Raw genomic sequence first — 123194 nt, 5'->3', positions numbered from 1 at the left:
GCCAAATGGGTCTTCCAAATGAACAATGACCCCAAGCATACTTCCAAAGTTGTGGCAAAATGGCTTAAGGACAACAAAGTCAAGGTATTGGAGTGGCCATCACAAAGCCCTGACCTCAACCCAATAGAAAATTTGTGTACAGATCTGAAAAAGCGTGTGCGAGCAAGGAGACCTACCAACCCGACTCAGTTACACCAGTTCTGCCAGGAGGAATGGGCCAAAATTCACCCAATTCATTGTGGGAAGCTTGTGGAAGGCTACCCGAAACGTTTGACCCAAGTTAAACAATTTAAAGGCAATGCTACCAAATACTAATTGAGTGCATGTAAACTTCTGACCCACAGGGAATGTGATGAAATAAATACAAGTTGAACTAAATAATTCTCTCTACTATTATTCTTACATTTCCCATAAAATAAAGTGGTGATCCTAACTCACCTAAAACTGATTTTTTCTGAGGATTAAATGTCAGGAATTGTGAAAAACTGAGTTTAAATGTATTTGGCTGAAGTGTATGTAAACTTCCGACTTCAGCTGCATGTACCCAGTAGATCCCTCAGGTCCTCTGGCACTGGCCTTTTAACTGTCCTGAAGCCTAGGACCAAGAGGCATGGAGAAGCAGCCTTTAGTTATTATGTCCCCAGCCTCTGGAATAGCCTGCCAGAGAACCTGAGGGGGCCCGAAACAGTGGCCATATTTAAAAGGGATCTTAAAACACGTTTTTTTAGCTTTGCTTTTCCTTAGGGTGCTTTTTTAGTGTTTTAGTTTAAAATTGTTATTCTTTTGTTTCTTGTGTAAATATTTCAGTTTTTATATTCATAGTTTTTTCCTTGTGGTGCATTGTGTTGCATTCATGTCTGAAATGTGCTATATAAATAAAGCTTCATTTGATTTATTATTCTGTTCCAGAATAAACGGCCTTTGGAATGAATGACTCAGGTCCTTCCTCCACTGCAGCCAGGTCCTTTCCTCCAGACTTTGTGGCTTGGAAAGGGTAGTGACTATTAATACATTAATCTAATAATCAAACAGATGGGGTTTTGGACAAGTTGGTACTTTAGTCAAAACACCTCCATCTAGTGGATATAGAGTGTCATTAGAATGAGTAGGAAATCACTATTCAAGACGAAGGCTGGAGGATCATAATTGTTACGATAAAATAATGAATAAATGATGGAAGGGATTTATGTTTTGGTACAGTGGGGCAAAAAAGTATTTAGTCAGCCACCAATTGTGCAAGTTCTCCCACTTAAAAAGATGAGAGAGGCCTGTAATTTTCATCATAGGTACACTTCAACTATGACAGACAAAATGAGAAAAAAAATCCAGAAAATCACATTGTAGGATTTTTAATGAATTTATTTGCAAATTATGGTGGAAAATAAGTATTTGGTCACCTACAAACAAGGAAGATTTCTGGCTCTCACAGACCTCTTCTTTAAGAGGCTCCTCTGTCCTCCACTCGTTACCTGTATTAATGGCACCTGTTTGAACTTGTTATCAGTATAAAAGACACCTGTCCACAACCTCAAACAGTCACACTCCAAACTCCACTATGGCCAAGACCAAAGAGCTGTCAAAGGACACCAGAAACAAAATTGTAGACCTGCACCAGGCTGGGAAGACTGAATCTGCAATAGGTAAGCAGCTTGGTTTGAAGAAATCAACTGTGGGAGCAATTATTAGGAAATGGAAGACATACAAGACCACTGACAATCTCCCTCGATCTGGGGCTCCACGCAAGATCTCACCCCGTGGGGTCAAAATGATCACAAGAATGGTGAGCAAAAATCCCAGAACCACACGGGGGGACCTAGTGAATCACCTGCAGAGAGCTGGGACCAAAATAACAAAGCCTATCATCAGTAACACACTGCGCCGCGAGGGATTCAAATCCTGCAGTGCCAGACCTGTCCCCCTGCTTAAGCCAGTACATGTCCAGGCCCGTCTGAAGTTTGCTAGAGAGCATTTGTATGATCCAGAAAGAAGAAGATTGGGAGAATGTCAAATGGTCAGATGAAACCAAAATATAACTTTTTGGTAAAAACTCAACTCGTCGTGTTTGGAGGACAAAGAATGCTGAGTTGCATCCAAAGAACACCATACCTACTGTGAAGCATGGGGGTGGAAACATCATGCTTTGGGGCTGTTTTTCTGCAAAGAGACCAGGACGACTGATCCGTGTAAAGGAAAGAATGAATGGGGCCATGTATCGTGAGATTTTGAGTGAAAACCTCCTTCCATCAGCAAGGGCATTGAAGATGAAACGTGGCTGGGTCTTTCAGCGTGACAATGATCCCAAACACACCGCCCGGGCAACGAAGGAGTGGCTTCGTAAGAAGCATTTCAAGGTCCTGGAGTGGCCTAGCCAGTCTCCAGATCTCAACCCCATAGAACATCTTTGGAGGGAGTTGAAAGTCCGTGTTGCCCTGCAACAGCCCCAAAACGCCACTGCTCTAGAGGAGATCTGCATGGAGGAATGGGCCAAAATACCAGCAACAGTGTGTGAAAACCTTGTGAAGACTTACAGAAAACGTTTGACCTCTGTCATTGCCAACAAAGGGTATATAACAAAGCATTGAGATAACCTTTTGTTATTGACCAAATACTTATTTTCCACCATAATTTGCAAATAAATTCATTAAAAATCCTACAATGTGATTTTCTGGATTTTTTTTCCTCATTTTGTCTGTCATAGTTGAAGTGTACCTATGATGAAAATTACAGGTCTCTCTCATCCTCTTAAGTGGGAGAACTTGCACAATTGGTGGCTGACTAAATACTTTTTTGCCCCACTGTTTGTTAATGACATCTCCATGGGGCCACCTTGGTTGGGGGTCAAAGGTCATACCTTTATATATTTTGATACCTGTATGTATTCTGTATGTATTTTGAGGTATATTGATGAGACAGAATGGGCAGCAGTGGGATGTGCTTTATTATCACATAGTACCATAAATGATAACTACACCAAACTTCACACAGAACAAGGAGACCCATTGGAAAAGTTTCATAGTCATCATAAGATTTAATATAAAATCAGTCACAACAGCCTATTTTCAAGATAGCCAACATTAATTTCAATGTGGAGAAACTGAATAGATGTTTCAGGGCATAGATTTGGGTGTCATTTTAGGGGATTTTTTTTTAAAAAGGGTCCGATCCTCAAGAGGTTTTTAATTTAACTGTTTGTAGCTCAGGACCTGAAGCAAGGATATGCATCTTGATACCATTTGAAAGGAAACACTTTGAAGTTTGTGTAAATGTGAAATTAATGTAGGAGAATATAATACATTAGATCTGGTAAAAGATAACAAAGATTTTTTCCCCCCCATCATCTTTGAAATGCAAGACTAAGGCCATTAATAATAATAATAATAACCTGCCCAGGGACTGATGTTGAAAATTAGCCGGCTGGCTAAAACCAGCACTTTTACTGAAACGTTGATTAATGTGCACTGTCCCTGTAAAAATAAAATAAATAAACTATATCACTTAGGAATCTAGGTGCAATATAGGTTTTGGCAACTAGATGGCAGCAGTGTGTGTGCAACGTTTTAGACTGATTCAATTAACCATTGTATTTCTCTTCAAAATGTTGTATCAAGACTGCCCAAATGTGCCTAATTAGTTTATTAATACATTTCCTAGTTCATAACTGTGCACTCTCCTCAAACAATAGCATGGTATTATCTTACTAAAATAGCTACTGTAAATTGGACAGTGCAGTTAGATTAACAACAATTTAAGCTTTCTGCCCATATCAGAATTGTCTATGTCCTGGGAAATTGTCTTGTTACTTACGACCTCATGCTAATCACATTAGCCTACATTAGCTCAACCGTCCTGCCGGGGATCCACCGATCCTGTAAATAATTGGTGTAATAAGACTAAAACTGAAAGTGTGTGTTACTGTGAGGAAAATGCTAAAAGACATCCCAGTATATGTATTTAGTCAAATTATTACCAGAGCGTCTGCTAAATTACTCAAATGTAAATGTAACAATGGTAGAAATATGACAAAATTACCAAAAATAAGGTCAGGTTAAGACGGGATTAGGAGATCGTATATGTTTCTTCTATGAGATAGTATTAGTCATTTAACATGACCTTCATCAATTATGAAGCCTTTATGTGCATAAATCCTTTTTTTTTTAAATCACAGAATGTGACGTTACCTGATGAAGATTAACTCATAGAACAAAACGTATAACATTTCCTAAGCCTGTACTTACCAAATAAGTAAATGCCATGTATTACCCAATAGGCTGTCGAACGAACCATGGCGGAGTTAGTACCTACAAAAATATGCCATTACTATTTCTCTCTAAAGCTGGAACAGCGAGCTGGCTGAATGTAGTGGCGCCCCCTGGTGGCCCTCACTGGGCCCTCTCCCCACTAACCCTTGGGGCAGGGAGCTGGCTGGATGAAGCTGCTACGGGCGGAGGTCAGACCCCCTGTCCTGGGATCGGCTCTGAGTCCCTAGGTTGGCTCCAGCCCTCTCTGGGTGAATTTAGTAGCACACCCTGGTGGTCACGGGCCGGGCATGGGCCCTCTCTCTGGCGGTCACCCCCCTGGTGAAGAGAGAAGGGTGGATGTAGTGGCGCCGTCTGGGGGTTGAGGGCAGGGGGTCGGCCCCCCTCTCCGGGGGATGCCCCCACCCTCCCTGGGATGGCCCCATCCCCCATGGTCCTCTCTGGCCCTCTCTCCCATCTCCCTGGTGCAGGGAGCTGGCTGGATGTAATGGCACCCCTTTTTGGCCGTTGGTGGGGGTCGGCACCCCTCTCCGGGTGTTGGCCCCCCTCTCCCTAGGTTGGCCCCATCCCTCTTAGGCCCTCTGTAGGGAGCTAGGTGGATGTAGTGGGTCCCCTGGTGGCCCTGGGCGGGGGTCAGCCCCCCTCCCTGGGTCTGCCTCAGATCTCTGGCCCTCTCACCCAGAGTTGGGTGGATGTATTGTCGCCCCCTGGTGGCCGTGGGTGGAGGTAGGCACTCCTCTCCGGGGGTCGGGCCCCACTCCCTGGGTCTGCCTCCTCTCCCTGGGTCAGCCTGAGCCCTTTCCGGCCCTCCCCCCCATATCCCTGGGTAAGGGAGCTGGCTGGATTGGCCCCCGTGCTCGGGGGTCGGTCCACCCAGTCTCTGGAGTGAGACTCTAGACAGAGTCTCTGAGTTAGAGCATTAACATCACTTGTAAATGCACACTGGACAGGTGTAATGAACACGTGTAAAAATGACCATAACAAGTGTACAAATCATCTATAAACTCACACTAGACAGGCAAAAAAAATCACATGTACAAAAAAGGACATTTGACACTTGAAAAAAGCAAGTGAAAAATGATAATTACAAGTTAAGAAGTGTTACAGGTAACACGATTTGAACCTTTTGGCCTTCTATAGCTTCCTGAGAAATCCGCTCATGCAGAATGCCACAGTTTATATGCACACCATAGTATGGAACTCAGATTGGGTCTAGAAACACGTGGTCGTGTAAAGTAAGCAGGTGCAGACGCCAAATTAATGTCTTCACACGTTAAGTTAACGCCTTCACGCGTTAAGTTAACGCCTTCACGCGTTAAGTTAACACCTATATAAGTCAAAAAAGCATGTGCAAATGTGCTTGCAGACGATCCAACTTGCTAAATAAACGGCTGCAAGCAGTCCTGCACAATCAAATTAACACCTACAGCTGCTAAATATGCACGCTAACACACGCGTTCTTTAATATGCTAATTTTACTAGCCAATTTCCCTATCTCCTCCTTTCAGATTTAAGTTTGAAGGAACTTCCTTTCCACTGCAAGCAGAGTATGAACCTTTACAAGGTAACGATTTAGTCTTTGAAAATTGTTGTTACTGAATCATAAAGTTTATCAGCTGGTTTACAGTGGAAGGATCTGTTTCTCATCACTGGCTCTAAAATTCAGCTAACATTAATCTATCACAAGGATCAGCAGTGTTTAGCATAAGCTAAGTCAGATACTGGCTAGCTAATTTAGCTAAGGTCGGTAGCCTCGAACCCCTGGCATATTATATCATATAGTTAGCCTCAAACTCTGCCCGGCCATACTGCTACTCGCAGTGAACGGCGCCTCTTGTGTTTTATTAAAAGCCCAGCTGAAAAAAACTGTCAACATGTGCTTCTACATCTGCATTGCTTGCTGTTTAGGGTTTTGGGCTGGGTTTCTGTATAGCACTTTGTGACATCGGCTGATATAAATATTGTGAGCGGACCAAGTAATTGGGCGTCACTCTAAAGCGGGAAGGTGGAATAAACGAGTCAGGAGTAAGTTTTCTTGATTGAACACAGTTCTCTATTGAGGGCATTTGGTCAACACAAACACTCCAACATAATCAATGGAAATCTTCCAAGGAAAAACATACATCTTCTTCTCCGGATGAAACAGGAACATAATAGGATTATCTTTAATTAAACTACAACAAAAGTCACGGGATTGTCACCGTTTTAGTGGTTCTTCCTGGATAGCTCCCCTGTCTCAGTGGCCATCTTCCAGAGATAGTTTCCCCCAGTGTATTTATCCCTGTGTTTCCTGTCTCTCTGTGCCAGTTTGTCTTGTATGTTTGTCAAGTCAACCAGCATGGTGTTTTCCTGTACTCCTTTTTCTCTTCTCTTTGCTAGTCCTCCTGGTTTTGACCCTTGCCTGTTTTCTGGACTCCATTGCTGCCAGCCTGACCATTCTGCCTGCCTGCCCTTTGGTACCTACTAGACCTACTGGTTTTGACCTTTTGCCTGTACACGACCATTCTCTTGCCTACCCCTTTTTGGATTAATAAACACTCCAACCATCTGTGTCTGCATCTGGATCTCGCCTTGTGCCCATATAAGCAAGATTGTTGCTTGGAATGCAGGGCCAGGAATACATAGATTAGATCATGGAAATACTGCCAAAAACATCCTGCTCAAAATCCTGGTAGTTCTCGATTTTTGGGCTATTGTCTTTAGTGTTATTTTTGTCAGTGACTAAAGGAAGACAAGCTACCTAAATGTGACTTATTGGCTAGTACTGAAGCAGGACATGTTTTTAGCCCAAAGCCTTGTATTTAAGCAAAACAACAGCTGAAGGTAGGCAACTTCTTCAGCCTGACTGGCTGTCATTTCAATGCTAGCGTTAGTCACTCTAGCTTGCGATTAGCATGAAGACACTGAAAACCTCACATAAAGCAAGTTTGGCTAGTGACAACCTTGTAAAACCTTTGCTGGCATCTACAACATACTGTAGCTTTAGAACAGAGTAGACTTTAATGTGCACGTTCACTTCGTTTTTGGAATATTTACATTCCATCGAAGCCTATTAGGGTAAAATAACTTCAGGCATTACCCAGTACTATATACTACTGCTTCAAAGGAATACGGTTCCCATTCCTTACGCTTTATTTTCACACAATTGTGTCTTGCAGAAGGGAACCATGAAGAGGAGCTTGGAGTGGGCAAGGGGGAGGCTGATAACGCAGCAGAGAAGACCTGATTCATCAAGTATTCTCACTTGGTTGGCATGCACAACACAGCAAGGTGTGCAGCATTAAGCCCAATCAAATATCCAATGTTATTAAAACATGTATCCCAATCTACGATCAAGCAAAACTTAATGTCAGTCGTGTGTTAATGTTATGAACTACAAACAATCTATGGCTCTTGGAGTTAATTGAAAGTGACTACAATTATAACTTATTTTAAAACCACTGTGCCAGTAAAGTGTACAAAGGTAATCTCCTCTCTTCTGTTTACATTTTTTTCCAGACACTTCAATCCGACACTCTTGTTAATGTTTGACGTCAGGCAAAACGTACTCAGCCACCGTAGGATGGAGAGCAGCTGGTTGGCATTTTTGACTGCAGTGTCTGTGTGGGTGTACTAGGAAAGGACGTTAGAAGTTAGGTCCCCATGATATCGAAACTTCTTACCATCTCCACTGCAGCCCAGTCGATATCGATTTTAAAAACTGGAACAGTAGATATCGTGTAGCACATGGTAGCAAATATTCACTGGACCAACTCCAGTTTGCTTATCATCCCAACAAATGTCAAGTATACATTTTACATAAGTCCGTGTGTTTTCATTTATAGCTCTGCTTTCAACATCATCTTGACCCACAAAATGGTTAGCAGACTCAGGTCTCTGGGGGTACAATTTTTTTTTTTTTTACATTATCACAAGAATGTGTATCCCAGAATGGACCCAACACCTACACATGCTGACAACACTACCATGATACACCTGATCACCAGTGATCATGAGTACATGAAGGAGCTGTGGGACCTGACACGATGGTGATAGGACAACAGTCTCAGCATAAGCAAAACAAAGTAGATGGTGATACTTGACCATTCTCCCATCTACTGTAAATTGACATGAAAATGATCAGTAGCTTCAAGTTCCTGGGCACCCTGACATCCTTTTCTGCCCTCAGTCACCACTCAAAGTCCCACCAGTGCTTCTCCACTTTCCTCATCAACTTGCTGCACCACGACCTATGAACCAACTACAGTGTCTGTTTTTATTGCCTTAACACATGTAAATGGAATGGCCATATTTACTGTAATATTTATGGTAACATTGCACATATTGTAACATAGTCCCTTGACATACATGACTTAACTACTGTTCCTAATGCTCAGTTTACCCACTAAGAAATCATACATTTATTGAAATATTAAAGCTGCATTATGTATTACTGTGTCCAATTGACTCTGGTTGGTTGTAACGTTTTAGAAAACTTTCACGACACAACTTTTTTGTTTGTTGCTGATGGACAATCCTGTCGGAAACTTTCATAATACCAACCATTTTGGGACACATCACCAATTAACGTTGGCTGCAGTATTCCTGACTTACTAGGTAGTCATGCAATAAACTTTTAGGATAATTCCCCTTAAATGAATTCCCTTTAAATCAAATCAAATTGTATTTGTCACATGCACCGAATACAACAGGTGCAGTACACATTACAGTAAAATGCTTATTTACAAGCCCTTAACCAACAATGCAGTTTAAAAAAATACCTAAAGTAACAAATAATTAAAGAACAGCAGTAAAATAACAATAGTGAGGCTATATACAGGGGGTACTGGTATAGAGTCAATGTGCAGGGGCACCGGTTAGTCGAGGTAATATATACATATAGGTAGAGATATTAAAGTGACTATGCACAGATAATAACAGAGTAGCAGCAAATAAGTCTGGGTAGCCATTTGATTAGATGTTCAGTAGTCTTATGGCTTGGGGTAGAATCTGTTTAGAAGCCTCTTGGACCTAGACTTGGAGCTCCGGTACCGCTTGCCGTGCGGTAGCAGAGAGAACTGTAGCTGTGGCTCCACTGGAAATCCCAGCTTAGGAATGCTGAAGCCCCCGAAGTGAAAATGAAAACCTTCTCCAGGGTTAAAGGGTATGTGTTCCCCCTGAAAAAAGGGAGGGGGGGGGGGGGGGCATTAAAGTCCCTAAGTAACACTTATTGGAGAACACGATACTCTTAAGTGAAAGTAGTTTGGGATTTAATTTATCTATTACATTCTTAGGGGGCCCATGAAAGAATAAGTCTATAAAATGCTGTCCCACAGTTGTGAGAGCGATTAGGTGATGTTTTACTGATAAGGGCCATGTTACTTCAATGATCATGGTTTTACATCTAACCTTCCACCTCCAGCGGCCAGTCCTTCCAGAAACACATGACTCTGCTCTCGATTGCTCTTTGATTGGTACCAGGTGGGGAGCGCTCTGCTTTGAAGAGAGAAGCTGTCTTTGGCCAAAAGAGGCTTCTCAGCGTAGATGAAAACCTATCTGAAGAGGTTTCATGTAAGGCAGGAGACAGACACTCAAGACCCTATTTGAATCTATAAAGTAAAAAAATTAATTTGCCCTAAAGAATTTAACAAAACTTAGGAGATTCCTTAGATATATGGAAACTCACTGCTCAAGAGCATCCCGTAGCCTGCTTTCTAAGTAGAACTTTGTGGCTGACTCCACCAGGGCATCACTCTCCTCCAATGTACGAACGTATCGCACCTAACCCAACATGATCAGTTGTTCGGAGGCCTCCATGACCTCTTCTTGTGCCGATTCAACAGTTTGTGCTAACTGGATCTTAGATAGTTCAATAACAGTGTTTTGGGACAAATTAGCAAAACAATAAACTAATTATCACTACCCTTAAAAAAGATAGACTGTCAACAAAAGGAAACCAAATCCATGTGGAAAGGTATTCATAAGCAACTACAACCCTAGTATTTTTTCAAACTTAGTGCAAATTAACAGTAACATTACATCCATGACAGTATAAAGTTACTTACCTTCTCCAACTTCTCTCTGAAGTCATATTCCGCAATTTCTTTCAGTTCTGGCATAGGAGGTTGTAGGGCACACACTTGCCTGTATAGCCTCTCTGAAAAGAATTGTGGCTCTACACCCCCATGTACCAGACAGACAGCAATAATGCGGTCCACCTGCTTGTATATGCCATTATAGAGTGCTGTTACACAGAAGGCAAACAGTAAATTAAGGACATTACATAACATACAAAAATCAAATGTCTTACTCAAGTCATACATTTTGCCATAAACAAAAGTGTCTTTGTTGGTGTACAAGTGTAACTCATCAGAAACCTCAGTTGCTCTTGAGTGATGGCATAACAAGGTGCTCCACTCCAAGTCCGAGGAGCCCGGTAACCAGAACTGGCTGTAACAGTAATACAACACTGTGTTTAGGCTACTTAATGTATTGTGACACAGCCCACCCTCCTCATTCCAAAAACACTTTTAAATTATAGTAACTGTCACAAATTGTGACCAAGTAATGTTTTTATAATATTGGATTTTAAAGCCAAGACATGAATAGAAATGTTGACCAAGAACGAATAGAATGGGCAGCAGGAGACTAAAGAGTGAGCAAAAGAAAATCAACAGTATGCCCAACCACACCCACTACAATGCTTGTTGTGCATGCCAGCTAGACGTACGAATCTCCTGAATGAACTGAGATACTTGATCAACTAGGTTGTCTGCTGCAGTGACATTTATCAGCCTCCCCCTAGCCCACTCAAGGCTCCTCTGCATGGTTTCCATTCTGCAAGACGACAGTTTTGTGAAATTAGAGATTGGATGGGACTGCGGTTCCTGTTCAAACAGTGCCATAGTACTCACGTTAACGTTCCTGGTTTATGTCTGAAGTTGTTCATTAGACTTAGATGAAGTATTAATATTTCAAAGGGTATTCAAAAGTATTATCTGTGCTGTTTGAAAGCTGGTATGTTGTAGATATTAGCAACATTTTTACAGGGTTGTCCTCAGTCAAATGTGCTTTGTATATGTTTTCATGCTAATCGCGAGCTAGCGCTGCTAGGGCTAGGTAGCATTGAAATTATAGCTAGCCAGCCAGCCTGCCTGAAGTTTTAGATCTTCAGTTGTTGATTTGCCTAAAAATACAAAATCATGTTTGACGTCCGTACTCCTCGACAATAAGTCACTTTTATGTAGCTAGCAGGGCTGTAAAAATATTACAAGATGACGCCGTTCACTGCGGCTATGGCCAGAGTGTGCGGCTAAGGAATGTTAGCAAGCTAATTAGTAACTCATTTAGCCATTTAAATACCAAGATTCATTAAAACAAAAAATATATATACTACATATATTACCTACATATAAAATACTCCCTTGGCCTAATCAGACTTACAATATTAGTGACACATAGGCTTAAGTTACTTGCACTGCTGTCTCAGTGTCTGAGCCTCCAACATAGCTGTGTTGGCATACACAGATCAACTTTATGATTAAGTAATAATAGTATTTAAAACTAATCAACCTTGTTAATGTGGACTGAAGGGCATCAAATCCAGGATTTCCGGAGAGCAGAACCCGAGTGCCGCCATTTAGAGTCTGTTTGCAGCGGATAACTAAGGTTCTTCTCGTCCTCTTCAATTGTGGTGTTGTTGCATCAAACTGACTGTACACCGATTTAATGAAATCTGGTTGAAAGGAGGAGCTTGGGAAATTGGCTGGTAAAATGTGCATATTAAAGAATGCGTTAAGTTAGCTTGTGTAGGTGTAGTTAGCAGCTGTCGGCATTCATTTGATGTGTGCAGGACTGCTTATTTAGCACATGTTGGACTGCCTGCAAGCAGCTGCACGGGCTTATTTGATGCATGCAGGTTTTAATTTAGTGCATGGAGACGTTAACTTAATCCGTGAACGCGTTAATTTAGTGCCTGCACCTGCTTACTTTACACACATAGCATTAAAGAGATTGGTTTATGACCCAAACGGCGTTCCATGCGTTAGGCCTCCGGTGTTCATCAGCAACCACCTTACTTCTCCAAGTGATGTCCAGCAAAGACAAGAATCTTGGTCACGGTACCAGTGTAACAGATATTAACGATACTCTCCTTGCATTGAGTTTTGTTCAAAGAAATGACCCCAGCCAGTGGTCCCAGTTGAACGTTATTTATTATCTGTAGTTAAATTGGTTCAAAGAAATCACCCCAGCCAGTGGTCCCAGTTGAACGTTATTTATTATCTGTAGTTAAATAGGTTCAAAGAAATGACCCCAGTCAGTGGTCCCAGTTGAACGTTATTTATTATCTGTAGTTAAATTGGTTCAAAGAAATCACCCCAGCCAGTGGTCCCAGTTGAGCGTTATTTATTATCTGTAGTTAAATAGGAAGCAGCACGTTAGTTGTGCAGGGCTTAATGATGTTGATGGCTGTCAATTGTAAAATCTGTAGCATTAAATCAACTGTGTTAGCAGTGGTCTAATGTGACCATTACATCGGTGCATACTACCTAACGCACTTATATACAGCAATCATATACCAAAGAACACCCCAGAAAGCCCTTCAATCCCTAACAGGTCCCATGTACCCACACATGTATAAATCAGCAATGTACAGCAAACTTGTACACATTGTAAAATAGAAAAATAGAATACAGTATTCAGAACGTGACCTACCACTTGTATCACATGTTCATACTGGGGAGACCTGACATTCGCGATCTCCCCCATCTGCAAGCGGGGCCAATAACAACATGCCTTATTGTCATCGGAATTGAACCAACCAATAACAATGCTTGAACATTAAATACACATTTATTTAGAGGCAAGTGGAAACATAACCAACCCTGTTACATAGAGTTAAAGTGACTATGCATAGATAATAAACAGATAGTAGCAGGAGCATAAAGAGTGGGTGGGAGGACAATGTCTGGGCAGCCATTTTATTAGCTGTTCAGGGGTCTTATGGCTTGGGGATGGAAGCTGTTAAGAAGCCTTTTGGACCTAGACTTGGCACTCCGGTACCCTTTGCCGTGCAGTAGCAGAGAGAACAGTCTATGACTAGGGTGGCTGGAGTCTTTGACAATTTTTAGGGCCTTCCTCTGACACTGCCTGGTATAGAGGTACTGGATGTTAGGAGTCTTGGCCCCAGTGATGTACTGGGCCGTACGTACTACACTCTGTAGTGCCTTGCGGTCGGAGGCCGATCAGTTGTCATACCAGGCGGTGATGCAACCAGTCGTGCTCTCAGTGGTGCAGCTGTATAACTTTTTGAGGATCTGAGGACCCATGGCATATCTTTTCAGTCTCCTGAGGGGGAAAAGGCATTGTCGTGCCCTCTTCGCGACTGTCTTGGTGTGTTTGGACCATGATAGTTTGTTGTTGATGTGGACACCAAGGAACTTGAAGCTCTCATCCTGCTCCACTAAAGCCCCGTCGATGAGAATGGGGGCGTGCTCGGTCCTCCTTTTCCTGTAGTCCACAATCATCAAATCAATCATCACAATCAATCAAAGCGAGAGTATTTAAGATTTCCAGTATACATTTTTTTTTATGAAAGAGAAATTATGAACACACCTGCTAATCATTCTCTATTCTATTTTAGTCTATTCAATGCTATTCTATTGTAGTGCATTCCTCTATTTTAGAAAACTTGGAAAACTATTGGAAAACAATCACAGTAAGAAACTTAACTGTTACGCAGAAAGGATTTGATATTGAGATAAAAATTGACAGTAAGAACACACTGTGTATAAACAACACAACACTGAAAGCAAGCTATAAAGACAACACCAACACCAAGCACAGCAGTAGGCTGTGGCCACTGACACAGAAATGCTGCATGTAGGCCTACTATAGTCTACAGTAATCATGGATCTATTCAGCTAGTTTGAAATAAATAATTTACCAATCTCTTTAAGGATATATTTGAATTCAAATCAAATTTTATTTGTTACATGCACCAAATACAACAGGTGCAGTATACCTTACAGTGAAATGCTTACTTACAAGCCCTTAACCAACACTGTGTTTTTAAGTAAAAATGAAGAAATAAAAGTAACAAATCATTAAAGAGCAGCAGTACAATAACAATAGTGAGGCTATATACAGGGGGTACCGGTACAGCGTAAATGTGCGGGGGGCACCGGTTAGTCGAGGTAATTGAGGTAATATGTACATGTGGGTAGAGTTATTAAACGTATGCCTAGATAAATAGATAATAACAGAGAGTAGCAGCAGCAGCAGCAGCATAAAGGGGGAACAATGCAAGTTAGTACGATGCAAGTAGTACAAAAACATTTGAAATGATATGCAATTATATAGGCTTGTTGTAAACATGTTGTAAAAATTCATGCAAATTATGAATAAAAAAAAATAGATAGCGTGGTAGTTCAGTATGAGACCAACACTCATTTAATGAATTTCGAAATGTTTTTAGTAACCCCTCCATTTCCCCACCATCCAGGGACTCTGAATGCAAACAGACTATTGCAACTCCTCCTGGCTAGTCTACTTTCACCTCCCGCTGCCCATCCTCTCTCTCCCACTATATCGCGAGAGATAGGGAGCACAGAAATATTCATGTGTTAGCCACAACTGTTATAAAACGACAATTATATCGCGGACATATGAACGAATTGTAATGTAAGCCAACGCAATATTGATAAATTAGTTATTTTATTAATAGCTGGCTAGCTAATAATAATAGCTAGCCACATATTGACGGTACCTATAGCGATTCGCCTGTCGGCTGTAGTAGCACATCTGGGAGGCACAAGTTACGATTTAACTAGCTAACTAAAGTCACTATTTTGAAGACACGCGTGTACAAGTGGGTAAACATAACATTACTTCAATTAGCTAGCACCCCTTATTCAATGATAATAGCCATAGCCTAGCTAGCTACGGTTAGCTGGCTAAACCGCTGTTATTGAATTAAAACCGCTAGCTAGGCTTACATTTTAGCTTCATTGTTGAATATTGGCTAGTTAGCTAACTGCTTCAAGCTTGTGCTTTTTTATTTAGTTAGCTAACATGGTTATGTTCAGAAGATGGGTGGCGTTACTAGCTAGCTGTGGTGGGTCGCTAGTTAGCGAACGTTAGCTAGCTAGCGCAGTAACGCTTACTAGATTGTTTATCACGCGATGTGCTGGCTTTTGTTGCTAGTTAACGTTAGCTAAGCTAACATGACCACACTGTTATGTTGCCATACCCACGCACCATCATTACTCTGTAATATTAGCTATCTAGTTAGTGAACTGTCTCTCCTTTGTGTTATTTTAGCAATCAAGCACTGGCCTCGAGTTTCTGACGAGGCCGACAGTGGTTTGTGAATTCCAGCTAACTGCGTTAGCCAGTAACGTTAGTACCAACCAGGCTATCTGGATTGTTTACATCCAGCGCCAGTTTGCAAACTAGCTAGGTAGTGTAGCTAGCTAGCTACAATAATCTAGCAGCAATGTATTTTTTTTTCGTCATCAAGATAGATAGTTAGCTATGCCACACTATCTTTGGATTTGCTACAATATGTCAAAGTGATTACGCGGCTACTTATCTGAACACTGACAAATCAGTTGGTGGATTTTCACCATACCTAGCTACCTAAGTACCGTTATGTGAAGATCTCTAGCTAACCAATTGAATGGGCTGTCAGTCAAACGGGTTGCTAATACATGTGTTGTTTTTGTGGATGTAAAGCATCGACTCAATTTAAATCAGTGACACTTGACACAACTGTTGTGACCACTAGTCTAACAGACAACAATTAGAGGTGGCAACCGGTGCTAGGGGTATTTGTATTAGTTACACAGTGATTAGATATTGTAGATCATAATAGAGTTTGTTATGGATCTGGAGAACATATGTAACAGGTAATGTGATGTCACCATTTGATTGTGCTTGTATTGTTTTCACAGGCTGCAGTTGTGTTCTTGTGGATGTGTGGTGGACCGTAAGCAGGACGGCCACTTGTGAACCTCACCTAATTTACCTTGCCCCTTTGTCCTATACCTCCTCCCTGACTCCTCCCCTTTTCCTCCCAGTCTTTTATCATAGACCTTTTTAAATGTATGAAAGCATGTTGCACAGAGACAGACACCCTATATTTCTACCTCTTCTCTGTCTGTGCTCATCAGTCTGTTATGGTAGTCTTTTAGCTGAAGGTTTTAAATGGGGGTGAATCTACTCTATGCCTGGTGTAGTACGGTACTTGAATTCCCACCCATTTGTATATTAGCCCCGATGAGCTGTGCAGATTTCATTAATCAACCTTAAGTGATAAACCAATCAGCAGCCAGCTAATTGGCCAATCAGCCCCCCCTCCACTCCCTCCTGGTAGAATGAACGGATCTCTTTTAACCCCACCTAGCCTGCGGGCAGCCAACTCCTCTACCCTGCCCCCGTCACCCTCCCCGTCCCCTCCATCCCCCTCCCTGTTGCCACTGTTCCCTCGGCCACCTTCCTTGGCCCAGCCTCACCCCTCCTCGCTCTCGGACACCCCCACGCCCTCCCCCTGCCTGAGCTGGACGGAGTTCTGTGAGCTGCATGCCCGCATGGCGGCCGGGGACTTTGCCCGCCACTTCCGGGCGTTCCTCCTGGAGAACCCGCACTACTCCCCCGACTCTGCTGCCGCCTTCTGTCGCCGCTTCACTGACCGCTTTGTCCGACATTTCCAGAGCGAACTGGAGGGAGTGGCAGGGGCGCCGGGTACAGCCCCCGGGATGGAGGCAGGGAGCTGGGCTCCCCAATTAGACGCCACCTCCCTGGAAGAGGAGGCGGTCTCTCCCCCTCCCATCACCGAGGGATCCTGCTACCCCGCCTGTGCCCCAGCCAACCCGGTGCGAGCCCTGCCCAAGCCTGCCTCCACACGGCTGGTGTTGGAAACCCGAAGTGGGGACCAATTTCAAGATTCCTATGCTGTCACAACGGTCCTCCCCCCATCTTCATCCTCCTCCTGCTCCTCCTCAGTGGGAGGAGGAAACAATGGCGGGCGGGAAGAGAGGGGTGCCCCAGTTACTGTTAAACACTTCCCTGGCGTCGGCCCGGGCAATGGAGAAACAACGGCCGAGGAAGAGGAGGATAGCTGGGCGGGCGTAACGGTCATGGAGGAGGAGGTGGAGCTAGATGAGGGTGAGGCGGATCTGGAAGTTTGCTTGGACAATGAAGACCCCTCCCACATGCCCCAAGCGCCTGCCTCCCCTTGCTCTGACACACCCCCTCCCCGCTCCAAGGGTAACGGCACACCGGCCTCGACAGGAAGCCAGTCCAAAACCAAACTGAAGAAGCGCTTCTCTCTGCGGAGTGTTGGGCGCAGCGTGCGGGGTAGTGTCCGGGGCATCCTGCACTGGCGCAGCTCGTCCAGCGACTCCCCACAGAGCTCCTCCCAGCTGCCCTCCAGCTACAGCTACACAATGGGGGTCCAAGACGCTGCCACCGGCTCTTCCTCCAAGAGGAACTCTGGTACTCAGCCCCCTACGCCCACCTCCTCCATGCCTGTCTCTCTCTCCCTTCCCCTCTCCCTCCCCCACTCCTCCTCCCTGCCCCCGTCTTCCTCCAGCAGTGCCACCTCCCTCTCGTTGTCGGAAGCGCGGGACCGCCGGCGGAGCAATGGCGAGGGGGGAGAGAAGGAGAAGTGGAGCCACCGGCTGGAGAAGTTGCGTCTGTCTCGCTCCCCACCCCCCGTTCTCTCCTCAGCGCCCACTTCGGCCGTGGTGTCGCCTTCCTCCGGCCTGCCCCCCAGCAGCAGCAGCAGCGCCACCCTGAGGACGGGCCGGCTGGTGAGGGAGGGAGGAGTCAGCGTCAGCTCCTCCATGCCAGATGAGTTTGCCGGGAGCCACGGTGGTTTCCCTGGCTTTTCCTTTGTCCTGCTGCACCACGGCACACAAGAACACAACAACGCTGGCACCGGCTTAAACAACACCTCGTCCACCGCTAATGCTGCTCAAACAGCCGCAGTGCAGCCTCTCGTCCCCGGGGGCACTGTGGGCTGGAGGGGCGGTCGTTGGCACAAGTGCCGACTGGTCCTGAGGGAGAGGGACAAGGAGGGGGAGCGGGGCGAGGAGTACTATCTGGAGTTCTTCATCCCGCCTAAAGTGAGTGTGAGACCTGCCTTGTGCAACTCAATATTAGGAAGGTGTTCTTAATGTTTGATATACTCGGTGTATATAGCTGCCCCCCCAAAAATCATATTTGATAATGATACATTAATAATACGCTTGCTATATTGTTTTTACGTGAACATAATCAATGATGAAATTTAAATGCAAAACTCCAGTTTGTTGTTTTTAAGTTGACAGTTTAATGCCCTAACAGATAACACTGCCATATTGAGAATTTTTGGGGGAAGATAAAGTTCATGTTTGTAATTGTACTACATTATTGTGATCGCATTATTTGTGACAAAAAAAATTAAAACTTATTGTGAAGTTTAACAATGCTTATTTTTAACATACAAAGAACAACATTTTCATTCAAATCCTTATTGGGTAAAACTATATTATTCCTCCCATTTTCGATTTAAGTTCCTCATTGTCATTTGAAATCCTGGCCACATTCTTAACAGTTTAGCCTGTCAATCACTGTGGGTGGGATTGTCAGGGGAGGAGCTGGATATTTGTGAGAGTCACAGGATTGGTAGGGTTTTTAGACCTGTTAAGGAATTATTGGGGGTGGGATTTTCAGGGAAGGGAGTAGATTAGTAATTGAGGTATTAAAACACTTTTTCAATATATTGTGGCAAAACCTAACACAGATATAAACTCAACATGTCCATAAAAGATACCAGAAAGTTCCATAAGCACAAAATTTTGTGCACAAATTTGTTTGTATCCCTGTTAGTGAGCGTTTCTCCTTTGCCAAGATAATCCATCCACCTGACCAGGTTGTGGCATATCAAGAAGCTGATTAAACAGCATGATCATTACACAAGTGAACCTTGTGCTAGAGACAAAAGGCCACTCTAAAATGTGCAGTTTTGTCACACAACACAATGCCACAGATGTCTCAAGTTTTGAGGGTGTGTGCAATTGGCATGCTGACTGCAGGAATGTCCACCAGAGCTGTTGCCAGAGAATTAATGTTAATTTCACTACCATAAGTCGCCTTCAACGTCGTTTTAGAGAATTTTGCAATACGTCCAACCGGCCTCACAACCGCAGACCACCACCTGCGGTTGTGATGCTGAGTATATCTGTCTATAATAAAGCCCTTTTTTTGGGGAAAAACTCATTCTGATTGACTGGGCCTGGCTCACCAGTGGGTGGGGGGTTGGAGGCATCAGGGTAGATTGTGTATCCTTGATATAACACTGAAAGGCATGACAACCTGTCAACATGCTCCTTTGTAATGCTTGGAAATTAATGATCTGTCATATTGTGAAAATTGCACAATTTCTCTGAGCGCATAGATGGTGTCTTATTTATTCAATGTTCTTCTCTTTCCCCCTGTTTCTCAGTCCTCCAAGCCCAGGTTGACTATCCCATGCTGCTCTATTGTGGATGTGAGGAGCACCACAGCCCTGGAGGTGCCTGACAAGGAGAACACCTTCCTCCTGCAGGTAACACTCTGATCTGTCCATCCTTTCATTTCCTTATTTTTTTCAATTCCCCTTTCTTGTTCTCTCAGTTCATTTAATTCAGGTAGTCAGCTCCTGTTCAGCTTGCATCTGTAGACTGACTTGTATTTCGCTTGCGTGCTTTCTCTCACCCCCCTCTGTCGCCCCCCCCTCTCTCTCACTCCCCCTCTCTTTCTCTCACCCCCTCTCTCTCTTTCTCTCACCCTCTCTTTTTCTCACCCCCCTCCCTCTCTCACCCCCCCTGTCTCTCTCTCACCCCCTCTCTCTCACCCTATCTGTCTCTCACCCCCCCTCTTTCTCTCGCCCTCTTTTTCTCACCTCCCTCCCTCTCTCACCCCCTCTCTCTGTTGCCCCCATTCTCACTCTCTCGCTAACCCTATCTTTCTTTCTGTCAGTTGGAGGGACAGGTGCAGTATGTGATTGAGACGCGAGATGCTGTGCAGATGAGAGCCTGGTTGAGTGACATCAGGAACGGTATATGTATCAGGTAAGCAAATTGTGTGTTAAGTAATATGAGTTTTCTTTCAAGTCAGTGATTAGGGGGGGGGGGGGGGGGGGGGGGGGGTGAGTGAGTGAGAGTTAAGAGGGACCGTGTATATTCTTGTATTCACTGTCGGTCAACTATTGATGAGGTCAACAGAAGTAGGAGCGACATCCCACCTAGAACAAGTTTTGTGTATCTTGACTCTACAGTGAACAGGAGGACAAAGAAGCTGTGTGTGGGGGACCCATGGACATTAGTGGAACGCCAGAATTCAGTGACCGCCTCTCTCAAGGTGAGTGGGGCATGCCAAATCCCAAATCGACCCCTTGACACCTCCCCAAGCCACTACTCTTAGACCAGTATATACCAACCAGTCAATCGCAGTCGTAGTCAACTAGGCATTCCTAGTCGATCGCCGAACATTTCTTTGCGCTCCTCTTTTTAATTTGTTTTTTTTGCCTTGAGCTGTTGGTGGTAATGCACTTGATTCAGCTGCCCTGTGTGCTGGGTAGGCAAAGTGTTCCCATTTTTAACCATTTTGTTTGTCTGAAGGAACAAACTCTGCCTACCCGGCAGACCTGTAGAGCTAAATCAAGTGTGCCTACTGCGCTGGCCAATCGGATAGCTCAAATCCCCGTGCCAGCAGCTTCCACGGCCCCACAATAAAGTTTGATACTATCCTAAATAGAGGTCGACCGATTATGATTTTTCAATACAGATACCGATTATTGGAGGACCAAAAAAGCCGATACCGATTAATCGGCTGATTTATAAAAAAAAAAATAATAATAATTGTAATAATGACAATTACAACAATACTGAATGAACACTTATTGTAACTTAATATAATACATCAATAAAATCAATTTAGCCTCAAGTAAATAATGAAACATGTTCAATTTGGTTTAAATAATGCAAAAACAAAGTGTTGGAGAAGAAAGTAAAAGTGCAATATGTGCTATGTAAGAAAGCTAACGTTTCAGTTCCTTGCTCAGAACATGAGAACATATGAAAGCTGGTGGTTCCTTTTAACATGAGTCTTCAATATTCCCAGGTAAGAAGTTTTAGGTTGTAGTTATAGGAATTATAGGACTATTTCTCTCTATACGATTTGTATTTCATTAACCTTTGACTATTAGATGTTCTTATAGGCACTTTAGTATTGCCAGTGTAACAGTATAGCTTTCGTCCCTCTCCTCGCTCCTCCCTGGGCTCGAACCAGCAACACAACGACAACAGCCACCATCGAAGCAGCGTTACCCATGCAGAGCAAGGGGAACAACTACTAGAAGGCTCAGAGCGAGTGACGTTTGAAACGCTATTAGCGCGCGCTAACTAGCTAGCCAATTCACTTCGGGTTACACCAGCCTCATCTCGGGAGTTGAAAGGCTTAAAGTCATAAACAGCGAAGAGCTGCTGGCAAAACGCACAAAAGTGCTGTTTGAATGAATGTTTATGCGCCTGTTTCTGCCTACCACCACTCAGTCAGATACTTAGATACTTGTATGCTTGTATGCTCTGTCAGATTATATGCAACGCAGGACACGCTAGATAATATCTAGTAATATCATCAACCATGTGTAGTTAACTAGTGATTATGATTGATTGTTTTTTATAAGATAAGTTTAATGCTAGCTAGCAAATTAACATGGCTTACTGCATTCGCATAACAGGCAGTCTCCTCGTGGAGTGCAATGTAATCAGGTGGTAAGAGTGTTGGACTAGTCTCCTTGTGGAGTGCAACGAGAGAGAGGCAGGTCGTTATTGCGTTGGACTAGTTAACTGTAAAGTTGCAAGATTGGATCCCCAGCTGACAAGGTGGGGCGGCAGGGTAGCCTAGTGGTTAGAGAGTTGGACTAGGAACCGGAAGGTTGCAAGGAACCGGAAGGTTGCAAGTTCAAACCCCCGAGCTGTCGTTCTGCCCCTGAACAGGCAGTTAACCCACTGTTCCTAGGCCGTCATTGAAAATAAGAATTTGTTCTTAACTGACTTGCCTGGTTAAATAATGGTAAAATAAAAAAGGTGAAAATATGTCGTTCTGCCCCTGAATGAGGCAGTTAACCTAGTTCCTAGGCCGTCATTGAAAATAAGAATGTGTTCTTAAATCAAATCAAATGTATTTATATAGCCCTTCGTACATCAGCTGATATCTCAAAGTGCTGTACAGAAACCCAGCCTAAAACCCCAAACAGCAAGCAATGCAGGTGTAGAAGCACGGTGGCTAGGAAAAACTCCCTAGAAAGGCCAAAACCTAGGAAGAAACCTAGAGAGGAACCAGGCTATGTGGGGTGGCCAGTCCTCTTCTGGCTGTGCCGGGTGGAGATTATAACAGAACATGGCCAAGATGTTCAAATTACCAGCATGATCAAATAATAATAAGGCAGAACAGTTGAAACTGGAGCAGCAGCACGGCCAGGTGGACTGGGGACAGCAAGGAGTCATCATGTCAGGTAGTCCTGAGGCATGGTCCTAGGGCTCAGGTCCTCCGAGAGAGAGAAAGAAAGAGAGAAAGAGAGAATTAGAGAGAGCACACTAAAATTCACACAGGACACCGAATAGGACAGGAGAAGTACTCCAGATATAACAAACTGACCCTAGCCCCCCGACACATAAACTACTGCAGCATAAATACTGGAGGCTGAGACAGGAGGGGTCAGGAGACACTGTGGCCCCATCCGAGGGCACCCGCGGACAGGGCCAAACAGGAAGGATATAACCCCACCCACTTTTCCAAAACACAGCCCCCACACCACTAGAGGGATATCTTCAACCACCAACTTACCATCCTGAGACAAGGCCGAGTATAGCCCACAAAGATCTCCGCCACGGCACAACCCAAGGGGGGGCGCCAACCCAGACAGGAAGATCACATCAGTGACTCAACCCACTCAAGTGACGCACCCCTCCTAGGGACGTGTTCCCTTTATTTTTTGGAGCAGTGTAATTCAACACTTAACAAAAAACATCAAACGCACTTCTTCCTACTTACACTCGCACTACAACCAGCACTGCAGCTGCAGTGAATGAGTAGCCAAGTGTATCGATGGGCCTTGCGTTTTTATTATTAACGGCTCGTCGTGTCTATCCTAAATGCAGACTAATATGTAACTTTCTCTGGTCATAGGAACAACATGAATTTGTGCATGAGGCAGAAATAATGTGGTGCGACTCGGGGTTGGTCATCAGACTGTGTCCCCCTCTCTCTGGTCAGTCTCACCGGAGGAAAAGGAGAGATCGAGGGACTGTGAGAGGAGGACCTTCTGCTGCTCTCTCTCTCCCCTCCATCCGCTGAGACTGACCATCAGATGCAGATACAACCAGACATGGAAACGGTTTGTGGGTTTACGAAATGCACATTTATTTATTGAATACAGTATGTGTATGATGCCTTGTCCTTTTGGTGCTGCCGATGTAGCCTGTGGAGAGAAACGCAGGTTGTGAGTTCAGCCGGCATTCTCATTTTGGTTTTGGCAGCAATCATTTGTTTTGTTGCGCTGCATTTAATGTTTCTTATCTGCCTTTTCTTATGTTACTGCTTCAGCATATGACACTTTCTGTACTACTCTAACCCTGGCAACCTGAATCTCCCGTTCTCTCACCGGACACCTCCGATCTCCAGCCTCATGACCACCCCCCCACAACTTAAAACACATATGACTTTCTCCACCGATACCACGCATTGCTTCGTCTCATGCCCGCCTGCACACTTCTCAGATCTAGGCATCTCCCTCCGACACACTGCTGCGACATGGCCCATAGACTTGACACCTTTAACACTGTTGTATTTTCGGGAACAAAAGCTCTCATGGGGTTAATTGACACTTCCTTCCACGACCTTATCTGGCCAAGACTCTGCATCAAAACTCAGCATGACAGACAATGTCTTCTCCGTTTCCCCACGCTCGATGATCCCCACTGGATCTACCACTCACCAAACGGCGGGCGTTAGACACCGGGGGGGATCTTCAATTTCAACTGCTCCTCCTCAACACTTAATGCTAATCCGGAGCGCCCACTCCCTCTGGGCGGAGGAAACGCAATAAATCATCACGAGTCCACTCCGAGTTACCTTCAACAACTAAACAGTCCCCAACCTGACGCCACATACGGATCAGCCAAAATACAAGGATCCATTCGCTCTACAAAATCTCACTCCCACTGGGCCAGAATCATCCTTATCATCCTCGAGGACAAGGGTTTCTGATGGACTTGACGCCGACCTTCCTCACCGCGCTGCTTCCCTTCGACACTTAATTTTCTTCTCAGCAGTCATCCCTGCACCTGTCACCACCGTTAATTCATCTTCACTCTTGTCACGTTCAATTTCCTCCTCGAGCTCTTCCAAACATTCTGGGAGATCCTCCAGTCCATATTCACTCAGGAGATAGTCCACTTTTTCTTTCTTTCTTTGTCTGCCATCTTACCGCGTGTCTCATCTCACCACCATCAAGCAGCCCCTGCTGCTATCACGATCATTTTCGGGATTTTCTGTCCTCTTCCACTTCATTGGTGTTACAGTATTAGATTGTCAAACAGAACTGTGTTCAGGAGCTCTAATTATCCAGGGTTCCAGTATGTGGTTGAATTCCAAGGGGGGGGGTGGATGTATGCTTTATGCAGGGTCCTGCACAATTTATTGAAATGTATTTGTATTTAGGAATGTTTGATTCAATGCCTAAATACACTGAACAAAAATATGAATGCAACCATTTCAAAGATTTTACTTAGTTACAGTTCATATAAGGCAATCAGTCAATTGAAATTAATTTATTAGGCCATAATCTATGGATTTCACATGACTGGGAATACAGATCTGTTGGTCACAGATCAGAAAACCAGTCAGTATCTGGTGTGACCACCATTTGCCGCATGCAGCGAGACACATCTCCTTTGCAGAGTTGATCAGACTGTTGATTGTGTCCTGTGGAATGTTGTTCCACTCCTCTTCAATGATGTGCGAAGTTGCTGGATATGGGAGGGAACTGGAACATGCTGTCGTACACATCAATCCAGAGCATCCCAAATATGTTCAGTGGGTGACATGTCTGGTGAGTATGCAGGTCATGGAAGAAAGGGGAAATTTTAATCTTTCTGTAATTGTGTACAGAGCCTGTGACATGGGGCCGTGCATTATCATGCTGAAACATGAGGTGATGGTGGTGGATGAATGGCACAACAATGGGCCTCAGGATCTCGTCACAGTATATCTGTGCATTCAAATTGCCATCAATAAAATGCAATTGTCTTCATTGTTTGTAGCTTACCCTGCCCATACCATAATCCCACCGCCACCATGGAGCACTCTGTTCACAACGACGCCATGGCATCTGACGCTGAGGCAAACTGCTCGCCCATACGACGCCATACACGCTGTTTGCCATCTGCCCGGTACAGTTAAAACTGGGTTTCATCCGTGAAGAGCACACTTCTCCAGTGGCCATCGAAGGTGAGCATTTGCCCATTGCAGTCGGATCAAGACCCTGGTGAGGACAACGAGCATGCAGATGAGCTTCCCTTAGACGGGTTCTGACAGGTTGTGCAGAAATTCTTTGGTTGTACTAACCCACAGTTTCATCAGTTGTCCGCGTGGTTGGTTTCAGATGATCCCGCAGATGAAGAAGCCGGATGTAGAGGTGTTGGAGGTGGCTTATGGTAGATAAATGAACATGACATTCTCTGTCAACAGCTCTGGTGGACATTTCTGCAGTCAGCAAGCCAATTGCATGCTCCCTCAGCTTGAGACGTCTGTGGCATTGTGTTGTGACAATTTATTGTCCCCAGCACAAGGTTCACCTGTGTAATGATCATACTGTTTAATCAGCTTTTTGATATGCCACACCTGTCAGGTGGATGGTTTATCTTGGCAAAGGAGAAATTCACACTGATAGGGTACTAATTGTGCAAAACATTTTAGAGAAATAAGCCTTTTCTTGAACATGGGATCTTTTTTTTCAGCTCAAGAAATGGGACCAACACTTTACATGTTGCGTTTATTTTTTTGTTCAGTATATGTTTATTGTGCTGTTCAGGCCTTTATGTAAGATAATTGTTACCATTGATTTGTGATTGGTCTAAAATGGTGAGACCTGATGGGAATTGTACTTGAAACCCTGCCATTTCATTGTTGGCCAGACAGGACAAGGGTAAGGTTGCCATGCTGGTTGAATGCTATATTTTCAATTATTGATTGAAGCTTGGTTTCTTTGGAGCTCAACTTACTATTTGATACATTTTCCAGTTTATGGCCCTGTCCAGTTTTTGTTATGTTTGTTATTTTTGTTTGTACATAGTGTACAGTTTTCCGGTGGCTTTAACTCACCGCTGTAAATAAACAACCTCATTCTAAGTTTGCCCCGTATCGAAGTGTCTGCCTCCTTACTGAAACTTCCACCGCTTGGGTGGCCTCCATTACAGGCCGACTGCAATAAACCTCATTCATACAGAACTGTTTTTATTTGGTAAATATTGCATAGGCTTACATAAAAAAAAATATGTTTAGAAACAGTTCTGTGCTGTAGATCTCGGCATGCGATTATGAAAGTCAACGTGGCTCAGAAAAGGTTGGTGACCACTGCCTTAGACACTTAATCTGTAAGAACCTACAAATAGCAGACATGTAGCATAAGGTGAGGATCTACGACCATATTCCTAACCTATCCCATCTTTTCAAATATGACTGCACGGGATAGGATCTAGGAGCCCATTTGGGATCGTTGTGTGACGATTTCCCTGTGTTTCACCATTTTTTTGCAGCTTTACAAATATATAGTTCGAACACCTGATACAGAAAGCGAGACGACAAATGTTGTTTCAACTATGTGTCCAACGTTCCGCTGCTATTTGAAAGTACAAGAATAAGACGTCTGCTTAAATAATAAGACGGATGTTTTTGCTCCTGTCCTGTTGCAGTGTGTTATGGAGGTGTGGGCGGCTCTTCCCCGCTGATGGACCCACGCCCCCCAGAGTTACCGCCCCGCGCCCCTCTGGACGAATCAGACGGACGTGGGGGCGGAGCCGGCCTGGGCACACCATTTGCGGAGACGCCAGATGCCACAGGTGAAGGCTGCTACTTACGCAGTTCGCACACACACACACGCGCAAACGCTTGCACAAACACACATACACACCAGAATGTACAGAGCAAGTCCTTTTTTTTGTCTAATCTTTTCATCACTCCCCAAATTCCTCCTCCCCTCATCCATCCTTCCCCTCATCCCTCCTCACCTCCCAGGCTCCTTCCTGTTCTCAGACGTGGTGGAGGCGGTGGAGCACCCTCTGAGCGAGTGCCAGTGGTTCCACGGGACGTTGTCGCGCCTCAAGGCGGCCCAGCTGGTGCTGGCGGGGGGTATGGCCAGCCACGGCGTCTTCCTTGTGCGCCAGAGCGAGACGCGCCGCGGGGAGTACGTCCTAACCTTCAACTTCCAGGGCAAGGCCAAGGTACAAGAGACGGGAGAGGGAGAGTGTGTGTCAAATCAAATCGGATTTTATTTATCACATGCGCCAAGTACAGCTGGTGTGGACTTTACCGTGAAATGCTTGCTTACGAGCCCTTCCCAACAATGCAGCGTTTTTAAAATCAAAATGAAATATTAAAAAGAGGAATACAATAAAATGCTCAAGAATGGAGCTACATACAGGGAGTATCAGTACCTGATCAAAGTGCAGAGGTATGAGGTGTTTGAGGTAGATATGTACATGAAGGCAGGGTAAAGTGACTAGGCATCAGGATAGATAATAAGAGTAATAATTAGAGTAAAATAAAGAACAGAGCAGCCGCGGCAAGTTATGCGTGTGCGTTTGTGTTGTCGGTCTGCGTGTAGGTGTTCTGTGTGTGTGCGTACGTAGTGAATGTGTGTGTGTTTTGGTATGTGTGGGATTGTCAATGTAGTGTGGGTGTGTGTATGTGTGTGTGTGTGTGTGTGTGTGTGTGTGTATATATATATATATATATATGTATATATATATATATATATATATATGTATATATATATATATATATATATATATATATATATATATATATATATATACATACATACATACATACATACATACATACATATATACACACATACAGGACAGACAGCTGATCGTCCTCGCAGTGGCAGACCACGTGTAACAACACCTGCACAGGATCGGTACATCCGAACATCACACATGCGGGACAGGTACAGGATGGCAACAACAACTGCCTGAGTTACACCAGGAACGCACAATCCCTCCATCAGTGCTCAGACTGTCCGCAATAGGCTGAGAAAGGCTGTACTGAGGACTTGTAGGCCTGTTGTAAGGCAGGTCCTCACCAGACATCACCGGTAACGACGTCGCCTATGGGCACAAACTCACCGTCGCTGAACCAGACAGGACTGGCAAAAACTGCTCTTCGCTTAAGAGTATCGGATTTTGTCTCACCAGAGGGGATGATCGGATTCTAGTTTATCACCGAAGAAATGAGCGTTTACACCGAGGCCTGTGCTCTGTAGCGGGATCGATTTGGAGGTGGAGGGTCCGGCATGGTCTGGGGCGGTGTGTTACAGCATCATCGGACTGAGCTTGTTGTCATTGCAGGCGATCTCAATGCTGTGCGTTACAGGGAAGACATCCTCCTCCCTCATGTGGTACCCTTCCTGTAGGCTCATCCTGACATGACCCTCCAGCATGACAATGCCACCAGCCATACTGCTCATTCTGTGCGTGATTTCCTGCAAGACAGGAATGTCAGTGTTCTGCCATGGCCAGCAAAGAGCCCAGATCTCAATCCCATTGAGCACGTCTGGGATCTGATGGATCGGAGGGTGAGGGCTAGGGCCATTCGCCCCAGAAATGTCCGGGAACTGGCAGGTGCCTTGGTGGAAGACTGGGGTAACATTTCACAGCAAGAACTGGCTAATCTGGTGCAGTCCATGAGGAGGAGATGCACTGCAGTACTTAATGCAGCTGGTGGCCACACCAGATACTGACTGTTACTTTTGATTTTGATCCCACTTTGTTCAGGGACTTATTATTTAATTTCTGTTAGTCACATGTCTGTGGAACTTGTTACACTTAGGTTAGAGTCATTAAAACTCGTTTTTCAACCACTCCACAAATTTATTTTCAACAAACTATAGTTTAGGCAAGTCAGTTAGGACATCTAGTTTTTGCATGACACAGGTCATTTTTCCAACAATTGTTTACAGATTAATTCACTGTATCACAATTCCATTGGGTCAGAAGTTTACATACACTAAGTTGACTGTGCCTTTAAACAGCTTGGACAATTTCAGAAAATGATGAAATGGCTTTAGATGCTTCTGATAGGCTAATTGACATAATTTGAGTCAATTGGAGGTGTACCTGTGGATGTATTTTAAGGCCTACCGTCAAACTCAGTGCCTCTTTGCTTGATATCACAGGAAAATCAAAAGAAATCAGCCAAGACTTCAGAAAGAAAATTGTAGACCTCCACAAGTCTGGTTCATTCTTGGGAGCAATTTCCAAATGCCTGAAGGTACCACGTTCATCTGTACAAACAATAGTACGCAGGTATAAACAGCATGGGACCACGCAGCCGTCATACCGCTCAAGAAGGAGACGCATTCTGTCTCCTAGAGATGAACGTACTTCTGTGCGTAAAAGTGCAAATCAATCCCAGAACAACAGCAAAGGACCTTGTGAAGATGTTGGAGGAGACGGGTACAAGGTATCGATATCCACAGTAAAACGAGTCATGATACAGGCATTGCAGTTAGTTTGGGTGCCATTAATTGACTATTTTTTGCAGTCTGGCTATTTAGCAGTGTTATGGCCTGGGGGTAAAAGCTTTCTCTGAGCCTGTTCATCCGAGAGCCAATGTTCTGATACTGTTTGCTGGATGGTTAGCAGAGAGAACAGTCTATGATTTTGGTGGCTGGAGTCTTTAGCAATTTTTCCGGCCTTCCTCGGACACTTGTCTGGTTTAGAGGTCCTGGATGGCTGGGAGTTTGGCCCCAGTGATATACTTAGCTGTCCGCAACGCACTCTGTAGCGCTTTGTGCATTTGCCATATCAAGCGGTGATGTAGCCAGTCAAAATGCTCTCGATAGCACTAAGGAACTTGAAGCTCTCGACCCGCTTCGCAACAACCTGATGGATGGGGGGCGTGCTCGCCCCTCTTTCTCTTGTAGTCCACGCTCAGCTCCTTAGTCTTACTGACGTTGAGGGGGAGATCGTTGTCCTGCCAGTTCTCTGACCTATTCCTTGTAGACTGACTTATCGCTGTCGGTGATCAGGCCTACCACCGCTGCGTCATCAGCAATCTTGTTGTTCGTTTTTTAGTCGTGCGTGGCCATGCAGTCGTGGTTGAACAGGGAGTACAGGAGGGGACTAAGTACACACCCCTGAGGGGCCCCCATGTTGAGGGTCAGCATGGTAGAGGTGTTGTTGCCTAACCTCACCACCTGGGGCCGGTCCGTCAGGAAGTCCAGGATCCAGTTGCAGAGGGAGGGGTTCAGTCCCAGGGTCTTTAGCTTGGTGATGAGCTTGGAGGGGACTATGTTGTTGAACGTTGAGCTGTAGCCCATTCTCACATAGTTATTTCCCCTCTTGTCCAGGTGGGAGGGGGCAGTGTGAAGTGCAATTGAGATTGTGTCATCTGTGTATTGGAGTGGGTTTAGGGTGTCTGGGATGATGATGTTGATGTTTGTCACGACCAGCCTTTCAAAGCACGTAATAATTACAGATGCGTGTGACACAGGGTGATAGTCATTTAGGCAGGTTACTTTGGAGCTCTTTGGAACGGTGAGAATGGTGGTCAGCTTGAAACATGTTGGGATGACAGACTGGAACGAGGACTGCGCAGTCTTTGAGGACGCTCAGTGGTATTCCATCTGGCCCTATACTTTGTGATTGTTAACCTGTTGAAACGTTTTGCTCACATCGGCCACAGAGTGCGAGATCACACCTAAGTTGCATCCAAGGCTAACCCATATCCCCCTCTCTTCTCCCTTCTTTCGTCTCTTCCCCTTCTACTCCTTCCCTCTATCCCCCTTCTCATTCTCTCTCTCTCTCCCCCATACCTCCCTTTTCCACTCTCTCTCTCGCTCTCTCGCCATACTTCTCTTCCCTCCCTCTCTCTCCCTTCTCTCTGTCCCCTGCAGCACCTGCGTCTGTCTCTGAACGAGGACGGCCAGTGCCGGGTGCAGCACCTGTGGTTCCAGTCCATATTCGACATGCTGGAGCACTTCCGGGTTCACCCAATCCCCCTGGAGTCTGGGGGTGCCTCAGATGTCACCCTCATCAGCTTTGTGGGAGCCACCGCCGTCCGGCAGCCAGGTAACAGGTCAGGGGTGAAAGGTCACAGGATGTTCCACTAGGATGAAACTGCACTGGGTTTACACTGGCCTCTAAAGGTGTTGTATGTACGTTGTGTGTCTGGTGTATGTGTTTTATGCATTATGATTGGCTTACACTATGCTATTACGGCAGTGAATCAATACAGTGTGCGTGTGTGTCATCCCATTGAAGATCAGGAGTGTGTGTGTGTGTGTGTATACAGGCCAATAGTAATGGTGTGTGTGCTAAAACATGGCCACTGCATGATGTTTCTGCCAATGTCATTATAACATAAGACTAGCTGCTTAGCATCCTCATTCTGTGTCCACTACAGCAGGGACGTCACTAGAGATTCATGGATAGGGGGGCTAAGCCGCTTTTAGGGGGGGTCTGGGCATCCCCCCCCCCCCCCCCCCCCCCCAGGATTGTTTTAATGCCCCCAAATCATATTTTTAGAGTAATAACAGGTGCAAAATCTATCAAAATAAGGTTATTTTTGGTCAAGGTTGGCTAAAAGTATATCTGTCTCATAGTTTGTGTTAGACACTGATCTAATATGGCTTAAATTCTCTCCAAATAAAGAAATTAAAGTCCACTCTGTCCCCATCCATCCAACACCAACAAAAGGCGCAAAAATGGCTGTACTATGTAGCCACGATACTTTGGGGATTTTATTTTGAGAGAGCGAGAAATGACAAGACATGCAGGTCATATTATACCAATAGAAAAATATCTTTATTTAAATGTCACCCTTTTTTTAATTGTTGCTAAAAAATTTACCCAATAATTCAGACACATGGAACATCTTAAATAGTATCATCCACAATGGAACAAAATTGAATTCAACTAATGAGCTAAACAAAATAAAAATAACTGGAAAATAATTGGGAATGAAATCTGATTTAAAAAAAAAAAGTAAGATCCCAAGCAAATATTACAACCTATATTACAGAACTGCCCCTCTTGCTTCTCTCATTTGATGCTTATTTTGTGGGTGGACGCATCAAAGTGTACCTCCTATTTTTATTTGAACTGGTCAAATCTTAATTTCTCACCGGATTGGCCTCCGGCAGAGCTGCTGGCACGGCCTCTCTTGAATAATTTCCGTATATATCCCTCTAACGTTAGTCGTTAGCTAGCCTACCGTTGAGAAATTCAGGATAATACAATGACATTGTGATCAACCCTGTCACCTTTTCTACACATGACCTACTGATAATTGTTTTGCAATGGCCTACTGAATGAAAGAAGTTGAGTATGAAAATATATGTGCATGATGTTACGTCATCTGTCTCATTTATAGCCTGGCACAGATGGCAAAACTACATTAAATACAACGTTAATTAGATATCATCGCCACATAACTTATGCCGATTTTAAAAGACACCGTTACCGTTAGCTAGCTCGTAACGTCAGTTACACTGTAACTTACAGGCAGCCTCACATAAAAACATGTTGGTTGACAATGCTATGATTATGACCAAAGTCTATAGTAGCGAATACTCTATAAGTTACCACAAATTCACATCGTAGCCTATCTGCATGAATCCGTCCTGTCAGAGCCTTTTCCCGTCTGTTTACTGTTAGCTAGCAGTCTCAAGCCACAGAAGTAGCCAAAATGTTAGCTACAAGTAGACCTAACGGTCACTAGCGCCAGCAGCAGCCTCCCCCAGGTCCTATTGCCCACCCAGTTAGACGTTTAAGATGCGATGAAACGGTTGCCTAGCGACGTCCCTGCACTACAGCATGCGTGCTTACATGCGCACACACACACACACACTGGAGTGGCTCCGCAGGGCTGATCCCATCAATTTGCACTGCTCCCACCCATACACCCCTGGTCCTTAAAACACAACTGCCCCCCCCCCCCCCCCTTTCCCTTCACACACAATTCCAAATCAACCCCTTGCCCCTACTACCCTCTGCCCCTAGGCCATAGCACTCTACCTCCTCTCCTTCTGCACCCTTCTTTCTGTCCCTCCCCTTCCTCCCCCCTCTCCTGTGTCTTCCAGAGCTCTGATTGGCTGTCTCTGTTATTGTGTTTTCGTTGGGTCATTCTTCGCAGGCCGGGACAGGGCAAGCAGCCGGCCCACAGTCTGTGATGTCATCCCCACGCGCCACCTTGACTCTCCATCAACCCCCATCTCTGACTGTGTGTAAGTGAGACCAGACTCCACAGAAAGAGACCAAGTGTGTGAGAGTGAGTGAGACCGAGTGTGTGAGAGTGAGTGAGACCGAGTGTGTGAGAGTGAGTGAGACCGAGTGTGTGAGAGTGAGTGAGACCGAGTGTGTGAGAGTGAGTGAGACCGAGTGTGTGAGAGAGAGAGAGAGAGAGAGACGGAGTGTGTGTGAGAGAGAGAGAGACGGAGTGTGTGTGAGAGAGAGACAGAGTGTGTGTGAGAGAGAGAGAGAGACGGAGTGTGTGTGAGAGAGAGAGAGAGACGGAGTGTGTGAGAGAGAGACGGAGTGTGTGTGAGAGAGAGAGACGGAGTGTGTGTGAGAGAGAGACGGAGTGTGAGAGAGAGAGAGACGGAGTGTGTGTGAGAGAGAGAGAGAGAGACGGAGTGTGTGTGAGAGAGAGAGAGACGGAGTGTGTGTGAGAGAGAGAGACGGAGTGTGTGTGAGAGAGAGAGAGACGGAGTGTGTGTGAGAGAGAGAGAGACGGAGTGTGTGTGAGAGAGAGAGAGAGAGACGGAGTGTGTGTGAGAGAGAGAGAGACGGAGTGTGTGTGAGAGAGAGAGAGACAGAGTGTGTGTGAGAGAGAGAGAGAGACGGAGTGTGTGTGAGAGAGAGAGAGACGGAGTGTGTGAGAGAGAGACGGAGTGTGTGTGAGAGAGAGAGACGGAGTGTGTGTGAGAGAGAGACGGAGTGTGAGAGAGAGAGAGACGGAGTGTGAGAGAGAGAGCGACCGAGTGTGTGAGAGAGAGCGACCGAGTGTGTGAGAGAGAGCGACCGAGTGTGTGAGAGAGAGCGACCGAGTGTGTGAGAGAGAGCGACCGAGTGTGTGAGAGAGAGCGACCGAGTGTGTGAGAGAGAGCGACCGAGTGTGTGAGAGAGAGCGACCGAGTGTGTGTGAGAGAGCGACCAAGTGTGTGTGAGAGACCGAGTGTGTTTGAGAGAGCGACCGAGTGTGAGACAGAGAGAGACCGAGTATGTGAGAGAGAGAGAGACCGAGTGTGTGAGCGAGAGAGACCGAGTGTGTGTGAGAGAGCGACCGAGTGTGTGTGAGAGAGCGACCGAGTGTGTGTGAGAGAGAGACCGAGTGTGTGAGAGAGAGAGAGACCGAGTGTGTGAGAGAGAGAGAGACCGAGTGTGTGAGAGAGAGAGAGACCGAGTGTGTGAGCGAGAGAGACCAAGTGTGTGAGCGAGAGAGAGCGAGCGAGTGTGTGAGAGTGAGAGCGACCGAGTGTGTGAGAGAGAGAGAGACCGAGTGTGTGAGAGAGAGAGACCGAGTGTGTGAGAGAGAGAGAGAGACCAAGTGTGTGAGCGAGAGAGACCGAGTGTGTGAGCGAGAGAGAGCGACCAAGTGTGTGAGCAAGAGAGAGCGACCGAGTGTGTGAGAGAGAGCGACCGAGTGTGTGAGAGAGAGCGACCGAGTGTGTGAGAGAGCGACCGAGTGTGAGACAGAGAGAGACCGAGTATGTGAGAGAGAGAGAGAGACCGAGTGTGTGAGCGAGAGAGACCGACTGTGTGAGAGAGCGACCGAGTGTGTGTGAGAGAGCGACCGAGTGTGTGAGAGAGACCGAGTGTGTGTGAGAGAGAGAGAGAGAGAGAGAGAGACGGAGTGTGTGTGAGAGAGAGAGAGACGGAGTGTGTGAGAGAGAGACGGAGTGTGTGAGAGAGAGACGGAGTGTGTGTGAGAGAGAGACGGAGTGTGAGAGAGAGAGACGGAGTGTGTGAGAGAGAGAGACGGAGTGTGTGAGAGAGAGCGACCGAGTGTGTGAGAGAGAGCGACCGAGTGTGTGAGAGAGAGCGACCGAGTGTGTGAGAGAGAGCGACCGAGTGTGTGAGAGAGACCGAGTGTGTGAGAGAGAGCGACCGAGTGTGTGAGAGAGAGCGACCGAGTGTGTGAGAGAGAGCGACCGAGTGTGTGAGAGAGACCGAGTGTGTGTGAGAGAGCGACCGAGTGTGAGACAGAGAGAGACCGAGTATGTGAGAGAGAGAGAGAGACCAAATGTGTGAGCGAGAGAGACCGAGTGTGTGAGCGAGAGAGAGCGACCAAGTGTGTGAGCGAGAGAGAGCGACCGAGTGTGTGAGAGAGAGCGACCGAGTGTGTGAGAGAGAGCGACCGAGTGTGTGAGAGAGCGACCGAGTGTGAGACAGAGAGAGAGAGAGACCGAGTGTGTGAGCGAGAGAGACCGACTGTGTGAGAGAGCGACCGAGTGTGTGTGAGAGAGCGACCGAGTGTGTGAGAGAGAGCGACCGAGTGTGTGAGAGAGCGACCGAGTGTGAGACAGAGAGAGAGAGAGACCGAGTGTGTGAGCGAGAGAGACCGACTGTGTGAGAGAGCGACCGAGTGTGTGTGAGAGAGCGACCGAGTGTGTGAGAGAGACCGAGTGTGTGTGAGAGAGAGAGAGAGAGAGACGGAGTGTGTGAGAGAGAGACGGAGTGTGTGTGAGAGAGAGACGGAGTGTGAGAGAGAGAGACGGAGTGTGTGAGAGAGAGAGACGGAGTGTGTGAGAGAGAGCGACCGAGTGTGTGAGAGAGAGCGACCGAGTGTGTGAGAGAGAGCGACCGAGTGTGTGAGAGAGAGCGACCGAGTGTGTGAGAGAGAGCGACCGAGTGTGTGAGAGAGCGACCGAGTGTGTGTGAGAGACCGAGTGTGTGAGCGAGAGAGACCGAGTGTGTGTGAGAGAGCGACCGAGTGTGTGTGAGAGAGCGACCGAGTGTGTGTGAGAGAGCGACCGAGTGTGTGTGAGAGAGAGACCGAGTGTGAGCGAGAGAGAGCGACCGAGTGTGTGAGCGAGAGAGAGCGACCGAGTGTGTGAGAGAGAGACCAAGTGTGTGTGAGAGACCGAGTGTGTTTGAGAGAGCGACCGAGTGTGAGACAGAGAGAGACCGAGTATGTGAGAGAGAGAGAGACCGAGTGTGTGAGCGAGAGAGACCGAGTGTGTGTGAGAGAGCGACCGAGTGTGTGTGAGAGAGCGACCGAGTGTGTGTGAGAGAGAGACCGAGTGTGTGAGAGAGAGAGAGACCGAGTGTGTGAGAGAGAGAGAGACCGAGTGTGTGAGAGAGAGAGAGACCGAGTGTGTGAGCGAGAGAGACCAAGTGTGTGAGCGAGAGAGAGCGAGCGAGTGTGTGAGAGTGAGAGCGACCGAGTGTGTGAGAGAGAGAGAGACCGAGTGTGTGAGAGAGAGAGACCGAGTGTGTGAGAGAGAGAGAGAGACCAAGTGTGTGAGCGAGAGAGACCGAGTGTGTGAGCGAGAGAGAGCGACCAAGTGTGTGAGCAAGAGAGAGCGACCGAGTGTGTGAGAGAGAGCGACCGAGTGTGTGAGAGAGAGCGACCGAGTGTGTGAGAGAGCGACCGAGTGTGAGACAGAGAGAGACCGAGTATGTGAGAGAGAGAGAGAGACCGAGTGTGTGAGCGAGAGAGACCGACTGTGTGAGAGAGCGACCGAGTGTGTGTGAGAGAGCGACCGAGTGTGTGAGAGAGACCGAGTGTGTGTGAGAGAGAGAGAGAGAGAGAGAGACGGAGTGTGTGTGAGAGAGAGAGAGACGGAGTGTGTGAGAGAGAGACGGAGTGTGTGAGAGAGAGACGGAGTGTGTGTGAGAGAGAGACGGAGTGTGAGAGAGAGAGACGGAGTGTGTGAGAGAGAGAGACGGAGTGTGTGAGAGAGAGCGACCGAGTGTGTGAGAGAGAGCGACCGAGTGTGTGAGAGAGAGCGACCGAGTGTGTGAGAGAGAGCGACCGAGTGTGTGAGAGAGACCGAGTGTGTGTGAGAGAGCGACCGAGTGTGTGAGAGAGAGCGACCGAGTGTGTGAGAGAGAGCGACCGAGTGTGTGAGAGAGACCGAGTGTGTGTGAGAGAGCGACCGAGTGTGAGACAGAGAGAGACCGAGTATGTGAGAGAGAGAGAGAGACCAAATGTGTGAGCGAGAGAGACCGAGTGTGTGAGCGAGAGAGAGCGACCAAGTGTGTGAGCGAGAGAGAGCGACCGAGTGTGTGAGAGAGAGCGACCGAGTGTGTGAGAGAGCGACCGAGTGTGAGACAGAGAGAGAGAGAGACCGAGTGTGTGAGCGAGAGAGACCGACTGTGTGAGAGAGCGACCGAGTGTGTGTGAGAGAGCGACCGAGTGTGTGAGAGAGAGCGACCGAGTGTGTGAGAGAGCGACCGAGTGTGAGACAGAGAGAGAGAGAGACCGAGTGTGTGAGCGAGAGAGACCGACTGTGTGAGAGAGCGACCGAGTGTGTGTGAGAGAGCGACCGAGTGTGTGAGAGAGACCGAGTGTGTGTGAGAGAGAGAGAGAGAGAGACGGAGTGTGTGAGAGAGAGACGGAGTGTGTGTGAGAGAGAGACGGAGTGTGAGAGAGAGAGACGGAGTGTGTGAGAGAGAGAGACGGAGTGTGTGAGAGAGAGCGACCGAGTGTGTGAGAGAGAGCGACCGAGTGTGTGAGAGAGAGCGACCGAGTGTGTGAGAGAGAGCGACCGAGTGTGTGAGAGAGAGCGACCGAGTGTGTGAGAGAGAGCGACCGAGTGTGTGAGAGAGCGACCGAGTGTGTGTGAGAGACCGAGTGTGTGAGCGAGAGAGACCGAGTGTGTGTGAGAGAGCGACCGAGTGTGTGTGAGAGAGCGACCGAGTGTGTGTGAGAGAGCGACCGAGTGTGTGTGAGAGAGAGACCGAGTGTGAGCGAGAGAGAGCGACCGAGTGTGTGAGCGAGAGAGAGCGACCGAGTGTGTGAGAGAGAGACCGAGTGTGTGAGAGAGAGAGAGAGACCGAGTGTGTGAGAGAGAGAGAGACCGAGTATGTGAGAGAGAGACCGAGTGTGTGAGAGAGAGCGACCGAGTGTGTGAGAGAGAGCGACCGAGTGTGTGAGAGAGAGCGACCGAGTGTGTGTGAGAGAGCGACCGAGTGTGTGTGTGAGAGAGACCGAGTGTGTGAGAGAGAGAGAGACCGAGTGTGTGAGAGAGAGAGAGAGACCGAGTGTGTGAGCGAGAGAGACCGACTGTGTGTGAGAGAGCGACCGAGTGTGTGTGAGAGAGCGACCGAGTGTGTGAGAGAGACCGAGTGTGTGAGAGAGAGAGAGAGAGACCGAGTGTGTGAGAGAGAGAGCGACCGAGTGTGTGAGAGAGAGAGAGACCGAGTGTGTGAGAGAGAGAGAGACCGAGTGTGTGAGAGAGCGACCGAGTGTGTGTGAGAGACCGAGTGTGTGTGAGAGAGCGACCGAGTGTGAGACAGAGAGAGACCGAGTATGTGAGAGAGAGAGACCGAGTGTGTGAGCGAGAGAGACCGAGTGTGTGTGAGAGAGCGACCGAGTGTGTGTGAGAGAGCGACCGAGTGTGTGTGAGAGAGCGACCGAGTGTGTGTGAGAGAGAGACCGAGTGTGAGCGAGAGAGAGAGACCGAGTGTGAGCGAGAGAGAGCGACCGAGTGTGTGAGCGAGAGAGAGCGACCGAGTGTGTGAGAGAGAGACCGAGTGTGTGAGAGAGAGAGAGAGACCGAGTGTGTGAGAGAGAGAGAGACCGAGTATGTGAGAGAGAGACCGAGTGTGTGAGAGAGAGCGACCGAGTGTGTGAGAGAGAGCGACCGAGTGTGTGAGAGAGAGCGACCGAGTGTGTGTGAGAGAGCGACCGAGTGTGTGTGTGAGAGAGAGAGACCGAGTGTGTGAGCGAGAGAGACCGACTGTGTGTGAGAGAGCGACCGAGTGTGTGTGAGAGAGCGACCGAGTGTGTGAGAGAGACCGAGTGTGTGTGAGAGAGAGAGAGAGACCGAGTGTGTGAGAGAGAGAGCGACCGAGTGTGTGAGAGAGAGAGAGACCGAGTGTGTGAGAGAGAGAGAGACCGAGTGTGTGTGAGAGAGAGACCGAGTGTGTGTGAGAGAGAGAGAGACCGAGTGTGTGTGAGAGAGCGAGCGATCGAGTGTGTGTGAGAGAGCGAGCGACCGAGTGTGTGTGAGAGAGCGAGCGACCGAGTGTGTGTGAGAGAGCGAGCGACCGAGTGTGTGTGAGAGAGCGAGCGACCGAGTGTGTGTGAGAGAGCGAGCGACCGAGTGTGTGTGAGAGAGAGACCGAGTGTGTGAGAGAGAGAGACCGAGTGTGTGAGAGAGAGAGACCGAGTGTGTGAGAGAGAGAGAGACCGAGTGTGTGAGAGAGAGAGAGAGACCGAGTGTGTGAGAGAGAGAGAGAGACCGAGTGTGTGTGAGAGAGAGAGAGACCGAGTGTGTGAGAGAGAGAGAGAGAGACCGAGTGTGTGTGTGAGAGAGAGAGACCGAGTGTGTGAGAGAGACCGAGTGTGTGAGAGAGACCGAGTGTGTGAGAGAGAGGCCGAGTGTGTGAGAGAGAGAGACCGAGTGTGTGAGAGAGAGAGACCGAGTGTGTGAGAGAGAGAGAGACCGAGTGTGTGAGAGCGAGAGAGAGACTGAGTGTGAGAGAGAGAGACTGAGTGTGAGAGAGAGAGACTGAGTGTGAGAGAGAGAGACTGAGTGTGAGAGAGAGAGACCGAGTGTGTGAGAGAGAGACCGAGTGTGTGTGAGAGAGAGAGAGAGAGAGAGACCGAGTGTGTGAGAGAGAGAGAGAGACCGAGTGTGTGAGAGAGAGAGAGACCGAGTGTGTGAGAGAGAGAGAGAGAGAGAGAGAGAGAGAGAGAGAGAGAGAGAGAGAGAGAGAGACCGAGTGTGAGAGAGAGAGACCGAGTGTGAGAGAGAGAGACTGAGTGTGAGAGAGAGAGACTGAGTGTGAGAGAGAGAGACCGAGTGTGTGAGAGAGAGACCGAGTGTGTGTGAGAGAGAGAGAGAGAGAGAGACCGAGTGTGAGAGAGAGAGAGAGACCGAGTGTGTGAGAGAGAGAGAGACCGAGTGTGTGAGAGAGAGAGAGAGAGAGAGAGAGAGAGAGAGAGAGACTGAGTGTGAGAGAGAGACTGAGTGTGAGAGAGAGAGACTGAGTGTGAGAGAGAGAGACTGAGTGTGAGAGAGAGAGACTGAGTGTGAGAGAGAGAGACCGAGTGTGTGAGAGAGAGACCGAGTGTGTGTGAGAGAGAGAGAGAGAGAGAGACCGAGTGTGAGAGAGAGAGAGAGACCGAGTGTGAGAGAGAGAGAGAGACCGAGTGTGTGAGAGAGAGAGAGAGAGAGAGAGAGAGACCGAGTGTGTGAGAGAGAGAGAGACCAAGTGTGTGTGAGAGAGAGAGAGAGAGAGACCGAGTGTGTGAGAGAGAGAGAGAGAACGAGTGTGTGCGAGAGAGAGAGAGAGAACGAGTGTGTGAGAGAGAGAGAGATAGACCAAGTGTGTGTGAGAGAGAGAGAGAGACTGAGTGTGTGTGAGAGAGAGAGTGACCGAGTGTGTGAGAGAGAGAGTGACCGAGTGTGTGAGAGAGAGAGAGAGTGACCGAGTGTGTGAGAGAGAGAGAGAGAGAGAGAACGAGTGTGTGAGAGAGAGAGAGAGAACGAGTGTGTGAGAGAGAGAGAGACCGAGTGTGTGAGAGAGAGAGTGACCGAGTGTGTGAGAGAGAGAGAGAGTGACCGAGTGTGTGAGAGAGAGAGAGAGAGAGAGAACGAGTGTGTGAGAGAGAGAGAGAGAACGAGTGTGTGAGAGAGAGAGAGAGAGAACGAGTGTGTGAGAGAGAGAGAGAACGAGTGTGTGAGAGAGAGAGAGATAGACCAAGTGTGTGTGAGAGAGAGAGAGAGAGAGACAGAGTGTGTGTGAGAGAGAGAGACAGAGTGTGTGAGAGAGAGAGAGACCGAGTGTGTGAGAGAGAGAGAGACCGAGTGTGTGAGAGAGAGAGAGAGACCGAGTGTGTGAGAGAGAGAGAGACCGAGAGAGGGAGAGAGAGACCGAGTGTGAGAGAAAGAGAGAGAGAGACAGAGTGTGAGAGAAAGAGAGAGAGAGACCGAGTGTGAGAAAGAGAGACCGAGTGTGTGAGAGATAGACCGAGTGTGAGAGAGCGAGAGAGACCGAGTGTGTGAGAGAGAGAGAGACCGAGTGTGTGTGAGAGATGGCAGTGAATGCACTCAAAGAAAAAGCCCGCAGAGCAATCAATGTATGCAATAAAAATGAAATTATTCAAAATCAGCATCCCAATTAGAATTTGGACCAAAATATTTGACAGTGTAATCCTACCAATAGCTCTTTATGGAAGTGAGGTTTGGGGTCCAGAGAAATACACCAACTAATGCATGTAGGGCAGAATTGGGACGTTTTCCAGTAATAATGAAAATAAAGAAAAGATCATTAAAATTTTGGCTACATCTAAATTCAAGTCCAAATTCAAGTCTGCAATTTAAAGCACTTCAAACCCAAGAGCTGAGCCCAAAAACGAGCCCTCTCAGTCACCTGGTGTTGGACCTCACCAACCAAGCTGACACCAGCACTGCTTCAAAAGAAAGAATTCCAATAAGCAAAATCATTAACCAATCAAAGGAATCATATTTACAACATTGGAAAAACGAAACAAAATCCCAAACGCGACTAAATTGCTGTCTGACCCTAAACAGAGAATATGAATTGGCTGATTATCTCTACTCTGTCAGAGATACGAAGCAGAGACAGATCCTTACCAAGTACAGGCTGAGTGACCACCGATTGGCAATAGAAACCGGCAGACATAAAAAGACATGGCTACCCTAAGAGGAGCGTGTATGTGGTCACTGCATGACAGGGGAGGTAGAGACAGATGCACTTTCTCCTTTACTGTGATAAATATTCCTCACAAAGAGATTCATTATTCACAGAAATTACTACATTTATTCAAAATTTTTACTTACTAAACCCAGAGGAAACACTAAGAATACTCATGGGCGAAGGAGCAATGGCTCCTCTTGCAGCCAAATATGTATTTTCCTGCCATAGCCTGAGGGACACTGAATAATAACATCTGCATAGTAAATCATTATTGTTATTTCTATTATTATTGTTGTTTATCATTCCAAATAGTAGTGGTATGGGTGGTAATGGGAATGATTACAGTTTAGTGATGGTAGTAGTAGTAATGATATCATGGAGAAGATGACCGTTAGTTATAAGTTAGTTATAATTTCATTTTCCATATTTAGATTTTATATTTATTACATTTCTACTATTGACTGTTAACATTTTATTGTTATTATTTTTGTATTTGATTTTGTATTATTATTTACTACCATTTTATATTATTATTTGCTATCGTTTATAATTTTGTTACAATGTATATTTAATACATTGTTGCTTTGGCAATATTGACACAATGTTTTTCATGCCAATAAAGCAGCTTGAATTTGAATTTGAGAGACCGAGTGTGTGTGTGTGTGTGTGTGTGTGTGTGTGTGTGTGTGTGTGTGTGTGTGAGAGAGACTAAGTGTGTGTGAGAGAGAGAGACTGAGTGTGTGTGAGAGAGAGAGACTGAGTGTGTGTGAGAGAGAGAGACTGAGTGTGTGTGAGAGAGAGAGACTGAGTGTGTGTGAGAGAGAGAAAGAGAGAGAGACCGAGTGTGTGTGTGAGAGAGAGAGAGACCGAGTGTGTGTGAGAGAGAGAGAGACCGTGAGAGAGAGAGAGGGAGAGACCGAGTGTGAGAGAGAGACCGAGTGTGTGTGTGTGAGAGAGAGAGGCCGAGTGTGTGTGTGAGAGAGGGAGACCGTGTGTGTGTGAGAGAGAGTGTGTGTGTGTGTGTTAGAGAGACCGAGTGTGTGTGAGAGAGAGAGACCGAGTGTGTGAGAAAGAGAGCGAGACCGAGTGTATGTGTGAGAGAGAGAGAGAGAGACGCCAGGTGTGAGAGAGAGAGAGCGAGAGAGACGCCGGGTGTGAGAGAGAGAGAGAGAGAGAGAGACGGCGGGTGTGAGAGAGAGAGAGAGAGAGACGCCAAGTGTGAGAGAGAGAGGGAGACTTGGCGGAGCGCGAGAGAAAAGGAGACTTGGCGGAGCGAGAGAGATGGACGTGTCGGAGTGCGAGAGAGAGAGAGGGTGACGTGTCAGAGCTAGAGAGGGAGACGTGGCAGAGCTAGAGAGAGAAAGGGAGACGCGTCGGGCGTGAGAGAAAAGGAGACTTGGTGGAGCGCGAGAGATGGACGTGTCTGAGTGCGAGAGAGAGGGAGACGTGAAGGGGCGCGAGAGAGGGAGACGTGTTCGAGCGCCAGAGAGGGAGACGTGTTCGAGAGAGAGAGAGGGAGACGTGTCGGGGCTCGAGAGAAAAGGAGACTTGGCGGAGCGAGAGAGAGATTGGGAGACGTGGCGGTGTGCGAGAGAGAGAGGGAGACGTGGAGAAGCAAGAGAGAGATTGGGAGACGTGGCGGTGTGCGAGAGAGAGAGGGAGACGTGGATGGAGATCGAGAGAGGGAGACGTGGCGGATTGTGTGAGAGAGGGAGACGTGGTGGATTGTGTGAGAGAGAGAGGGAGACGAGGGAGACGTGGTAGAGCACGTGAGAGAGAGACGTGGCGGAGTGCGAGAGGGATACGTGAGAGAAATAGAGGGAGACGTGGGGAAGCGAGAGAAAGAGAAGGAGACTTGGCAGAGCGCGAGAGAAAAGGACACCAGGCGGAGCGAGAGAGAGAGATGGACGTGTCGGAGTGCGAGAGACAGAGGGAGACGTGGCGGAGCGCGAGAGAGAGAGGGAGACGTGGCAGAGCTAGAGAGAGAGACGTGGCAGAGCTAGAGAGAGAGACGTGGCAGAGCTAGAGAGAGAGACGTGGCAGAGCTAGAGAGAGAGGGAGACGTGGCGTAGCGCTAGAGAGAGAGGGAGACGTGGCAGAGCTAGAGAGAAAAGGAGACTTGGCTGAGCGAGAGAGATGGACCTGTCGGAGTGCGAGAGAGAGGGTGAAGTGAAGGGGCGCGAGAGAGGGAAACTTGGCGAAGCGAGATAGAGGGAGACGTGTCCGGGCGCGAGAGAGAGGGAGACGTGACGGGGAGCGAGAGAGAGAGGGAAACTTGGCGAAGCGAGATAGAGGGAGACGTGTCCGGGCGCAAGAGAGAGGGAGACGTGGGGAAGCGAGAGAGATGGACGTGTCGGAGTGCGAGAGGGAGACGTGACGGGGCGCGAGAGAAAAGGAGACTTGGCGGAGCACGCGAGAGAGAGGGATACGTGAAGGGGCGCAAGAGAGAGAGGGAGACGTGGCAGAGCTAGAGAGAAAAGGAGACTTGGCTGAGCGAGAGAGATGGACGTGTCGGCGTGCGAGAGAGAGGGTGAAGTGAAGGGGCGCGAGAGAGAGAGGGAAACTTGGCGAAGCGAGATAGAGGGAGACGTGTCCGGGCGCGAGAGAGAGGGAGACGTGACGGGGAGCGAGAGAGAGAGAGGGAAACTTGGCGAATCGAGATAGAGGGAGACGTGTCCGAGCGCGAGAGAGAGGGAGACGTGGGGAAGCGAGAGAGATGGACGTGTCGGAGTGCGAGAGGGAGACGTGACGGGGCGCGAGAGAAAAGGAGACTTGGCGGAGCACGCGAGAGAGAGGGATACGTGAAGGGGCGCAAGAGAGAGAGAGAGACGTGTTCGAGCACGAGAGAGAGGGAGATGTGTCGGGGGGAGAGAGAGAGGGAGACGTGTCGGGGCGCGAGAGAAAAGGAGACTTGGCGGAGCGAGAGGGAGACGTGGCGGAGCGCTAGAGAGAGAGGGAGACGTGGCGGAGCGCTAGAGAGAGAGGGAGACGTGGCGGAGCGCAAGAGAGAGAGAGGGAGTATTGGCGAAGCGTGAGAGAAAAGGAGACTTGGCGGAACGAGAGAGATGGACGTGTCGGAGTGCGAGAGAGAGAGGGAGACGTGGCAGAGCTAGAGAGGGAGACGTGGCAGAGCTAGAGAGGGAGACGTGGCGGAGCGTGAGAGAGAGAGAGAAGTTGCGACGCGTGAGAGAAAAGGAGACTTGGCGGAACGAGAGAGATGGACGTGTCGGAGTGCGAGAGAGAGAGGGAGACGTGGCAGAGCTAGAGAGGGAGACGTGGCAGAGCTAGAGAGGGAGACGTGGTGGAGTGCAAGAGAGAGAGGGAGACGTGGCAGAGCTAGAGAGGGAGACGTGGTGGATTGCGAGAGAAAGAGGGAGACGTGGTGGAGTGCAAGAGAGAGAGGGAGACGTGGCAGAGCTAGAGAGGGAGACGTGGCAGAGCGCAAGAGAGAGAGAAGTGGCGGAGCGCGAGAGAAAAGTAGACTTGGCGGAGCGAGAGAGATGGACGTGTCGGAGTGCGAGAGAGAGAGAGGGAGTCGTGTCAGAGCTAGAGAGGGAGACGTGGCGGAGCGCGAGAGAATTAGACTTGGCGGAGCGAGAGAGATGGACGTGTCGGAGTGCGAGAGAGAGAGGGAGCCGTGTCAGAGCTAGAGAGGGAGACGTGGCGGAGCGTGAGAGAGAGAGAGAAGTGGCGGAGCACGAGAGAAAAGTAGACTTGGCGGAACGAGAGAGATGGACGTGTCGGAGTGCGAGAGAGAGAGGGAGACGTGGCAGAGCTAGAGAGGGAGACGTGGCAGAGCTAGAGAGGGAGACGTGGTGGAGTGCAAGAGAGAGAGGGAGACGTGGTGGAGTGCAAGAGAGAGAGGGAGACGTGGCAGAGCTAGAGAGGGAGACGTGGTGGAGTGCGAGAGAAAGAGGGAGACGTGGTGGAGTGCAAGAGAGAGAGGGAGACGTGGCAGAGCTAGAGAGGGAGACGTGGCAGAGCGCAAGAGAGAGAGAAGTGGCGGAGCGCGAGAGAAAAGTAGACTTGGCGGAGCGAGAGAGATGGACGTGTCGGAGTGCGAGAGAGAGAGAGGGTGACGTGTCAGAGCTAGAGAGGGAGACGTGGTGGAGTGCGAGAGAAAGAGGGAGACGTGGTGGAGTGCAAGAGAGAGAGGGAGACGTGGCAGAGCTAGAGAGGGAGACGTGGCAGAGCGCAAGAGAGAGAGAAGTGGCGGAGCGCGAGAGAAAAGTAGACTTGGCGGAGCGAGAGAGATGGACGTGTCGGAGTGCGAGAGAGAGAGGGAGTCGTGTCAGAGCTAGAGAGGGAGACGTGGCGGAGCGCAAGAGAGGGAGACGTGGCGGAGCGCAAGAGAGGGAGAGAGAAGTGGCGGAGCGCGAGAGAATTAGACTTGGCGGAGCGAGAGAGATGGACGTGTCGGAGTGCGAGAGAGAGAGGGAGCCGTGTCAGAGCTAGAGAGGGAGACGTGGCGGAGCGTGAGAGAGAGAGAGAAGTGGCGGAGCACGAGAGAAAAGTAGACTTGGCGGAGCGAGAGAGATGGACGTGTCGGAGTGCGAGAGAGAGAGAGGGAGTCGTGTCAGAGCTAGAGAGGGAGACGTGGCAGAGCGTGAGAGAGAGGGGGAGACGTCGCAGAGCGAGAGAGAGAGAGAGGGAGTCGTGTCAGGGCGTGAGAGAAAAGGAGACTTGGCGGAGCGAGAGAGAAAAGGAGACTTGGCGGAGCGAGAGAGAGAGAGAGGGTGAAGGGGCGCGAGAGAGAGGGAGAGGGAGAGGTGTCGCTGCACGAGAGAAAAGGAGACTTTGTGGAGAGATAGAGGGAGACGTGGCAGAGCGGGAGAGAGAGAGAGGGAGACGTGGCAGAGCGGGAGAGAGAGGGGGAGACGTGGCAGAGCGGGAGAGAGAGGGGGAGACGTGGCAGAGCGGGAGAGAGAAAGAGGGAGACGTGGCAGAGCGGGAGAGAGAGGGGGAGACGTGGTGGAGCAAGAGAGAGAGAGGGAGTCGTGGCGGAGAGAGAGAGGGAGACGTGGCAGAGCGGGAGAGAGAGGGGGAGACGTCGCGGAGCGAGAGAGAGAGAGAGGGAGTCGTGGTGGAGAGCGAGAGGGAGTCGTGGCAGAGAGAGAGGGGGAGACGTGGCGGAGCGGGAGAGAGAGGGAGACGTGGCTGAACGGGAGAGAGAGAGGGAGACGTGGCTGAGCGGGAGAGAGAGAGGGAGACGTGGTTGAGCGGGAGAGAGAGAGGGAGACGTGGCTGAGAGGGAGGGAGAGGGAGACATTGGCTCCACCACGTCTCCCGCTCTGTCACGTCTCCCTCTCTCTCTCTCTCTCCTGCCACGTCTCCCTCTCTCTCTCTCCGCCACTACTCCCTCTCTCTCTCTCGCTCCACCACGTTGTGGAGCGGGAGAGAGTGAGAGAGTTAGCGATGTGGCGGAGAGAGAGGGAGACATGGCGGAACGCGATAGAGGGAGAAGTGGCAGAGAGAGAGAGTGGGAGACGTGGCGAAGAGAGAGAGAGGGAGACGTGGCTGAACGGGAGAGAGAGAGGGAGATGTGACTGAACGGGAGAGAGAGAGGGAGATGTGGCTGAACGGGAGAGAGAGGGGGAGACGTGGCTGAGCGGGAGAGAGAGAGGGAGACGTGGCTGAGCGGGAGAGAGAGTGGGAGACGTGGCTGAGAGGGAGGGAGAGGGAGACATTGCGGAGCGGGAGAGGAAGCTGTGGCGGAGCAGGAGAGAGAGGGGGAGATGTGGCGGAGCGTGAGAGAGAGAGAGGGAGATGTTGCGGAGCAGGAGAGAGAGAGAGAGTTAGGGAGATGTTGCGGAGCGGGAGAGAGAGGGAGACGTGGCTGAATGGGAGAGAGAGAGGGAGACGTGGCTGAGCGGGAGGGAGAGGGAGACATTGCGGAGCGGGAGAGGAAGATTTGGCGGAGCAGGAGAGAGAGGGGGAGATGTGGCGGAGAGAGAGAGAGGGAGGCGTGGCGGAGTGGGAAAGAAAGACAGGGAGACGTGGTGGAGAGAGCTAGGGAGGGAGACGTGGCAGAGCGGGAGAGGGAGACGTGGTGGAGCGGGAGAGAGAGAAGGATACGTGGCGTAGAGACAGAGGGAGACGTGGCAGAGCGGGAGACAGAGAGAGAGAGGGAGACGTGGCAGAGCGGGAGAGAGAGAGGGGGAGACGTGGCGGAGCGAGAGAGAGGGAGTTGTGGCAGAGAGAGGGAGACGTGGCAGAGCGGGAGAGAGAGAGGGAGACGTGGCAGAGCGGGAGAGAGAGGGGGAGACGTGGCAGAGCGGAAGAGAGAGGGGGAGACGTGGCAGAGCGGGAGAGATAGAGGGAGACGTGGCAGAGCGGGAGAGAGAGGGGGAGACGTGGCAGAGCGGGAGAGAGAGTGGGAGACGTGGCAGAGAGAGAGAGAGGGAGGCGTGGCGGAGTGGGAAAGAAAGACAGGGAGACGTGGTGGAGAGAGCGAGGGAGGGAGACGTGGCAGAGCGGGAGAGGGAGACGTGGTGGAGCGGGAGAGAGAGAAGGATACGTGGCGTAGAGACAGAGGGAGACGTGGCAGAGCGGGAGACAGAGAGAGAGAGGGAGACGTGGCAGAGCGAGAGAGAGGGAGTTGTGGCAGAGAGAGGGAGACGTGGCAGAGCGGGAGAGAGAGAGGGAGACGTGGCAGAGCGGGAGAGAGAGGGGGAGACGTGGCAGAGCGGAAGAGAGGGGGGAGACGTGGCAGAGCGGGAGAGATAGAGGGGGAGACGTGGCAGAGCGGGAGAGCGGGAGAGAGAGTGGGAGACGTGGCGGAGCGAGAGAGAGGGAGTCGTGGCGGAGAGAGAGAGAGAGGGAGACGTGGCAGAGCGGGAGAGGGAGACGTGGTGGAGCGGGAGAGAGAGAAGGATACGTGGCGGAGAGATAGAGGGAGACGTGGCAGAGCGGGAGAGAGAGAGAGGGAGACGTGGCAGAGCGGGAGAGAGAGAGAGGGAGACGTGGCAGAGCGGGAGAGAGAGGGGGAGACGTGGCAGAGCGGGAGAGAGAGAGAGAGGGAGACGTGGCAGAGCGGGAGAGAGAGAGGGGGAGACGTGGCAGAGCGGGAGAGAGAGAGAGGGAGACGTGGCAGAGCGGGAGAGAGAGAGGGGGAGACGTGGTGGAGCGAGAGAGAGAGAGGGAGTTGTGGCGGAGAGAGAGAGGGAGGGAGACGTGGCAGAGCGCGCGAGAGAGGGGGAGACGTCGCGGAGCGAGAGAGAGAGAGAGGGAGTCGTGGCGGAGAGCGAGAGGGAGTCGTGGCAGAGAGAGATGGAGATGTGGCGCAGAGAGAGAGAGGGAGACGTGGCGGAGCGGGAGAGAGAGAGGGAGACGTGGCTGAACGGGAGAGAGAGAGGGAGACGTGGCTGAGCGGGAGAGAGAGAGGGAGACGTGGCTGAGCGGGAGAGAGAGAGGGAGTCGTGGCGGAGAGCGAGAGGGAGTCGTGGCAGAGAGAGATGGAGATGTGGCGCAGAGAGAGAGAGGGAGACGTGGCGGAGCGGGAGAGAGAGAGGGAGACGTGGCTGAACGGGAGAGAGAGAGGGAGACGTGGCTGAGCGGGAGAGAGAGAGGGAGTCGTGTCAGAGCTAGAGAGGGAGACGTGGCGGAGCTCAAGAGAGGGAGACGTGGCGGAGCGCAAGAGAGGGAGAGAGAAGTGGCGGAGCGCGAGAGAATTAGACTTGGCGGAGCGAGAGAGATGGACGTGTCGGAGTGCGAGAGAGAGAGGGAGCCGTGTCAGAGCTAGAGAGGGAGACGTGGCGGAGCGTGAGAGAGAGAGAGAAGTGGCGGAGCACGAGAGAAAAGTAGACTTGGCGGAGCGAGAGAGATGGACGTGTCGGAGTGCGAGAGAGAGAGAGGGAGTCGTGTCAGAGCTAGAGAGGGAGACGTGGCAGAGCGTGAGAGAGAGGGGGAGACGTCGCGGAGCGAGAGAGAGAGAGAGGGAGTCGTGTCAGGGCGTGAGAGAAAAGGAGACTTGGCGGAGCGAGAGAGAAAAGGAGACTTGGCGGAGCGAGAGAGAGAGAGAGGGTGAAGGGGCGCGAGAGAGAGGGAGAGGGAGAGGTGTCGCTGCACGAGAGAAAAGGAGACTTTGTGGAGAGATAGAGGGAGACGTGGCAGAGCGGGAGAGAGAGAGAGGGAGACGTGGCAGAGCGGGAGAGAGAGGGGGAGACGTGGCAGAGCGGGAGAGAGAGGGGGAGACGTGGCAGAGCGGGAGAGAGAAAGAGGGAGACGTGGCAGAGCGGGAGAGAGAGGGGGAGACGTGGTGGAGCAAGAGAGAGAGAGGGAGTCGTGGCGGAGAGAGAGAGGGAGACGTGGCAGAGCGGGAGAGAGAGGGGGAGACGTCGCGGAGCGAGAGAGAGAGAGAGGGAGTCGTGGTGGAGAGCGAGAGGGAGTCGTGGCAGAGAGAGAGGGGGAGACGTGGCGGAGCGGGAGAGAGAGGGAGACGTGGCTGAACGGGAGAGAGAGAGGGAGACGTGGCTGAGCGGGAGAGAGAGAGGGAGACGTGGTTGAGCGGGAGAGAGAGAGGGAGACGTAGCTGAGAGGGAGGGAGAGGGAGACATTGGCTCCACCACGTCTCCCGCTCTGTCACGTCTCCCTCTCTCTCTCTCTCTCCGCAACGTCTCCCTCTCTCTCTCCCGCTCTGCCACGTCTCCCTCTCTCTCTCTCCGCCACTACTCCCTCTCTCTCTCTCGCTCCACCACGTTGTGGAGCGGGAGAGAGTGAGAGAGTTAGCGATGTGGCGGAGAGAGAGGGAGACATGGCGGAACGCGATAGAGGGAGAAGTGGCAGAGAGAGAGAGTGGGAGACGTGGCGAAGAGAGAGAGAGGGAGACGTGGCTGAACGGGAGAGAGAGAGGGAGATGTGACTGAACGGGAGAGAGAGAGGGAGATGTGGCTGAACGGGAGAGAGAGGGGGAGACGTGGCTGAGCGGGAGAGAGAGAGGGAGACGTGGCTGAGCGGGAGAGAGAGTGGGAGACGTGGCTGAGAGGGAGGGAGAGGGAGACATTGCGGAGCGGGAGAGGAAGCTGTGGCGGAGCAGGAGAGAGAGGGGAGATGTGGCGGAGCGCGAGAGAGAGAGAGGGAGATGTTGCGGAGCAGGAGAGAGAGAGAGAGTTAGGGAGATGTTGCGGAGCGGGAGAGAGAGGGAGACGTGGCTGAATGGGAGAGAGAGAGGGAGACGTGGTTGAGCGGGAGAGAGAGAGGGAGACGTGGCTGAGAGGGAGGGAGAGGGAGACATTGGCTCCACCACGTCTCCCGCTCTGTCACGTCTCCCTCTCTCTCTCTCTCTCCGCAACGTCTCCCTCTCTCTCTCCCGCTCTGCCACGTCTCCCTCTCTCTCTCTCCGCCACTACTCCCTCTCTCTCTCTCGCTCCACCACGTTGTGGAGCGGGAGAGAGTGAGAGAGTTAGCGATGTGGCGGAGAGAGAGGGAGACATGGCGGAACGCGATAGAGGGAGAAGTGGCAGAGAGAGAGAGTGGGAGACGTGGCGAAGAGAGAGAGAGGGAGACGTGGCTGAACGGGAGAGAGAGAGGGAGATGTGACTGAACGGGAGAGAGAGAGGGAGATGTGGCTGAACGGGAGAGAGAGGGGGAGACGTGGCTGAGCGGGAGAGAGAGAGGGAGACGTGGCTGAGCGGGAGAGAGAGTGGGAGACGTGGCTGAGAGGGAGGGAGAGGGAGACATTGCGGAGCGGGAGAGGAAGCTGTGGCGGAGCAGGAGAGAGAGGGGGAGATGTGGCGGAGCGCGAGAGAGAGAGAGGGAGATGTTGCGGAGCAGGAGAGAGAGAGAGAGTTAGGGAGATGTTGCGGAGCGGGAGAGAGAGGGAGACGTGGCTGAATGGGAGAGAGAGAGGGAGACGTGGCTGAGCGGGAGGGAGAGGGAGACATTGCGGAGCGGGAGAGGAAGATTTGGCGGAGCAGGAGAGAGAGGGGGAGATGTGGCGGAGAGAGAGAGAGGGAGGCGTGGCGGAGTGGGAAAGAAAGACAGGGAGACGTGGTGGAGAGAGCGAGGGAGGGAGACGTGGCAGAGCGGGAGAGGGGGAGACGTGGTGGAGCGGGAGAGAGAGAAGGATACGTGGCGTAGAGACAGAGGGAGACGTGGCAGAGCGGGAGACAGAGAGAGAGAGGGAGACGTGGCAGAGCGGGAGAGAGAGAGGGGGAGACGTGGCGGAGCGAGAGAGAGGGAGTTGTGGCAGAGAGAGGGAGACGTGGCAGAGCGGGAGAGAGAGAGGGAGACGTGGCAGAGCGGGAGAGAGAGGGGGAGACGTGGCATAGCGGAAGAGAGAGTGGGAGACGTGGCAGAGCGGGAGAGATAGAGGGAGACGTGGCAGAGCGGGAGAGAGAGGGGGAGACGTGGCAGAGCGGGAGAGAGAGTGGGAGACGTGGCAGAGAGAGAGAGAGGGAGGCGTGGCGGAGTGGGAAAGAAAGACAGGGAGACGTGGTGGAGAGAGCGAGGGAGGGAGACGTGGCAGAGCGGGAGAGGGAGACGTGGTGGAGCGGGAGAGAGAGAAGGATACGTGGCGTAGAGACAGAGGGAGACGTGGCAGAGCGGGAGACAGAGAGAGAGAGGGAGACGTGGCAGAGCGAGAGAGAGGGAGTTGTGGCAGAGAGAGGGAGACGTGGCAGAGCGGGAGAGAGAGAGGGAGACATGGCAGAGCGGGAGAGAGAGGGGGAGACGTGGCAGAGCGGAAGAGAGAGGGGGAGACGTGGCAGAGCGGGAGAGATAGAGGGGGAGACGTGGCAGAGCGGGAGAGCGGGAGAGAGAGTGGGAGACGTGGCGGAGCGAGAGAGAGGGAGTCGTGGCGGAGAGAGAGAGAGAGGGAGACGTGGCAGAGCGGGAGAGGGAGACGTGGTGGAGCGGGAGAGAGAGAAGGATACGTGGCGGAGAGATAGAGGGAGACGTGGCAGAGCGGGAGAGAGAGAGAGGGAGACGTGGCAGAGCGGGAGAGAGAGAGAGGGAGACGTGGCAGAGCGGGAGAGAGAGGGGGAGACGTGGCAGAGCGGGAGAGAGAGAGAGAGGGAGACGTGGCAGAGCGGGAGAGAGAGAGGGGGAGACGTGGCAGAGCGGGAGAGAGAGAGAGGGAGACGTGGCAGAGCGGGAGAGAGAGAGGGGGAGACGTGGTGGAGCGAGAGAGAGAGAGGGAGTTGTGGCGGAGAGAGAGAGGGAGGGAGACGTGGCAGAGCGCGCGAGAGAGGGGGAGACGTCGCGGAGCGAGAGAGAGAGAGAGGGAGTCGTGGCGGAGAGCGAGAGGGAGTCGTGGCAGAGAGAGATGGAGATGTGGCGCAGAGAGAGAGAGGGAGACGTGGCGGAGCGGGAGAGAGAGAGGGAGACGTGGCTGAACGGGAGAGAGAGAGGGAGACGTGGCTGAGCGGGAGAGAGAGAGGGAGACGTGGCTGAGCGGGAGAGAGAGAGGGAGACGTGGCTGAGAGGGAGGGAGAGGGAGACATTGGCTCCACCACGTCTCCCTCTCCCGCTCTGCCACGTCTCCCTCTCTCTCTCTCTCTCTCTCTCTCTCCGCCACATCGCTAACTCTCTCACTCTCTCCCGCTCCACAACATGGTGGAGCGAGAGAGAGAGAGGGAGTAGTGGTGGAGAGAGAGAGTGGGAGACGTGGTGAAGAGAGAGAGAGAGGGAGACGTGGCTGAGCGGGAGAGAGAGAGGGAGACGTGGCTGAGCGGGAGAGAGAGAGGGAGACGTGGCTGAGCGGGAGAGAGAGTGGGAGACATGGCGGAACGCGATAGAGGGAGAAGCGGCAGAGAGAGAGAGTGGGAGACATGGCGAAGAGAGAGAGAGAGGGAGACGTGGCTGAACGGGAGAGAGAGAGGGAGACGTGGCTGAGCGGGAGAGAGAGAGGGAGACGTGGTTGAGCGGGAGAGAGAGAGGGAGACGTGGCTGAGAGGGAGGGAGAGGGAGACATTGGCTCCACCACGTCTCCCGCTCTGTCACGTCTCCCTCTCTCTCTCTCTCTCCTGCCACGTCTCCCTCTCTCTCTCTCCGCCACTACTCCCTCTCTCTCTCTCGCTCCACCACGTTGTGGAGCGGGAGAGAGTGAGAGAGTTAGCGATGTGGCGGAGAGAGAGGGAGACATGGCGGAACGCGATAGAGGGAGAAGTGGCAGAGAGAGAGAGTGGGAGACGTGGCGAAGAGAGAGAGAGGGAGACGTGGCTGAACGGGAGAGAGAGAGGGAGATGTGACTGAACGGGAGAGAGAGAGGGAGATGTGGCTGAACGGGAGAGAGAGGGGGAGACGTGGCTGAGCGGGAGAGAGAGAGGGAGACGTGGCTGAGCGGGAGAGAGAGTGGGAGACGTGGCTGAGAGGGAGGGAGAGGGAGACATTGCGGAGCGGGAGAGGAAGCTGTGGCGGAGCAGGAGAGAGAGGGGGAGATGTGGCGGAGCGTGAGAGAGAGAGAGGGAGATGTTGCGGAGCAGGAGAGAGAGAGAGAGTTAGGGAGATGTTGCGGAGCGGGAGAGAGAGGGAGACGTGGCTGAATGGGAGAGAGAGAGGGAGACGTGGCTGAGCGGGAGGGAGAGGGAGACATTGCGGAGCGGGAGAGGAAGATTTGGCGGAGCAGGAGAGAGAGGGGGAGATGTGGCGGAGAGAGAGAGAGGGAGGCGTGGCGGAGTGGGAAAGAAAGACAGGGAGACGTGGTGGAGAGAGCTAGGGAGGGAGACGTGGCAGAGCGGGAGAGGGAGACGTGGTGGAGCGGGAGAGAGAGAAGGATACGTGGCGTAGAGACAGAGGGAGACGTGGCAGAGCGGGAGACAGAGAGAGAGAGGGAGACGTGGCAGAGCGGGAGAGAGAGAGGGGGAGACGTGGCGGAGCGAGAGAGAGGGAGTTGTGGCAGAGAGAGGGAGACGTGGCAGAGCGGGAGAGAGAGAGGGAGACGTGGCAGAGCGGGAGAGAGAGGGGGAGACGTGGCAGAGCGGAAGAGAGAGGGGGAGACGTGGCAGAGCGGGAGAGATAGAGGGAGACGTGGCAGAGCGGGAGAGAGAGGGGGAGACGTGGCAGAGCGGGAGAGAGAGTGGGAGACGTGGCAGAGAGAGAGAGAGGGAGGCGTGGCGGAGTGGGAAAGAAAGACAGGGAGACGTGGTGGAGAGAGCGAGGGAGGGAGACGTGGCAGAGCGGGAGAGGGAGACGTGGTGGAGCGGGAGAGAGAGAAGGATACGTGGCGTAGAGACAGAGGGAGACGTGGCAGAGCGGGAGACAGAGAGAGAGAGGGAGACGTGGCAGAGCGAGAGAGAGGGAGTTGTGGCAGAGAGAGGGAGACGTGGCAGAGCGGGAGAGAGAGAGGGAGACATGGCAGAGCGGGAGAGAGAGGGGGAGACGTGGCAGAGCGGAAGAGAGAGGGGGAGACGTGGCAGAGCGGGAGAGATAGAGGGGGAGACGTGGCAGAGCGGGAGAGCGGGAGAGAGAGTGGGAGACGTGGCGGAGCGAGAGAGAGGGAGTCGTGGCGGAGAGAGAGAGAGAGGGAGACGTGGCAGAGCGGGAGAGGGAGACGTGGTGGAGCGGGAGAGAGAGAAGGATACGTGGCGGAGAGATAGAGGGAGACGTGGCAGAGCGGGAGAGAGAGAGAGGGAGACGTGGCAGAGCGGGAGAGAGAGAGAGGGAGACGTGGCAGAGCGGGAGAGAGAGGGGGAGACGTGGCAGAGCGGGAGAGAGAGAGAGAGGGAGACGTGGCAGAGCGGGAGAGAGAGAGGGGGAGACGTGGCAGAGCGGGAGAGAGAGAGAGGGAGACGTGGCAGAGCGGGAGAGAGAGAGGGGGAGACGTGGTGGAGCGAGAGAGAGAGAGGGAGTTGTGGCGGAGAGAGAGAGGGAGGGAGACGTGGCAGAGCGCGCGAGAGAGGGGGAGACGTCGCGGAGCGAGAGAGAGAGAGAGGGAGTCGTGGCGGAGAGCGAGAGGGAGTCGTGGCAGAGAGAGATGGAGATGTGGCGCAGAGAGAGAGAGGGAGACGTGGCGGAGCGGGAGAGAGAGAGGGAGACGTGGCTGAACGGGAGAGAGAGAGGGAGACGTGGCTGAGCGGGAGAGAGAGAGGGAGACGTGGCTGAGCGGGAGAGAGAGAGGGAGTCGTGGCGGAGAGCGAGAGGGAGTCGTGGCAGAGAGAGATGGAGATGTGGCGCAGAGAGAGAGAGGGAGACGTGGCGGAGCGGGAGAGAGAGAGGGAGACGTGGCTGAACGGGAGAGAGAGAGGGAGACGTGGCTGAGCGGGAGAGAGAGAGGGAGTCGTGTCAGAGCTAGAGAGGGAGACGTGGCGGAGCGCAAGAGAGGGAGACGTGGCGGAGCGCAAGAGAGGGAGAGAGAAGTGGCGGAGCGCGAGAGAATTAGACTTGGCGGAGCGAGAGAGATGGACGTGTCGGAGTGCGAGAGAGAGAGGGAGCCGTGTCAGAGCTAGAGAGGGAGACGTGGCGGAGCGTGAGAGAGAGAGAGAAGTGGCGGAGCACGAGAGAAAAGTAGACTTGGCGGAGCGAGAGAGATGGACGTGTCGGAGTGCGAGAGAGAGAGAGGGAGTCGTGTCAGAGCTAGAGAGGGAGACGTGGCAGAGCGTGAGAGAGAGGGGGAGACGTCGCGGAGCGAGAGAGAGAGAGAGGGAGTCGTGTCAGGGCGTGAGAGAAAAGGAGACTTGGCGGAGCGAGAGAGAAAAGGAGACTTGGCGGAGCGAGAGAGAGAGAGAGGGTGAAGGGGCGCGAGAGAGAGGGAGAGGGAGAGGTGTCGCTGCACGAGAGAAAAGGAGACTTTGTGGAGAGATAGAGGGAGACGTGGCAGAGCGGGAGAGAGAGAGAGGGAGACGTGGCAGAGCGGGAGAGAGAGGGGGAGACGTGGCAGAGCGGGAGAGAGAGGGGGAGACGTGGCAGAGCGGGAGAGAGAAAGAGGGAGACGTGGCAGAGCGGGAGAGAGAGGGGGAGACGTGGTGGAGCAAGAGAGAGAGAGGGAGTCGTGGCGGAGAGAGAGAGGGAGACGTGGCAGAGCGGGAGAGAGAGGGGGAGACGTCGCGGAGCGAGAGAGAGAGAGAGGGAGTCGTGGTGGAGAGCGAGAGGGAGTCGTGGCAGAGAGAGAGGGGGAGACGTGGCGGAGCGGGAGAGAGAGGGAGACGTGGCTGAACGGGAGAGAGAGAGGGAGACGTGGCTGAGCGGGAGAGAGAGAGGGAGACGTGGTTGAGCGGGAGAGAGAGAGGGAGACGTAGCTGAGAGGGAGGGAGAGGGAGACATTGGCTCCACCACGTCTCCCGCTCTGTCACGTCTCCCTCTCTCTCTCTCTCTCCGCAACGTCTCCCTCTCTCTCTCCCGCTCTGCCACGTCTCCCTCTCTCTCTCTCCGCCACTACTCCCTCTCTCTCTCTCGCTCCACCACGTTGTGGAGCGGGAGAGAGTGAGAGAGTTAGCGATGTGGCGGAGAGAGAGGGAGACATGGCGGAACGCGATAGAGGGAGAAGTGGCAGAGAGAGAGAGTGGGAGACGTGGCGAAGAGAGAGAGAGGGAGACGTGGCTGAACGGGAGAGAGAGAGGGAGATGTGACTGAACGGGAGAGAGAGAGGGAGATGTGGCTGAACGGGAGAGAGAGGGGGAGACGTGGCTGAGCGGGAGAGAGAGAGGGAGACGTGGCTGAGCGGGAGAGAGAGTGGGAGACGTGGCTGAGAGGGAGGGAGAGGGAGACATTGCGGAGCGGGAGAGGAAGCTGTGGCGGAGCAGGAGAGAGAGGGGAGATGTGGCGGAGCGCGAGAGAGAGAGAGGGAGATGTTGCGGAGCAGGAGAGAGAGAGAGAGTTAGGGAGATGTTGCGGAGCGGGAGAGAGAGGGAGACGTGGCTGAATGGGAGAGAGAGAGGGAGACGTGGTTGAGCGGGAGAGAGAGAGGGAGACGTGGCTGAGAGGGAGGGAGAGGGAGACATTGGCTCCACCACGTCTCCCGCTCTGTCACGTCTCCCTCTCTCTCTCTCTCTCCGCAACGTCTCCCTCTCTCTCTCCCGCTCTGCCACGTCTCCCTCTCTCTCTCTCCGCCACTACTCCCTCTCTCTCTCTCGCTCCACCACGTTGTGGAGCGGGAGAGAGTGAGAGAGTTAGCGATGTGGCGGAGAGAGAGGGAGACATGGCGGAACGCGATAGAGGGAGAAGTGGCAGAGAGAGAGAGTGGGAGACGTGGCGAAGAGAGAGAGAGGGAGACGTGGCTGAACGGGAGAGAGAGAGGGAGATGTGACTGAACGGGAGAGAGAGAGGGAGATGTGGCTGAACGGGAGAGAGAGGGGGAGACGTGGCTGAGCGGGAGAGAGAGAGGGAGACGTGGCTGAGCGGGAGAGAGAGTGGGAGACGTGGCTGAGAGGGAGGGAGAGGGAGACATTGCGGAGCGGGAGAGGAAGCTGTGGCGGAGCAGGAGAGAGAGGGGGAGATGTGGCGGAGCGCGAGAGAGAGAGAGGGAGATGTTGCGGAGCAGGAGAGAGAGAGAGAGTTAGGGAGATGTTGCGGAGCGGGAGAGAGAGGGAGACGTGGCTGAATGGGAGAGAGAGAGGGAGACGTGGCTGAGCGGGAGGGAGAGGGAGACATTGCGGAGCGGGAGAGGAAGATTTGGCGGAGCAGGAGAGAGAGGGGGAGATGTGGCGGAGAGAGAGAGAGGGAGGCGTGGCGGAGTGGGAAAGAAAGACAGGGAGACGTGGTGGAGAGAGCGAGGGAGGGAGACGTGGCAGAGCGGGAGAGGGGGAGACGTGGTGGAGCGGGAGAGAGAGAAGGATACGTGGCGTAGAGACAGAGGGAGACGTGGCAGAGCGGGAGACAGAGAGAGAGAGGGAGACGTGGCAGAGCGGGAGAGAGAGAGGGGGAGACGTGGCGGAGCGAGAGAGAGGGAGTTGTGGCAGAGAGAGGGAGACGTGGCAGAGCGGGAGAGAGAGAGGGAGACGTGGCAGAGCGGGAGAGAGAGGGGGAGACGTGGCATAGCGGAAGAGAGAGTGGGAGACGTGGCAGAGCGGGAGAGATAGAGGGAGACGTGGCAGAGCGGGAGAGAGAGGGGGAGACGTGGCAGAGCGGGAGAGAGAGTGGGAGACGTGGCAGAGAGAGAGAGAGGGAGGCGTGGCGGAGTGGGAAAGAAAGACAGGGAGACGTGGTGGAGAGAGCGAGGGAGGGAGACGTGGCAGAGCGGGAGAGGGAGACGTGGTGGAGCGGGAGAGAGAGAAGGATACGTGGCGTAGAGACAGAGGGAGACGTGGCAGAGCGGGAGACAGAGAGAGAGAGGGAGACGTGGCAGAGCGAGAGAGAGGGAGTTGTGGCAGAGAGAGGGAGACGTGGCAGAGCGGGAGAGAGAGAGGGAGACATGGCAGAGCGGGAGAGAGAGGGGGAGACGTGGCAGAGCGGAAGAGAGAGGGGGAGACGTGGCAGAGCGGGAGAGATAGAGGGGGAGACGTGGCAGAGCGGGAGAGCGGGAGAGAGAGTGGGAGACGTGGCGGAGCGAGAGAGAGGGAGTCGTGGCGGAGAGAGAGAGAGAGGGAGACGTGGCAGAGCGGGAGAGGGAGACGTGGTGGAGCGGGAGAGAGAGAAGGATACGTGGCGGAGAGATAGAGGGAGACGTGGCAGAGCGGGAGAGAGAGAGAGGGAGACGTGGCAGAGCGGGAGAGAGAGAGAGGGAGACGTGGCAGAGCGGGAGAGAGAGGGGGAGACGTGGCAGAGCGGGAGAGAGAGAGAGAGGGAGACGTGGCAGAGCGGGAGAGAGAGAGGGGGAGACGTGGCAGAGCGGGAGAGAGAGAGAGGGAGACGTGGCAGAGCGGGAGAGAGAGAGGGGGAGACGTGGTGGAGCGAGAGAGAGAGAGGGAGTTGTGGCGGAGAGAGAGAGGGAGGGAGACGTGGCAGAGCGCGCGAGAGAGGGGGAGACGTCGCGGAGCGAGAGAGAGAGAGAGGGAGTCGTGGCGGAGAGCGAGAGGGAGTCGTGGCAGAGAGAGATGGAGATGTGGCGCAGAGAGAGAGAGGGAGACGTGGCGGAGCGGGAGAGAGAGAGGGAGACGTGGCTGAACGGGAGAGAGAGAGGGAGACGTGGCTGAGCGGGAGAGAGAGAGGGAGACGTGGCTGAGCGGGAGAGAGAGAGGGAGACGTGGCTGAGAGGGAGGGAGAGGGAGACATTGGCTCCACCACGTCTCCCTCTCCCGCTCTGCCACGTCTCCCTCTCTCTCTCTCTCTCTCTCTCTCTCCGCCACATCGCTAACTCTCTCACTCTCTCCCGCTCCACAACATGGTGGAGCGAGAGAGAGAGAGGGAGTAGTGGTGGAGAGAGAGAGTGGGAGACGTGGTGAAGAGAGAGAGAGAGGGAGACGTGGCTGAGCGGGAGAGAGAGAGGGAGACGTGGCTGAGCGGGAGAGAGAGAGGGAGACGTGGCTGAGCGGGAGAGAGAGTGGGAGACATGGCGGAACGCGATAGAGGGAGAAGCGGCAGAGAGAGAGAGTGGGAGACATGGCGAAGAGAGAGAGAGAGGGAGACGTGGCTGAACGGGAGAGAGAGAGGGAGACGTGGCTGAACGGGAGAGAGAGAGGGAGATGTGGCTGAGCGGGAGAGAGAGGGGGAGACGTGGCAGAGCCGGAGAGAGAGTGGGAGACGTGGCGGAGCGAGAGAGAGGGAGTCGTGGCGGAGAGCGAGAGGGAGTCGTGGCGGAGATAGAGAGAGGGAGACGTGGCGGAGATAGAGAGAGGGAGACGTGGCGGAGAGACAGAGAGGGAGACGAGGCGGAGCGGGAGAGAGAGAGGGAGACGTGGAGCGGGAGAGAGTGAGGGAGAGATATGGCGGAGAGAGAGAGGGAGACATGGCGGAACGCGATAGAGGGAGAAGTGGCAGAGAGAGAGATTGGGAGACGTGGCGAAGAGAGAGCGAGGGGGAGACGTGGTGGAACGCGAGAGAGAGACGTGTCGGAGCGCGAGAGAGAGACGTGGTGGAGCGCGAGAGAGGGAGACGTTGCGGAGAGAGAGAGGGAGACGTGGCAGAGCGGGAGAGGGAGACGTGGCAGAGCGGGAGAGGGAGACGTGGTGGAGCGGGAGAGAGAGAAGGATACGTGGCGTAGAGACAGAGGGAGACGTGGCAGAGCGGGAGACAGAGAGAGAGAGGGAGACGTGGCAGAGCGGGAGAGAGAGAGGGGGAGACGTGGCGGAGCGAGAGAGAGGGAGTTGTGGCAGAGAGAGGGAGACGTGGCAGAGCGGGAGAGAGAGAGGGAGACGTGGCAGAGCGGGAGAGAGAGGGGGAGACGTGGCAGAGCGGAAGAGAGAGGGGGAGACGTGGCAGAGCGGGAGAGATAGAGGGAGACGTGGCAGAGCGGGAGAGAGAGGGGGAGACGTGGCAGAGCGGGAGAGCGGGAGAGAGGGTGGGAGACGTGGCGGAGCGAGAGAGAGGGAGTCGTGGCGGAGAGAGAGAGAGAGGGAGACGTGGCAGAGCGGGAGAGGGAGACGTGGTGGAGCGGGAGAGAGAGAAGGATACGTGGCGGAGAGATAGAGGGAGACGTGGCTGAGCGGGAGAGAGAGAGGGAGACGTGGCTGAGAGGGAGGGAGAGGGAGACATTGGCTCCACCACGTCTCCCTCTCCCGCTCTGCCACGTCTCCCTCTCTCTCTCTCTCTCTCTCCGAAACGTCTCCCTCTCTCTCTCCCGCTCTGCCACGTCTCCCTCTCTCTCTCTCCGCCACATCGCTAACTCTCTCACTCTCTCCCGCTCCACAACATGGTGGAGCGAGAGAGAGAGAGGGAGTAGTGGTGGAGAGAGAGAGTGGGAGACGTGGCGAAGAGAGAGAGAGAGGGAGACGTGACTGAACGGGAGAGAGAGAGGGAGACGTGGTTGAACGGGAGAGAGAGAGGGAGACGTGGCTGAGCGGGAGAGAGAGAGGGAGACGTGGCTGAGCGGGAGAGAGAGTGGGAGACATGGCGGAATGCGATAGAGGGAGAAGCGGCAGAGAGAGAGAGTGGGAGACATGGCGAAGAGAGAGAGAGAGAGGGAGACGTGGCTGAACGGGAGAGAGAGAGGGAGATGTGGCTGAGCGGGAGAGAGAGGGGGAGACGTGGCAGAGCCGGAGAGAGAGTGGGAGACGTGGCGGAGCGAGAGAGAGGGAGTCGTGGCGGAGAGCGAGAGGGAGTCGTGGCGGAGATAGAGAGAGGGAGACGTGGCGGAGATAGAGAGAGGGAGACGTGGCGGAGAGACAGAGAGGGAGACGAGGCGGAGCGGGAGAGTGAGAGGGAGACGTTGTGGAGCGAGAGAGAGTGAGGGAGAGATATGGCGGAGAGAGAGAGGGAGACATGGCGGAACGCGATAGAGGGAGAAGTGGCAGAGAGAGAGATTGGGAGACGTGGCGAAGAGAGAGAGAGGGGGAGACGTGGTGGAACGCGAGAGAGAGACGTGTCGGAGCGCGAGAGAGAGACGTGGTGGAGCGCGAGAGAGGGAGACGTTGCGGAGAGAGAGAGGGAGACGTGGCGGAGCAGGAGAGAGAGAGGTAGATGTTGCGGAGCGGAAGAGAGAGGGAGACGTGGCGGAGAGAAAGAGTGGGAGACGTGGCGAAGAGAGGGAGACGTGGCAGAACGCGATAGAGGGAGAAGTGGCAGAGAGAGAGAGGGAGACATGGCGAAGAGAGAGAGAGGGGGAGACGTGGTGTAGCGCGAGAGAGGGAGACGTGGCAGAGAGAGAGAGGGAGACATGGCAGAGCAGGAGAGAGAGAGGGAGATGTGACGGAGAGAGAGAGGGAGACGTGGCTGAGCGGGAGAGAGAGAGGGAGACGTGGCTGAGCGGGAGAGAGAGAGGGAGACGTGGCTGAGCGGGAGAGAGAGAGGGAGACGTGGCTGAGTGGGAGGGAGAGGGAGACATTGCGGAGCGGGAGAGGAAGATGTGGCGGAGCAGTAGAGAGAGGGGGAGATGTGGCGGAGAGAGAGAGAGGGAGGCGTGGCGGAGTGGGAGAGAAAGACAGGGAGACGTGGCGGAGAGAGAGAGAGAGAGAGAGAGGGAGGCATGGCGGAGTGGGAGAGAAAGACGGAGACGTGGCGGAGAGAGAGAGGGAGTCGTGGCGGAGAAGGAGAGGGAGACGTGGCCGAGAGGGAGGGAGACGTTGCGGAACGTGAGAGAGAGAGGGAGACATGGCGGAGCGGGAGAGAGAGAGGGGGAGACGTGGCGGAGAGAGGGAGACGTTGCAGAGCTAGAGAGGGAGACGTGGCAGAGCTAGAGAGGGAGACTTGGTGGAGAGAGAGAGGGAGACGTGGCAGAGCTAGAAAGGGAGACTTGGTGGAGAGAGGGAGAGGGACGTGTCGTAGCGTGAGTTAGAGGGGGAGACGTGGCGGAGTGGTAGAGAGAGGGAGACGTTGCGGAGTGGGAGAGGGGGAGACGTGGCAGAGCTAGAGAGGGAGACGTGGCAGAGCTAGAGAGGGAGACGTGGCAGAGCTAGAGAGGGAGACTTGGTGGAGCGGGAGAGAGAGGGGGAGACGTGGCGGAGTGCGGGAGAGAGGGAGACGTGGCGGAGCGAGAGAGAGGGACGTGGCGGAGTGCGAGAGAGAGAGGGAGACGTGGCGGAGCGAGAGAGAGGGACGTGTCGGAGTGCGCGAGAGAGAGAGGGAGACGTGGCGGAGTGCGATAGAGAGAGAGGGAGACGTGGCGGAGTAAGAGAGAAAAGGAGACGTGGCAGAGCGGGAGAGGGAGACGTGGTGGAGCGGGAGAGAGAGACAGGGAGATGTGGCAGAGAGAGAGAGGGAGACGTCGCGGAGCGGGAGAGAGAGAGGGAGACGTGGAGCGGGAGAGAGTGAGAGAGAGGTGGCGGAGAGAGAGAGAGGGAGACATGGCGAAACGCGAGAGAGAGACGTGGCGGAGCGCGAGAGAGAGAGACGTGGTGGAGCGCGAGAGAGGGGAGACGTGGCGGAGAGAGTGAGGGAGACATAGCGGAGCAGGAGAGAGAGAGGGAGATGTTGCGGAGCGGGAGAGATAGGGAGACGTGGCTGAGCGGGAGAGAGAGAGGGAGACGTGGCTGAACGGGAGAGAGAGAGGGAGACGTGGCGGAGGGAGAGAGGGGGAGATGTGGCGGAGAGAGAGAGAGAGAGAGGGATGCGTGGCGGAGTGGGAGAGAAAGACAGGGAGACGTGGTGGAGAGAGAGAGGGAGACGTGGCGGAGCGGGAGAGAGAGAGAGGGAGACATTGCGGAGCGGGAGAGGAAGATGTTGCGGAGCGGGAGAGAGAGGGGGAGACGTGGCTGAACGGGAGAGAGAGAGGGAGACATGGCTGAACGGGAGAGAGAGAGGGAGACGTGGCGGAGGGAGAGAGGGGGAGATGTGGCGGAGAGAGAGAGAGAGAGGGATGCGTGGCGGAGTGGGAGAGAAAGACAGGGAGACGTGGTGGAGAGAGAGAGGGAGACGTGGCGGAGCGGGAGAGAGAGAGAGGGAGACGTGGCGGAGCGGGAGAGAGAGCGAGGAAGACGTGGTGGAGCGGGAGAGAGAGAGGGAGTCGTTGCGGAGAAAGAGAGGGAGACGTGGCGGAGCGAGAGGGAGGGAGACGTTGCGGAACGTGAGAGAGAGTGGGGGAGACGTGGCGGAGAGAGGGAGAGGGACGTGTCGGAGCGTGAGTTTGAGGGGGAGACGTGGCGGAGCGATAGAGAGAGAGAGGGAGACGTTGCGGAACGTGAGAGAGCGAGGGAGACATGGCGGAGCGGGAGAGAGAGAGGGGGAGACATGGCTGAGAGAGGGAGACGTGGTAGAGGGAGACGTTGCAGAGCTAGAGAGGGAGACGTTGCAGAGCTAGAGAGGGAGACGTTGCAGAGCTAGAGAGGGAGACGTTACAGAGCTAGAGAGGTAGACTTGGTGGAGAGAGAGAGGGAGACTTGGTGGAGCGAGAGAGAGAGAGGGAGACGAGGCGGAGAGAATGAGAGGGACGTGTTGTAGCGTGAGTTTGAGGGGGAGACGTGGCGGAGTGGTAGAGAGAGGGAGACGTTGCGGAGTGGGAGAGGGGGAGACGTGGTAGAGCGCGAGGAGGAGACGTGGCAGAGCTAGAGAGGGAGACGTGGCAGAGCTAGAGAGGGAGACTTGGTGGCGCGTGAGAGAGAGGGGGAGACGTGGCAGAGTGCGGGAGAAAAGGAGATGTGGCAGAGCGTGCGAGAGAGAGGGAGACGTGGCGAGAGAGCGTGAGAGAAAGAGGGAGGCGGAGCGGGAGAGAGAGAGAGGGAGACTTGGATGAGAGAGAGAGAGACGTGGCGGAGAGCGTGAGAGAAAGAGTGAGGCGGAGCGGGAGAGAGAGGGAGACTTGGATGAGAGAGAGAGACGTGGCAGAGTAAGAGAGAAAAGGAGACTTGGCGTAGCGAGAGAGAGGGACATTTTGGAGCGTGAGAGAGAGAGGGAGACGTGGCGGAGCTAGAGAGAGGGACGTTTCGGAGTGCGGGAGAGAGAGGGAGACGTCGGAGTGCGAGAGAGGGACGTTTTGAAGTGCAAGAGAGAGAGGGAGACGTGGCGGAGAGCGTGAGAGAAAGAGGGAGGCGGAGCGGGAGAGAGAGAGAGGGAGACTTGGATGAGAGAGAGAGAGACGTGGCGGAGAGCGTGAGAGAAAGAGTGAGGCGGAGCGGGAGAGAGAGGGAGACTTGGATGAGAGAGAGAGACGTGGCAGAGTAAGAGAGAAAAGGAGACTTGGCGTAGCGAGAGAGAGGGACATTTTGGAGCGTGAGAGAGAGAGGGAGACGTGGCGGAGCTAGAGAGAGGGACGTTTCGGAGTGCGAGAGAGAGAGGGAGACGTGGCGGAGAGCGTGAGAGAAAGAGGGAGGCGGAGCGGGAGAGAGAGAGAGGGAGACTTGGATGAGAGAGAGAGAGGGAGACGTGGCAGAGCTAGAGAGGGAGACGTGGGGGAGATGTGGAGAAGCGAATGAGGGGGAGATGTGTAGGAGCGCGAGAGAGAGGGACGCGTTGGAGTGCGAGAGAAAAGGATACTTGGCGGAGCGCGAGAGGGGGAGACGTGGAGGAGCGATTGAGGGGGAGACGTGGCGGAGTTTGTGTGAGAGAGAGGGGGAGATGTGGCGGAGGGGGAGATGTGGTAGAGTGCGAGAGAAAGGAGACTTGACAGAGCGAGAGAGAGGGAAACGAGAGAGAGACGTAGTGGGGCGGGAGAGAGAGACGTAGTGGGGCGGGAGAGAGAGACGTAGTGGAGCGGGAGAGCGAGAGAGACGTGGTGGAGCGGGAGAGCGAGGGAGATGTAGTGGAGCGCGAGAGAGAGGGAGACGTAGTGGAGCGGGAGAGAGAGAGAGGGGGACATGTAGTGGAGAGGGAGAGAGACGTAGTGGAGCGGGAGAGAGAGACGTGGTGGAGCGGGAGAGAGAAACGTAGTGGAGCGGGAGAGAGAGAGAGGGAGACGTAGTGGAGCGGGAGAGAGAGAGAGAGACGTAGTGGAGCGGGAGAGAGAGAGAGGGGGACATGTAGTGGAGCGGGAGAGAGAGAGAGACACGTAGTGGAGCGGGAGAGAGAGACGTGGTGGAGCGGGAGAGAGACACGTAGTGGAGCGGGAGAGAGAGAGAGGGAGACGTAGTGGAGCGGGAGAGCGAGAGAGAGAGAGAGAGAGACGCAGTGGAGCGGGAGAGAGAGAGAGAGACGTAGTGGAGCGGGAGAGAGAGAGAGGGGGACATGTAGTGGAGCGGGAGAGAGAGAGACACGTAGTGGAGCGGGAGAGAGAGAGAGAGACGTAGTGGAGCGGGAGAGAGAGAGGGGGAGACGTAGTGGAGCGGGAGAAAGAGAGAGGGAGACGTAGTGGAGCGGGAGAAAGAGAGAGGGAGACGTAGTGGAGCGGGAGAGAGAGAGAGGGAGACGTAATGGAGCGGGAGAGAGAGAGAGAGAGGGACACGTAATGGAGCGGGAGAGAGAGAGAGAGACCTAGTCTGCACTAACCTTATCTAGAACTGGACACACCACAGAGTATTTTTGAGGACACAGCTCACTCCTGGAGCAATGACTTGAGAGACCACCTCTGCTATAGAATGTTGTATCTCCTAAAAAGTTTAGGGTCATGTTGAATCTTCATATAACATTTTCAGATGATGCGTTGTTTTGTGCTTTATATGAAATTTATTTAATAGACGGTAACAAGGTGTGTGTGTATGTGCATGCACAGTTTGTTTGTCCCGACTGATTCCATGACTCACATGGACCTGTCACACAGACGTTGTGGCCTTGACACTCACTCTGTCTCTCCCCCTCTTCCTCCTCTTCTCACTGCTCACTCTCTGGAAATTTCACTTTCATCTTGTCCCCCGCCCTGCCCACCCCTCCTTTATTTACACCTTTTTCCACTCTTTCTTTCTCTGCTTTTCTCTCTCGGCTGTTCTTTCCCCCCAACAGACTTGACCAGCAAACCCCGTAGCCCTCCCCAGCCTCCTCCTCCACCACCCCTTCCCCCCGGCCGGCCGCCACCCCCAACCCCACCCCAGGAACGAGGGAACGAGACAGAGCTGGGAGGTGGAGGAGGAACTACAGGAGGTGCAGGAGAAGGAGTGGAGGACTGGGAGGAGAGAGAAGCTCCTCTCCGCCAACTGGAGGGGGTGGAGGGTGAAGAGCGGGAAGGAGGGAGGGCAAGAGCCATTGACAACCAGTACTCCTTCTTCTGAGGAGGCAGGGGGGGGGGGGTGTTTGTGCGAAAGGGAGAGTGGAGGAGGTGGGAGTCATAGCCATTCATAACCAGTATTTGTATTTTATTACGGGACTGTGGGGGGAGGGGGTTAGAAGGACGTACTAACACTATTAAAACACAAGCATTCTGGGAGATTCAGCCAGATGGAGAGAAAGAGAAAACGGGTGAAAGAGAAGAGAGAGGGATGGGAGCACCGTACAACACTAAGTAAAGGTACACTAATGTTTAGCGAGATAAGCTTTTTGCCGGTACACCTCTTGGTACGCTTTTTGTAGACTTTTGAATCCATTCATGGATGTAGGTAGTGAGAGAGATATCCTCTGAACCCAGCAGTACCATACCTCAATATCCTGCAGACATTCTACTGGCCAACAGTACACTCTCACAGAGGTGGAGATGGAGGACAACCATATACTTACAAGGTGGCAAAGAGACTAGGCTAGAACCGGCAGGCAGGATACATATACCTCAGTCACTTTTTCAACCTCTCTCTTTTTCTCTCCTCATTTTCTGGTTTTCTTTAATGGTAGAGAAGTGGCCAGAGGTAGAGAGAGAGCGAATATATATTCAGATAAAATACTTTATTATTGATAATAATAATGATAATGGAAATAATGATGGTCGGAATTAATAGTATTAATTTTATTTTGTTTTTAAAATGCCTTTTATTGTATGTTGTTTACTCCATGTAAAGCGTAACACTTGTTCCTGCCCCCATCCGATTATTTCAGTTGAAATTTGTTTGTGCCTTTTTTTATATTGCTAAGCCTCATACTCAGTCTTTCCCTCACGCTCATACAGTCCTCTCCTCCTGGACCTCATCCTAATTTAATTTTAATATGCAGAAATAGAATATAAGAAAAATATAAGGGGGAGGGAGGCATTTTTCTACTCGTGCCTTTTTGTGTTATCACCTCTGTCATACTCCTTCAACCTGTGCCTGGGTTGTGTGGCCATGTCTGTCTGTTTGCCATTCAGTTCAGTGCCTCTATCTTTCTTTCTCTTTGTGTCTCCCTCCTCCCTCTCTTTGTTTATACCTTTACTTCTTGTTTGTCCTCTCCTCTACTCAGAGCCTTGTAATCATCTTTTACACATCTTACCCCATCCCCCTGTTCATCCTTTTCAAATGTTGAACTCTATTTGTGCCTTTCTGTCTCTGTCTGTCTCTCGCTCTCTCTTTAGCTGGGGACCTTGTGTTGACAGTGGGCAGGGTTTTGTCCAACCTTTGTGGTTAGTTTCAGGTACTACATTGAATTTAATGATATGATATAATATAATTATACTGAAACATTATGGCCTAGTGTGTTGTTGCTTTGGTTCACTGTTATTGTTTCTTACTGAATAAAGGGGAAGGATGTAAAGGAATGTTACAGTAATTCTTGCAGCTTTGGGTTGTCGCTAGTTGCCACAAAGTCAAATGAATGTCATAAAAATTCATCAAAACAAAAATTCACGTTTTGGTCATAATTTATGGTTAGGCATAAGGTTAGCGTTGTGGTTAAGGTTAAAATCAGATTTTAACATTTTAGAAATAGGCGGGGTTTGGCTTGAAATTAGTGACGACCGCGGTTTTGGGGTCTAAAGTGTTTAGCGCGTGCACGTTAAATTGTGAATGCGCACATGCACACTCGTACACGCCCCCATCAACCCAGTCAGTCAGCCACGCGCAGACGACAACATCTTTGTGGTGCCAAACCGGCGAATTTGTTTTCCCCGAGTTTTACAATTTGTTCAAGTTACAAATGACATGCAATCGGAGTAAGCCACAAGCAAGAGTAAATCCACGGAAAGGAAACGAAAGACGACGTCCTAAAAGTTTTAGCTACAGAAGGGACATTACTGCTTGCTCGTCTAGCTAGCCATCGAGCTAGCTATAACGTGCAAGGCTGTACCACAGTAGCCAGCTTAACTATCGATTAAGTTCCGAAGAGGCAATGTCCTTTCGTCGACAGAACGTGAGTTGTAGTTGTATCAAGTTGCTAAGGGTAGCTTGCTGCTACATGTATTGGTTTCTATGTGTATGAATTCTAGCTAGCTTGTGTGATATTTGTTAGCAGCTAGCTTTAAGTTGGCTAGCTAACGTGAGTTTTATCGATGGTGTCCTCATTGACTTACGTGGTAACCAGTCTGGTAAAGTCAAATACTATTTAGTAGACTAAAGGCAAATTTAATCCTTATAACTGTTACTTGAGGTGTAATTATTGGCACGTGTCACACCAGCAACAACCCGGTTCAGGCGGACGAAAAACCTCCAATGGAACGGCAGGGCCTGCCGCTTTGCCCCCTCATATCAGCGGGAACAATGCCAACAGAGCTGTGCCTGGAAGGTAAGCACATGTTCGGCTACTGTCGTCAAGCAAGTCCGGGGATCTGCCACATATCCATAGAGGTTTACCGGTCTATACGAGGATTACAGTGGGCGTGTCCATGTCAAACTGAGGCTTTAACTCGCTATTTTAAGCCAATTGGAACAAATTAATATAATAGATCTAGGTTACGGCCAATGGGCAAAGAGGGTCTGCTAAATCTGACATTGGTATGATTGACTGGTGTCCGAACCAATGGGATAGACGATACTTTTGATTGACGCCAGTATACCCATTCACATTCTGTGGGGAGGGGATTGTCTGTGTTTTCTTTATTTTCTTTTTATTAAACGTTTGTTTTAGATTTTGTTTGGCCTGTCAAATCGTGCGACTTTAAACAGAATCAGCAAGACTGCGGAGTAAAAGGGATGCACATGACTAAAAAGTATTAATACTACTTTATTATTTATTGTATTCAACGTGTCTCTCGATATCTAGAAATTCTACTAGCTGTCTTGTTTAGCTTGCTAGCTAACGTTAGCTAGACAACACATAGCTAGCTAGCTATTGTTTAGATTTTTTATCTTTTCACAATTTCTCCAAATTGTTAACTAGTTACCAGATTAATTTAGCTAAAATAGCTGCATGTTAGCAGGCTACCCCTAGGGAACGTTCGCTAAATTGTTAGCCACATCGCTATAACGTTACCTTCTGTTTTAGTTTACCCTAGTTAGCCAGCTTCTGTCAACACAATTGTTTTCGTTAAGCCTCGCAAACAATGTCAAACGACACAGTAATAGAGAACAGAACATATCCGCTACGGGGCTAGCTTGTTTCCACCTCCCCCCACCTAATGTTATAGCTAGTTAACGTAGACCACCGGCGCCCGGCACGCATCGGTGACCGTGGTCAGTCTTTTGCCAAACGGCTGCATGGACATATCTTCTAGATCATCTAGCTAGCTTCATGCATTCATATGACAGGTCGAGGACCACCAGGCTCAAAAGTCCGCATTTGATCAACGCAATGTCCCTTGCCCAAAATTCTTTGCACGTTTGCTTATTAGTTAGCTACATTGAAAGTGGTGCAGCTTCCGGCATATTTCTTGCGTTGCAGAATTTTCCCCTGAGCCACCTACACCCATTTGTCTTGTCTGTTGTTAATGTTCTCTCCTCACATTCAGGACAAGAAATACAATGAAGCCTCCATCTCAGTCCTCTCCCGTAAGTCACATATCATGAAATGTAGGCTATCCAGCTTGTACTACAGACGTTTTATGCAACCGTGCATAGCCTAGTTACCTCTTTGATAACATAATGTAGGTTGTCTTTCGCTTTGTTTGCTTCCATGCTAGTGCACTATTGTACAATGTGTAAACTCTAAAATGCTGAAAGGATATTGCGAGTAGAGTAAGGTCACATTTTTTATAGCTTTAAAATAGGTCCATGTCGTACTGAAGTCAAACATGTTTGTTTACAACTCACAGGTATTTGAAGGTGTCTACAACAACACCAGGATGCTTCACTATCTCACAGCTGTAGTGGTGAGTTCATTTGGTTAATTAGGCCCTGGTCCACCATGGTGCCTTTGTTGCAACAGATGCACTATTTCCACTATTTAAGTTGTCGACAACTGTCTACTAATGTATATCTTAATGAAATGACCAATAACCTTATTATTATTACCCTTCAAGGGCTCCACCTGTGACGTCCGAGTGAAGAGTGGAAATGTCTATGAAGGCATCTTCAAGACCCTCAGCTCAAGGGTAATTTTATACTACCTTGTATTAGACCATACATGGGTTTTCTGCATACCGACACACTATAGACCCCTCATAAAAACATGGTTGTGGTCAGATGTTGAATGCATTCAACTGAAATGTGTCTTACCCATTTAACCCAACCTCTCTGAATCAGAGAGCCTTAATCAACGTTCACGTCATTGGCGCCCCAGGAGCAGTTGTTCAAGGCTCTGGGATTTGAACCAGCGACCTTTCGGTTACTTGCCGCCACTTTTACCGTTTACTCTAGGGACTAGTGTTGTCACAATACCAGATTTTTTCCCCTTCGATACCAGGTTTACTCAATACGTCACGAAAGTAACAGAATGGTATTTGATCCAGACAAGATAAACTCAGCTACTGTTCTGTTTGATTGTTGAGTTAAATATCAGTACATTTGAATTTGTTCACATAGTTTTTTTAATTTAATTTTTAGACAGCCATGTGTATGCAGTAATAAATCAATTTCACAACCATACAATCAATTTGCCTTTGGTAAGAACAATCTAACAACATAATGGTCATTTATTTGAATGGTAAATCTCTATTGATAAACTGGGTAAATTAAGATGTGGCCTTGGCATATCCAAAAACAAGGTCAATGCATATTCAATAGGAGTGTGTGCATGCATTGAGCATTTTGATTTATTTAATTGTACTCCTCAACATTTGTTGAAGTAGCTTATTTTATAAAACTGTGCGCTGTCTACCAGGAATGACATCATTCACAAGGCAAGAGGGGGGGCGGCCCGTAGGAGCACAGTCAGTTTGCTGAGGCAATAGATCATCTTTGTGAGAGAGACCGAAATAAGAAAACGAATAACGTTTTTTGTGGCTATCAACTTTGAAATCAGCGTATTTTGCATTATGGTTTGCTTTCTAGTTCACAAAGTCCTAGGGTGGTGAATTGATGTTAGCTGTCAACTAGCAAGGAAAGTTGACCTACAATAGCTGGTAGCTACCGGCGTCATCTTGCATTGTAAAGTGTTCTAGCCTAGTTTCTACATTCCGCCGTGTCGCATTATTAAACTGTTAAATTGTGTGCAGCATGAGTGATGAGCTAACACAATGCATCCCAGACTCCCAGTGCAGGCTAGCAATGAGTAAGTGGAGCAGGCACAGTGCTCACTATAATAGAGGTCGGCTGTGCTGATAGATGTGCTTGATCCGTTGGACACATTTGACAGAAATACCGAAAGTAACAATAAATCTAGTACCGAACAGCTTATCTTCTACTTTCGAAAAACTACCGACGTTTCGGTATACCATGCAACACCAGGAGGTACCTACCTAAAATTGTCCAATAGAAACTTGTTTTTGTTGCAAAACGTTCCACGTTTTGTGGTAAATGGTTTCCGTTGCAAAATGTTTTGCAACAGACAGTGTTTTGCAATGGAATCAGCGTAATGAGTACACCCCAGGTCACATTGACCACTGCCTGTAGTTGCTCTTCGGTTAACCTCTGTGGTTTATCCGTGGTCCTAATGTGTTTTTACTCCAGTGTGAGCTGGTGGTTGACGCTGTCCACAAGCGGAGCGAAGGAGGAGAGGCGGATGGAGATGGAGGGGGAGGCTTGCCTCCCTCCCTGCCCAGGATCGAGGAGATCACAGACACCATGATTTTCAGCCCCGGCGACCTGGTCACAATGACTTGCCGAGATGTGGACCTCAACTACGCCATCAGAGGTAAGTGTGAGCGTGCGTTGTCAGTGTGACTGAAACTGATTCAAGATAAGGATGTGTGTTTAAGTAGTAGTCGAACTGAATGAGACCGATGGCAGGGTGAACCAAGTGTGTGTGTGCATTATTATGTACCCCTAGTAGATGACGCATACCTTCAAATTTAGGCTTTGTGCGTGTAGATGCTTTCACAGATACAGCAATCAGCTCATCGCGGGTGAACGGGGAACACCGGGAGAAGGTGCTGCAGAGGTGGGACGGAGGGGACAGCAATGGAGAAGGCTTCGACCTGGAGACGGACACGGTGAGGCGCTCACACACAGTGAGATGAATAGACACAGTAGCTAGGTTTCCATCCAATTTGCAACAGTTTCTACAATCTGCATAAACAAATGTTGAATGTTCCTGCCGCAGGTGGGTTTCTATCAAACTGACTTGTTACTGATGTAAAAAAAACTGTGATAAAAAATATGTTTCAATTACAATGTACCAAGTAAAAAACAGAAGTTCAGTGTGTTTCAATCACGTTTTTACTCTACTGTTGGTTCTGTCACAAACTTTTGTGGTAAATAGCAAGCTTAAACGCTATTAACTCTTTATGCTTTCATACGTTGTGATGGTAGTAGGTTACAACAATGTAACACATCATTGCAAACAGCGTTTCCTCCGCAATTATGTATAATCAATTTCACAGACCAAAAAATAGTGTTGTTGACAATGGGATATTTTGACTACAAATTTGCTGTTTCTACCATGTCTGTTGAGTTTTATGTGTCAAGTAATTCATCAGCATGAAATGGTTGGATGGAAACCTGGTTACTGACACGCACACACTTGGTGAGACACAAGCACACACTTACTGGATGTTTCTTCTGTCTCTGTTAGTCTAATGGCTGGGATGCCAGCGAAATGTTCAAGTTTAACGAGGAGACGTATGGCGTCACGTCCACCTACGATTCCAGCCTCTCCATGTACACGTGAGTATTCTCCCCTCAGCTCCTTATTCTGATTGTGGAATATGCTCAGGTCGATCTGTCTATATAAACTCAAAAAGAAATGTCCTCTCACTGTCAACTGTGTTTATTTTCAGCAAACTTAACATTTGTATGAAAATAGTGAGATTCAACAACTAAGACATGAACTGAACAAGTTCCACAGACATGTGACTAACAGATTGTTTATAATGTGTCCCTGAACAAATGGGGGGGTCAAAAGTAATGGTCAGTATCTGGTGTGGCCACCAGCTGCATTAAGTACTGCAGTGCATCTCCTCACTGCACCAGATTTGCCAGTTCTTGCTGTGAGATGTTACCCCACTCTTCCACCAAGGCACCTGCAAGTTCCCGGACATTTCTGGGGGGGAATGGCCCCTAGTCCTCACCCTCCGATCCAACAGGTCCCATACTTGTTCAATGGGATGGAGATCCGGGCTCTTCGCTGGCCATGGCAGAACACTGACATTCCTGTCTTGCATGAAATCACGCACAGAATGAGCAGTATGGCTGGTGGCATTGTCATGCTGGAGGGTCATGTCAGGATGACCCTGCAGGAAGGGTACCACATGCGGGAGGAGGATGTCTTCCCTGTAACACACATGTTTTATATTTTATTTCTGCGTTTTGTGTAGCGCCTGCAGGGTTGAAATATACTAACCACTTTGTTTACTATTGTGCTATCATCAGATAATAGCTTCTTATGCTTTCGCCGAAAAGCCTTTTTAAAATATGACATGTTGGCTGGATTCACAACGAGTGTAGCTTTACTTGAGTATCTTACATGTGTGATTTAATGAAAGTTAGATTTTTATATAATTTTTTTGAATTTGCCGCGCTGCATTTTCCCTGTTTTTTTGTCCAAGTGGGACGCAAGGTAATGAATGACCTAAGGCTCCTATTTCTGTGTGTTATCATGCTATAACTAAGTCTATGATTTGATAGAGCAGTCTGACTGAGCGATGGTAGGCAGCAGCAGGCTCGTAAGCATTAATTCAAAAACAGCACTTTCATGCGTTTGCCAGCAGCTGTTTATGACTTCAAGCCTGTCAACTCCCGAGATTAAGCTGGTGTAACTGATGTGAAATAGCCAGCTAGTTAGCGGGGTGCGCGCTAATAGCGTTTCAAACGGCACTCGCTCTGAGACTTGGAGTAGTTGTTCCCCTTGCTCTGCAAGGGCCGCGGCTTTTGTGGAGCGATGAGTAACGCTGCTTTGAGGGTGGCTGTTGTCGATGTGTTCCTGGTTCGAGCCCAGGGAGGAGAGAGGAGAGGGACGGAAGCTATACTGTTACACTGGCAATACTAAAGTGCCTATAAGAACATCCAATAGTCAAAGGTTAATGAAATGCAAATGGTACAGAGAGAAATAGTCCTATTATTCCTATAATAACTACAACCTAAAACTTCTTACCTGGGAATATTGAAGACTCATGTTAAAAGGAACCACCAGCTTTCATATGTTCTCATGTTCTGAGCAAGGAACTTAAGCGTTAGCTTTCTTACATGGCACATATTGCACTTTTACTTTCTTCTCCAACACTTTGTTTTTGCATTACTTAAACCAAATTGAACATGTTTCATTTATTTATTTTAGGCTAAATAGATTTTATTGATGTATTATATTAAGTTAAAATAAGTGTTCATTCAGTATTGTTGTAATTGTCATTATAACAAATAAATAAAAAACGTCCGATTTAATCGCTATCAGCTTTTTTTTGGTCCTCCAATAATCTGTATCGGCGTTGAAAAATCATAATCGGTCGACCTCTAGTCTTAACGGCCGTTCCACGGGTGCATGTTCATTAATGGTTTATGGTTCATTGAACAAGCATGGGAAACGGTGTTTAAACCCTTTACAATGAAGATCGGTGAAGTTATTTGGATTTTTATGAGATATCTTTGAAAGACTCTCGTCCCTTTTTCAGGACCCTGAGTTTAGCTCTGTCATTCTGTTATTTTTTTCCCACTAATTGGTATTTTGACCTATCACAGATCTTTTTCAGAGCTGATCGGTCAAAAGACCAATTGGTGAGAAAAAAACATCAGAATTGCGCTGCCTGTGTGAACACAGCCTTATTCACTCGCATCTCCCGTTCTCACACGTGTTTCTGAATGACCTTGGAAGTCTTATCTCTCTTTCTCCCCATACAGTGTTCCCCTGGAAAGGGGCAGCTCGGATGGCTTCCGACAGAGGGAGGCACGTGCGGCCCGCCTAGCGAATGAGATTGAGGGCAGTCCCCAGTACCGTCACCGCACCAACCTGGAGAACGACGATAAGAGTGAGGAGGACAAGTACAGTGCCGTGGTCCGAGAGAGAGACGAGGGGAGGGAGAGGGGCAGCCCTGGATTCCAGAGCAGTGCCGGGAGCAGGTGAGTCCGTAGGAGAATCGCAGACATGCACACGCTTAGTTCTAAACTCAATACATGGAGGCATAAACACAGTTGACAAAACTGCATCTGTGCAAGGATGTAGGCTACTCAATCAGTTGTATAGACAGACATAACACTCTAACATGCACTGAACAAAAATATAATTGCAACATGTAAAGTGTTGGACCCATCTTTCATGAGCTTTCTTTCCCATGTCACCAGAAACGTATTTTTCTCAAATTTTTTGCACTTTTGTTTACATCCCTGTTATTGAGCATTTCTCCTTTGCGAAGGTAATCCATCCACCTGACAGGTGGGGCAAATCAAGAAGCTGGTTAAGTAGCATGATAATTATTCAGATGCACAAGGTGCTGGGGACAATAAAAAGCCACTCTAAAATGTGCAGTTTTGTCATACAACACAATGCCACAGATTTCTCAAGTTGAGGGCGTGCAGGGATGTCCACCAGAGCCACTGGAACGCTGGAGAAGTGTGTTCTTCACCGATGAATCCCGGTTTCAGCTAAACTGGGCAGATGGCACACTGCATGTATGGCTTTGTGTGGGTGAGGGGTTTGCTGATGTCGACATGGTGCCCAGTAGTGGGGTAATGGTATTGGCAGGTATAAGCTACAGACAATGAACACGATTGCATTTTATTGATGGCAATTTGAATGCACAGAGATACCGTGATGAGATCCTGAGTCCCATTGTCGTGCCATCACCTCATGTTTCTACATGATAATGCAAGGCCCCATGCGGCAAGGATCTGAACACAATTCCTGGAAGTTGAAAATGTTCCAGTTCTTTCTCGGCCTGCATACTCACCAGACATGTCACCCATTGAGCATGTTTGTGATCCTCTGGATCGACGTGTACGACAGTGTTTTCCCACCAATATCCAGCAACTTCGCACGGCCATTGAAGAGGAGTGGGAAAACATTCCACAGGCCACAATCAACAGCCTGATCAACTCTGCGAAGGATATGTAACACTGCACTGCACTCCCCTACCTTTTTATTTATGGTATCTGTGACCAACATATGCATGTCTCTATTCCCAGTCATGTAAAATCCATAGATTTGGCCTTAATGGACTGATTTCCTTACATGAACTGTTATTCAGTAAAATCTTAGAAATTGTTGCATTTATACTTTTGTTCAGTTTATCTCTCTCTCTCTCTAGGGACGGTAAATATATTCCGCTTCCCCAGAGGGCCAGGGAGATGGGCGTCCCCCCCAGCAGCCTGAGGGGAGGAGCCTCTGGTCCAATACCCAATCGAACAGGAGTCCCCGGCTCCTCTAGACCATCCCAGGGTTCTGATAGGTGCAGCCCGCTGTCCATCAGGGGCGCCTACTCTCCCCACCAGTCCCAAGCCAGCCCCCCGGGCCAGTCCAGTAGCCCTACCCCCTCTTCTTCCTCTCACCCGATCCCTCACTCCATCTCTCACCCACAAGCTCTGACTGATACCTCGCGCTCTTCTGTCAACGGAGGTAAGGCCTCTGTCTGTTTGGGTATATTGAGGGAGGAAGTGTGTGGGAGTTTTGGGGTATATTGAGTGTTAATTGGGCTCTTTCTATGGATCAGTGTCGTCCAGAACTTCCCCCAAAGCCCAGAGATCCGTACAGAGCAATCGAACTCTGCGCAACCCAAGCTCCCAGTCCTCACCTGCAGGTACACACACACACACACACACCTCATCTGTAAGTGCACACAACCACACATTTCCGACACTCATATTCTAGACGATTCACAACCCTCACCTCTCCTTTTCCCTTCTGTCCTCTTCTCTTTCTCTCCCCGCAGTCTCTCGGTCTCCAAAACCAGACGACCCCGCTCTGGCTGGCCCATCCTACCTGGACACTTCCTCCTCGATCGCCTCGGCAACACCTAAGTCCTCTGGCCCCACCCCTCTGTTCACTGTGGATGGTGAGGAGGAGGAGGATTACTACACAATTTTCTTTTTACAGAATTGTCATTTATTGAAGTTTTTTGTTTATTTTATGATTTCTGTTCCTTTCTCTACCTCTTAATCTCTCCATCTGTCTCTTGCTTTCTTTTTCTCTCGCTTTCAGTGAATGAGATCCTAAGCTCAGCGGCTAAAGAGAGGACAGAAGGCCCAGCCAGCCCTCAAGACGGCAAGAGCGGCAAAGGTCAGCCCTTCCTCTCTCCATTTGACTGGTCTGTGTCCTTTCCGTTATCTCAGGTCTTTTGAAAAAAAATATTTTCTCTCTCCCTCTCAGTTCCCTCAGTCCTGCAGAGAACACAGTTGGAGGAGCTACGGAAATTTGGCAAAGAGTTCAGGGTAAGTGTGTCATGTCCATGCATGCCTGTGTGTGACCCATGTATCTTATCTGATTCTGACACTCGCTCTCTTCCACAGCTCCAGCCCAGCCCCTCTTCTGCTGGCCCCACCTCCTCAGACTCCGCCCAGCCCTCCCCATCAGACTCCGCCACCACAGCTGAGTCCGTACCCGCCCCTGGCCACACCCCCTCCCAGGACCCCCAATCTGGAGAGGGGTCCTCCTTCACCCTGACCCCCACCACCCCTACCCCCTCTCCAGCCCCCAACACCGCCTCTCAGTCATCAGGACCAGACAGACAGACACCCCAGCCAGCCAGGTCCCCTGGCAGCGAGGAGGAGGAGGAGGGTGGCGAGCGAGCAGAGGGTGTGGCTGAGTAAGTGTGACCCGAGACCAGTGCAATACAGTACTTTATTCCACAGTGTAGTGCAATAGTCTACTCCTAAGTCGTTCGGTACGTATTACGGTTGTGGGGTCACAGGAAAGATGTAATGTGATTCACAATGTTCCTGGCATTGTCTGTTGTGACCAGCTTGTTAGATTGGGCCTCAAGTTTTACTCCAATGCTGTGTTTGTAACCATGTGGGAGGTGGGAATTTACCAGTTGTGAAGTCATAAATACTAGTTGGATGCATTCATGCGATTTGAACTCGTTGCAAAATGCCAATGAGCTGTGTCAACCGAAAGTACAGCTTTCGTGCTTGTAAAGAAATTGTAGTGCTTTTTATAAATAATGTTCTGTTGCATTTAACTGCCGAAAACACTGTTTTTGAGGCCATTTCCTTAATAGGTGATGTGGGAGAAGTGGGTGCGCAGGATGACAGACAAGTTTCCCATTAGTAATTACAAGCTTGAGGGCCGTTCAAGTGAGTTTTTCCCAGTCGTATATGGTAAATACCCACTTCCCTCTTGATTACAAACGCGCTATGGGGTAAATGTGATAGGCTCACTGTTAAGTAAGCGCAACACATGGTGCATAGGGCAAATCACTGGAAACTTCTGCTTTGGTTTGCGTATATAGAGCAAGTAACCTGTTTGCTGAAATGGGTGCAAGAGGGAAGTGGTAACGTAGCTCGAGCACTTTTACGAGGTGCTTAAACCCCCTTTTCTCAACCACCGAGAATGGGCGTATATCCGCAGCTATAACCCAGACTGTAAAAAATATTAACATAGCCTACATTTTGCTCTTGTAATGTCTTTGGCCTGGTCATACTCAGCTGTTTGAATGCATAGAGGAGACGATGTGTTGCTGTTTTTCTTGTTCCGGTATTCTGTGGTGTTAATGTGTCAACATGTTTATTAGGGTATTCTCATTTAGCAGTGGCGACATACTGTTAGCGTTTTATCCACATCTCTGTCCATTGCCATTATAGTCTACTTTGAAGCCAAAATGTTGGGAAATTTGAGATTTTAAATGATAATTGAGGATCCTCCAATTCTGGTTTATTGACCCCACAACTCGACAACGTACATAACTAGTTTCAGACTGTTTCATTTTTTATTTTTTATCTGCTTTAATATTGCAGACAGATTGTTGCTTCCATTAATGTTCCGACATTTAATCCTAGTTAAAATTCCCTGTCTTAGGATCACCACTTTTATTTTAAGAATGTGAAATGTCTGAATAATCGTAGAGAGAAAGAAATAAAGCTGAACTAAATCATTCATCACATTCCCAGTGGGTCTGAATTTTACATACACTCAATTAGTATTTGGTAGCATTGCCTTTAAATTGTTTAACTTGGGTCAAACGTTCCAGGTAGTCTTCCAAAAGCTTTCCACAATAAATTGGGTGAATTTTGGCCCATTCTTCCTGACAGAGCTGGTGTAACTGAGTGAGGTTTCTAGGCCTCCTTGCTCACACAGGCTTTTTCAGTTCTGCCCACAAATGTTCTATTGGACTGAGGTCAGGGCTTTGTGATGGCCACTCCAATACCTTGACTTTGTTGTCCTTAAGCCATTTTGCCACAACTTTGGAAGTGTGCTTGGGGTCATTGTCCACGTGGAAGACCCATTTGCGACCAAGCTTTAACTTCCTGGCTGATGTCTTGATGTTGCTTCAATATATCCTCAAAATGTTCCGTCCTCATGATGTCTATTTTGTGAAGCGCACCAGTTCCTCCTGCAGCAAAGCACCCCCACAACAAGATGCTGCCACCCCTGTGCTTCACGGTTGGGGTGGTGTTCTTTGGCTTGCAAGCCTCCCCCATTTTCCTCCAAACATAACGATGGTCATTATGGCGAACAGTTCTATTTTTGTTTCATCAGACCAGAGGACATTTCTCCAAAAAGTACAATCTTTGTCCCCATGTGCAGTTGCAAACCGTAGTCTGGCTTTTTATGGCAGTTTTGGAGCAGTGGCTTCTTCCTTGCTGAGCGGGCTTTCAGGTTATGTTGATATTGGGCTCGTTTTATTGCGGGTAAAGACACTTGTGCCTGTTTCCTCCAGCATCTTCACAAGGTGCTTTGCTGTTCTGGGATTGATTTGCACTTTTCGCACCATAGTACGTTCGTCTCTAGGAGACAGAACGCGTCTCTTTCCTGAGCGGGATGACTGCTGCGTGGTCCCATGGTGTTTATACTTGCGTACTATTGTTTGTGCAGATGAACGTGGTACCTTCAGGCGTTTGAAATTTGCTCCCGTGGATGAACCAGACTTGTGGAGGTCCACAATTTTTTTTTTCCCTAGGTGTTGGCTGATTTCTTTTGATTTTCCAATGATGTCAAGCAGAGGCACTTAAAGTTTGAAGGTAGGCCTTGAAATACACCCACAGGTACAACTCCAATTGACTCAAATGATGTCAATTAGCCTATCAGAAGCTTCTAAAGCCATGACATAATTTTCTGGAATTTTCCAAGCTGTTTAAAGGCACAGTCATCTTAGTGTATGTAAACTTCTGACCCACTGGAATTGTGATACAGTGAAATAATTTGTCTCTAAACAATTGTTGGAAAAATTACTTATGTACAGATTAGATGTCCTAACCAACTTGCCACAACTATAGTTTGTTAACAAGAAATTTGTGGAGTTGTTGAAAATAGTTTTATTGACTCCAACTGTATATAACATTCTATTGGTTTCAAGAAATTTGTAAAAATTAAATTGAAAAATTAGAAGCTTTGAATTTGGCGTCGTTTTGCGTGTCAATTCATGTGCCCTGGAATCGGTACATCGAATATCTGTATTTATTTATCTGTTATTTTACAAGGTAAGTTGACTGAGAACACGTTCTCATTTGCAGCAACGACCTGGGGAATAGTTACAGTGGCCAATTGTAAACTGGGGATTATTAGGTGACCGTGATGGTTTGAGGGCCAGATTGGGAATTTAGCCAGGACACCGGGGTTAACACCCCTACTCTTACGATAAGTGCCATGGGATCTTTAATGACCTCAGTCGGGACACCCGTTTAACGTCCCATCCAAAAGACTGCACCCTACACAGGGCAGTGGGATATGTTTTTAGACCAGGGGAAAGAGTGCCTCCTACTGGCCCTCCAACACCACTTCCAGCAGCATCTGGTCTCTCATCCAGGAACTGACCAGGACCAACCCTGCTTAGCATCAGAAGCAAGCCAGCAGTGGTATGCAGGGCGGTATGCTGCTGACAATATCTCTACCCAACTAAACTTTTCAGGACCCTGCCTTTCAAAGATAATTTGTAAAAACCAATTAACTTCACTGATTTTCATTGTAAAGGGTTTAAACACTGTTTCCCATGCTTGTTTAATGAACATGCACCTGTGGAACAGTCGTTAAGTCGTTAAGACACTAACAACTTACAGACGGTAGGCAATTAAGGTAACAGTTATGAAAACTTGAAAAAGGCCTTTCTACTGACTGGGGAAAAACACCAAAGGAAAGATGCCCAGGGTCCCTGCTCATCTGCGTGAACGTGCCTTAGGCATGCTGCAAGGAGGCATGAGGACTGGCGTGCCCAGGGCAATAAATTGCCATGTCTGTACTGTGAGACGCCTGAGACAGGATGGACAGCTGATCGTCCTTGCAGTGGCAGACCACGTGTAACAACACCTGCACAGGATCGGTACATCTGAACGTCACACCTGCGGGACAGGTACAGGATGGCAACAACTGCCGGAGTTACACCAGGAACGCACAATCCCTCCATCAGTGCTCAGACTGTCTGCAATAGGCTGAGAAAGGCTGGACTGAGGGCTTGTAGACCTGTTGTAAGACAGGTCCTCACCAGACAGCATACCATGCGATTATGTTAGGTCAGCGCCTAGTCACAAAACATACAGCCATTTTCCAGCCAAAGAGAGGAGTCACAAAAAGCAGAAATTGAGAAAATGAATCACTGACCTTTGCTCTTCATCAGATGGTACTCATAGGACTTAATGTTACACAATACATTTATGTTTTGTTCGATAAAATTCATATTTATATCCAAAAATCTGTTTACATTGGTGCATTATGTGAATTTGCAGAGAGCCACATCAATTTACAGAAATACTCAACTTTGATGAAAGATACAAGTGTTATACATAGGATTAAAGAAACTTCTCCTTAATGCAACTGCTGTGTCAGATTTCAAAAAAGCTTTACGGCGAAAGCACACCATGCGGTAATCTGAGTACAGCGCTCAGCCACCAAAACAAGCCATACAGATACCCGCCAAGTTGTGGAGTCAACAAAAGTCAGAAATGGTGTTGTAAATATTCACTTTGATCTTCATCGGAATGCACTCCCAGGAATCCCAGTTCCACAATAAATGTTTGTTTTGTTCGATAAAGTCAATCTTTGTCCAAATACCTCCTTTTTGTTCGCATTTAGTTCACTAATCCAAATGCACAAAGCGCGGGCACTAAATCCAGACGAAAAGTAAAAGTTCCATTAAAGTTCATAGAAACATGTCAAATTATGTATATAATCAATCTTTAGGATGTTTTTATCATAAATCTTTAATATTCCAACCGGAAAATTCCGTTGTTATTAGAAAGGAAAGGACCGTCACGCGCGAGACAACTAAAGGCTTTCAGCATGACCGCTTGTTGAAACAGCTCTTATTCGCTCCCCTTTCACAATAGAAGCCTGAAACAACTTTCTAAAGACTGTTGACATCTACTGGAAGCCTTAGGAAGTGCAATCTGACCCCATGTACACTGGATATTGGATTGGCAATCACTTAAAAAGCTAAGAAACTCATTTCACCCATCCTGGTTGAATTTCTCAGGTTTTTGCCTGCCATATGAGTTCTGTTATACTCAGACATTATTTGAACAGTTTTGGAAACTTCAGAGTTTTCTATCCAAAACGACTAATTCTATGCATATTTGAGCTTCTGGGCCTGAGTAACAGGCCATTTACTCTGGGCACCTTATTCATCCAAGCTACTGCCCACCGTTCCCAAAGAAGCCATTTGGCCTTGCATGGTCTTTCATGCAAGGCCGACAGCAAGTTCGGTAATTTTCCCGCCTTCCACTTGCCTCTTCCATTTTTGTGGTAATGCGTCAATTAGTTGTTTTTAATTTTGGGTAGAACATACATTTCCATATGTCTGCGTTAGCTGCATGTGTGACAACTCCACCAGTCCTATTTATGATATCATTTATGAAGATTATACTTTTTTTTAAAAGATTAATCAATTAGTATATTTGAGTTTAACCACTTTGTATTATTTGTTCCTTTTCAGGTGGATCAATCTGAAATTGCATCCCACTTTCTAAGGCTTGTTTAAAAAAAATTGCAATATTTTGGAGATGGGTGACTGTAGCCTCTGACAATTTTTTGGGCTTTCCTCTGACACCGCCTATTATATAGGTCCTGGATGGCAGGAAGCTTGCAAAATATTTTCAGTCTCCTGAGGAGGGGTGAAAGGTTTTGTCGTGCCCTCTTCGCGATGGTCTTGGTATGTTTGGACAACGATAGTTCGTTGGTGATGTGGACACCAAGGAACTTGAAACTCTCGACCCGCTCCATACAGCCCCATCAATGTTAATGGGGGCCTGTTCTGCCCGCCTTTTCCTGTAGTCTGCGATCAGCTCCTTTGTCTTGCTCATATTGAGGGAGAGGTTGTTGTCCTGGCACCACCCTGCCAGTTCTGACCACCTCCCTATAGACCGTCTCATTGTTGTCGGTGATTAATCCTGTATTGACGCTGTTGTATCGTTAGCAAACTTAATGATGGTGTTGGAGTGGTGTTTGGCCACGCGGTCGTGGGTGAACAGGGAATACTGGAAGGGACTAAGTACACACCCCTGAGGGGCCCCAGTGTTGAGGATCAGTGTGGCAGACATGTTGTTGCCTACCCTTACCACCTGGGGGTAGTCCGTCAGGGTGTTTAGTCCCAGAGTCCTTAGCTTAGTGATGAGCTTCGTGGGCACTATGGTGTTGAACGCTGAGCTATAGTCAATGAGCATCATTCTAACAGGTGGGAAAGGGCAGTGTGGAGTGTAATAGAGATTCCATCATCTGTGTATCTGTTGGGACTGTATGTGAATTGGAGTGGGTCTAGGGTGTCCGGGAGGATGCTGTTGTGAGCCATGACCAGCCTTTCAAAGCACTGCCACGGGGCGGTAATCATTTAGGCAGGTTACCTTCGCTTCCTTGGGCACAGGGACTATGGTGGCCTGCTTTAACCTCTTGAAGTTAGGGGGCACTATTTTTATGTTTGGAAAAATAACTTTCCCAAAGTAAACGGCCTATTTCTCAGGACCAGATGCTAGAATATGCATATAATTGTCAGATTAGGATAGAAAACACTAAAGTTTCCAAAACTGTCAAAATATTGTCTGTGAGTATAACAGAACTGATATTGTAGGTGAAACCCTGAGGAAAATACAATCAGGAAGTGCCTCTTATTTAGAAACCCTTCTGTTCCAATGCATTCCTATCCTCCATTTAAAGGGATATCAACCAGATTCTTTTTTTCTCTGGCTTCCCTAAGGTGCCAACAGTCTTTAGACATAGTTTCAGGCTTTTATTTTGAAAAATGAGTGTGAAAGATCACATTGCGTAAGTGGATAGGTGGGGGCTCTCAGTAAGTTTTTGCGCTACAGAGTAAAGCCGCCATTGTTCCTCCTGCTGTTATTGAAAAACCTACACTCGGTTGATATATTATCAAATATATATTTTTTAAAAACTACCTGAGGAATGATTATAAACGTTTGACTTGTTTCTGTTGACATTATGAAGAATATTTGGAATTTCCGTCTGCTTTGTCGTGACCGCTCTTTCCTGTGGATTTCTGAACATAACGCGACAAACAAACAGAGGTATTTTGGGTATAAAAATCTTTATGGAACAAAAGGAACATTTGTTGTGTAACTGGGAGTCTCGTGAGTGAAAACATCCGAAGATCATCAAAGGTAAACGATTTAATTTGATTGCTTTTCTGATTTTTGTGACCAAGCTTCCTGATGCTAAGTGTACATAATGCTATGCTAGGCTATCGATGAATTTACACAAACGCTTGGATTGCTTTCGCTGTAAAGCATAATTTCAAATCTGACGACAGGTGGATTAACAAAAGGCTAAGCTATGTTTTGCAATATTGCACTTATGATTTCATGAATATGAATATTTTTTAGTAATATTATTTGACTGTCAGCGGTTGCTGACAAATGATCCGGCGACAGCGATGGGTAGCGTCAAGAAGTTAAACATGTAGGTATTACAGACTTGGTCAGGGAGAGGATGAAAATGTCAGTGAAGACACTTGACAGTTGGTCAGAGCATGCTTTGAGTACACGTCCTGGTAATCTGTCTGGCCCCGCGGCTTTGTGAATGTTGACCTGTTTAAAGGTCTTGCACACATCGGCTACCGAGAGCGTTATCGCACCATCCAGAACTGCTGGTGCTCTCGTGCATACTTCTGTGTTACTTGCCTCGGCGCGAACATAAGGCATTTAGCTCATCCGGGAAGCTTGCGGCTATGGGCAGCTCGCGTCTGGGTTTCCCTTTGTATTCCGTAATAGTTTCCAAGCCCTGCCAACGAGCGTCAGATCCGTTGTAGTAGGATTCAATATTAATCCTGTATTGACGCTTGTTTGATGGTTTGTCTGAGGGCATAGTGGGATTTCTTATAACCGTCTGGATTAGTCTCCCGCTCCTTGAAAGCGGCAGCTCTTGCCTTTAGCTCAATGCGGATGTTGCCTGTAATCCATGGCTTCTGGTTGGGATCTGTACGTACAGTCACTGCAGGGACGACGTCGTCGATGCACTTATTGATGAAGCCGATGACTGAGGTGGTATACTCCTCAGTGCCATTGGATGAACCCTGGAACATATTCCAGTCTGTGCTAGCAAAACAGTGCTGTAGCATCTGCGTCATCTGACCGCTTCCGTATTGAGCTTTTGTTTTTGCTTGTAAGTAGCAATCAGGAGGATGGAATTATGGTCAGATTTGCCAGATGGTCAGGGGAGAGCTTTGTATGCATCTCTGTGTGTGTGTGGAGTAAAGGTGGTCTAGAGTTTAAAATATTTAAAAAATAACCTCTGGTTGCACGTGACAAAATATTTGGTAAAACTGATTTAAGTTTTCCAGCATCAAAGTCCTTGGCCACTAGGAGCGCCGCTTCTGGGTGAGCATTTTCTTTACTTATAGAGTTGGTTGAGAGCTGTCTTAGTGCCAGCTTCGTTCTGTGGCGGTAAATAGATGGCTACAAATAATATAGATGAGAACTCTCTTGGTAGATAGTGTGGTCTACAGCTTGTCATATGGTACTATACCTCAGGCAATTTCCTTTGTTATTATGGACTCTTTTGACCTAAATTGCTTTTGTTTTATAGATGAATACTGAATTTCATGGCCTCTAAAGGCACTATTAAAAGTGTCCCATACAATAAGGGGATCTGCTGTACCTATGTTCTGTCAGGAAAAAGTCAGTTATAAATTATTCTGTCATCCAGTAGGCTTTGATTAAATTTCCAATATCCTCTCCCACGTGGAAATTCTGTAAGAGTAATGTATATGCCAATACCAGGCTGTTTAACAAAAGGAAAGTTTGAAATGCGTCAATTTAAGATACAAATTTTGATTACAACGTGCGCATTGGTGCTAGTTGTTTTAACGGAATAGCCTACAATGTTTTTTTCAAGGTCAGATTTACTCGAGGCATAGGCTACAATGCAGTGTATCCATACAGGGTCACAGTGCAGACTGAACTGAGGTAGTGTACCGTTACAACCCTAGTAATAATACGATGTTGGCACATCTGTAGGTATTATGCTAGGTCTGGGTGAAATATCATGAATACCGTTATGAATGCATATACGGTATATAACAATGTTGATGCAGTGCTAAATTAAGTAAAGTGAGCCCCATGCTCAGGTGGGCAAGGTAGTTGCCATGTTGAGGATGGATGGATGTATGAAAAAGGGATTTGAAAGGTGATTTGGAGTTCTCATCTCGCTCTTCTTCTGTGTTTTTTTTTTTTTTTTAGTCAGGTGAAGAAGTCTACGCTGAACCCCAACGCCAAAGAGTTCGTCTTCAAGGCACCCATGACCCTGGTCTGTCTGTCTCTCTCTCTCTCACACACACACACACACACACACACAGGAAAGTAGTTGAGAACAAGTTTTCTCACAGCAACCTGTTTGGCCAGAAATTCAAATCAAATGTTATTTGTCACATACACATGGTTAGCAGATGTTAATGCGAGTGTGGTGCATTGATTGTGCTTCTGGTTCCGACATTGCAGTAATATCTAACAATTACCTAATACACACATCTAAAGGGGTGAATGAGAATATGTACAAATAAATATATGGATGAGCGATGGCCGAGTGACAGGAATGGTGCAATAGATGGTATAAAATACAGTATATACATATGATATGAGTAATGTAAACATTATTTAAAGTGACTAGTGATCCATTTGTTTATGTGGCCAGGCGATTGGTTCTCAATGTAGGCAGCAGCTTCTGAGTTAGTAATTGCAGTTTAGCAGTCTGATGGCCTTGAGATTGAAGCAGTTCTTCAGTCTCTCGGTCACAGTTTTGATGCACCTGTACTGACCTCGCCTTCTGGATGGTAGTGGTGTGAACAGGCAGTGGCTCGGGTGGTTGTTGTCCTTGATCTTTTTGGCCTTCCTTTGACATCGGGTGCTATAGGTGTCATGGAGTGCAGGTAGTTTGCCCCCGGTGATGCGTTGTGCAGACCGCACCAACATCTGGAGAGCCTTGTGGTGGTGGGCGGAGCAGTTGCCGTACCAGGCTGTGATACAGACCAATAGGATGCTCTCGATTGTAGATCTGTAAAAGTTAGTCAGGGTTTTGGGCAACAAGCAACATTTTCTTCAGCCTCCTGAGGTTGAAGAGGCACTGTTGCACCTTCTTTACAACACTGTCTGTGTGGGTGGACCATTTCAGTTTGTCAGTGATGTGTACACCAAGGAACTTAACTTTCCACCTTCTCCACTGCTGTCCCTTTGATGTGGATACGGGGGTTGCTCCCTCTTGCTCTTTCCTGAAGTCCATGTCATCTTTGTTGACTTTGAGTGAGAGGTTGTTTTCCTGACACCACACTCCGAGTGCCCTCACCACCTCCCTGTAAGCTCTCGTTGTTGGTAATCAACCCCACTGCTGTTGTCGTCTGCAAATATGATGATTTGAGTTGGAGGCGTGCGTGGCTGAGCAAGGAGTACAGGAGGGCAATGAACACGCACCCTTGTGGGGCCCCAGTGTTGAGGGTCAGCAAAGTGGAGATCTTGTTTCCTACCTTCACCACCTGGGGCCGTCAAAGTCCAGGACCCAACTGCACAGGGCGGGGTTGAGGCTCAGGGCCTCCAGCTTGATGATGAGCTTGGAGGGTACTACGGTGTTGAATGCTGAGCTGTAGTCAATGAACAGCATTCTTACATAGGTATTCCTCTTGTCCAGATGGGATAGGGCAGTCTGTGGACCTGTTGGGGCACTATGCATACTGAAGTGGGTCTAGGGTGGCCGGTAAGGTGGAGGTGATATGATCCTTGAATAGTCTCTCAAAGCAGTTCATGATGACCGATGGTGGCCATCAGACCGGTATAGGGAGCGATTGAATATGTCCGTAAACATACCAGCCAGCTGGTCTGCGCATGCTCTGAGGATGCGGCTAGGGATGCCATCTGGGGCACCAGCCTTGTGAGGGTTAACACGTTTTAAATGTTTTACTCACGTTAGCCATGGAGAGGGGGGTGGGGGGGCGCAGTTCTTGTTAGCGGGCCGCGACGCTGGCACTGTATTATCCTCAAAGTGGGCAAAGGTGTTTTAATTTGTCTGGAAGCGTGACGTCTATGTCCGTGATGTGGCTGGTTTCCTTTTTGTGTTCTGTGATTTCCTGTAGACCCTGCCACATTCGTTTTGTGTCTGAGCTGTTGAATTGCGACTCCACTTTGTCCCTGTTCTGGCATTTTGCTTGTTTGATTGCCTTGTGGAGGGAATAACTACATTGTTTATATTTAGCCATATGCCCAGACCTCTTTCCATGGTTAAATGAGGTGGTTAGTGCTTTCAGTTTTGCACAAATGCCATCATCCATCCATAATTTATGGTTAGGGTACGTTTAAATAGTCAGTGGGTACATATCCAATGCACTTCTTTATAAACTCACTCACCGATGTTGTTCTGAGGCTCACCGGAACATCCCAGTCAGTGTGATCAAAACAATCTTGAAGCTTGGATTCCGATTGGTCAGACCAGCGTTGAATGGTTCTAGTCACTGGTACATCCTGTTTGAGTTTCTGCCTATAAGACGGTAGGAGCAAGATGGTATCGTGTTCAGATTTGGCGGGAGAGGGAGTATGCATCGCGGAAGTTAAAGTAGCAGTGGTCTATTGTATTACCCCCGCGGATAGTGCAATCAATATGCTGATAGAATTTTTGGTAGCCTTGTTCTCAAATTTGCTTTATTAAAATCCCCAGCTACAATAAATGCAGCCTCAGGATATCTGGTTTCCAGTTTACATAGAGTCCAGTGAAGTTCCTTGAGGGCCATATTGGTGTCTGCTTGAGGGGAAACAGCTGTGACTATAACTGATGAGAATTCTCTTGGAAAGTAATATAGCCAGTATTTGATTGATTGAAGAATTCCAGGTTGGGTGAGCAGAGGGACTTGAGTTCCTGTATGACGTTATTAATCATGAAGCATACACCCCCGCTCTTCCCAGAGGTGTTTCTCTGTAGGCGCCATGCATGGAGAAACCCAGTGGCTGGACCAATTCCGATAACATATCCCAAGAGACATGAAACATTCTCTGCTGTCTCTCTGGAAGGCAACCCTTGCTCGAATTTTGTCTACCTTGTTATTAAGAGACTGGACATGGCGAATAGTATACTCTGCAGCGGTGGGCGATGTGCACGTCTAAGGAGTCTGACCAGGAGGTCGGTCCATCTTGCCCCTTCTGCGGCGCCGTTGTTTTGGGTCGGCTTCTGGGATTAGATCCATTGTCCTGGGTGGTGGTCCAAACTATATGTTCAGACACATACACCAGATGTAACTGTGTGTGATTTGTTCAGCTAAACACACACTTACTTACCTCACAAACCAACCTGAACTGTGCGAATTCTCTCCTCCCCAGGTGAAGCCGTCCCCAGCCCCCACCCCCCCGCGGCCCACTCCTCCCAGCCCCTCTGTGGTGCTCCAGCCCCCCCCGGGACAACAGGCCATCTACAGCACCCCCTATCTGTCCTACCTCTCCCCCGTACAGATACAGGGACACTCTGTACAGGTATGACTAGGACTGAGGCTGTGCGTGTGACTCTGTGAAAAATAAGCATTGGTGTGTCTGGGGTGTTGAAAAACAAATGGTGTGTATACATTTTGAGGTTGGGGTCTAACTGTCCTTTGTTTCCCAGGCTCCTCAGATGTATCAGTACACCATGTCTTCAGTCCAGCAGGGGAAGTATCCCAGATCTAAAGGTACTCACACCATTCTGTTGCCTAATCAATAGGTTGGTCGCAACACTGTCATAATCTCTATTCAATGTTACGCTCTTTTAATTTAGCAACTCTGGAACATTTGAAATCAACAAGTAAAGAACTATAGACTAAAGTTATGATCTGTATGTTGTTAACCCCCCCCCCCCCCAGGCCAGGTGGTAGGCCCTCGTCCGGACCACCACGGCTCTTCCCAGCCCCAGATGCTCCAGGCTGCAGCGTCTGCAGCAGGCCCTCCCCTGGTGGCCTCCCCCTACCCCCAGGCCTACCTGCAGTACAGTCAGGTCATCCAGGGCATGCCCCACTACCCTGGACAGGTAGTTTACTACCATGCTAATGTTGCTAATGCTAACCAGTCCACAATGTGTGTTGTGGATGGAGGCTTTGTTTCAATAGATGCCTGACTTGCACAGGAAATAAATTGTTTATTTTGTTCATGTCATTAAATGAATCCTACAGACGAAGAACCATATATGTGACAATTTTTCCATTTTAAGATAATCAGTTATTTTTATATTATTAATTGTGTGTACCACATTAGGTGTTTTATGGTTGACAAATAATTCACCATACCCATATCTTCCAACAACAATTTCTATTTTTTTGTTATTTCAAAAAATACTTTTTATTGCCGTTTTTAATTTTTATAATGTGGAAGAACAGTATATCTCCAGTGATGATTTCAGTTTGTGGAAGAACAGTATATGTGACGTTTTCCATGACTCTTGTAAGATGTCCTTTTTTAACACCTGATATGTTTTAAGTACTTTCAAGTACAGATGCCCTTCATGTAAATAACTTGAACGCAATATGTAGTTAATTCATTTGTATGGAGGTTCATTTAAAGATGGTCTATCAACTTTAACACTGATGACTTTTCTTAAAAGTTGAGTCATGAAATCTTAGTCTCATTTAAAATGAAGCCCTCAATGTAAACATACCATAGAACTACAAAACACTCCCAATCTATACACAGAATGAGTTTGTATTTCACCATTGTGTAACACAGTACTTTTAGAGTTAACGTTAATGTACGTATCATTACTGTCAAAGTTAAACTATGCAAGTGTTCAATATAGCTATTATAATAATAGGCGTTTTGTCTTATTTCTAACCTGTTCTAAGCCGGAGAGAATCAACGCTTGTTGTTTCTCGTATGGGACAGTGTAGAAACTGTTGAACAGATGCAGCTTGCGCTCATCAGTCACTTTCCACACTCCTTTCTGCATGTCGTGGAACACGCTCTTCCCTGCAGGATACAGTGTAACTAGCTAGCTACTGTAGCCATGTCGAATCATCCGGTGGATGGAGAAAAAGTAGCTACCTATGTTTCTTCTATAATCTAGCAATAACATTTGTAACGATAATGTATGAGTTATTAGCCAACGAACTTTAGCTAATATGTTTTCTCTATAGTTACAAATTAAATGTTCTTATATTCCCTTTTCTCACTCTTTTTCTTTCTCCCCTTTCGTTCTTTATCCGCTCTCTCCCCCTGTGCTAGCCGGTGTACTCCATGCTGCAGGGTGGGGCCAGGATGCTGACCCAGGCGGGCCACCCCCAGGCTATGGGCCCTCAGTACCCCGGACAGACAGAGGGTCCCCCGGGACCACAACAGGCCATGTATGGTAAGATAACGCACAGTTTCAGTTTAAAAGTACACTCGGCAAGACTTCATCATTTTAGACATGGTCCTGCTTAGAAGAAATTAAATGTATTGATGCGACTGTCTAAGATTGCCATAGTTCATGGTTCTTTGGTTTGTAAATTATGTTTGAATCCACATACTTGAGGTTCAAGTTAGTCTTCCATCTGTCTCTTAGCCTCCCAGCAGTTCTCCCACCATTCTAGCTCCATGCACCCTCCCCAGCCCTCCAGCACCCCTACTGGGAGCCAGCCCCCTCCCCAGCACACTGCCCCCAGCCCTGGGCATGGACAGGTAAACCAACCAGCCCATCTGTGTGTGTGTGCATGTTTGTTTTGTCACAAACACTGGACAGGTGCAGTAAAATTTTTATTTTTTTTACTGGTTCAGCCATGGTAGTACGGCCGCTTTGCTCAGGGGCACATGGACAGATTTATCACTCTATCGGCTCCGGTATTCAAACCAGCTATCTTTCACTTACTTTATGTGGGGGAGCGATTCATGCACTGGTGTAGGATCGATTCTGTCTTGTCAGTGATTTTGCTTCATGTTTTATGTGAGGAGCCTGTAATTAAAGTGACGCTCCAGCATTGTTGTGCGTTAAAGTAACTTGTTATATAATCCGATTACTTGTATGAGTATTCTGTTTACGTTACCTTTTCAAATTACGTAATATTATTGAAGTTACTTTGTAAAAAAAAGTGTTACTTGCAGAATCGGGCACGTGTGTCCATGATCCGATCTTGACTTGATCCCTCATTGAGTTCTTGAGCAAGCAATGAAAAGCTGTTTTAGAAAAATGTCATGGCTGCTGCTGTCCATAGAAATGTGTAGAGGGCGCACCTCTGATCTTTGCTATTGATCGCTTCTGTGATAGCAAAGCCCATAGAGGGGTTTTCCCATCTAGTGGAAAGTGTGCCTTTAAAAATCTTTATGGGTCATGTACGTGCGGTCTGTCTTGTTTTTATTTGTCGGCTTTAGGCCTATGTATTTTACTTAGTTGACGATGGACGTTGTAGTCTACAGGCCAACCTGAATTCCTTTTTCTTTAGCCGCCAATGGATCACGGTTTATCTGTCTGTGTCCATATGGCAGAGGCTGGTGCTCTTGCATTAGTTGAATTGTAACTTTTAGATTAAACATGTGACTGTTATTTTGAATGTTATTATTGAAATAATGCTGATAAAAAAAAAATAATTCTCATAAAGTAATGTGGCTTTCCACACAAAGTAATATTGTAAAGCAACATGTCACTTGTGTTAAATGCAATGGATATGTATGGATAACAAACACTCCAGTCTCCTTTTCACCTCAACATCTGATTTACTTAACACAAGGCACATCTCAATAGGTGATCCAGCTCATGACTTGGCCCAAGTGGCAGGGTGTGCTTTTCTCTTTTGTTCTCTATTGCTCCACAAACAAGCAAGGTGGGAGGCCGATGAATTCACAAATTCCTATCAGACCAACTCCTTCAATGCCCTACTCCTTGAAGTTCGCCATTTAAAGAAACACTATTTTGCTCAGTATATGTGTGTACTTTATATATGTGTATTTATACTTGGAATATTTATTGTTTTTAAATCACAGGAAGCCTTTTTACATTGACCAGCTTGAGGCCCCTAATTCAGTGTTTTACCATTAGCACAGTCTGTCGGTCCGACTCCTTTTCAACCCTCTACTTTTTCCACTTCATTAATTAACTAGGCTACTTGTCATGTAAAAGATTCAATTCGCTAGTCCGTCAAACCCTGTACTGCCAGAATGAACAATATGAATGTTCTAGTGGTCTATTGATAGGATAGGTTCCTGTCAATCACAAAGCGAGCGCTGATGGGTAAACAGCCTGTGGTCCAGTGATGCCAATGTGGCAATTTTGTTGCTAGATTTAGCAACGTTTCAGACTACTCTGGCAACTTTTTTTTCAAACAGCATCTAGCAACAAATTTAGCTACTTTAAAAAATGTATTTGGAACTTCTAGCAACTTTTGAAAAGTGACTCAAATGCTAAAATGCATGCATTTTCCCTCTAAATGACACAAAAAGGATTCTCTGTCACACACTCGCAACACACGTGCCTGGCTGCAAAAGTGCATTGTGAGTGATGTCAGCAGCAGGCGCTCAACCCGTGCACAAGCAGCAGCAGGTCAGCAGCAATTTCAGCAAATTGCAACTCATTGTTGGCTGGCTGGCAGCAGTACGGGTTCGACGAGCCAAACCCAATGAATATAGTTGGTCACGAATGTTTGATCTTGAACAGAACTTACAACATCAATCGAAAATATACAGAAAAGAGTGGGAGTCTACCTGAACAAATGTCAGATCGTATTTTTTACCGAGATGGCCAGTCAATTTGAGTAACGTTATTGTGTATTCTACGTTATCACGCAATGATATGACAATGTATTTTAGCAACTAATCAACCTGCCTCTAGCAACTTACCCTGACAATTAGTTGGCAACACTGCTGCGGTCTGTCCCGCCTGGGGTTGGTAGCATTTAAATGTCTTTACACGGAGGAGGGAGAACGCCAGATTAATGTGGATTTGCTCGTCCCATGTAATGTAAGTGGTAACGATGAGTCGAAATCCACTTAAACTAATTGTTTTCTTGCACATTTAATTTACTTTCGTTAGCATTTCACATAGCCAGCCACGCAGCGTCATGTCGCATGGGCTATTTAGCCTACTGTGCTTTGATTGACAACTGACAAGCAAGTGTTGACTAGTTTATAAAAGGTGTCGAACTGACTGTATAAAGTCGATATTTATCGCTTTGCCATTCATAAATCATGCAACGTGGTTTATATGTACATGGTGTCGCATCTGGACAAGTAAAAATTAATATTTCGTAGGATGTCGGATTGCCCGACAGTGACGGTAAAGTGAGTGACTCGTCAGTTAGTGTATACTACCGAATCGCATCAGTTCATTTGGCTCCTTAATTTGCCTGGGATCTTTGGCGATTATCTGCAGATACATTATGAAAACATTAGATGAAGATAGTGAATCATCGCTGCAGCAATAGGTAGTGGAGAGCCTCATTCTGGTCCAAATATGATCATTAGGGCCCTTGTAGAATCCAGGCATTAAAACAGAATTAAATATTAAAATGTATTGACCTTAGTAAGGAATCAGCTAAAAGTATTGCTTCAAATCATCAAAGATAACGATTAGTCGATCATTTGAATCAGCGGTCTTGTGCTAGGGCAAAAATGTGCACCCCTTTGATTAGGAAACACTGATTTGACCTTTAATTTACAATAATGTGGGCTATTTACTTTTGTACTTTAAATACAGATCATTATGGCAATTCATATCTTGCAGTAAAACCGTTAATACGACAATCTCAAGATACAAAATGTTTCAAGTTGAATGTTCTCTTGGAAAATAGTACTGATCATATAGATATCGAACTAACAAACTGAATGTATACATTTTCTGTAATTTAAGTTGTGAAGTCTTAATACACAATTACAACACGTTTTTTCAATCTGGGAGGTAATAATTTTGCTGTGTATTTTGGATGGAATCAAGGCATTAGAATGTACTAGAGGTCGACCGATTATGATTTTTCAACGCCGATACCGATTATTGGAGGACCAAAAAAAGCTGATAGCGATTAATCTGACTTTTTTTTTTTAAATAATGAAAATTACAACGATACTGAATTAACATTTATTATAACTTAATATAATACATCATTAAAATCAATTTAGCCTCAAATAAATAATGAAACATGTTCAATTTGGTTTAAATAATGCAAAAACAAAGTGTTGGAGAGGAAAGTAAAAGTGCAATATGTGCCATGTAAGAAAGCTACGGTTTAAGTTCCTTGCTCGGATCATGAGAACATATGAAAGCTAGTGGTTCTTTTAACATGAGTCTTCAATATTCCCAGGTAAGACGTTTTAGGTTGCAGTTATTATAGGAATTATAGGACTATTTCTCTCTCTACCATTTTTATTTTATTTACCTTTGACTATTGGATGTTCTTACAGGCACTTTAGTATTGCCAGTGTAACAGTATAGCTTCCGTCCCTCTCCTCGCTCCTCCCTGGGCTCGAACCAGGAACACATCGACAACAGCCACCCTCGAAGCAGCGTTAACCATGCAGAGCAAGAGGAACAACCACTCCAAGTCTCAGAGCGAGTGAAGTTTGAAACGCTATTAGCGCGCACCCCGCTAACTAGCTAGCCATTTCACATCGGTTACACCAGCCTAATCTCAGAAGTTGATAGGCTTGAAGTCATAAACAGCGCAATGCTTGAAGCACCGCGATGAGCTGCTGGCAAAAAGCACGAAAGTGCTGTTTGAATGAATGCTTACGAGCCTGCTACTGCCTACCATCGCTCAGTCAGACTGCTCTATCAAATCATACTTAGTTATAACATAACACACAGAAATACGAGCCTTAGGTCATTAATAAGGCCGAATACGGAAACCAGACGATTATTCTTTCAATGAAATACGGAACCGTAAGTCTAAATATTCCTGTTACATTGCACAACCTTCAATGTTATGTCATAATTATGTATAATTCTGGTTAATTATGCGGCCCCAACTGTTGCATATACACTGACTCTGCGTGAAATGAACGCAAGAGAAGTGACACAATTTCACCTGATTAATATTGCCTGCTAACCTGGATTTCTTTTAGCTAAATATGCAGGTTTAAAAATGTATACTTGGAGCAACAATACGCAACGCATCGATTATATGCAACGCAGGACACGCTAGATAAACTAGTAATATCATCAACCATGTGTAGTTAACTAGTGATTTATGATTAATTGTTTTTTATAAGATAAGTTTAATGCTAGCTAGCAACTTACCTTGGCTTACTGTATTCGCATAACAGGTAGTCTCCTCGTGGAGTGCAATGTAATCAGGTGGTTAGAGCGTTGGACTAGTTAACTGTAAGGTTGAATTCCCCGGGCTGACAAGGTGAAAATCTGTCATTCTGCACCTGAACGAGGCAGTTAACCCACCGTTCCTAGGCAGTCACTGAAAATAAGAATGTGTTTGTAACTGACTTGCCTAGTTACATAAAGATACAATTATTTTTTAAGTGTCCAAAAATACCGATTTCCGATTGTTATGAAATCGGCCCTAATTAATCGGTCGACCTCTAGAATGTACCAGAGGCCACCACAATGGAGCTTCTTCGAGAGGCACCTAGCTGGCTACTTTTTCTATTTGGCTGGCTAAAACACAGCCTATTTATCCTGAACAGCCTGTTTTTAGTCTGTGTGTGTGAATATAGTGTTTGTCTCATTGTTGTGTATCACGAGTATGTAATTTCCTAACATACTTCCCTTCCTCCCTTCAGTCGGGCCAGGGAGGCCCCCAGCCCCAGTCCATGTACCACTCTGGGCCCCTGCCAGCGCCCACACCCCCTAACATGCCCCCTGGCCACAGCTCTCCCCAGGCCTCTTACCCCATGCAGGGCTACAGCTTGCCCACCCACCAGCCCATGGCCCAACACTACCCCGGCCTGGGACAGCTCACACAGGTAAACACCAGACTACTCTTGACCCACAGCCCACATACATTCAACTCTCCAGAAAGAAAGGACTAACAGATCTAAGCAAACAGTGATACTAAGTCAAACATTGTGATAATATTAGGATGTAGCAAGTCAGTATTTTTGTTTCAATTGCATAAGGCCGATACGAGCTTCATGCTGTTGATCTACATGCGTGGTTTTCTTTTTTTTTTTTGAAGCAGTGGACACCGGCTGGTAACATTATGCCCTCGCCAGTCCGTGTTTCCAAGACTCCCATTTATGTCTTCTCATTTGTGGTGAAAAGAGTTACGTTGATCTTCCCTTGCTAGTAGTAACTAGCTGGCTTTAACCTGGCAAAAAACATAGCAAACTAGCTAGCCTTTTAGCTTACCACATCTCCTTGTGAAATCATCATATTTAAATATAGTATTCCCTGGCAAATATTGTTATACTTGGCAGTAACCTACATCTCAAATTGATATTCAGGAGAAAAGGCACATGGCTACTAGCTGTTTTTACTGTTTCAAAATAGCCTGGAATCAGTTATTACTTCTCAACAAAATACACTTTTGTGGGGATTCTAATAAGGCAACAATGTTTTGTTTAAACAGTCGCTGAGATTAGTTGGTTATCAATGCAAAATACTACTTTTGCATAGCCTATGTAGATCAGATCAAGGAACAGTCATTGTAAATAAGATTTTGTTAACTGACTTGCCTAGTTAAATAAAATGTTTTATCAAGGAACCAAGCAACAACGTCATTGCCTACACCACACTGTAGAGCCCTGCACTGGCATGAACTTTAAGCCTGAGCCCTTACCCATGCCTACGATATTCAGGCCCTACCCTACCCAGGCCCGATTTGGCTTTTGCCAAATTTAAAACCCCGGCCCTGTCTGAAATAACTTCCTCCATTAGCTGCTCCGGTCACTCGCTCCCTGCGCATGGTGGCTCTAAGTCTGGGTATCGATAACTACGGTTCAGCTGGTGCTGCTCTGCTTGATGACGAGACATGAGAGCTGATTTTGCTTCTTTTGGTCACTCTAAACTGACAGCTCAAGGAACATTATATTCTGTGAAATTCTTATATTTGATGTTGAAGCACTTCTGACATGTCACAATCTTAGTCAGGCCTGTCAGTTAGCAGAGTTCTATTAACACTGCCCCCACAATGAACTCATTCCGATTGAGCTGCGCCAAAAAGTCGCTAGTAACAAAGGTAGGACTACGTTCTACAAAGAGCCAGCCATTTTGCGCTCTGAATCTTTCCATCTCCGTGAGTCTGTAGACCACTAGTCTTGAATTTTAAATATGGTTGACATCATCTTGCCCCCTCTCGCTCCAGGCCCATGTTGCCCAAGGTATGTCTGGCCCTCACCACCCAGGAGGCCACGGCCCGCCCCAGATGATGCTGCACTATGCCCCACCCCCACAGCAAGGCCCAGGCTCAGCCCAGCAGCACGGCCCTCCCCCCCAGCAGGGGGCGCACCAACACTACTACATCCAACATCCACAGGGTAAGTAACTTCAAGTCAGAGCTAAACCTCTCCAATAGAAATTAGCTTTACATTTCCAGATCTTCTTCAGTGACTGTTGTTCTGTGTTCTAGCTGTACAGGTGCAGGCTCACCCCACCCAGCAGCTCTCCTTCCACCCCCCTGGAAACTGACACCCCTACCTACACTTAGAGGACCACAGAAGAAGCAGGAGACAGAGGGGAGCTGAGGACAGGGAGCTGATGCCCCCAGTCCCTCCCTGAGTCTTATGACTGACGCAATCCCATTGAGGGACACAATCAAGTTGTTCGCTGATCGCCTAAACTAGTCTGAACTGAAGCCCCCCCCACTTCTCTCCTCTCGCCCTCAAAATAAGCAACTTTTTTTTTTTCTCTCCTGTTTTTTTAAGCCAGAGTTCTTAATCAAAGAGAGCTCGTCAAAGGCTTCTTGGTTAAGGACAGAGAAGAAAAAAGGTTTTGTTTTTATGAAAGCCTAGAAAGACTGAGTCGTCCTCACTAGCTGGTTCCATTTTTAAGTTGAGAGGATTGACATGGCCTCAGACTGAAGAAATCATAGGACTTATCACAATGAAACTTGCTCCCTTTTAACCCCAACCTACTTCCCTTTCTCCTTTTACAGGTAACCATTAATAAATAAACTAAAAATACAAAAAATGAAAAATCATAAAAATAAAGTTTACTCAACCTCAAATGCCACCAGAACTCTTATTTTCTGTGCAAGGGTGAAATTATTGAAAATGAATCTTGTTAATTTAGGTGTGTGTGTGTGTGTGTGTGTGTGTGTATATATATAATTTATTGAAATTTAAATACTGCTCAAAAAAAACATCCTAGATCTGAATGAATGAAATATTCTTATTAAATACTTTTTCTTTACATAGTTGAATGTGCTGACAACAAAATCACATGGAAATCAAATTTATCAACCCATGGAGGTCTGGATTTGGAGTCACACTCAAAATTAAAGTGGAAAACCACACTACAGGCTGATCCAACTTTGATGTAATGTCCTTAAAACAAGTCAAAATGAGGCTCAGTAGTGTGTGTGGCCTCCACGTGCCTGTATGACCTCCCTACAACGCCTGGGCATGCTCCTGATGAGGTGCCGGATGGTCTCCTGAGGGATCTCCTCCCAGACCTGGACTTAAGCATCCGCCAACTCCTGGACAGTCTGTGGTGCAACGTGGCGTTGGTGGATGGAGCGAGACCTGATGTCCCAGATGTGCTCAATTGGATTCAGGTCTGGGGAACGGGCAGGCCAGTCCATAGCATCAATGCCTTCCTCTTGCAGGAACTGCTGACACACTCCAGCCACATGGGATCTAGCATTGTCTTGCATTAGGAGGAACCCAGGGCCAACCGCACCAGCATATGGTCTCACAAGGGGTCTGAGGATCTCATCCCGGTACCTAATGGCAGTCAGGCTACCTCTGGCGAGCACATGGAGGGCTGTGCGGACCCCCAGCCAAACCGGTCATGCTGGAGGATGTTGCAGGCAGCTGAACGTTCTCCACGGCGTCTCCAGACTCTGTCACGTCTGTCACATGTGCTCAGTGTGAACCTGCTTTCATCTGTGACGAGCACAGGGCGCCAGTGGCGAATTTGCCAATCTTGGTGTTCTCTGGCAAATGCCAAACGTCCTGCACGGTTGGGCTGTAAGCACAACCCCCACCTGTGGACGTTGGGCCCTCATACCACCCTCATGGAGTCTGTTTCTGACCGTCTCCTGGTAGCACCTACATGCTCTGGACACTACGCTGACACACACAGCAAACCTTCTTGCCACAGCTCGCATTGATGTGCCATCCTGGATGAGCTGCACTACCTGAGCCACTTGTGTGGGTTGTAGACTCCGTCTTATGCTACCACTAGTGAAAGCACCGCCAGCATTCAAAAATGACAAACATCAGCCAGGAAGCATAGGAACTGAGAAGTGGTCTGTGGTCACCACCTGCAGAACCACTCCTTTATTGGTGGTGTCTTGCTAATTGCCTAGAATTTCCACCTGTTGTCTATTCCATTTGCACAACAGCATGTGAAATTTGTCAGTCAGTGTTGCTAAGTGGACAGTTTAATTTTACAGAAGTCTGACTTGGAGTTACATTGTGTTTAAGTGTTCCCTTTATTTTTTTGAGTAGTGTATGTGAATGATCATTACTGATTTGAAACACCAATATTTTAATAGTGAACTATATGCCATCCTTATCAGCTTCAATTCATTCAGAAAACATCACACAATGGTTCATAAGCCCTATCCGCACAGGACTAGTATTACTATAGAACGTCGGCTATGTAATTAATATCCAGCTTGTCCGTTTTTCTAAACTGCCCCTAATTCTTTTTTTTCCTTCTCATGATGGAAGCCTGGAGGCTCTCCCACATCTCGGGATAGCCTAATATTGACCTAATGGCTTTCAGTGTATAGAAAGTCAATAAGAACCATCTAACATTTATCAATTAATTGGCACAATATTTTCCACTTCATCTTTTAAAAGAAGTATGGCACTAAGACAGTTGATGTGACAAAAGTTCATATCCAAAGCGTATTTTTAAGCATCTATTTGTTCATGTTCTTTCCCAAACTGGGTGCAGCACCTATTACTCTAATATCAGGTGACAGGATAAGATCAGAGGACCTGGGAGTTTGCCAAAACAGCAGATTTGGATGGGGAAAACTATGGATGTGGTGATTTGTGCACATTACATTAACTGAGCTCCCCCAGTAAAACTTATCCTGTCCGAATAGGGCTATAGATTATGGCAAAGCATTTCTTTTATTGACAAAAAAATTATTCCAAACCAGATTTGAGTCAACAGTAATAAGAAATACAGCTTAGAAAAAATGAGTAAACTAGAACGAACATTCTCAGGAGTCGTCAGCAAATCCATACATTGAAAACAATAATGCAGCGGCGTCGACATGGGTTCAAATCTGTCCTACGACACCACCTCTTTTCCCCACTGTCATCCTTTCTCTTCAATAGTCAGGGAAGAGCTTAAAAATGTAACATGGTTGCAGCTGGGGCACCAAGAGATGTGTTTGAAGACATTTGCCCTACACCATACAATAAAACTTAGAACATGTTCTCCCTAGGCCTTAATTATTACCGCATAGTTCGGAAACAGCTGGTGGATGAGGTTAAGGTCTTTTGAAATGTTTCATCAGCCACAGTGCTCGTCCATATTGCAGAACCCCTATGTAGATGTTAGTTACGCTGTGTAGGTTTCCCTTTGAAACTTGGTTGCACTCATGATAAATCCAGCAGTCGATCGACTCAATTCCCTCCTCGTCAGAATCTGCTAGGCTTCACATGTCTAAGAGAAAAAAAATACAAGTTAGTACCAACTTTTATGTAGAGCTGAGTTTCAGAATATCACCCACCTGCTAGGTTATTAGATGTTTTAGCAAAACCAAATCTGTTCGTATACACCCCCAGGAATTAAATTTGTTGGGAAAATTCATAGAATGTTTGAATGACAGTAAGGCATGTGAAAATTGTAAAGCAAAATAGAGTGGGAAAGCAGCCTTGTTTGGACAATTTAATAAAACTGCTAGCTGTCCTGTCCAGGACCAGAGTCTATGCAGACCGGTGCACCAAAGCCAATCAGAGCTATAGTAGGCCTATATGCAAATAATTAATTTGCCAGACAGACCTGCCATCATTCACTTTAAACAACTGTGTGACTACAGGCCATAGCAACAGTGTGCCTGCCTTTAGATAATTAGAACGCATTTGCCAAAAGCCACCCGAATGGATTTCTGCAAATACTACGGGAGTCCTCTTACATTTTGGGAACTTTACAGCCCTATTGATGAAACAACCATGAAAAGGTAGGCTCTCTCCCTCAGTTGCCTATGCACATCAACAAGATCAACTACTAATGCTAGCCAGAGTCCTAACGAAAGAACAGATAAAACCTCAAGCTTTTTCAGATAGTTTGCCGCCAAAATCGTATTGATAAACGATGGGGGAAAAGTAGCCTGCTTGGCCAAACCCACGTTGACAACAATGGGCCTTTTATAATGCCCACTTACGTCTGTTAAAATGCTATATGCATCCTATTAAAACAAGAGGGAAATATGTGTCCAGAATTTTTAACACAGCATGGTGCACTCAATGTAGTGTAGTATACTCTATTTATAAATATATGTTAATTTGACAATCATTAAAAAAGTTGATCCTCATTCTCTGTCCCGTTGTCGTATAGAGATCGCAGCGTTGTATCCGTCTCATTATGGTATGGGCAGCGCCATTCAAATTTTGGTGGTTGCATGCAGATGTTATTGCGGGTGTAGCGAAATGCTTGTATCATTGCAAATAGGGCATTATTGGTCAAGGATTTCTTAAACTGAATCTGAACAGCTTTATATATTTAAAAAAAAACTTTGTATATGTAATTTAAATGACACCAACCCCTAACTATGTTCTATGTGCTCTTTATCTTGTTGCTATCATGGAGCACTTTCCGCGTGAAACGAAAGGACACGTGGGAACGGTTTAACGGTAAAATGGCTGAATTGAGAAGCGATTAAGTTTAGTGTTTTGAGTTTGTTCGCTTCGTTTTATTACCATGACAGGTATCACTGAAATAATGCTCCCATAACATGTATTGTGACAAAGAACATATGTAATGAAAATGTGAATACTTTGTGTCACAAATGAGCATTTAAGGTAACAAATGACATAAGGGACATTTGAATACTACTGGTCACATAGGAGCATACTTATTATACATACTGTATTTAAGTCAAATGTCACATGAAAACAATTATTGTATTTTTCAACATAAGTGATGTGTGGATATATATCATTTATTGCAGGTTTTGTTTTTCGGTTAACCATGAAGCTTTAAATACCGAAGCCAGACTGCAACATTTTAGTAGCCTAGCTTGTGGCATGTGTCTGTACACTCTCTCCACTGTGCGCTGTAAACGGGGCACATGAAAGCAGCGCAATTGAAGTTGAATTCACTGATGTGAGTGCATCAAGCTTTAATTTCATGAAGTAAATTACTAAATTGTTGACTCATTTATACTTGCTTGCGAGTCCTATTTAGCCTGCGGGCCCATGTGTTTGACATGTGCGCAAACCTATTAACCACATTACGACTGACTTGTGATCATCGCTAGTTTGGTTGTATTAACATTCCAAGCCTTAGTTAGAGTCGTCCGTTTTCGTTCCAAAGATTTAGTAATTGAAGATGAATCCCGAATGGGTGGAGGCAGCAAACAATGTACCTGGCCAGCAGTGATTTACAACCTGATAGCAATATATTTTGGACTACCAAGAAATGTATTGGTGAATATTATTCATGTATGTGTGTGTCTGTTTGTTGCTTCACAGGCCCTGTTGTTCCAAAAAGTATATATGTATCAGTTTTTTAAAATGTAATTTTACTGTGGAATAGAGTTTCATGTAGTACTGTGCGCCTCCCATAGTCTGTTCTGGACTTGGACTGAGAAAACACCTGGTGGCATATCTTGTGGGGTATGCATGGGTGTCCGAGCTGTGTGCCAGTAGTTCAAACAGCCCAGTGTATTCTACATGTCAACACCTCTCACAAATAGTAGTGATGACGTCAATCTCTCCTCCACCTTGAGCCAGGAGAGATTAGACATGCATATTTTTGTTAGCTCTTTGCTATACATCCAATGGCCAGCTGTGCTGCCTTGTTCTGAGCCAATTGCAATTTTGCTAAGGCCCTCTGTGGCACCTGACCACATGACCAAACGGTAGTCCAGGTGCGACAAAACTAAGGCCTGTAGAACCTGCCTTGTTGATGGTGCTGTTAAGAATGCAGGGCAGCGCTTTATTATAGACAGACTTCTCCCCATCCTAGCTACTGTTGTATGAATATGCTTTGACCATGACAGTTTACAATTTAGGGTTACTCCAAGCAGTTTATTCTCCTCAACTTGCTCAATTACCACATTCATTACAATATTTAGTTGTGGTTTAGTTAATGATTTGTCCCAAATACAATGTTTTTAGTTTTTGAAATATTTAGGACAAACGTTTTCCTTGCTACCCATTCTGAAACTAACTGCAGCTCTTTGTTAAGTGTTGCAGTCATTTAAGTCGCTGTGGTAGCTGACGTGTATACGGTTGAGTCTTCCTCATACATAGACACACTGGCTTTACACATGCCGTTAGTAAAGTAAGGGGCCTAGCCAGCTGCCCTGGGGAATTCCTGATTCTACCTGGATTTTGTTGGTGAGGCTTCCATTAAAGAACACCCTCTGTGTTTTGTTACCTGTCTAACTCGTTATCCACAATATAGCAGGGGGTGTGTAAAGCCATAACATGTTTTTCCAGCAGATTATGATCAATAATGTCAAAAACCACCTTAAAGTCTAACACAGCCCCCAATCTTTTTATCATAAATTTCTCTCAGCCAATCAGTAATTTGTGTAAGTGCTGTGCTTGTTGAATGTCATTCCTATAAGCATGCTTAAAGTCTGTTAGCATTGTATTTCACAGTAAACAAATTGACATCTGGTCAATGGGGCTTTACTATCCTTTGGTAGGGGGATAACTGTTGCTTCCCTCCAGGCGCACACTCTCTAATAGGCTTAAATTGAAAATATAGCAAATAGGAGTGGCAATAACGTCCGCTATTATCCGCAGTCATTTTCCATCCAAGTTCAGACCCCAGTGGCTTGTCATTATTGATAGACAAGAATAGATGGATGCATTGAACTACTGTGTTCCAATAGCACGTTGTGTTAGCTAATCCAAGTTCATAATTTTAAAAGGCTAATTGATTATTAGAAAACCCTTTTGCTATTATGTTAGCACAGCTAAAAACTGTTGTCCTGATTGAAGAATCAATAAAACTGGCCTTCTTTAGACTATTTGAGTATCTGGAGCATCAGCATTTATGGGTTCGATTACAGGCTCAAAATGGCCAGAAACAAATAACTTTCTTCTGAAACTTGTCAGTCTTGTTCTGAGAAATGAACGCTATTCCATGCAAGAAATTGGCAAGAAACTGAAGATCTCGTACAACGCTGTGTACTACTCCCTTCACAGAACAGTGCAAACTGGCACTAACCAGAATAGAAAGAGGAGTGGGAGACCCTGGTGTACAACTGAGCAAGAGGACAAGTACATTAGTGTTTAGTTTGAGAAACAGATGCCTCACGAGTGCCCAACTTGCAGCTTCATTAAATTGTACCCGCAAAACACCAGTTTCAACATCAACAGGTGACTCCGGGATGCTGGCCTTTATCCCTTAGCAATAAGCGCTTAGGCAATGTCTTATGTTCGATATCGTTAAAAAAGGGTTTATTTGTGAAGATGTAATATTGAAATCTTAAGAGGGGAGGAATGTGGTATTAACGTCATTGCACATACACATTACCAGGTTGTTTAGCACTTGAGTACCTTTTGGTATCATTTTTAGAGTATTGGAATGCACCCCAATACACAAGTTGAGTGCAGCTGCCGGCCTGTTACACCATGCTCCCGGTTAGTAATAAAGTAATCAGAGTTCCAAGGGTTATCACAACTGTTGAAAAAGCAGGGATTCCTGATTAATCAGGAAAAATCACATCCCTGATAAGTTATATTCTATTCAATGTGGGCCATACCTTTAGTATTGACATAGTCGTTGCCTTCGTCATCACTGTCATCACTCTTTTCCACAACGACATTCATATTGCCCTCTGCGCCACTATTTTCTGTGAACACACAAACAAAGGCTTGAGGTATATACAGTGCATTCAGAAGAATTCAGAACCCTTCCCTTGTTCCACATTGTTACGTTACAGCTAGAGGTCGACCGATTAATCGGAATGGCCGATTAATTAGGGCCGATTTCAAGTTTTCATAACAATCGGAAATCTGTATTTTTGGACGCCGATTTTGACGATTGAAAAAAAAAAAAAGATTTTTTACAACTTTATTTAACAAGGCAAGTCGGTTAAGAACACGGCCTAGGACGGTGTGTTAACGGCCTTGTTCAGGGGCAGAACGACAGATTTTTTACCTTGTCAGCTCAGGGATTCAATCTTGCAACCTTACGGTTCACTAGTCCAACGCTCTAACCGCCTGCCTGTTACGCAAATGCAGTAAGAAGCCAAGGTAAATTGCTAGCTAGCATTAAACTTATCTTATAAAAAACAATCAATCATAATCACTAGTTATAACTACACGTGGTTGATGTTACTAGTTTATCTAGCTTGTCCTGCATTGCATATAATCAATGTATTGCGCATTGCGAATAAGGACGGTCGTTGCGCCAACGTGTACCTAACCATAAACATCAATGCCTTTCTTAAAATCAATACACAGAAGTATATATTTTTAAACTTGCGTATTTAGCTAAAAGAAAGGTTAGCAGGCAATATTAACCAGGTGAAATTGTGTCACTTCTCTTGCGTTCATTGCACGCAGAGTCAGGGTATATGCAACAGTTTTGGCCGCCTGGCTTGTTGCGAACTAAATTGCCAGAATTTTACGTAATTATGACATAACATTGAAGGTTGTGCAATGTAACAGGAATATTTAGACTTAGGGATGCCATCAGTTAGATAAAATACGTAACGGTTCCGTGTTTTCTAAATTATAGTTTCCGGATTTGACCATATTAATGACCTAAGGCTCATATTTCTGTGTGTTTATTATATTATAATTAAGTCGATGATTTGACATTTGACAGAGCAGTCTGACTGAGCGGTGGTAGGCAGCAGCAGGCTTGTCAGCTTCGATTCAAACAGCACTTTTGTGCGTTTTGCCAGTAGCTCGTCGCTGTGCTTCAAGCATTGCGCTGTTTATGACTTCAAGCCTATCAACTCCCGAGATTAGGCTGGTGTAACCGATGTGAAATGGCTAGCTAGTTAGCGGGGTGCGCGCTAATAGCATTTCAAACGTCACTCGCTCTGAGACTTGGGGTAGTTGTTCCCGTTGGGCCGAAGGCTTTTGTGCCGCGGATTTTGTGGAGCGATGCTTCGAGGGTGGCTGTTGTCGATGTGTTCCTGGTTCGAGCCTAGGGAGGAGCGAGGAGAGGGACGGAAGCTATACTGTTACACTGGCAATACTAAAGTGCCTATAAGAACATCCAATAGTCAAAGGTTAATGAAATACAAATGGTAGAGAGAGAAATAGTCCTATAATTCCTATAATAACTACAACCTAAAACTTCTTACCTGGGAATATTCAAGACTCATGTTAAAAGGAACCACCAGCTTTCATATGTTCTCATGTTCTGAGCAAGGAACTTAAATGTTAGCTTTCTTACATGGCACATATTGCACTTTTACTTTCTTCTCCAACACTTTGTTTTTGCATTATTTAAACCAAATTGAACATGTTTCATTATTTATTTGAGGCTAAATTGATTTTATTGATGTATTATATTAAGTTAAAATACGCGTTCATTCAGTATTGTTGTAATTGTCATTATTACAAACAATGAATTTTTTTAAAATAAGAATAATAATAATAATCTGCCAATTAATCAGTATCGGCTTTTTTGGTCCTCCAATAATCGGTATCGGTGTTGAAAAATCATAATCGGTCGACCTCTAGTTACAGCTTTATTCTAAAATGGATGAAATCAAATAGAAATTCCTCATCAATCTAAACAATACCCCATAATGACAAAGCGAAAACAGGTTTGTAGAAATGTTAGCAATTTTTTATATATAAAAATAAAATACCTTGTTTACATAAGTATTCAAACCCTTTGCTATGAGACTCAAAATTGGAGGTCAGGTGCATCCTGTTTCCATCCTTGAGATGTTTCTACAACTTCACTGGAGTCCACCTGTGGTAAATTCAATTGGTTGGACATGATTTGGAAAGGCACACCTGTTTATATAAGGTCCCACAGTTGACAGTGCATGTCAGAGCAAAAACTAAGCTATGAGCTCGAAGAAAATGTCCGTAGAGCTCCGAGACAGGAAAGTGTCGAGGCACAGATCTAGGGAAGGGTACCAAAGAAATTATGCAGCATTGAAGGTCTCCAGGAACACCGTGACCTCCATCATTCTTAAAATGGAAGAAGTTTGGAACCACCAACACTCTTCCTAGAGCTGGCTGCCCAGCCAAACTGAGCAATCGGGGAAGAAGGGCCTTGGTCAGGGAGGTAACCAAGAACCCGATGGTCATTCTGACAGAGCTCCAGAGTTCCTCTGTGGAGATGGGAGTCCCTTCCAGAAGGACAACCATCTCTGCAGCACTCCACCAATCAGGCCTTTACGGTAGAGTGGCCAGGCGGAAGCCACTACTCAATAAAAGGCACGACAGCCTGCTTGGAGTTTGCCAAAAGGCATCTAAAGGACTCTCAAACCATGATAAACAAGATTCTCTGGTCTGATGAAACCAAGATTAAACTCTTTGGCTTGAATGCCAAGCATCACATCTGGAGGAAACCTGGCAACATCCCTACGGTGAAGCATCATGCTATGGGGATGTTTTTCAGCGGCAGGGACTAGGAGACTGGTCAGGATCTAGGGAAAAATTAATGGAACAAAGTACAGAGACCCTTGATGAAAACCTGCTCCAGAGCACTCAAGACCTCAGACTGGGGTGAAGATTCACCTTCCAAAAGGACAACAACCCTCAGCACACAGTCAACACAACACAGGAGTGGCTTTGGCACAAGTCTTTGAATGTCCTTGAGTGGCCCAACCATAGCCCGGACTTCAACCCGATCTAACATCTCTGGAGACTGAAAATAGCTGTGCAGCAACATTTCCCATCCAACCTGACAGAACTTGAGAGGATCTGCAGAGAACAATGGGAGAAAGTCCCCAAATACATGTGTGCCAAGCTTGTAGCGTCATACCCAAGAAGACTCGATGCTATAATAGCTGCCAAAGGTGCTTCAACAAAGTACTGAGTAAAGCCTCTGAATACTTTAAAAAATGCACTCAGTACTTTTTTTTTTTTTTGCAAAAATTTCTAGCCTGTTTTTGCTTTGTCATTATGTAGTATTGTGTTTAGATTGAGGAAAAAACACAATTGAATCCATTTTAGAATAAGGCTGTATTGTAACAAAATGGGGAAAAAGTCATCGGGTCTGAATACATTCCAAAGGCGCTCTATTGTCATTCATCTCTCTTTATTGTTTATATTCTAATATCCATTTATTTAAGTGTTGTTTGAATATCAATAAAAAATTCAAAATATTAATTCAATCGATCCCTTTATGACAGAAGTCTGGAGGCTCTGCTAGGCGTGAAGATATCTCAAATGTCTAGGGATAGCCTAACAATGACCTAATGCATATCAATAAGAACCATGAACTGTAAACTATGCAGACATTTAATTACCAGACTTATTTGGCAATCTTTCAATTCATTGGCACAATATAGTCCACGTCATCTTTTAAAAGTGAAGTTTGGCACTAGGAAAATTGATATGTGACAAAACAGATAATTCACCCGTGGGCTACATGCATAGGACTTTGTTTTAGCCTTTAACTTGTTCCCATGTTTATACCCAAACTAGGTGCAGCATCTGTTAAAACTAATATCCCCTCAAAACACAGGGATGACGATCCGGGATAGTAATAAAGTAAACCGTTTATAAAGAGCTACTCCCTCACTCCTTCCAAGGAATAAAGAGTTACATGGGTTATTACAACTGTCAAAAAAGCAGGGATTCCTGATTACATCAGGAACATCCCTAAAAAGTTATATTCTATTCAATGTGCCAACGTGGGCCATACCTTTAGTATTGACATAGTCGTTGCTGCCTTCATCACTGTCATCACTCTTTCCCACATCGACATTGACCTCCGCATCATTGCTTTCTGTAAACACAAAACACACACAGGATTGAGGTATACAGTCGTGGCCAAAAGAATGACACAAATGTTAATTTCCACAAAGTTTGCAGCTTCGTCTTTAGATATTTTTTGTCAGATGTTACTATGGAATACTGAAGTATAATTACAAGCATTTCATAAGTGTCAAAGGCTTTTATTGACCATTACATGAAGTTGATGCAAAGAGTCAATATTTGCAGTGTTGACCCTTCTTTTTCAAGACCTCGTCAATTAACTTCTGGGCCACTGATGGCAGCCCAGTCTTGCATAATCAATGCCTGGAGTTTCTCAGAATTTGTGGGGTTTTGTTTGTCCACCCGCCTCTTGAGGATTGACCACAAGTTCTCAATGGGATTAAGGTCTGGGGAGTTTCCTGGCCATGGACCCAAAATATCAATGTTTTGTACCCCGAGCCACTTTAGTTATCACTTTTACCTTATGGCAAGGTGCTCCATCATGCTGTTCTTGGATGATTGGGAGAAGTTGCTCTCGGAGGATGTGTTGGTACCATTCTTTAGTCATGGCTGTGTTCTTGGGCAAAATTGTGAGTGAGCCCACTCCCTTGTCTCAGGATGCTTTACTGTTGGCACGACACAGGACTGATGGTAGCGCTCACCTTGTCTTCTTCGGACAACCTTTTTTCCAGATGCCCCAAACAATCGGAAAGGGGATTCATCAGAGAAAATGACTTTACCCCAGTCCTCAGCAGTCCAATCCCTGTACCTTTTGCTGAATATCAGTCTGTCCCTGATGTTTTTCCTGGAGAGAAGTGGCTTCTTTGCTGCCCTTCTTGACACCAGGCCATCCTCCAAAAGTCTTCGCCTCACTGTGCGTGCAGATGCACTCACACCTGCCTGCTGCCATTCCTGAGCAAGCTCTGTACTGGTGGTGCCCCATTCCCGTAGCTGAATCAACTTTAGGAGATGGTCCTGGCGCTTGCTGGACTTTCTTGGGTGCCCTGAAGCCTTCTTCACAACAATTGAACCGCTCTCCTTGAAGTTCTTGATGATCCGATAAATGGTTGATTTAGGTGCAATCTTACTGGCAGCAATATCCTTGCCTGTGCCTTGCCCTTTTTGTGCAAAGCAATGATGATGGCACGTGTTTCCTTGCAGGTAACCATGTTTGACAGAGGAAGAACAATGATTCCAAGCACCACCCTCATTTTGAAGCTTCCAGTCTGTAATTTGAACTCAATCAGCATGACAGAGTGATCTCCAGCCTTGTCCTTGTCAACACTCACACCTGTGTTAACAAGAGAATCACTGACATGATGTCAGCTGGTCCTTTTGTGGCAGGGCTGAAATGTAGTGGAAATGTTTTTTGGGGATTCAACTCATTTGCATGCCAAAGAGGGACTTTGCAATTAATTGCAATTCATCTGATAACTCTTCTGGAGTATAATTGCCATCATACAAACTGAGGCAGCAGACTGTGAAAATGAACATTTGTCTTTTTCAAAAATTTTCCCAACGACTGTACTTCAAAGAAGTATTCAGACCCCTTCACTTTTTCCACATTTTGTTACGTTACAGCGGTATTCTAAAATGGATGAAAGTCCCAACCTACACACAATAGCCCATAATGACAGAGCAAAAAGTGGTTTAGAACATTTTATTAAAAAAACACTTATTAAAAACAAAAATCACATTTACATAAGTATTTAGACCCTTTGTCCAGTATTTTGTTGAAGCTCCTTTGGCAGTGTAATCCTCTCAAGCTCTGTCAGGTTGGATGAGGAGCCTCGCTGTACTGCTATTTTCAGGTCTCTCCAGAGATGTTCGGGTTCAAGTCCGGGCTCTTGCTGGGCCACTCAAGGAGATTCAGAGACTTGTCCTGAAGCCACTCCTGCATTGTCTTGGCTGTGTGCTTTGGGTCATTATCCTGTTGGAAGGTGAACCTTCACCCCAGTCTGAGGTCCTGAGTGCTCTGGAGCAGGTTTTCATCAAAGATCTCTGTACTTTTCTCTGTTCATCTTTGCCTCGATCCCGACTAGTCTCCCAAATGCAGGTGTTTCAGCATAGCTCATGCTTTCTGTGGTGGTGGCAAGCCAGCAGAAAATTGGAGCATTGTGCTGTGATTGGCTTAGTATTCTGTCACTCATGGGGACAGTACGTCATCGCCAAATTTAAGTCCTTAGTTAGGGTAGACACCCAAAATGTCAGCCCTTTGGATCCTGCCATAGAGTTACATTAGAAGTGCCCATCTACGAAGACATCAAATCATGTTGTATGTACTGTAGCTTTGATTGGACTGATCATGTCAACATCTTACTTTCAAAGTCTTAGCTAGCAGTCATCATCATGAATCAAGTCGACAATCTACTGGCAAATCCTTTTTATATGTAGAGAAATAATGAAGAGAAATTATAGATAAAACTCATCGGTGCTCATCGGCCATAAAGATTACACGACAAGTTGGAAATTGCAAATTCAACAATGAGTCATTTGGAAGGAATCAGTGACTAACTGCAAAGCAACCAGTAACTTAGCCTGCTATTCAATGGAGTGGGTGGGTGGGTGTGTGTGCCGCCCCCCCCAGAGTTCCCACCATAAATCCAGAGAATCCCAAACTTTGATGAAAGTTTGATGACAAAATTTGCCCACAAAGGACCGCCGCACAACCTTCACAAGGCGAGTACAAAAATGTATTGTACGCTGCTGCATAAATTATGTATTATGCAAGGGAGATATGTATACTGTAGCTAAGAAAGTAATACTAAGTATATGTTGTGTAGTAAGCCGTTAGTAGCCCATGTCCCTCACCCTAATAATTTGGTCTATTGTATTGTAAACACATCGTTCATGGTCGGTGTGTGCTTGTTTGACAGTGCTACTGATAGTAGTGGTGGCGCTTGGCTTGCATGTGCAAATTCAGCACACAAACTTCTATAATAGAATTGTGTTATTTGACATGTCAAAAGCTTATTTAGCACATCAAATAGTGCTATATGCCGCGTATCTTTTTTGACACAAAGACCCAAACAGCGTTTAATGTGCCTCACCCTAATCATTTGGTCTATTTTCACCTCCTAATTTCGCCTACTGTTCTAACTTGGTGGTGCACATAACCTGTTTTAGAGAAATGTAATCATTGAATATTGTAAGAGCTTTCACGATCTGTTCTTATGCCCCTTTATTTATCCTACGGTTCTGACTTGTTGTACAGGGAGTGCACTAAGAACGGCCCATGTTCTGAATTCTGTCGCTGTACATTTCAAAAATGCTGAACAAATAGTTAGACTACGTCCATCGTCGCTCGCTCATTAATATCTTAATCGAAATTACGCTCATCATTCCCAGCATGTTTTGTATATCTCAATTGTTAGTAGAAACCACATTTGTTTAAGCAAGTCGCCATATCAGCTCTGTTTTTTTTAAAGGCAGTTAATGAGGCTGAATTAACTGTTTTGCTGCAAGACAACGCTCCGCTGATAGCCAGGTGTAGCACCAAGAATTCACTCGATTCACTCAAAAGAAAGCTCTGCTGTTGGCTCTAACATGCATCTAAAAAAAATGTATGTTGAGTTTGCCCCACTAAGATTTACATGCTAAAAATCGCCACCGGACCTAATGGCCTTCAATTCGGAGAAAGTCTAAATAATAATGCATATCTAGACCCCTTTCTGTGTTTACAAACACGAGGATGGTGCACACAAGTTGCTGGCAGAACAAGGGGCATTTCTTATTTTATTTAACTAGGCAAGTCAGTTAAGAACAAATTATTTTTTACAAAGACAGCCTAACCAGGACAATGCTGGGCCAATTGTGCGCCGCCCTTATGGAACTCCCAATCATGGCTGGTTGTGATACAGCCTGGAATCGAACCAGGTTCTGTAGTGACGCCTTTAGCACTAAGATGCAGTGCTTTAGACTGCTGCGCCACTTGGGAGCCCCAGCAAAAAATATCTATATTTACATGTTGCTTATGAGTGCAATTCACAACACTTTGGATTATAATTGGATTTTAAGGCTCCTATGATTGTCCTGTTTAATATAATGTTTGTGTCATCATCGCAAATCAACTGCATTCAACTGAAAAACAGCTTTTATCTCAAGGCCATCAGACTGTTAAACAGCCATCACTAGCACAGAAAGGATGCTGCCTACATACAGACTTAAAATCATTGGCCACTTTAATGGAACACTAGTCACTTTAAAAATGTTTACATATCTCATATGTATAATACTGTATTCTATACTATGTCGCTCTGTCATTGCTCATCCATTATTTATATATTCTTATTCCATTCCTTTCCTTAGATTGTGTGTTAGATATTACTTGTTAGATATTACTGCACTGTCGGAACTAAAAGCACAAGCATTTCACTACACTCGCATTAACATCTGCTAACCATGTGTATGTGAACAAAATTAGATTTGGATGACAATCCAGGTTAGTAATAAAGACATACATGTTAAAGAGCAACTCCCCTCCCTCCTTCCAAGGCATAAAGAGTTCCATAGGTTATTCTGCTTTTTTGACAGTTGTAGATTCCTGATTAATCAGGAACACCCCTAAAAAGTTAGATTCTATTCAATGTGCGCCATACCTTTAGTATTGACATAGTCGTTGCTGCCATCATCACTGTCATCACTCTTTTCCACGTCGACGTTCATATTGATTTTCATATTGCCAACCGCGCCACTGTTTTCTGTGAACACACACACACACACACACACACACATAGGATTGAGGTATATACACTCCAGTCTAAAACCATTGTGATGTCTATACTGATAACCCTACAGGCCAGATTTCTACTGCAGCACTCACCCTGCTCTTCGTCCTCCTCTGCTTCCACATTGACATATCATATAAACACGATGTGAATAATCCAGACAGCATTTGATTAAATAATATTTTATGGCCCATCGAGACACGTTTTCTAAACCTCCATATAACGTTTTGCACATGTGCTTCACAAAAACATGAATAAGGAAATAAATCTGCTGCTGGCAACATACGTATGCAAATTAGCGCACTATTCAAGCTGTATCGCTGAAGCTGTGCACTAGAGATGTTAAGGTAATTTGAAGCTTTTACCTTGAACGCAGTCTTTGCCAAAGCGGGGGCATAGCCTTCACATTTCAATCACGCTATAAAAGCGGAACTTATGTGATAAGGTTTGAATACAGCCCTTAAAAACAAAAAACTCTTGAGTCTCCTAAATCTACATATTGTCATGCATTGCAACTTAAAATGTGATTTCAACTTAAAATGTTATTATTGTGTATGCATGGTGTAATATCCATGTATTCAAGTGTCTTTAAAGCCCTATTCAAATGGCGCCGGAGAAGAAGGCTGACGTTTTATGTGTCCCCAACTGATTGTTTTGTTTGTTTGCGTTGTTTAGAACTTATTTTGTACATAATGTGGTCTCTTATGACCGAAAATAACTTCTGGAAATCAGGACTACAATTACTCACCACGGACTGTCAGAATCTTTTTCCTTTAACAAGTCTGACGAGCCCGACGTGAATGATATACTGCTTTCTTGGGAACGGGCCCAGGTCCCAGTGATTTGCGTGAAGAGGATGCAGAGAAAAAGGGGCCAGAGGGCGAGCTGCCTTCTGAGAATTCGTAGGCAATCGAATAATCCCCCACTTCCTTCCATTCTGCTAGCAAACGTGCAGTCTTTGGAGAATAAAATCGATGACCTACGCGGAAGTTTAAACTACCAATGGGACATTCAAAACTGTAATATCTTATGCTTCACGGAGTCGTGGCTGAACGACGACACTATCAACATACAGCTGGCTGGTTATACACTGTACCGGCAGGATAGGACAGCGGCGTCTGGTAAGACAAGGTGCGGCAGACTATGTATTTCTGTAAATAACAGCTGGTGCACGATATCTAAGGAAGTCTCAACATATTGCTTGCCTGAGGTAGAGTATCTCATGATAATCTGTAGGCCACACTATCTACCTAGAGTTTTCATATGTATTTTTCGTAGCCGTGCACATACCACCACAGACTGAGGCTGGCACTAAGACAGTATTGAATGAGCAGTATTCCACCATAAGCAAACAAGAAACCGCACACGCAGACAAGGTGCTCCTAGTAGCCAGGGACTTTAATCTGTTTTACCTAAATTCAAATAAGCATGTTAAATGTGCAACCAGAAGGGGAAAATTAAAGAAATAATAATAAAAAAAATACATTCTAGACCTCCTTTATTCCACACACAGAAATGCATACAAAGCTCGCCATCGCCCGCCATTTGGCAAATCTGACCATAATTCTATCTTCCTGATTCCTGCTTACAAGCAAACATTAAAAAGTAGGAAGCACCAGTGACTAGATCAATAGAAAAAGTGGTCAGATGAAGCAGATGCTAAGCTACAGGACTGTTTTGCTAGCAGACTGGAATATGTTCCAGGATTCATCTGATGGCATTGAGGAGTACACCACATCAGTCATTGGCTTCATCAATAAGTGTATCGATGACGTTTCCACAGTGACCGTACACCAACTAGAAGCCATGGATTACAGGTAACAGCCGCACTGAGCTAAAGGGTAGAGCTGCCGCTTTCAAGGAGCGGGACTCTAACCCGGAAGCTTATAAGAAATCCTCTGACGAACCATCAAACAGGCAAAGCGTCAATTCAGGACTATATTCGACTCATACTACACTGGCTCTGATGCTCGTCGGAGGTGGCAGGGCTTGCAAACTATTACAGACTGCAAAAGGGAGGCATAGCCGGTAAGCTGCCTAGTGACACGAGCCTACCAGACGAGCTAAACTATTTATATGCTAGCTTCAAGGAAAATAACATTGAAACATGCATGAGAGCACCAGCTGTTCCAGAACACTGATCACGCTCTCCACAGACGACGTGAGTAAGACCTTTAAACAGGTCAACATTCACAAGACCACAGGGCCAGACAAATGACCAGGACGTGTACTGCGAGCATGCGCTGACCAACTGGCAAGTGTCTTCACTGACATTTTCAACCTCTGCCTGTCCGAGTCTGTAATACCAACATGTTTTAAGCAGACCACCAGTGCCTGTGCCCAAGAACACTAAGATAACCTGCCTAAATGACTACAGCACTGCAGCACTGTCTGTAGCTATGAAGTGCTTTGAACGGCTGGTCATGGCTCACATCAGCACCATTATCCCACTCCAATTGGCATACCATCCCAACAGATCCACAGATGATGCAATCTCTATTGCACGCAACACTGCCCTTTCCCACCTGGACAAAAGGAACACCTATGTGAGAAAGCTATTCATTGACTACAGCTCAGCATTCTACACCATAGTGCTCTCAAAGCTCATCATTAAGCTAAGGGACTCAACACCTCCCTCTGCAACAAGATCTTGTACTTCCTGACGGGCCGCCCCCAGGTGGTAAGGGTAGGTAACAACACATCCGCCACACTGATCCTCAACACAGGAGCCCCTCAGGGGTGCGTGCTCAGTTCCCTCCTGTACTCCCTGTTCACTCATGACTGCATGGCCAGGCATGACTCCAACACCATCATTAAGTTTGCCATGACAACAGCCTGATCACCGACATAGACGAGACAGACAATATGGAGAAGGTCAGAGACCTGACCGTGTGGTGCCAGGACAACAACCTCTCCCTCAACATGATTGTGGACTACAGGAAAAAGAGGACCGGGCACGCCCCCATCGAAGGGGCTGCAGTGGAGCAGGTTGAGAGCTTCAAGTTCCTTGGTGTCCACATCATCAACAAACTAACATGGTCCAAGCACACCAAGACCGTTGTGAAGGGGGCACAACAAAACCTAATCCCCCTCAGGAAACTGAAAAGATTTGGCATGGGTCCTCAGAGCCTCTACAGCTGCACCATCGAGAGCATCACTGCTCGGCCTCCGACCGCAAGGCACTACAGAGGGTAGTGCGAACGGCCCAGTACATCACTGAGGCCAAGCTCCCTTCCATCCAGGACCTCTATACCAGGCGGTGTCAGAGGAAGGCCCTAAAAATTGTCAGACTCCAGCCACCCTAGTCATAGACTGTTCTCTCTGCTACCGCACGGCAAGCGGTACTACAGCGCCAAGTCTAGGTCCAAGAGGCTTATAAACAGCTTCTACCCACAAGCCATAAGACTTCTGAATATCTAATCAAATGGCTACCCAGACTATTTTCATTGTCTCCCCTCTTTTACAGCACTGCTACTCTGTTGTTATAATCTATGCATAGGCACTTTAATATCTCTACCTACATGTACATATTACCTCGACTAACCGGTGCCCCTGCACCGGTACCCCCTGTATAGTCTCGCTATTGTTTTTTTTTCTGCTGCTCTGTTATTTTTTTAAACTGCATTGTTGGTTAGGGGATAGTAAGCAAGCATTTCACTGTAAGGTGTTGTATTCGGCACATGTGACTAATAAAATGTGATTTATTTGCACAGGCCTAGTATTACTACTATACAACGTCAGTTATGTACAGTGGTGGGAAAAGTACCCAATTGTTAAAAGTAAATATACCTTCATAGAAAATTACTCAAGTAATAGTCACCCAGTAAAATACTACATGAGTAAGTCTAAAAGTATTTGATTTTAAACATGCTTAAGTACAAAAGTATAAATGATTCCAAATTCCTTATAATAAGCAAACCAGACGGCACCATTTTTGTTTTATTTTAGTTTTTGGACTACAGGAAAAAGAGGACCGGGCACGCCCCCATCGAAGGGGCTGCAGTGGAGCAGATTGAGAGCCAGGGACACACTCCAACACAAGACAATTTACAAATGAAGCAATGTGTGTTTAATGAGTCCGCCAGATCAGAGGCAGTAGGGATGACCAGGGATGTTCTCTTGATAAGTGTGTGAATCTTCCTGTCACGCTAAGCATTCAAAATGTAATGAGTACTTTTGGGTGTCAGGGAAAATGTATGGAGTAAAAAGTACATCATTTTCTTTAGGAATGTGGTGAAGTAAAAGTTGTCAAAAATATAAATAGAGTACAGATACCCCAAAAAACAATTTAAGTAGTACTTTCAAGTAATTTTACACTACCGGTTATATAACTATTACCACAGCATGTTTTCCCAGTGGAAGATTAGAACTTTACCAAACTGCCCCTGTAATTATTTTTTTTTTCCTTATTCAAAATTAACCGTTATGACGAAAGTCTGGAGGCTCTTCTAGACATGAAGCTATTTCACATCTAGGGTTAGCCTAATATTGACCTAATGGCCTTCAGTTCAGAGAAAGTCTAAATATTAATGCATATCAATAAGAACCATGGAATGTAACCTATGCAGACATTTAATTACCAGACTTATTTGGCAATTTATCAATTCATTGGCACAATATAGTCCAGGTCATCTTTTAAAATGTGACAAAACGGTTCATTCATCTGTAGGCTGTGTGCATAGCACTTTGGTTTAATCATCAATTTGTTCCCATGTTCTTACCCAAACTGAGTGCAGTACCTGTATCTGTTAAACTCGAAAAACAGTCCATTTTTAGGGCTGGGATAATAACCTTCCTGCCAAGTAAAAATGACTGACATGGCAGATTCGGACGGGAATAAAATTACAGATGTGGTGATTTGTGCTCGTGCACATAATTATATTACCTGAGTTTCCCCATTCAAATGTATCCCACCCGAAAAGGGCTAAAGTATTGTGTCCTATTCAGTCCCCTCTCCACCCTTACGTTACCTACCTGTGCTTTGGGAGCTTTTGGAGATGAGACATTGGTTGGAATGACGCAGAGACCCAGTCCCAGGAAGATCTGATGGTAACACTATTCTATAAGGAGGAGCGAGAGGTTACACAAAACCCAAGAGACCCCAGTACTCTATAGCCACAGAAGTAACATTATTTTAAATTTAGCCAATACAGCAACAAATGGCACTTTTTTCCCCAGGAAGTCCTAGAAATGCAAAGTGTAACATTCACAGTGAGGCACTGACATGTAGTATACACCGAGTATACAAAACATTAAGAGCACCTGCTCTTTCCATGACACAGACTGACCAGGTGAATGCCATGATCCCTTATTGATGTCACTTGATAAATCCAATTCAAATCTGTGTAGATGAAGGAGAGACCAGTTAAAGGAGGACTTTTAAGCCTTGAGACAATTGTGACATGGATTGTGTAGGTGTGCCATTCAAAGGGTGAATGGGCAAAACAAAAGATTTAAGTGACTTTGAACGGGGTATGGTAGTAGGTGCTAGGCACACCTGTTTGTGTCAAGAACTGCAACGCTGCTGGGTTTTTCACACTCAACAGTTTCCCGTGTGTATCAAGAACAGTCCCCTACCCAAAGGACATCCAGCGAACTTGACACAATCTGTTGGAATCAACATGGGCCAGTATCCCTGTGGAACACTTTCAACACCTTGTACAATCCATGCCGCAACAAATTGAGAATCTTCTGAAGGAAAAAGGGGGAGTGCAACTCAATATTATGAAGGTGTTCCTAATGTTTGGTATACTCTGTGTATTTTGTTAAAATTAAATGAACACTCACAGGTAGCCTGATCCTGGTTCATAG

The 123194-nt window shown here is 47.7% G+C and overlaps 1 protein-coding gene and 1 long non-coding RNA gene across 6 annotated transcripts; both read left to right on the top strand.

Moving 5' to 3' along the window:
- The first annotated feature begins 6799 nt into the window (after positions 1-6799).
- LOC110521890 lies at positions 6800-8672 on the top strand. The gene is made up of 3 exons (XR_002473230.2): positions 6800-7079; positions 7415-7526; positions 7755-8672. It is a non-coding gene; the product is annotated as an uncharacterized LOC110521890 (long non-coding RNA).
- Positions 8673-14762: 6090 nt separating this feature from the next.
- Positions 14763-101615, top strand: LOC110521888 (ataxin-2-like protein). 5 transcript variants are annotated; one of them, XM_021599827.2, is made up of 24 exons: positions 69566-69904; positions 70170-70276; positions 71439-71478; positions 71742-71798; positions 71949-72020; positions 73537-73720; positions 73897-74018; positions 74600-74691; positions 76858-77076; positions 78261-78568; positions 78663-78749; positions 78882-79004; positions 79151-79228; positions 79319-79380; positions 79459-79754; positions 88783-88849; positions 91897-92046; positions 92174-92237; positions 92409-92572; positions 93760-93883; positions 94079-94194; positions 99232-99414; positions 100755-100926; positions 101019-101615. In XM_021599827.2, exons 1-24 carry the CDS (start codon positions 69884-69886, stop codon positions 101075-101077), a joined length of 2967 nt encoding a protein of 988 aa, XP_021455502.2. In that variant the 5' UTR covers positions 69566-69883; the 3' UTR covers positions 101078-101615. The 5 variants fall into 5 exon arrangements, 3 of the variants coding, with proteins under 3 accessions (XP_021455502.2, XP_036825107.1, XP_021455503.2); XM_036969212.1 differs by having other exon boundaries at positions 70142-70276; XM_021599828.2 differs by lacking the exons at positions 69566-69904; positions 70170-70276 and adding an exon at positions 70556-70700.
- Positions 101616-123194: the final 21579 nt, after the last annotated feature.

This window comes from Oncorhynchus mykiss, chromosome 30 (genome assembly GCF_013265735.2).
Source record: "Oncorhynchus mykiss isolate Arlee chromosome 30, USDA_OmykA_1.1, whole genome shotgun sequence".
Taxonomy (NCBI): Eukaryota; Metazoa; Chordata; class Actinopteri; order Salmoniformes; family Salmonidae; genus Oncorhynchus; species Oncorhynchus mykiss.
The sequence above is the reverse complement of the archived record's forward strand: the minus strand, read 5'-3'. Positions and strand labels throughout refer to the sequence as shown.

What these genes read in the sequence shown, in the direction of transcription:
- LOC110521888 (XM_021599827.2), top strand. Translation starts at nt 69,884, where the DNA reads ATGTCCTTTCGTCGACAGAAC. An exon ending in CTCCATCTCAGTCCTCTCCC is followed by an intron (nt 71,479 to 71,741) that starts GTAAGTCACATA and finishes TACAACTCACAG; the next exon opens with GTATTTGAAGGTGTCTACAA. An exon ending in AGACGGCAAGAGCGGCAAAG is followed by an intron (nt 79,229 to 79,318) that starts GTCAGCCCTTCC and finishes TCTCCCTCTCAG; the next exon opens with TTCCCTCAGTCCTGCAGAGA.